The sequence below is a fragment of the Balaenoptera physalus genome (assembly GCF_965194825.1).
Source record: "Balaenoptera physalus genome assembly, chromosome: X".
Classification (NCBI taxonomy): domain Eukaryota; kingdom Metazoa; phylum Chordata; class Mammalia; order Artiodactyla; family Balaenopteridae; genus Balaenoptera; species Balaenoptera physalus.
Window position 1 is genome coordinate 133242059 of NC_138903.1, and position 135034 is coordinate 133377092.

At 56.8% G+C, this 135034-nt stretch overlaps 8 protein-coding genes and 2 long non-coding RNA genes across 56 annotated transcripts in view; 3 read left to right on the forward strand and 7 right to left on the reverse strand.

Moving 5' to 3' along the window:
* The first annotated feature begins 13608 nt into the window (after nucleotides 1-13608).
* On the forward strand, nucleotides 13609-16322 carry AVPR2 (arginine vasopressin receptor 2). 4 transcript variants are annotated; one of them, XM_082446888.1, is made up of 4 exons: nucleotides 13609-13699; nucleotides 14137-14188; nucleotides 14516-15400; nucleotides 15668-16322. In XM_082446888.1, exons 2-4 carry the CDS (start codon nucleotides 14164-14166, stop codon nucleotides 16219-16221), a joined length of 1464 nt encoding a protein of 487 aa, XP_082303014.1. In that variant the 5' UTR covers nucleotides 13609-13699; nucleotides 14137-14163; the 3' UTR covers nucleotides 16222-16322. The 4 variants fall into 4 exon arrangements, with proteins under 4 accessions (XP_082303014.1, XP_082303015.1, XP_082303016.1 ...); XM_082446889.1 differs by having other exon boundaries at nucleotides 14516-15326; nucleotides 15592-16131; XM_082446890.1 differs by having other exon boundaries at nucleotides 15592-15895.
* A 61-nt stretch (nucleotides 16323-16383) lies between these two features.
* On the reverse strand, nucleotides 16384-32176 carry ARHGAP4 (Rho GTPase activating protein 4). 7 transcript variants are annotated; one of them, XM_082446865.1, is made up of 22 exons: nucleotides 32020-32175; nucleotides 27899-28106; nucleotides 27650-27812; nucleotides 27352-27414; nucleotides 26963-27127; nucleotides 26246-26374; nucleotides 25946-26167; nucleotides 22079-22180; nucleotides 21736-21927; nucleotides 21566-21650; nucleotides 21262-21289; nucleotides 20929-21031; nucleotides 20190-20250; nucleotides 20010-20087; nucleotides 19780-19914; nucleotides 19574-19679; nucleotides 19217-19450; nucleotides 19045-19118; nucleotides 18769-18952; nucleotides 18464-18556; nucleotides 18145-18259; nucleotides 16574-16952 (listed from the first exon to the last, which is right to left on the reverse strand). In XM_082446865.1, exons 1-22 carry the CDS (start codon nucleotides 32084-32086, stop codon nucleotides 16719-16721), a joined length of 2841 nt encoding a protein of 946 aa, XP_082302991.1. In that variant the 5' UTR covers nucleotides 32087-32175; the 3' UTR covers nucleotides 16574-16718. The 7 variants fall into 7 exon arrangements, with proteins under 7 accessions (XP_082302995.1, XP_082302991.1, XP_082302992.1 ...); XM_082446866.1 differs by lacking the exon at nucleotides 32020-32175 and adding an exon at nucleotides 30883-32002; XM_082446868.1 differs by lacking the exon at nucleotides 32020-32175 and adding an exon at nucleotides 30883-32002 and having other exon boundaries at nucleotides 27899-30081.
* Nucleotides 32177-36176: 4000 nt separating this feature from the next.
* NAA10 (N-alpha-acetyltransferase 10, NatA catalytic subunit) lies at nucleotides 36177-41442 on the reverse strand. Of its 8 annotated transcripts, none has more exons than XM_082446913.1 (9): nucleotides 41165-41442; nucleotides 40606-40704; nucleotides 40096-40154; nucleotides 39400-39445; nucleotides 39199-39314; nucleotides 39003-39100; nucleotides 38808-38852; nucleotides 37437-37593; nucleotides 36371-36511 (listed from the first exon to the last, which is right to left on the reverse strand). In XM_082446913.1, exons 1-8 carry the CDS (start codon nucleotides 41183-41185, stop codon nucleotides 37466-37468), a joined length of 612 nt encoding a protein of 203 aa, XP_082303039.1. In that variant the 5' UTR covers nucleotides 41186-41442; the 3' UTR covers nucleotides 36371-36511; nucleotides 37437-37465. The 8 variants fall into 8 exon arrangements, with proteins under 8 accessions (XP_082303034.1, XP_082303033.1, XP_082303032.1 ...); XM_082446912.1 differs by having other exon boundaries at nucleotides 39003-39103; XM_082446908.1 differs by lacking the exon at nucleotides 39003-39100 and having other exon boundaries at nucleotides 36177-36511; nucleotides 38808-38855; nucleotides 40114-40154; nucleotides 41165-41429.
* Nucleotides 41443-41666: 224 nt separating this feature from the next.
* RENBP (renin binding protein) lies at nucleotides 41667-49385 on the reverse strand. 5 transcript variants are annotated; one of them, XM_082446894.1, is made up of 11 exons: nucleotides 49296-49385; nucleotides 48646-48755; nucleotides 48445-48520; nucleotides 48277-48352; nucleotides 47914-48089; nucleotides 46622-46846; nucleotides 45977-46058; nucleotides 45520-45695; nucleotides 44709-44840; nucleotides 41922-42009; nucleotides 41667-41833 (listed from the first exon to the last, which is right to left on the reverse strand). In XM_082446894.1, the coding sequence occupies exons 2-11, from the start codon at nucleotides 48750-48752 to the stop codon at nucleotides 41688-41690; spliced, it is 1284 nt and encodes a 427-aa protein (XP_082303020.1). In that variant the 5' UTR covers nucleotides 48753-48755; nucleotides 49296-49385; the 3' UTR covers nucleotides 41667-41687. The 5 variants fall into 5 exon arrangements, with proteins under 5 accessions (XP_082303020.1, XP_082303019.1, XP_082303023.1 ...); XM_082446893.1 differs by lacking the exon at nucleotides 49296-49385 and adding an exon at nucleotides 49030-49159; XM_082446897.1 differs by lacking the exon at nucleotides 49296-49385 and adding an exon at nucleotides 49030-49063 and having other exon boundaries at nucleotides 47914-48086.
* A 2150-nt stretch (nucleotides 49386-51535) lies between these two features.
* On the reverse strand, nucleotides 51536-75453 carry HCFC1 (host cell factor C1). 11 transcript variants are annotated; one of them, XM_082446862.1, is made up of 27 exons: nucleotides 74283-75452; nucleotides 68705-68853; nucleotides 68385-68545; nucleotides 67601-67809; nucleotides 66603-66687; nucleotides 66002-66108; nucleotides 64756-64935; nucleotides 64615-64673; nucleotides 64311-64368; nucleotides 63911-64071; nucleotides 63204-63401; nucleotides 62609-62833; nucleotides 62414-62518; nucleotides 61471-61714; nucleotides 61034-61176; nucleotides 60747-60885; nucleotides 60386-60606; nucleotides 58364-59771; nucleotides 58002-58165; nucleotides 56896-57472; nucleotides 56170-56490; nucleotides 55864-55982; nucleotides 55632-55769; nucleotides 55118-55303; nucleotides 54209-54509; nucleotides 53685-53748; nucleotides 51536-53455 (listed from the first exon to the last, which is right to left on the reverse strand). In XM_082446862.1, the coding sequence occupies exons 1-27, from the start codon at nucleotides 74473-74475 to the stop codon at nucleotides 53416-53418; spliced, it is 5955 nt and encodes a 1984-aa protein (XP_082302988.1). In that variant the 5' UTR covers nucleotides 74476-75452; the 3' UTR covers nucleotides 51536-53415. The 11 variants fall into 11 exon arrangements, with proteins under 11 accessions (XP_082302988.1, XP_082302984.1, XP_082302987.1 ...); XM_082446858.1 differs by having other exon boundaries at nucleotides 56896-57469; nucleotides 64311-64673; XM_082446861.1 differs by having other exon boundaries at nucleotides 56170-56487; nucleotides 56896-57340; nucleotides 64311-64673; nucleotides 74283-75451.
* A 681-nt stretch (nucleotides 75454-76134) lies between these two features.
* Nucleotides 76135-83383, forward strand: TMEM187 (transmembrane protein 187). Of its 5 annotated transcripts, none has more exons than XM_082446902.1 (3): nucleotides 76135-76479; nucleotides 79667-79795; nucleotides 80430-83383. In XM_082446902.1, the coding sequence occupies exon 3, from the start codon at nucleotides 80681-80683 to the stop codon at nucleotides 81479-81481; it is 801 nt and encodes a 266-aa protein (XP_082303028.1). In that variant the 5' UTR covers nucleotides 76135-76479; nucleotides 79667-79795; nucleotides 80430-80680; the 3' UTR covers nucleotides 81482-83383. The 5 variants fall into 5 exon arrangements, with proteins under 5 accessions (XP_082303028.1, XP_082303024.1, XP_082303025.1 ...); XM_082446901.1 differs by lacking the exon at nucleotides 76135-76479 and adding an exon at nucleotides 76525-78413; XM_082446898.1 differs by lacking the exon at nucleotides 79667-79795 and having other exon boundaries at nucleotides 76135-76505.
* Nucleotides 83384-95806: 12423 nt separating this feature from the next.
* Nucleotides 95807-98407, reverse strand: LOC309652853. Its single transcript, XR_014258908.1, has 2 exons — nucleotides 96944-98407; nucleotides 95807-96905 (listed from the first exon to the last, which is right to left on the reverse strand). It is a non-coding gene; the product is annotated as an uncharacterized lncRNA (long non-coding RNA).
* A 7162-nt stretch (nucleotides 98408-105569) lies between these two features.
* On the reverse strand, nucleotides 105570-114326 carry IRAK1 (interleukin 1 receptor associated kinase 1). Of its 5 annotated transcripts, none has more exons than XM_082446875.1 (14): nucleotides 114073-114326; nucleotides 113812-113979; nucleotides 113539-113670; nucleotides 113316-113419; nucleotides 112976-113164; nucleotides 112761-112825; nucleotides 112463-112577; nucleotides 111666-111784; nucleotides 110969-111176; nucleotides 110571-110636; nucleotides 109133-109369; nucleotides 108156-108591; nucleotides 107513-107656; nucleotides 105570-107098 (listed from the first exon to the last, which is right to left on the reverse strand). In XM_082446875.1, exons 1-14 carry the CDS (start codon nucleotides 114206-114208, stop codon nucleotides 107037-107039), a joined length of 2181 nt encoding a protein of 726 aa, XP_082303001.1. In that variant the 5' UTR covers nucleotides 114209-114326; the 3' UTR covers nucleotides 105570-107036. The 5 variants fall into 5 exon arrangements, with proteins under 5 accessions (XP_082303001.1, XP_082303000.1, XP_082303002.1 ...); XM_082446874.1 differs by having other exon boundaries at nucleotides 107513-107677; XM_082446876.1 differs by lacking the exon at nucleotides 112976-113164 and having other exon boundaries at nucleotides 107513-107677.
* A 149-nt stretch (nucleotides 114327-114475) lies between these two features.
* Nucleotides 114476-118306, forward strand: LOC309652854. The gene is made up of 2 exons (XR_014258909.1): nucleotides 114476-116134; nucleotides 116252-118306. It is a non-coding gene; the product is annotated as an uncharacterized lncRNA (long non-coding RNA).
* Nucleotides 116659-135034, reverse strand: part of MECP2 (methyl-CpG binding protein 2) — a 61078-nt gene continuing 42702 nt past the window's right edge. For all 9 annotated transcript variants that reach the window (XM_082446885.1, XM_082446884.1, XM_082446881.1 and 6 more), the window contains 2 exons: nucleotides 127921-128271; nucleotides 116659-126622 (listed from right to left, as the gene is read on the reverse strand). In XM_082446885.1, the coding sequence (XP_082303011.1) occupies nucleotides 125539-126622; nucleotides 127921-128271 (1435 nt within the window). In that variant the 3' untranslated portion in view covers nucleotides 116659-125538. The remainder of the gene's footprint in view (nucleotides 126623-127920; nucleotides 128272-135034) is intronic.

A 135034-nucleotide genomic window follows, 5' to 3' on the forward strand; every position in this document is an offset into this window, starting at 1 on the left:
ACTTCTGCAGTAGCAGAAATTCAAAAGTCAGTAGCTGGCTATTTTGCTTCTGCCTAGGACGCAGAAAGTTGCAAGACAACACCCCTACAAAATCATAGGTCCTTTTTCTTTGAAGCCTATCAGGGAGCTGAAGTTGCAACAACAACAACAAAAGTGGGCCAAAGTCTGAAAAATGGCAAGTCCTTCCCAGGAAAAAGACCCATTGCTGCTTTTATCCTTGGCAGAAGGAGGAACTTTTAATAAAATTTTTACATGTCGAGTATGGGATGATGTGACAGTTTGAATCCCTAGGGGCCTTAGACACACAACACACACACACAAGTAGCCTAACAGAAGAAGAGGCATGTCCTTTGTGGGGTATAAATGTTATTTATTATATTCCCTACTGTTCTATTACAATCAATGTCTGGCATTCAATAAAAAAAAAAAAGATACATGTGGAAAAGCAAGGAAATATGACCCATCATCAAAAGAAAAGTATCAATAAAACCAGACTCATAGATGGCCCAGATGTCAGAATTATCAGAGACTTTAAAATAATAACATATTTATCATAATTCCAGCATCCCCTAGGCACTTCATTGTCAAAATGCTGAAAAACAGTTTTTTTAAAAAAAACCTTGAAAGCAGTCAGAGAAAAAAAGACATGCTACATCCAGGGGAACAATAAGAGTGACAGCAGACTCCCAATCTAAAACCAATAGAGGCCAGAAGATAATGAAACAACACCTTCAAATGCTGAAAGGAAAAAAAAAAATTTCAATCTGGAATTCTATATCCAGTGAAAATATCCAACAAAAATTAAGACAAAATAAAGTTGCATCCCCAGATGAGAATGAATAATTCATCTCCAGCAGACTTGCAATGAGAGAAATGCTAAAATAAATTATTTAGACAGAAGATCAATTATAGCAGACTGAAGAAAGGAATGAAAAACACCAGAAAGAATAAATATATGACTATTTACTCTTTAAAGTAAAAATAATAACAATGGAATGTGGAGTTATCTTTTTGTATATTGTGTGTAAAAATAATTATATGACAACCAGAACACAAAGTTGGAACTGTAGCAATCGGAATACTGTTGTAACATTCTTACATTGTTTATAAAGTAGTGGAATTTTTTTCTGAAGGTAGAATGTGCTAAGCCAAAGAAACAAACGGTAATCTCTAGAGCAACAATTTTTAAAATAACACAAAAAGATTTGTAACCAAAAAGTCAATAAAGAAGATGAAATACTGAAAAGATCCAATTTGTTCCCCCCCAAAAAGGCAGAAAAGGAGAAAAAGAAGGAAAATGGATGGAACAAATAGAAATTAGACATTGAGATGATATATTTAGACCCAAAATTATCAATAATTTTTAAGTATCAATGGACTAAAACTCCATTCCTGTTACTGTTGCTGCATAACAAATTGCTCCAAAATTTAGTGTTTTTAAGTAGTTACAATCATTTTCTTATTGCTCATGGTTTCTGTGAGTCAAGTATATGGGAAAGGCATTCTTCAAAGAGCTAAACATAGAATGACCATATGATCCAGTGATTCCACAGTTTTTATAAAAAAAGGATTTGGGAAGCACTCAACTGGGCAGCTCTGGCTGAAGGGCTTTTATGCGGTTGTCATCAGACAGTGGCTGGAGCTGGAGCAGCTTAGAGCTGGTCGGGCATCTCTCCATCTTCATGTCGTCTCAGAGCCTTTTCATGTGGTCTCTCTGTAAGGGCTAGTTTGGGCCTCTTCATACCATGGCAGCCTCAGGGCAGTTGGACTGGTCAGGTGGTAGCTAAAGGCTGGAAGAGTGAGTATCCTTGCTAACGAGGCAGGAGCTGCATTGCCTTTCCTGATCTAGCCTCAGAAATCAAGTGGCATCACTTTTACCATATCATGTTGATTACAAGCAAGTCACAAGCCTGCACAGATTATAGAGGGAGAGTTAAATCCCACCTCTTGATGGGAAAATGGCAAGGTTCCAGAAGAGCATGTGGGACGGGAGATATTGTTGGGGCTACCTTTGAAAAACACAATCTGCCACACACACCAGTTAAAAGGCAGAGGCAGTCAGGCTAGATAAAATAGCTATATGTTATTTACAAGCATAAAGACACAGAAAAGCTGAAAGTAAAAGGACGGAAAAAGATACGCCATGCCAACACTGAACATAAAAAAGCTGGTATAGCTACATTAATGCTAGATAGAGTAGAATTCAAGACAAAGAATATTACCTGAGGTAAAGAGGAATATTTCATAGTGGAAAAAGGACAAATAATCAAGAAGATATAATCATTTTAAATATGTAAGCACCCAATAACGAAGCTCCCAAATCATGAAAGAAAAATTGACAGTGCCAAAGGGTTGTAGAAATACACAAATCTACAAACATAGTTGGAGACTTTCCCATTCCTTTCTCAGTAACTGACAAAATAAATAGGAAAAAAAATCATTAAGATATGGAAGATTTGAACAACACTATCAACCAAAGTGACCTAATTTATAGACTACTACAACCAACAAGAGAATACACATTCTTCTCAAGTGCAGATGTAACATTCACCAACATAGACAACATGCTGGACAATAGAACAAGCCTCAATAAATTACAAAGGACAGAAATCATACAAAGCAGGATTTCTGATCACAATGTAGTTGAATTAGAAATCAATAACGAAACAACATCTAGGAAATTTGACTACTTGGAAATGAAAAAATATATGCTTCTAAGTAACACATGGATCAAAAGAGAAATCACAAGTTGAATTAGAAAATATTTTTAATTGAATAAAACTAAAGACATAAAATATCATAAATTGGGGATTCAAATAAACAAGTGACTCAAGGAAAATGTATAACATTAACTACTTATATTAGAAAAGGAGAAAGGTCCCAAATCAGTTTTGTTTTGTTTTGCAGTTTGTTATTTGTCTTAGACTTTTTTTTTCTGTACAGGAATTAAAAGAATTTTTTAATAGTTGAATTTAGGGGCTTCCCTGGTGGTGCAGTGGAATCCGCCTGCCAATGCAGGGGACACAGGTTTGAGCCCTGGTCCGGGAAGATCCCACATGCCGCGGAGCAGCTAAGCCCGTGCGCCACAACTACTGAGCCTGCGCTCTAGAGCCAGTGAGCGACAACTACTGAGCCCGCGCACCACAACTACTGAAGCCCACACGCCTAGAGCCCGTGTTCTGCAACAAGAGAATCCACCGCAATGAGAAGCCCGCTCACCGCAACAAAGAGTAGCCCCCGCTCACTGCAACTAGAGAAAGCCCGCACGCAGCAACGAAGACCCAACGCAGCCAAAAATAAATAAATAAAATAAATTTTAACAAATACAACAAAAAATAGTTGAATTTAATGAATTTAAGTGAAATAATACAGACACAGAAAGACAAATACCACATGATCTCACTGATAGGTAGAATCCAAAAAAGTGGAACACGTAGTAACAGAGAATAGAATGGTGATTACTAAAGGCTGCGGGCCAGGGGAAATGGGAAGATGTTGGTCAAAGGGTACAAATTTTCAGTTATAAGATCAATAAGTTCTGGAGACCTAATATATAGCATGATGACTAGAGTTAATAATAATGTATATTTGAACTCAGCTAAGAGAGTAGATCTCAAGGTTCTCACCACCACCACCACCAAAAAAAAAAAAAAAAAGGTAACTAGATGGGGTGATGAATATGTATATCAAAATATCACATCATATATCCTAAATATATACAGTTTCAATTTCTGATCATAGGTCAATAAAGCTGGGGAAGAAACCTGGAATTTATTTGTTTTTTCTTTTATAGTTTCCTGTTTTATCTATCTGCGTGTTTGTTTTACTATACTGAAGATGGCTTGTCACCAGCAAAATAGAGAAATTCTCCTGTGTTTTCTTCTAGCAGCTTTGTTCTTTCACTCCTCACATTCCAACCTTTTCTCCCTCTGGAATTTCTTTTGCTATAAAGTGTGAGGTAGTAGTGATCCAATTTTATTTTTTTTCCAGATGTCTTTCCAGTTTCCCCAATACCTTTTATTGAATAATCCATCTTTTCCCAACTGATTTATAATACCATCTTTATAATAAATTTATATATATAAATCATATATAGGGGCTTCCCTGGTGGCGCAGTGGTTGAGAATCTGCCTGCCAATGCAGGGGGACACGGGTTTGAGCCCTGGTCTGGGAAGATCCCACATGCCGCGGAGCTACAAAGCCCGTGTGCCACAACTACTGAGCCTGTGCGTCTGGAGCCTGTGCTCCGCAACAAGAGAGGCCGCAATAGTGAGAGGCCTGCGCACCGCGATGAAGAGTGGCCCCCGCATGCCACAACTAGAGAAAAAGCCCTCGCACAGAAACGAAGACCCAACACAGCCAAAAATAAATAAATAAATAAATAAAATCATATATAACATTTCACATATATATGTTTCTAGGTTTCTAATTTTGTTTCATTGATCTACCTGTGTACTGTTAAAAAACAAAATTCAAGCAAGTGAATTTGAGGATATAATTGGCTTTATTAGGAGATTCATGAATTGGGCAGCATCCCATCTGGCGACTAGATTAATGAAATTGATAAACCTCTAGCCTGTCTGATCAGAAAAAATGGAGAGAAGATACAAATTACCAATGTCAAAAATGAAAGAGGGGCAACCAATACAGATCTTACAAACATTAAAAGGATATAAGGGGGCTTCCCTGGTGGCGCAGTGGTTAAGAATCCGCCTGCTAATGCAAGGGACACGGGTTCAAGCCCTGGTCTGGGAAGATCCCACATGCCGCGGAGCAACTGGGCCCGTGAGCCACAACTACTGAGCCTGTGCTCTAGAGCCCACAAGCCACAACTACTGAGCCCACATGCCACAACTACTGAAGCCCGCACACCTAGAGCCCATGCTCCACAACAACAGAAGCCACCGCAATGAGAAGCCCAAGCACCGCAACGAAGAGTAGCCCCCGCTCACCGCAACTAGAGAAAGCCCGTGCGCAGCAACAAAGACCCAACGCAGCCAAAAATTAATTAATTAATTAATTAATTTTTAAAAAAAAGGGTATTAAGGGAATATTGTGAAAAACATATGGCAATACAGGTGAAATGGACGAATTCTGTGAAAGATACATACTATCAAAGTTCATTCAGGAAGAAATAAATAACCTGAATAAACCCTATAGTTATAAAAGGAGTTGAGTTTGTAGCTAAAAACATTCTCACAAAGAAAACTCCAGGCTTACATAGCTTCACTTGTGAATTCTACCAAACGTTATGGAAGAAATAACACCAATTCTACACAAACTCTTCCAGAAAATAGAAGAGGAGGGAACACTTCCCAACTCATTTTGTAAGGTAAGAATTATCCCTATACCAAAACCAAAGACATTACATGAAGAGGAAACTACAGACCAGTATCGCTCATGAATACACATGAAGTAAAAGTACTAACCAAAATTTTAGCAAATCAGGGAATTCACTGGTGGTCCAGTGGTTAGGACTCTGTGCTTTTACTGCTGAGGGCTGGGTTCAATCCCTGGTCAGGGAACTAAGATCCCACAAGCTGTGCGGCACGGCCAAATTAAAAAAAAAAATAGCAAATCAAATCTAGCAATATATAAAAAGATAGCACATCATGACCAAATAAGGTTTCAGTTTGATTTGACAGTTGAAAATCAGTGTAATTAACCATATTAACAGAGCAACAACAAAAAAAGAAAATCACGTGATCATCTCCATAGATGCAGAAAAACATTTGATAAAATTGAACACCCACTCGTGATAAAAGCTCTCAGTAGACTGGGAATAGAGGAAAACTGCCTCAGCTTCATAAAGGGCGTCTATGAAAAGCCCACAGTTACTATCATATTTAATGGTGACAGACTGACTGCTTTTCCCTTATGATCAGGAACACGGCAAGGCTGTCTGCTTTCATCACTTTCACTCATCATTGCACTGGAGGTCCTAGCAAGTGCGGTAAGGCAAGAAAAAGGAATAAAAGGCAGATAGATTAGAAAGAAAAAGGTAAATGTCTTGATTCAGAAATGACATGATTGTCTATGTAAGAAAAAATTCTAAGAAATCTGCAAAAACCAGTAGAACTAATAAGTGTTTAGCAAGGTTGCAGGATAAACAGTCAATATGCAAAAATCAATAGTATTTCTAGATACTAGCAACAATCAGAAATTGACATTTAAAAGTACCATTACAGAACTTCCCCGGTGGTCCAGTGGTAAAGAATCCGCCTTCCAATGCAGGGGACGCGGGTTCCATCCCTGGTCGCAGAATTAAGATCCCGCATGCCTCGGGGCAACTAAGCCCGCACACCACAATTACTGAGCCTGCGCGCCTCAACTAGAGAGCCCACATGCCGCAAAGTACAGAGCCCATGCACCCTGGAGCCCGTGCACCACAACTAGAGAAAGAAAACCGGTACACCACAACTAGAGAGAAGCCCGTGCACCACAACGAAAGATCCTGCATGCAACCTGACGCAGCCAAAAATAAAAAAATAAAAACAAACAAATAAATAAATAAATAAAATATTTAAAAAGTACCATTTACAATAGCATCAAAAATATCAATACTTAGGGATAACTTAGTAACATATGTGCAAAACCTGTATACCAAAAACGACAAAATATTGCTGAGAGAAATTAAAGAAACTTAAATAAATGGAAAGAAATACCACAGTCATGTGTTGAAAGACTCATTATTGTTACGATGTCAATTCTCCCCATATTTATCTACAGATTCAATGTAATAGCAATTAAAATCCTGGCAGGCTTTTTTTTTTTTTTGTAGAAACAGACAAGCTGATTTTAAAATTTATGTGGAAATGCAAATTACCTAGACTAGCCAAAATGATTTTGAGAAAGAACAAAGTTGAAGGATTTATGCTATCTGATTTCAAGACTTACTATAGGGAATTTCCTGGCGGTCCAGTGGCTAGGACTCCACGCTTTCACTGCAGGGGGCCTGTGTTTGATCCCTGGTCGGGGAACTAAGATCCCACAAGCCGCGAGGTGCAGCCAAAAACAAAAAAACAAACAAAAAAAACTTACCATAACTCTAGAGTAAGCAAGACAGTGTAGCCTTGGTATCAGGTATAAGGACAGGCATAGAGATCAAAGGAACAAAATTGAGAGTCCAGAAATAGACCCACACACATATGATCAATTTTCAGGAAAGGTGCAAGGTAATTCAAGGTGAAAAGGACAGTCTTCTCAACCAATGGTTCTGGAACAACTGGTATCCACACACAAAAGAAGGAACCCAGACTTTTACCTCATACTATGCACAAGATTTAACTCGAAATGAATCACAGACCTAAATGTAAGAGCTAGAAATATAAACCTTCTAGAAGAAATCATAGGAGAATATCTTTGTGACAGTGCATTAGGCAAAGACTTTTTAGATAGGGCACAAAAAAACACAAACCATGAGAGAAAAAAATGGATAAAATTAGACTTTGTCAAAACTTAAAACATTTGCCACAGGGTGGGAGAAAATATTTGCAAAACCATTCTGTTTGAGGACGTGTATCTAAAATATAATCAAAATGAAAAAAAGAAAAAAACTCTTACAACTCAATAATTGAGAAAACTTTAAAAAATTGCCCAAGATTGGAGTAGATACTTCACCAAAGAATATAGACAACTGGCAAATAAGTATATCATCAGTCAAAAGAAAATGCAAAATAAAACCCAAATAAAATACCACTAAAAAGGTTAAAATGAAAGGGGCTTAAAAAAAAATGACAGATAAGAAAAAAAAAGAAGAGAAAAAATCAAAATTTCAAAAGGTCAAAGTACCATGTACAAATAAATGTCAAATGAGAAACCTAGTTAAATATTTGTAGTTTCAATGATCTGGAAAGAGTAAGTCTTTTTCTTTTGTGACCATTAGTATCTTCTGGGTAAAATGCATTTTTTAATTTTTAAAAATATAAATACTTCTTTACAAATAAGACAATAAGATCTGAGCTGTTTGTCTTTCATTTCTAAGAGTACTTTATAGTTCATTTCCTTAGGAGTTATTTAATCAGAAGCCTGCAATACGGTAAATCTTGTGATACAAGGAAACTGAATGGTATTTTCTGGATTCATTTTAATGTGTTCTTTGTACTTGTACAGAAAGCAAACTATTGATTCTCATATGAGACTGGTTTTATTACTAGCTTGTTTTCTCTCTCTTTTCTATTTTCCTTCCCCCCCTCCATCTCTTTCTTCCTTCTTGTTTCGTTTTAAATTTGTTTAAAAAATAGTAAAATGTATTATAAAAAAAAAAAAAAAAGACAGACTGATCATAGCAAGTGCCGGAGAAGATGCAGAGCAAATGGAACTGTGCTGCTGGGAAGGCAAAGCAATCCGAGGAGTGTGGAAAACAACCTGCCGGTTTCTTATCACCTGAAACATATTTATCATAGGATGCCCACTAGAGAAGTTAAAGCACACAAAAGCTTGCACTCAAGGGTTCGGAGTCGCCTTATTCATGAGAGCCCCAAACTGGAAGCAAACCACGTGTCCATCGGCTGGTAATGGAATAAACTGTCTGTGGGCCATCCAGACGACGGAATGCTGCTTAGCAAGAAAAAGGAACAAAGTCCTGATACAAACAACCAAAGAGATGAACTCAAAGTCATCCTGCTGAGTGAAACAAGCCAGGTACGAAATACTGCACAGTCTACGATGCTATTGATATAAAATTTGAGGGAAGAGAAATCTATAGCGAAAGGAAAATCATGGTTGTCAGGCTCCAGGTGGGGGTAGATTGCAAAGGGCCATGAGGGAACTTTCTGGAGTGATGCAAACGTTCTATATCATGATTATGGTGGTGCTTACACAACTGTGTGTGTCAAATCTCATGAAACAAGTTGTGAATTTTACTGTACGCTAATCATCCCTCAATAAAACACATTTTACAAAGTCATTCCTGGGGAATTCCCTGGTGGTCCAGTGGTTAGAACTCGGCGCTTTTCACTGCCAAGGGCGTGGGTTCGATCACTGGTCGGGGAACTAAGATCCTGCAAACTGAGGCGTGGCCTAAATAAATAAATAAATAAACAAAAACGAAAGTCATTCAGGGGACTTCCCTGGTGCCACAGTGGTTAAGAATCCGCCTGCCAATGCAGGGGACACGGGTTCGAGCCCTGGTCCAGGAAGATCCCACATGCCGCGGAGCAACTAAGCCCGCGAACCACAACTACTGAAGCCCGCATGCCTAGAGCCCGTGCTCCGCAACAAGAAAAGCCACCACGATGAGAAGCCCGCGCACCGCAACGAAGAGTAGCCCCCGCTCGCCGCAACTAGAGAAAGCCTGCGTGCAGCAACAAAGACCCAGTGCAGCCAAAAATTAATTAATTAATTAATTTTTTAAAAAGTCATTCAGGACAAGGAGAGAAGTCACAGCCTGCAGGGCTCCTAATCCATCAAGCACCACTCTCGTGCCTCCCCCAGCATGCAGACAGGCCTTGTCCCATTTTTGAAATTACTGTTCACTTTAATTCAGACCTCAGGTGAGTCGCCATGCTGTCTTTCTGTCGTCTTTGGTCCACTTGACTCCCAGTACACGCTCGCACGAAGGCACACACGCGTGTTTTGATTCAATGCCTCCTTGCCCCCGTGGAGGCATCCTCTACGCCAGTGATCTCTCACCTCCCAGGCCTCGCCTCCTCGCCCTGCCCTTCCCTGCCATTTCATTTCACTCGCTGTGAGCTCACTCAGCCCTCCCTCTGCCACCGTCTGCAAAGCCCACCCCACAGGTGGGATGCCCGGTTAGGGCACGTCTCTCCATCCTTGTGTGCAAGGAAAGTTGCCTGCCACGTCGGTAAGCCCCACGTTGTGCACTCTGAGGGGATTCAGGATGGAGAAAACAGGATGCTGTGGCCCCAGAGAGCTGAGGCCCGGATGGGAGGAATGATCTCGGTGAGCGTCAGACTCTTGCCTCTTCCCACACCTAGAAAAGCACTGGATTCAGTCACTTGAAATGTCTAGTTTTCTTTAACTGACAGTAATCTTCTGATGTTCTCACTGCCCTGGCTCCCCCCTTACCTCTTCGGAGCTGTTCCTCAGAGCTCTCTGAGAGGCTGTCCCCCGGACTGGAATCCTCAGAAAGTCCACCGAATAATACATAATCCTCAACTTTTCGGGAGTGCATTTTTTTTTCTTTTACTTTTTTTATATTTATTTTATTTATTTATTTGGCTGCATTGGGTCTTAGTTGTGGCACGTGGGATCTTTGTTGCGGCACACAGGCTCCAGAGCACAGGCTCAGTAGTTGTGGCGCTCGGGCTTAGTTGCTCCACGGCATGTGGGATCTTCCCGGACCAGGGCTTGAACCCGTGTCCCCTGCATTGGAAGGCGGATTCTTAACCACTGGACCACTGGGGAAGTCCCTCAGGTGTGCATTTTTTTCCAGTTGACACCAGGCATGGCCTTCCAGCGGCTTTGCTCGCGTCCTTCCTTCCTGTAGGGCACCTGTCTCCCCTCCCAACCTTGGGAACCTCTGCTCTCCTGGTTTTCTCCTGGCTTTTTCGTCACTCTTGCTTCGTGTCCCTGGCTGGCTCCTCTTTCTCTTTCATCCCTGAAATAGCCTTCAAGTGTCCCCTCCAAGGCCTGTGCCTTCCCCCTCCACCCCGCAGACACACACCCCTGGGGGGTAGGGCCGCTGCACTTGTTGAGCAAATGGTCCTGGTTCCTGAGAGCCAGTGACAGAGCAAGACAGACCCAGGTCCCACAGTTCTGATCCGCTGCCCTGGCGCCTGGCACCTGGGATGGTCAGTGCCCCCACCCCCTCTGCTCAGACACTGGGCTGGGGGAGCTCGGGGCCCACTCCTCGGCCACCCACAGAACCTTTCTGCAAATGCAGCCCTACAGGGAGATGGTACTGGGCAGGGCAGAGGGGGCTGCGCCGGGGGAGGCGGAGGAGGGTGTCTGTTCAGTTCTGCCCGGGGCCTGAGGCCACCTGAGGCTAACCGGCTGCTCCACGGCCAAGTCCTCCTTGGTGGCTGGGGCTGGGGCGGCCTGGGGTCTCTCCGTCTGATCAGCTCTTTGCCGCAGGCAGCGGGACTCGGCCCAGCCTCTCAGCTGGCACAGCGCAGGCAGGTGCACCAGGGGCTCCTGAGTCGGGCTGTCAGCCAGGTAGCCAGACTCTCTGGGCACGCCGGCTGGCCTCAGGGGCTCTTCGTTCCTCCCAGAGGTCCCAGCACTTGTTTCCCTTTACATCCAGGCCTTGGTGTGGACACAAACCCCTCCCGTTCCTTCTTGGAGCCGAGAGAAAGCCACAGGGAAGGGCCTTCCCCCAGACTTTTCCCTGGACTCGACAGCAGGAAATAAGGCGCACAGGGAGCAGAGATGGCCCCGAGCCCTGCGCCAGCTCTCCGCCAGGATACAGGCCTGCATGACCTCGTTCGGGTCTGGGCAGAGAACCCCATAGGGAGGTGATGGCCCGTTCACCCCAGAAGGCTGGCACTGCTTCCAGAGCTGCCCGAGATGCAGTGAGTGAAAAAAGGTGCTTCCACACCTGCCGGCTTAAGTCTCTGCCCATCCTATCGCCGTGGCTCAACTTTCTTTTTTTTTAAAATAAATTTATTTATTTATTTTAGGCTGTGTTGGGTCTTTGTTGCTGTGCGCGGGCTTACTCTAGCTGTGGCGAGCGGGGGCTACTCTTCGTTGTGGTGTGCGGGCTTCTCATTGCAGTGGCTTCTCTTGTTGCAGAGCACGATCTCTAGGCATGCGGGCTTCAGTAGTTGTGGCTCACGAGCTCTAGAGTGCAGGCTCAGTAGTTGTGACGCACGGGCTTAGTTGCTCCGCGGCATGTGGGATCTTCCCGGACCAGGGCTCGAACCCGTGTCCCCTGCATTGGCAGGCGGATTCTCAACCACTGCGCCACCAGGGAAGCCCGTGTGGCTCAACTTTCAATCGTTGGATTCCCATTTTACAGAGGGGGAAGCTGAGTCACAGAGAGCTGGCCACAGCCTGTCCAAGGTCCCACAGCGGGGGAGTGGCCAAGTGGGGACATGCGCTCCTCTGCAGGCACCTCAGTTCCCCGGGGCAGACGAGGGAGGTGTCATCTCACCGGCAAGGCTTGGAGGGTCTTGGGGACCGGGGCCCCGGGAGGCACACGGGGAGGGGGGCACAAGGAAAGAAGTGCCCGGGAACTCCACTTCCTACCCTTTTCGCTGATCTGGATGGCAGCAGAAAAGCCCTTTCTATGCTCCTGGGTTAGTGAGTTAGTGATGGCCGTGTGGTTACAGGGAGAGAGTGAGGGCGCTCTGGTTCTCAGCAGGTGTGGCTGGCGTGTTCGGATGCAGGGTGTTGGTACTCTACAGCCAACTTCCAAATCGTTCAGCAGAAAGCATTACAAGTACGCATATGTACCGTGGGGGTGTGGTGCGGAGCGTGCTTATGAGCAGTGTGTGTGTGTGTGTGTGTGTGTGTGTACTGCGCGCCGTGTGGGTGCTGGACGTGGGGCGCGTGTGGTGCAGTGTGTGTGCGTGTGCGCTGTGTGGGTGCGGGGTGTAGGGGGGCTGGGTGGACCCCCGCCCTGATGACCCCTACTGGCACCGCCAGACTCTGGCCGCGAAGAGGACGCCTGGCCTGGGCTGTACTTGAGCCCCTGGTCTGTGAGAGGCTGCTTTGGTCCCTAGCCTCACAGGTCAACCGAGAGGACGGACAAACAGGAAGAAAGGGCCAATCTCAGCCTGGAGCCGGGCTCTGGGCCGCATGCAGGCCACTGCCTTGGGCTGGGTTGAGCTGGGCCGGCCTGGGCTGAGGGAGGCCAGGGCCGGTGGCAGGGGCTGGGGTGGGGGTGGGGAGGGCCTGGGATGGGGAAAAGGATGGGCTGGAGGGGAGAGGAGGGAGGGAGGGAGGGCACAGGAGCGCGCGCGGGCGCGTGCGTGCGTTTGCCGGCGCGCGGTGTACGTGAGGGGAGGGGAGAGAGGGAGCTGGAATCTGCGTGAGTGCAGAAGCTCTGAGCCCCCTTCTCCTAGGACAGGTGTGGGAGGAGGAAAAGCGTGGAGGTGTCCCTGGCTCCCACAGAGTCTGGGGAGGAAGCTGGATCTCTCGGGGGCACCTTCAGCCCCAGCTTGACCCCGCCCCCCTTCTTCCTGTCCCTCATCTCCTGCGGCCTAATTGAGGAGCGGGAGGGGCCTTCGCAGGCTGGGGAGAAGCCCTCCTTCTGCCTAGTGGGGACCTCGGGAGAGCCTCGCCCAGGCCCGGAGAGGGGCAGAAGGAGCCTGGCTTGGGAAAGGGGAGTCAAGCTTTGCCACGAGAAAGCTGTGTGATGCTGAGCCAGGCCCACCCATCTCTGGTCGCAGTTTCCCCACTTATAAAATAGACACGCTGAACTAAGTCATCTCCCAGAGCTCCGCAGCCCCACATGTTAATAAAGGGGGCCCTGCGGAGGTGGGGCAGGCGGGGGTGGTAGCGGATAGCCGGCTGCAGCTAGGCCAAGCTCTGGAGGGCTCGGGTCCCTCTCGGCGGGGAGATGGGAGTCCAGGGATGGCTGCGGCCAGGAAGCGAAGCAGAGGAGGCCAGGAGCCTACTTCCCCGTGCCAGAGGCGGGAGGCTCATGGGGGAGGGGGAGGAAGTCCCCTCCTGAGCAGGTCACTCCCAGAGGCCTGGTTGGGGCGGGGCAGGCGATGGAGCGCCGATCTGAGCTCCTGGGCCACCTTTGCGCCCGCTGCCGCCCAGCTGCCCAGGAGCCCGGGAGCCCGGCCAGGTAAGGGGCTACACGGGGGCATACCAGTCCTCCCACCATGTCCCCAGCCCTCCGATGGCCACCTCTCTTGGCCTCTGTCAGGGCAGGGGGGTCTATCTGTCTGCCTCGCTTCTTGTGGGCTGCCTAGGTAGGTCATAGGCTTGGTTCGTCCATCTGTCTGACTGTCCCTCTCTCCAGCTTCCCCCGCCTAGTCCTGGGAGGAGTGTAGCAGGGCTCCAAGGTCGATGTCTGTCTCAGGGGCCAGACCTCACCAACCTTGATTAGGCTAAGAATGTACCCCTAGTGCCTGATCACTGGAACACACACACGCACGCATGCGCTTGCACACACACACCCCCCCACCCCGGCAGCTCTCTAAGGACCCCTATCCAGAGACTCTGGGCAGCCGGGCTGGCCCCTCTGGTGGGAGGCTGAGCTCGCCACCCCATCTCCTCCAGGCGCTCAGGACTCCTGCCCGCCCCACCATGGTCAAGGCGTCCACCACGTCGGGTAAGGCTCCAGCCACTGTCCCTACCCATCCCCCCACCCTTCCCTCCACTGGGATGAGCCAGGTGGGCCTGGGGGGGGGGGTCCCTTTCAGAGACCTCCTTCACCCTCTTCTCCGGGCTGCTAGTGCGGGGAGGGGAGCGCATGGCCCTATGTGTTCACTTGGGCTGGGGCTGCCCTTCCCTCCCCACCACATGCGGTTAGGGGGGGACAACCTGTGTTCTGCTGCCCAGGCCACCGGCTCTGCCTGACCGGCTGGAAGCTCCCTGGGCTCGGTTCCCCCGCAGAGCACGCTCCCTAACTCGGGCCTCTCCCCCCACCCCTGCCCAGCTGTGCCCCGGCCCCTCTCCCAACCTACGCTGCCCGGCAACGGCAGCGAGGAGGAGCCGCTGGACGCCCGGGACCCGCTGCTAGCCCAGGCGGAGCTGGCCCTGCTCTCCACAGTCTTCGTGGCTGTGGCCCTGAGCAACGGCTTGGTGCTGGGTGCCCTAGTGCGGCGGGGCCGGCGGGGCCGCTGGGCGCCCATGCACGTCTTCATTGGCCATTTGTGCCTGGCCGACCTGGCCGTGGCTCTGTTCCAAGTGCTGCCCCAGCTGGCCTGGGACGCCACCGACCGCTTCCGTGGGCCCGATGCCCTGTGCCGGGCTGTCAAGTACCTGCAGATGGTGGGCATGTATGCCTCCTCCTACATGATCCTGGCCATGACGCTGGACCGCCACCGCGCCATCTGCCGCCCCATGCTGGCACACCGCCATGGAGGCGGAGCTCGCTGGAACCGGCCGGTGCTGGTGGCCTGGGCCTTCTCGCTTCTCCTCAGCCTGCCCCAGCTCTTCATCTTCGCCCAGCGTGACGTGGGAGACGGCAGCGGTGTCCTCGACTGCTGGGCCCGCTTTGCCGAGCCCTGGGGCCTCCGCGCCTACGTCACCTGGATCGCCCTGATGGTGTTCGTGGCACCTGCCCTGGGCATTGCCGCCTGCCAGGTGCTCATCTTTCGGGAGATTCACGCCAGCCTGGTGCCGGGGCCGGCAGAGAGGGCCGGGGGGCGCCGCGGAGGGCGCCGGACGGGCAGTCCCAGCGAGGGAGCCCGGGTGTCGGCGGCCATGGCCAAGACCGTGAGGATGACGCTGGTGATCGTGATAGTGTACGTGCTGTGCTGGGCGCCCTTCTTCCTCGTGCAGCTGTGGGCAGCGTGGGACCCGGAGGCGCCTCGGGAAGGTGTGTGGCCGTGGCTCGAGCCGTGGGGGCCGCTCAGGCTTGGCTGCACACACACCTCGGCCCCTCCCCTCCCCAGCCACGGGCTCCCGAGCGGACGCGGGCTGATGCGCACTGCTGGCCGCTGGGTGGCACGTGGGTCGCGGCCTGCCCTGGGCACCCTCACCCCCAGCCCAGACCCCTGCACCTCACAGGGCCCCCCTTCGTGCTGCTCATGTTGCTGGCCAGCCTCAACAGCTGCACCAACCCCTGGATCTACGCTTCCTTCAGCCGCAGCGTCTCCTCCGAGCTGCGAAGCCTGCTCTGCTGCGCCCGGACGCGTGCCCCGCCCGGCCTGGGGCCCCACGAGGAGTCCTGTGCCACGGCCAGCTCCTTCCTGGCCAGGGACACCTCCTCCTGAGAAACGAGGGGCGCCTTCCTTCCAGAGGCTCCACGAAGCTCAGCTGCCTGCCCGGGGACGGGCTCCGCGATTGCGCGGGAGTCCGGCAGTCAGCTCCTTGGCGCCGAGTGTGGGGAGGGGCTGCGGCGGTGGGCTGCAGGGTCCGGGGCTGGCGCATGGCTTCCACCCCAACCAGCGCCTGCCCTGCCGGCTGATGGAGGTCCCGGCGGGGGGAGGGGGGGCCCAGGAGAAAGGAAAGGGGTGGGGCCGGGGGCCTTCCTTTCCCCGCCTCTCTAGTCCCCCTCTGCCCTCCCTTCTGACTCTCCCCGTCATAAAACTTCCAGCTCATTTTCCACCTGGCGAGTCTCCTTGGATCAGGGTAACAGTGGGCGCGGGGGCAGCGCGGAAAGATTCTCAGAGCCCTCCCGCAACCACAGACACGTGAGCGGCTCTGGAACCCGCCACGCAGGCCTTCAAAGGCAGCCCTGTGCCAAGGAACCCCCTGCAGAAGCTGTTCCCAACCTGCCATCTTTGGGGTGCCGGGGGGCTGGCCCTGTACCCACCTGCCCAGCCCCACCGAGACAGAGAACTGGCTCGCGTCGGGGAGTCAATGCCCAGGACTTTATGAATGGCCACCAACACCAGGCTGGCACCCTCGGCTGAGCAAGGGCACCGAGCACCCGACAACCAGCGACAAGCCCTCACGGCCAGCCCAGGAGGGGCCTGCCCCCAGCCTCCCTCCTCGGCTGCCTCCCAGAGGGGCCTGAGCCAGGGCGGGGGAGGCAGGGGTGGGCTGGGGCGGCCTCGTCCTCTTCTCTGCAGACAGTCACGAGCAGGCATGCTGCACAGGACCAGGGAGAAGCAAGGGGCCTGGGGAGCCCGGCCGGTCTCGCCCGTGGCCACCTGGGGCGGGGCGGGGCCTGCAGAGGAACCGGTAGCACCTCAGTGCGGCTTGAGGGGTGAGTCCAGGCCCTGGGGATGGGAGGCCAAGAGTGAGGCTGGGGCCCCAGGGCCACGGGAGAAGCCTTTGTTCTTGCCGAGGCGGCCGCAGGCCACGGGCTTTGGGCTGCGGGGCGCAGGGCCAGGGGAGACGGTGGACGCCGGCCCGAGGCCCTGACGGACGGCGGTCTTCCCCAAGAGCTCCTTAAACACAGAGTCCATGGTCTGCGCCACGGCCTGGCAGAGAGGAGAGAAAGGCAGGGCATCGGTGTGAGCGGCCCCCACCTGGCCAGGCAGTCCCCCGCCCCCAGATCAGTGCTGCCAGCCGACCCAGGAGTGAGGCCCTCCTACCCTCCGCTGCCCAAACTCCTCCACCCCCTGAAACAAAGTCCTCGGCCACCACCTGTCCCCAGGCCCCTCCCCTCCGTGGGCCCCGCAGCTGGTGCCCCTCCCTTGCCCGGTTTCGCTCCTGCCACTTTTGGTGTGGCGGTCACCGTCTCCTCCGGGGACAGCAATCCTCAGCCCAGCCCTGAAATGGGAGCCCCTCTGGCTGGGCCCCGGGTCCCCCTCCTCTTCCCACTCTCTCCCTGGCTGAGATCACAACACCACCCCATGGCTTCGGGGGCCACCAGCGTGCCCGGACCTCCAGGGCCAGTGGTCCCCTGCAGCCCAGGGAGGAGGGGCTGAAATGCCCCTGGAGAGACGTGCACATCCTAACCACCCCCCACCCCCGCACCCTGCACTGGGCTGGGACCGTGTGTGGAAATAGGGCCTTTGCAGATGTAAGTTCAGGATCTTGAGATGGGGAGACGATCCTGGGTTATCTGGGCAGACCCCAGATGTAGTGATAAGTGCTCACACGGTTCCCGGGGCTCAGCCCGGCGGTGCCCACTGGGAGCCCACAGTGCGGTGTGCTGGGCCCAGCGGACACAGCAGGGAGCCGGCTGTCCCCAGGCTGCACCCCTGGCCGGGGCTGCATCCGGCACCCGCTCTCTCCCCCTACAAGAACTACGACCCCGCCTGGCTCCCCAGTCAGCCACCTCCCTCAGTCTCTTTTCCATCTGCCCCTTCCATCCTCCCTGGCTCGCCAAGCGCCTGCCATGTCACCACCTTTCACCTAGCCTGGCTCTAGATGCCAGCCTTGAAGCCTGTCCCACTCACCGCGTCCCACTCAGGAACCGAATATGAAGCCCAAATGTGAGAGCCCCGGGTCCCCTTCCCTTCTACCCTGCCTCCAGGCCCGTCCCTCCCCACTGCACTCACACCCTTGCCGGCCTGCCCCTCCCTAGGCTGGGCTCCACCGGTTTGTCTGAGGTCAGGAAGGTCAGACTTGAACCTTGGGACGGAAGAGTCCGGTTCATAAGGGGAAGCAGAGACCCGCCCCCGAGAGGTGCCCCCCACTTGCCACATGGCCATTCCCAGCTCTCACCTTATCCACCTCCACATGTCGCTCCGGGGATGCTGGGACCAAGCAGCGCCGTCTGTGCCCAGAGGGGCCCCCGGGTGTGCCGAGAGGGGCCTCGGGTTGGGTGCACGGCTCTGGCCTGCAGGGCACAGACAGTGGGCCTGGCGGGGGCCCTGGGGAGCCCCTGCGCTGCCTGGCAGTGGCTTCTCCCAGCCCGGGGCGCGGCCAAGGGAAAGGGAACAGTGAGGTTGGTCCCTCTCCACGCGGCTGAGGTCTGACCCCACCCTCCTCCAGCCTGGGGTGGGCGGGCAGGGCCCCCGGAAGGGGTCTTCCCCTTGCTCACCTCTGGACAAGCTCCATGGCCGGGAGGGCCTCTGGGCTGCTCACCAGCTCCCCGGCGGCCAGCAGCCCCTGGCCCACAGCAAGCTTCTCTGCCCTGGCGCCAGAAAGACAAGACTGCCTGTTAGAACGCTCATTCTGGGCTTGGGGTCTGGGGGCCAGAGGGCTCAGTGCTGGCCAGAAGCAGTCAGAGAGGCACACTCTGGGCCATCCCGGGCCTACGGAAGCTGGGACTCGGGGCGGGGCAAGGGCTAGAAGCCCGGGTGAAAGGAGAGCCTCCCAGGAAGGGCCCCAACTTCACTCACTCACCCCGCCGGCAACGTGATGTACTTATGGGGGATGAGTCCCCGGGCCCCGGCGTGCTCGCCCCGCCACCAGTCGCCTGAGGCCCGCTCGTGCAGCCGCAGCACGTCCCCCCGCTGGAAGGTCAGCTCCTGGGCCGTGCGGCCCGTGTAGGCAAAGCAGGCCACGGCCTCCACAACCCCCTCCGGGTCTAGGGAGAAGAGGGGACCCCAGTGTGGGGGAGGGGTGGAGTGGGCGTCCAGGGCGGGCACAGGGTGGGGCCCTCCTTCCCGCCCCCCTCACCATCCTCCTGGGCCAGGCTCCCAGCCTCCGGCTCCGGCTCGTTCTCCCCCGCCGGGCCCTCCAGCTGGGCGTCCCTGCAGTCCAGAGCAGAGCGAGGTGGATGAGCGGACAAGGCATCTCCCGTCGGCCGGCCCTCCCCCCTCCCTCCCTCCCGGCAGCGCGAAGAGCCTACCCCAGGCAGCTGGCAGAAGGCGGCGCCATGCACTTCTCGTACACAGGGCCGGGCAGCAGGGCCGGGGGCGGGAAGGCCCGCGAGGGCTGCACGATGAGCGTGCGCACCAGCTGGTTCACCCGGCCCTGCAAGGCCACCGGGTCCTGCCCGGCGGGCACGGGCAGCAGCGTCGGCCCGAAGCACACGGCCAGGTTGTAGGCATCCATCATGTTCTCATCGCTGTACTGGGCCAGGCTGGGGGTACGCGGGGGTCACAGGCAGGGGGCTCTCGGCCCGGTGTCCCCTCGCCCCCGCGAGCGGCTGGCTGGGGCCCCCCCGACCGCCCTCGCCCCTGCCCCCGCCCCAAGAGGTACTCACTGGTTGAGGAAGGTGAAGAGGTAGCGCAGGACCACCAGCACCGGTCCGGGCAGCCGGGCCAGGAGGCTGCTCACGCGCTCCACCCGCTCCGCCACGGCCTCCGCTTCTGCGGCCGAGGCCGGCAGCCCAGAGAGAAGCCGTGAGCGCAGCCGTGGAGGCCAGCGGGGAGGGGCCGCCCCAGGGCCCGCCTCGGACCCCCGCCTCACCCGCAGAAGCCAGCAGCTCTCTGAACAGCTCTGGGGGGAATATCGGGGGCTGCAGGCACCGGAAGTAGAGCTTCAGCACGCCTGCCACCGAGTCCAGGTCATGGGCGGTGCAGCCCTCCACCAGGGGGTCCTCTCCTGAGGGCGACACGGTGGCGCAGGGGGCGAGAAGGTGGATTACACCGGCTCTTCCACCCACCCCCACCCTCACCCCCGGCCCCGCCGGTCCCCACCTCTCTCAAAAGCGTCACGGATCTCCGAGACCCGGGGCTGGGCGCCCGACACCCGGAAGATGCCCTCGTGCTGCAGGCCTGCGGGAGGACGGAGAGCCAGTGGGCGCCGAGTCTCCTCCTCACCCCTCCCCGCAGGATCGGGCGCCAGGCCAGCGGCAGGTGGGCCCAGGTCTTACTCACCGTTGAGGTTAATGAAGCGGACGCAGCTCTCCACCACCAGGGGCACAGACTGGCCTGAGCTCTGGGGACAGGGACAGAGAGGGTGTTCCCGCCACTGTGGACACAGCACGTCCTGCCTCGTCACTCACTCGCTTTTATTCTCTCTTAATGCGTTATGCGGTCAGCAATAAGGCCTGCGAGATGCATGCCCAGGTGTCCGACATCCCTGGTGCCGTCTCGGGCCATGCCTTACGTTTTACCTGCTAAATCTTGGGCCATGCCTTACGTTTTACCTGCTAACTGTTTATTGCTGGCATGTGGAAATGCCATCGAACTCCGTATGTCGACCTCGAATCAAGTAACGTCGTGAAACCCAAATTTGTTCACTTAAATAATCTGTTGATTCTTTTGAACCATGACATACAGAATCACATTCTGCAAATAACAGTGTTATTTTTTCTTTTCTGATCTTTCTTGCTTCCCTTACTTCCCTCTCTAGTACCCCCGAAGTGGGGCCCGCGGACACCCTTGCTTCTGTTAACTCAACTCCTCAGCCCTAAAATCGCTACCACCCGAGGCTTTCCGTTACTAGTTAGGGACGGGCCCTTTGATCAGTGCAGGCCCGACAAAGGCCCACCCAGGAGACCAGTGGCCGGGGCGGGCGGAGGATACTGGGCTCACAGGCGGCCCCCGGGGCTGGAGGGAGAGCAGAAGCGGGGAGGGGCCCGTACTCGGTTGGCGGGTGACGCAAAGCAAGTACCTGGATAAACTTCTCCATGTCTCCCCCAAAGAGCTTCTGGTTATACTGGGAGCTGGGGCGGGGAAGGCGGCTCTTCTGGAGTTTTCTCTGTGTGTACTGGGTCCTGTCGTGAACAGGAGCTGGCTCTGAGGGGAGTGGGCGTGGAGACTAGGCTGCCCCGACACCCTGGCCCAGCCAAACAGCATGCTGGAGCTCGCGAGTTATTCCAGAACCCACTGGGCAAAGTGGGAAACAGGCCACCGAAGAACGAGCAACAGAGCCGGCTCCCAAAGAGAGGGGAGATGGGGACCTCACAGCTCCTCGGGACAAGCTGGTCCCTCACGAAGGACTCACCAAGACACCTCCTGCTCCTCCTTGTCACCTGGGGAGGAGAAAACGGTGGTGTGTCTCTCGGGCCGGGAGGGTCCTCAACACACCGCAGAGGGAGAGGGCAGCCTGAAGGCCGAGGGCAGTCACAGGACAAAAGGCGGGATAGGGGCCGGGATCCTCTCTGGCTTATTCCCTGTGTGCCAAGCACCCTCTCTGGGTGGAGAGGACGTGGGCCGGGTCGAGGACCCAGGAGGAGAGCCAAGCTGCGGCCGCTCCCGGCCCTGGGGGTGGCGAGGCAGGGGCTCAGGGGGCCAGGAGCGGGGCCCACCTCGCTGAATGGCCTCCTGCAGCTTCTCATGCTTGGCCTGCAGCTTGGTGAGGACGCTCCGTCCACTCAGGTACTCCTGGAGTTTCTATGAGGCCCCAGGGAGAGTCCAAGGCTTTAGTCCTAGCTCTGGGCCTCCCCGGCCCCCCGCCCTCCTGGCCCCGCCTCCCCACCGTGACGTAGAAGGTCTCGGTCTCCTGCTGCTGCCCCCGCCTCCGGCCAGCCTGCCGAACCCCTGGGTCCAAGCTGGTGGATTTGAGGGACTCGGTGGAGGGGCTGGCCTGGAAGGAGTCGAGCATGTCCCCATCTTCCGACGCCACCACCTCCAGCAGGGCCTGCAGGGTGGCCTTCAGCGTCTTGTTCACCTGGGGGAGGGGACAGCACCAGGACAGGGGGAAGTGGGAGACAGGTGAGGGACAGGGAGTCCAAGTCGGAAGGAAGGGGGAGGGCAGGCCATGGCCACCCGGCTCCATGTCTCCAGGTCCTTGTCCCTACCCAGGGCCAGGTCACCCATACCTCCTCTGTCTCGATGGTTTGTCGGTCCAGGCGGCTCTGGATATTCTGGGCTCTGGGCAGAATCTCGTCCCGCAACTCCATCTCAACCCGGATCTCAGCCACCTGCAGAGGGCAGCATCCAGGGGGCTGAGGGCCACGCCTGAGACGCAGGGTGGGGCTGGGCAGCAGGCACCGAGGTCTCTGGGGCCCATTTTCGCTGCCTTGGTGGCCGATGCACAGGATCACCAGCCTTGACGCTGCGTACAGCCAGATCTGAAGCATGGCAAGGACACCTTCCCAAGGGGAAGGCGCACACCCCCACGCATAGAGACTTGTGCATGGACGTCCCCGGCAGCGCTACTCCTGACAGCCCAAAGGGAGAAGCAACCCAAGTGTCTAGCAGCTGACGAAAGGACCAGCCAAGTGTGGTCTCTCCATACAATGGAATGTTATTCAGCCATAAAAAGGGAGGAAATTCTCATACATGCTTCAACATGGGTGAACCCTGAGGACATTATCCTCAGTGAAATAAGCCTTTTGTCACAAAAGGACCAATAGGATATGATTCTACTTGTATGAGGTGCCTGGAGTAGCCAGATTCCTAGAGACAGAAAGTAGATGCTGGGGGCCATGGGCTGGGGGAGGGTGAGGGTGAGTTAGTGTCTAATGGGGACAGAGTTTCCATTGGGGAAGATGAAAAAGTTCTGGGGAATGGACGGTGGTGATGGTTGCACAACAATGTGAAGGTGTTTCATGCCACTGAACTGTGCACTTAAAACGGACAAAATGGTAAATCTTATGCATATTTTACCACGATTATAAAATTTCTATCCAGGCCCTAGAAAACACTGACATTAGAAGACCCACCCCCTCAAGCCCACATAATGAGCAGAAAACTAGAAATTGACTCTGTGGAAAGGGTAAATCAGAGGGATTCTGGACTCAGGGACACCAGTCACTGCTGAGGAAGGGGACAAAAGTCCCTACTGATGAGCGAGAACACAGCAGCCGCCGCCATCTGGGGCTGGCCAGGAGCTCAGAGCTGCGCCTCAGTGTGGGCCTGCTGGACATAAGGAATGTCACAAAGCGTCAGCATCAGACAAAGCCACTGTGGCCATGACGGCTGAAGATAAAAACGAGATCAAGTCATCAGCGCGTCTGACCACAGACCAAAGCAAGAACTTTGGCCAAGCCACAACAGTGAGCAAACCTCCCTGTGTCCCAGCTAGTGTGAGGGACGGTTCCTTCCTCACTGGTGACGGCTCTAGCCTCCCTTTACCCACCCCTGCCCCGTCTTCTCAATAAGATTTATTAAGACACCCTGTCAGAGTTACCCCTGTTTCCTGACAGCATCCAAGCCAGAGCCAAGCCCCTCCCCCAAGTCCCCTAACCCTTGCCCAAGTCCTCTGAGTCCTTTCTAGCACCCTCTTACCGAGACACCCCCAGTTCCCCGTGATGTGGGGGTCCCTCGCAGCAATGATCTGAGTCCCTGCCCAGCCACCCTGTGGGGAAACCCACTGCTGACAAGCTCTGTTCACACACATCAAATACGTAATGCACCTCTCTTCAGTGCCTCCTCTGAAATATGAATTGACGGCCAAGAACTGGCAGCCATTTGAGGGAGAGCTCTAAAGTGGAAGACATAGATCAAAGCAAGAAAACAGAGAAAATGCAGGGAACCGGGGGAAATGTTGAGAAAAAGAATGAACATTTCAGAAAGATTTGAGAAGATATTGTATCCATGAAACAAGAAGAAAGGGCTATTTTAAATAGGAATTTGGAAAACAAACCAAAACCCTTAAAAACAAAAAAATATGAAAGTAAATTAAAAAAAAAAATTCAACAAGGGGCAGGAAGAAATAGTCGAAAAAATATCTAAGAAAGCAGAATTAAAAGGTATAGTGATGAGAAATAGGAAAGATAAAAGATAAGGAAATTAGGGCTTCCCTGGTGGCGCAGTGGTTGAGAATCTGCCTGCCAATGCAGGGGACACGGGTTCGAGCCCTGGTCCGGGAAGATCCCACATGCCGCGGAGCAACTAAGCCCGTGCACCACAACTACTGAGCCTGCGCTCTAGAACCCGTGAGCCACAACTACTGAGCCCGCGTGCCGCAACTACTGAAGCCTGCACGCCTAGAGCCCGTGCTCCGCGGCAAGAAAAGCCACCGCAATGAGAAGCCCACGCACCGCAACAAAGAGTAGCCCCCGCTCTCCACAACTAGAGAAAGCCCGCATGCAGCAACGAAGACCCAACACAGCCAAAAATAAATAAGTAAATTTATTAAAAAAAAAAAAAAGGATAAGGAACTTAGACCGTCAACCCATGATGTTCAACGTCAAATTACAAGAATTCGTGAAAGCAAGAGAAAAGAAAATTAAGGGAAGGAAATTACCAAAGGAATATATGAGCTCAAAACCTTAAGACACAAGTTTCCATACTGACAAGGCCCACTGGTTGCCCAGCACCATGAAGGAAAAAGGATCCCCAAGGCATATCATCATACAATTTTACACGAGGGAAAAAGACTATACTAAAAGCTCAGGGAGACAAATTACAGGTCACGTGCAACAGTCCAGAAATCAGAATGGCATTGGACTTCTCACCTACGATACTGAAAGCTTGAAGTGATACCTTTAACATTCCAAAAGGAAAATGATTTTCAACCTTGAATTCTATACCCAACTACACTACCAATCAATTTCAAGGATAGAATACAGACATTTTTTCAGACATTCGAAGTCAGGAAAGTATGGGGGAAGATGTCCACACAAACAAGGGTAATAAACCAAGAAAGAGGAAGACACAGGATCTGGGACACAGACGGCCCAACGCAGGAGAGAATGGCAGGAATGCTCAGGACCATGGGGAAGGGAGGTCCTGGACTTCACAGGCCTACAAGCCGGGACTGGACGGCTCCAGGGCAGGGCTCTGAAGAGATGGCCTGGCGTGAGGGAAAAGACGGAGAGGACTAGCGCTGGGAGATGGTGATGTGGGGAGGAGCCCTCATCACCCACGGAAGGAGGTCGTAGGGCCTCCGGAAAGCGGAAAAGCACTGGCAGCACCTGCCGCGTTGCTTGCAGCAGAGGCAGCAGCTAGAAGACTGGGAAGGGGCTGTGTCTGGGGAGTGGGAATCAGGAACAGAACGGGTGAGTCAGAGAAGGGCTGTGTGCCATTGGACGCCTTGAGTAACGTTTCACTTTTTCAGATACAACTTTGGTCAAAATGCAAATTAAATAAGTAAAAGCTCAGTGTAACCCCAGTCCACGCACAACATTCATGAGGATAAACCGGTAAACAAAGAATAGCTCGGAGGTGCATTAAAAAAATGCCTAGTGGGGGCTTCCCTGGCGGTCCAGTGGTTAGGGCGCTGAGCTTCCACTGCAGGGGGCACTGGTTCGATCCCTGGTCAGGGAACTCAGATCCCACAAGCCGTGCCGTGCGGCCCAAAAGAAGAAAAAAAAAAGATGCCTAGTTATATGTTACTGTTTGTATGGTTTCTTTCCCCGCAAGTTTGCATTAGGAAATGTTTAAGGTACACAGAACCTTGGAAAGAAAAGTATACGGACAGCTGTATACCACCCACCAGCTGGCCTCAAAACCAGTGGCATCCTGGCTGTGTTTGCCCTTGCGGGGGGGGGGGGGTGTGCGTTCTTTGGCTGAACCGCAGAAGTGAGCTGCGGAGGTCTGCTGGCTTCAAACGCAAGTCCAGAAACCTTCAGAGCCTCATTTGCCTTGAGGCCACTGAAGGAGGGTCTGAGAAATAAGCTGCATTCAGGAGTTTCGACTCCTTAGCAAATGTAAGGTAATTCATTCCACTTACCTACCATCACAATGAAGACCAGAAAACACAAAGCCGTTTGCCTAAAGGGGCGGGCAGAGACCCTCACCTCATCCCCCTCATGGGGCTGGTAGTCGAAACGCAGCGGGGGACAGAAGGCGGCTGCGTGCACCTCCAGCACCTTGGCCTTGTCCCCTGGAGGGTCTAGGGCTTCCACCACCTCCTCCAGGCTGCCCAGGCCCTGCATCTGGGAGGCTTGGGTGCGGCTCTCGGCGGCCGTGTAGCTCCGGAGCACCTGCCCCAGGGCCAGGTGGAATCCCGTGTCACAGCACTGGGGGACAAGCGAGGACACGGCTCGGGCGGGCTCGGCGCACCGGCGCCCGGCCCTGCCTGCCCCCCCAGCACTCACGTCCATGAGGTCCAGGACGTCACGCAGGTAGTAGTTGTTGACAGCCGCGTTGACGCTGGCCAGGCTGAGCAGGTACTCGTTGCGCGCCTTTGTGCACTTAAGTTTGTGCTCCAAGAACTTGGCGTGACGCTGCTCAGGACCACACAAGCCCCAGGGTCACCCACGCGGCCCCAGCTCCGCCTCCTATGTAACCCTCACCCGCGACACACGCTCTCTCCCCTCCCTTCCCCACGCGGACAGCTACACCCACCGTCCCACCAGGTCCCTCAAACAACTTGGCCCCGAAGTCATGATGTCCTTCCTCCGCGACCCTGCCAGCCTCAGCGTCCCCATCCTTTCTTCAGGGACCGCCTCAAACACTCCTCCTCCCCTCCTGTCACTCAGTCACCCATTCGACGTGTCCGCTCACTTGTCTGCAATCTCACAGCACTGCGTGAGGCAAGGACGGGTGGGTGGAAGGGCTCCCAGGCTTCGGGGCACCAGATCTCTCTTTGCCCAGCGGGGCTTGGTGGGGGAGACCAGCTAGGAGCATGCGGGGTGTCCCGGGCCTAGTGACTCTTCTCCTGCCCCCTCTGTCTACCACCCCAGCTTGGGGAGCCCTCCAGAGCCAGCCCTGCCTTCCTGCTCCACGCCACCTCCCTGCCAGGGCCGGGACTCGGAAGGACAAAGACCAGGAGCCAGAGCCTCTGGACACAGACGGCTGCCCCCCAGGCCCACCTTCTCCACCAGCCGCCCTCCCTTCTTGAGGGAGCCCTTGCGGAGGGGCCCTGCCTCGGTGCCGGCACTTCGGCATGCCCGCTTCTCCTCCTGCCGCTCGGCTTCCCGGAGCTTGGCCTCGGCATTCATGCTCTCCATGTGGTACACCTGGTATGTCTTCTTGGCCTGCAAGGAGGCCCAAGGCCAGGCAGCCCTGCTCAAGGCCACGGCCGCAGCCAGCCCTCCCCCTCCCCCTCCCAGCCCGTCCGGGACTCGGACCCAGCGGCCAGAGCAGGGAGAGAGGGCCGAGCTTGCGGTCCTCGAAACCCAGGCCTCTCCTTGAGCCTGGCTCGGGGAGATGTGAGGTGATGGTCTCCCTCCGATTCGGGCAGGCCCCGCGGCGCTCTCACCGTCTGAAGCTCTGACACCACCTCCAGGAGCTCCTCCTGCAGCCGTTGCTCCAGATCCTTACTCTGGGGAGGAGGGGAGTTGAGCACAGCCCCGCCCCAGTGCACCACCCACCTCCATCCTGCAGCGGCGGCCAGCCCTCAGCTCGGCACTCAAGGTTCCCACCGGCTCCCCTCTGCCCGACGCCCCCCGGCCTCCTGGGCCCTCTCAGCCACGACACCTCTGCATCGGGCACCCACGGGCTGCCCTCGCTAGATCCTGAGGCCATCCAGCGTCCCGTGCCCAGGGCAGGGGCCTTGCCTTCTTGACTATGCGCCCAACATCCTCCGCGATGTGACTCAGGCGCTGGGCCAGGGGCCCACCCAGCACGTCACTGAGGGCCGCGCTCTCGCGGCTCTGCTGCCGCGTCTGCTGCAGCAACACGGCCCAGCAGTGTAAGGGCGACAGGAGGGACGGCTCCTTCCTGGGGGAGACGGGCACTCAGACCGACGGGGAGCGGGGCCTCAGGCCCTGCCGCAGTCGCCCCACCGGCCGGTCCCCAGGACCCACCGGAAGCTCTGGTGCTCCCGGCTGCCGCCCCCTAGGCGGCCTGCGCGGCCGGAGAAGCGCTCGACGAGCTTGTCCAGGCCCCGCGAGTACTCCAGCTCCAGCTCGGCGCGGCGCCGCATGAACTCGGCCAGCTCCTGCAGCAGCTCCCGCCGCAGCTCGCCCTGCAGCTCCAGGCAGCGCAGCTGCTCGCCCAGCTGCCAGCGCATCTCTGTAGGGGCGGGGGGTGGGGTGGGGGACGACGCGGCTCAGGCTGGGGCAGTGGACCCACCGCCGCAGAGTGGAGTGAGCGCCGGGCCCCCTGGGAGGTCTGCCGTCCAGCCGGCTCGGGGCGGGCCTGAGGAAGGGGACCTCTGAGCTGAGGCTGAAGGGAACCAGCCGGGAAGGAAGAACGGAAAGGCCCTTCCAGGGAGAGGGCAGAGCCCTGCAAAGGGCCAGGGGCAAGAGGGAGTGTGGAGGGTCCCGGAGGCTCGGAGCAGGTTGGGATGGTGGGAGCACCCGGCATTTGGGCTTCCCGTGACTCCCCGGTTCCCCTGCCACTTCCTGACCTTTGGGTGCCCAGGACCCCAGACAGGGTGGCCGCCCCCACAAACACAGAGACACACGGGGCTGCGCAGGCACGGGGTGGCCACGGCGCTCTGCCAAACCTGCAGTGAACTTGCGGCCTCGCTGGCTGGAAACGCTGCCCTCAGCCCCAGGGAGAAAGGGCAGCCCCAGCGGGAGGGCCAGACCAGCTGGAGGAGGCTGACCAGTGACGGGACTGAGGCAACTGGTCTGTTCTCTGTTCCCAGTACCGACTCCTAACTACCCACCTCCCGGCAGAGAGAGCCACACCCCGCTCCCCACGATGCTGGCTTCTGACACCTTATCGCTGACTTGATTTGGCAACTTTCCCCACACAGACCTAAAGCAAAGAACCGCCTGAATGAGGAGCTTAAGCAACCCACTGGCGAGCCCTGGGCATCCCGGGGACATAACGCACTGTCTCGGCTTCTGGCAAGCGGGTCACCACTTACTAATCGCTGTCCAAAAAAGGGACGTTAAGTGACTCCTTCATTCAGCATAATGTTGATTATGCACCCAGTCAGTCTAGACATGGGGACACAGTGCCCACCCTCCTGGGGACAGGCATGCGCTAGAACGTGTCGGAACAGGTGGCACTGAGAAGACAGCACAGAGCACGAGGTGGGGACAGGAGGCGCTCTTTGAGAGGAGGGTGGTCAGGAACAAGCGACACTGGAACAGAGAGCCGAAGGAAGCAACAGAGGGGCCGTGGAGCCAGCGTGGCTGGAGAGAGCTGCGCAGGCGAGGGGAGGGGGGGGATGGCCAAGGCCCGTGGTTGGGGAGGACCCCCCGCTGGACGCCGAGGGAGAGGGGAGCCACAGCAGCGGAGCCATGGGGATCCGGCTTCGCACTCAGGGACCCTCGGGCTGCCGTGGGGAGCCAGGGCAGAGGTCAGGTGACGGAGGAAACGTGCCCAGCCCAGGTGGCAGCTACTGCACCAGTCCAGGCAAAAGACAGTCAGGGGCTTGGACCAGGCAGCCAGCCTGGGAGGAGGTGGGAAGTGGCAGGACCCAGGGTGGCTGTCGGAAAGAACTCTGCGGTGAACAGCTCGGTACTGGTACCATGTGGATTTCTGTCCCGCCAGTGACGTCCCACGGGCTGTGGGGCATGTGGCAGCCTCCATGGGTCCTGCCTGTTCAGCATCCCCATCTCCTCCTCTGATTTCCCTTTGGAGAATGTCCCCTTCCTACTCTCAGGCCCTGGGTTCCGCTCCCTGACTCCAGGTGCCCCAGATGTGGCCCTTGCATAACCCATCCCTCGGCCCCTCCACCCTCCTCCACCGCTGGGACTAGCTCAGTGACAGGCCCAGAGGCCACCATCCCCTCCCCGCGCTTGCACCGCAGCGACTGAACGAGAGCGCTCTCTTTCCACCGAGGGGTCAAGCTGGGTAAATGGAAGCCTGGGCGAGGACTGCTTCCTGAAGGTGAAACCAATGCAGAGTCTCCTTACACCGTCCGAGGCCAAGCCACTTGATATCAGGAGAGTCTTCATTAAATCAGGGTAACAGTTTGGGGATAAAAGTAAATTTCATTTCATTCCAAGAAAGATCTGAGATGTCCCGGCTTGCCTCACTGTCCTCTGGCGTCTGCCCCTTCCTCGTGGAGCAACAGTTCCCTGGGGACCTATTACAAGTGAACAGTGCTCAACGGGCCAGCACACCAAACTGTTTCGTTTCTTCTGTTCGGTGCAGCCAAGCCTTGGCTGGGATTCGGACCTGGTGTCAGGCAGACGGTGAGTCGGTGAGTCGGCAGGGTCTGAGCACGGTGAGCCGCTGCCTACCTAGCTCCCCAGGCTTCCCAGGCTCTCAGATCTCAGCTGGGATGCGCTCATCAGGGAACCCTTCCCAACCTCCCCCCAGACCAGGTCTGGCCCTCTTCCTGTCCCCTTTCTTGACATCCGCGCTCTCCCTTTCTAGTGGTTTTCATCATAATTGAAATTAATTGTGTGATAGGTTGTTTACTATATGTCTCCCCCACTAGACCTGTGAGCCATATGACAGCAGAGATTTCTTCTCCTGTGCTCAGCATTGTATGTTCAGGGCCTGGCACAGAACAGATGCATACAAAACATCTATCAAAAGGAAGGATGGAATCCACGTATGCTTGAATTGCAGAGCCAGGACTGGGCCTCAACAACACTTCCTGTGAGCGAGGCATTCGGTCTCACTTCTGCTGACAAGCAAAGCAGAAAAGATGGCCTCCCAAACCACGATTATGCTGACCTTTCAGAATTTCGGGTGTCAAGACTGTGATCCTGTTTTTCTAGCATAGTAGGAAGTTTCTTTGGGCAGGAGGGGTGGGGGCACGGGGCAGGGGGTACGGGGAACAGAAGCTAAAATCATTAGAGACCCAGAGCAGGCAAGGAACATCTTAAAGACAGCCTTGCTCGAAACCCCCATTTTTTTTCAGTGTTAATGAACTGACCCATATTTGCTGACTGAAGAGTTTCCAAAGTCCTTCAGCCTCATGACATTTGGGGGATGCGGCTGCGGGTCATTCTCTCCATCTGAGGAATGTTGCAGGCGAGGCTTGGAGAGCTGGCTGGCCCTGCACAGTCACCTCAAGCTGGCTCTGGGCAGCAGGCCACCCTTCCCAGACGGGGAGGACTCGAGCATACTTTGGTGTAAATTGCTTGTATTGGATAATTACGTTGGAATCTCCATCTCTGGATTGGAAGGACACTCGAGGTTCATTTCATTACACCTCCTAGGACCTATAGGAGTGGCCATGAGCAAGTCACTGCTCCTCTCTGAGTTTCGGTTTCCTTCATCGGTAAAACTGAGCTATTGAGAGCGATATACGGGGTCGCACATCTGAAGACACCAAAAAATTTTACAGCCTCAAACTGCTGGCACTTGGACGCTGCCTTCTTCCCTTTGCAAGAGTTACCACGCCCTGAATAAGACCCACAAAAGCTGTCGACTAAGAGTTTGCAAAGCTGATTTGCATATGATTTGCACAGAGTGTTTATCAGAACCCAAAGAGGTCTACTCTTGCAGAGGGCGCAAGATCCCTCAGGCCAAGATTCACCGTGCCGGTTTGACCCAGAGGCAGTGGCCTTCAACTCTGAGCCACCTCAGTGCCCAAGGGAGGGGACGGGGACTGGGCTGCAGGGACTGGAGTGGTTTTAGGGTAAAGCCATCGCTTGATCCATCCACCGAAGCTCTCGGAGCCCCCTACCCAGGCCCCGTCAGCAAAGTCAAAGTGCTCCATTTCACTGTGGCTAGAATGCCACTTTTTGGGGGGCACTCGGTGCCCCCCTTCCCTCCTCGGAGTCCTTAGGTGAGGTGCAGGGAGAACCCAGGACAGAACTACCAAAGGGAGGGAGGGAGGGAGGGAAGGAGGGAGGGAGAGTGGAAGGAAGGGGGAACAGCGGCGGTTGAGGCCAAAGGGGCGTGGAGAGGCGGGCAGGGGGCGCGGGTTCCCTCCCTCAGCACCCTCCGGAGGTCACTGGGGGAGAAAGGCGGGCCCTGGGCCAGCGGCCAGGACTTTTCGGGCTCCCCCACGACCTTCGGGTGTCTCCGTAGGGAACTGGGCCGGGAGCGCCCAGCGCCCTCTCACCTTTGACTTGCGCCTCATGGTCCGCCTGCGGCCCTCGCTCCCGGCGCAGCTTCCCGTGCGTGGCCATGGCCGCCGGGCGGCCGCGCCGTCGAGCTCCGCTGCTCCCACGCGGCCGCGAGCCGGCCGGGCGCTGGGACCGGGGACCCGCAGCCAGCACCCTGCGCCTGCCCCGCCCCGCCCCGCCCCGCCCCCAGCGCGGCTACCGGGGCGGGGCGGGGGCGGCCCGGCACTGCTCGCGAGGGTCTCGGGTCGGGGGGGGGGGGGGGGTGGGGGATAGGAGGGGAGGGGGTGGGGGTGGGGGATAGGGGGAGGGGTGGGGGAGGGGAGGGCGGGGGAGGGGAGGGGTGGTGATGGGGGGAGGGGTGGGGGGTGGGGGTGCCCCCTGGGGCCGGGCCTTGCCGTCGCCTCACCCCAGGCACTGGGCATGCACCCGGGCAGCCTTGTGCCCAAGGTTCGGCTGCCAGGGCCGGTGTGGGAGCCCCAAGGTGCCCGGCAAGCTGGCATCCTCTGGCTGCCATTCCCCCCCCAGCCTCCAGAAGGCTGCCTGGTCACCACTGCCAGACTGCACAATCTGGCCATTGGCCCTCAATGCCAGTGCGCAGTGACACCATAGCTGCTCCAGACCCTGGGCTCCCTTGGGTCACCTGCCTCCCCCAGATCCCCAGGACATCAGATGGGGCCCACCCTTCCCAAGCACAAGGAGCCTGGAGAGCCAGGTGGCAAGGGAGGTCAGCACCAGAGAACAGAACATGCCTTTGCTCCCTCCAGGCCCCCTCATGGGGAACTGGTGGGGGCGGAGGGCAGAGAGAAGGCTCGGGCTGAGGTTCCCCTTGCTCAGCCCTGCGGGGAGGAACAAGCCTTGTTGCCCCATAGGTGGTTACCACTTCCTGCTGCCGGAAGAGACTCTTCTGCCTCCTTTCCCGGCAGCTTGCACCTGCTGTCCTAGGCCTGGGGGGCTGGGGAGGGGCAGCCCTCTTCCTGCACCCTCAGAGCAAGGCCTTACTGAGCCTGGGGGCGTCTTGGGGCCTCTCTTAGACAGGAGTGCTGGAGTTTCCCTTCACCCCTCTCTACCAACTGGAAGTCACAGGCCAGGCCAACAGGTTTTTCTCCAGTATACTGAGAAGGCAGGATGCAGGTAGCAAGTGACCAGCCAGACTGGACAACTGTCTTCAGTTGGGTGGGAGGGAAATCCCTGGGGTATAGATGGTGGGGACAGGGGCGAAGGCAGTTAGGCTCTGGGCTCGTGCCCAGGGGAGGCGGGCCTGTAGGCGCTAGTGCAAGGGGTCCGGGCATATGTGTGCGTGGATGTCCAAGTCAGGCTCTGTGCAAATGTGGGCACACGTGACCCGGACCTGCAGCTCTGGGAGGGAGGGGAGTCTGCGCAGGTACTCCCTGGCTTTCAACTGTGAGCATCTCGCTCGCCCAGAAGGGGAAAACATACGTCCTCAGCTCCCTGCCCCCCACCCCCAGTACCAAGGCCCTTCTCTCAGGTGCAGTGTGTGCATGGGGCACTGGGGCTTTTCGGACTGGGAGCAGGCCGGACCCCAGCGGTAAGGCATGCCCCTCATCGGCTAAACCCAACACAACACACCTTGCCCCCTACCCTGTATCTGAGCCCTGACTGGTCGCCCAAAGTTCCTCCCCCATTCAACAGAGCCAGGCACAGGGCTCAAGCCCGCAGGAAACTGCGGCTGAACTGGTGTCGGCGCCTACGTTCAAATGCTCTCCTTCGTCCTTTTACTTTAGGACTCCAGAAATACTCACGTGAAGCCCCATTCAGCCACTGGTGTCAAAACTTGGGTAACGGGGCTTCCCTGGTGGCGCAGTGGTTGAGAATCTGCCTGCCAATGCAGGGGACACGGGTTCGAGCCCTGGTCTGGGAGGATCCCACATGCCGCGGAGCAACTAGGCCCGTGAACCACAACTACTGAGCCTGCGCGTCTGGAGCCTGTGCTCCCAACAAGAGAGGCCGCGATAGTGAGAGGCCCGCGCACCGCGATGAAGAGTGGCCCCCGCTCTCCGCAACTGGAGAAAGCCCTCGCACAGAAACGAAGACCCGACACAGCCAAAAATAAGTAAATCAATTAATTAATTTTTAAAAAAACCCAAAAAACTTGAGTAACTAGCCCTGGCTTTTAGGACGCTTTTTTGGCATTTAAGGCCGTACTGCTTGCTCTGTCCTCAGCTCTATTGTTCCCCTTCAAAGAATCTAAATGGTGCAGAAGGGCAGGACCAGATCTGCGGGACCTTGCTAAGCCTGTTGACAAGTGGAGTGAACACTTGGTCCTGAGGGGTGACCGTAGGGCTGACGTGGTCAGGTCTGCTGGGTGAAGGATAGACCAGAGGGAGATGAGATCAACGGGGAGGTTGTTAACAGATGTCCACGTCAGACGAGAGCATGAACTGGACAGTGAGGCCCCTCCCATTTTCCAACAAATGAGCTTTCCAGGAGAAGTTTCACAATGGGGGTCCAGGTTGTGCACCTCTGTGTATAGGTTCATCCCCTGGGGAGACGTCCCCAGAGCCCACCCCCAGTCACACGGCTAGGGAACAGGAGTTCCTGCTTTTCCCACCCTCAGCCTTCCAGCCTCCGTTCGGCACCTAGCTACTGAAGCGGCCCCTCCCACAGGCGGGTCCTGCAGAGAAGGAGGAAGTGCTGGGCCCCAAGGGTCACTCGGGTCTGCGGCTTCCCCTCTCTGCCCTCCGCCCTCGCCTCAGCTCCCGCCTCCGCCCAGGAAACCCAACCGCCTGGGGGCGGCCGAGCGTCAACGGGCCCTCCTGGGACGCTGGACGCAGAGGGCAGAAGGCAGGCCCGACGAGGGAGGAAGGAGTGTGCCACAGAGCACCGTGGGAGCCTCCGCGGGCTCCCTCCCGCCAGCGCTGGGGCGCGGCCGAGGTAGCGCGCATGCTCTCCCCCTCGGCCGCCCCGCCCGCCGCGCGGAGCCCAGCCTCGCCGCCGCCGGACCAATCAGAGCCTGGGAACGAAGCCCGGCGCGGCTTGCAAACCGAAAGGGACTGAAGCCAAGCGCGGAGGGCGGCGCGAGGCTCCGCCTCCGACAGCAAGCCCGCGATTTGAGCCTATCAGAACACAGCCTCCCTCCCCCCGCCAGCCCGCGCGTTAGCGGGCGCGCGCAGGCGCATCTTCCTGTTCCCGGCCCGCTCACGAGCGTACCGGGCTGCCAGTTGGTCACGTGGCAGGCGCCAGCCAGAGAGCGAATCGAGCTCCGTAGCAAATTATTCTGCGTAGCAGAGGAGCAGTGTGCCTTCTGCGGCAGCAGGCGCACAAGGTACAGTGACAGCTAAGGAGTGCTGAGCTCCGCTGGGAGGTGGGCGGCCCAGGCGGCCCGCCCAGGGATGAGGAGCAGCAAACAATGGCGCTGCAGCCAGAGGGAATGGCAGGGATGAAAGGCACAGGAGCCAATTTTAGGGTTAGAGTTGAAGCTATGAAAAACAGAGGGCTTACAGGCTGCATGAAATGACATTACGCATTTGTCAAAACTCACGGAGTGTACAACGCAGAGGGAAATGTAACTGTGGACTGTAGTTAACAATGTATCAATCTTGTCTCAAACAACTGTAACACTTGATACAAAATATTAATAGGGGAAACGGCGGGGGACGGGGGCGGGTCCACGGGAACTCTGTACTATCTGCTCACTTCCGTAAATGTAAAACCATGCTAGAAAGCAAGCCCACTGATTATTTTCAAATGAAGGCTTGGGTTAGGAAGTAGATTCAAGGGGTATCACGGTGATCGAACAGACAGGACTCGCTGACCTTTTGGTTTGCAGGGGAGGGAGGAATCAAGGACAGTTGCCAGGGCTCGAGCAACTGGGTAGCTGCTTGGGCCATTACCGAGATAGGACATTGGTAGAGAAGCTCAGCGGGCAGCTGGACTCAGGCATCCGGAGCCTGGCAAGGCAGCAGCAGAGCAGGGCTCGGAAGGCTCCCAGAACTCCAGGGTTTCCTTCCCCCGGGGACCCAAAGATGGCTCCAAGCTATCAGACATCTCCAAAGCCCTGACAAAGCTCTTCCCTTCTACTTGGGCTTGGCAGGAAGCACTGTGCCAAAAGGATGCGAGGTCCACATCCACAGGGATGCAGAAGAGCCAGAGAGGGGCATACACACACCCCCAAAAATGTGCACGCTCGCACAGGTAAACTCCCCAAGGCCACTGGGTGAAGTTTATTGTGAAACCTCTCGGGGTGAGGATGGGATGGGCAGGCCAGGGCAGGGAGAGGAGCATGTGCAGGCTCTAGGAGGCTGAGTCAGAGGCCTCTGAGCTGTCCTTGACATCGGTGCTCTCTGTGGTCTCGCTGACCTCACTGAGGTCTTTGCTGTCTCCACCGCTATCCTCCGCAGCCAGGCCCTTTTCCTCCCGACAGGCCTCTCCCGAGCTCGGAAGCGAGTTGCCCTTGCCCTCCACCTTGTTCTCGATGGAGCCCAGCACCACGTGCCTGGCCTTCTCCTTCAGCTCCAGGTGCCGCCTCAGCTGCCCCCAGGAGCCCGGGGAGAAACGGGAGTAAGGAGACAGCACCTAAGTCTCTAGACCACGAAGGCCCTCTCCCGCCGCCCGTGCCTTGTCCCTTGCTGGCGGCGGGGAGCAGGATGAGAGGCAGCGGAGCCAGGGCAGGAAACAGGACTGAGCCCGACTCCCGGGGGGGAGCCCTGGCACTGTCCCCTCTGGACCTGTTTCCTCTCCTGTAAAGTGGAGGTGCTGGGGCTTCCCTGGTGGCGCAGTGGTTGAGAATCTGCCTGCCAATGCAGGGGACATGGGCTCAAGCCCTGGTCTGAGAAGATCCCACATGCCGCGGAGCAACTAGGTCCGTGAGCCACAACTACTGAGCCTGCGCGTCTGGAGCCTGTGCTCCGCAACAAGAGAGGCCGCGACAGTGAGAGGCCCGCGCACCGCGATGAAGAGTGGCCCCCCTCGCCACAACTAGAGAAAGCCCTCGCACAGAAACGAAGACCCAACACAGGCAAAAATAAAAAAAATAAAATAAAGTGGAGGTGCTCACGGCTCCCTCGCGAGGCTGCTGTGGAGCCCTCTGAACGGCCCTGGCCGCCGAGGAGCCTTGGGCAGAACCCTGACTTTCTCTTCAGCCCGGTTCTGTCTGGCCCCTGAGCCTTGGAGCCAGCCACAGCCGTCCCCAGGCCCCGCGTCTCAGCATGTCCAGGGGCCTCCTCCCTCTCCTCTCACAGCAGCCTCTGGGCAGGACGGGCTTCTTCCTTGGAGAATGGAATCTTGGGCCGATGGCCTTCGTTAAAGCCCTACCAAGGTCCGGCTCCCCGCCTGCCAGCTACGGAAGCTGAGGTGAAGAGGGCCAGGACTCCCGGCGACGCAGCCTCCAACTGTCCCAGGCCGCCCCTGCTCGCCTTGCCTGGGGACTGCGGCCCTGGCCCCGCGGGACGCTTACCTCGTCGGCCATCTGGGTGAGATCCCGCTTCATCGCATAAGCGTCTTCCCCATCTGCGTAGTATTTGGGCTCCACTTCGCTGATCCTGGGGGCAGCGGGTGGAGAGAAGGATGGCAACCCACATCGGGGGCAACTCTCCTCAGCCTTCTGGCACCATCTGCTAGTGGGGCAGGGTGTCATTGCCCCCCCAAGGACCCTTTGGGAGACATTTCCAACATGGTCTTCCCTCTGCTTTCTCCAACAGTAAGTAGCACCCAGCTCCTTTATTCCCCCCCACCCCTGGCGTCCTGCCACTGCCCCTCATCCCTAACCTGGCCACCAAGGATCTGTGTCCGTGGTTTCCTGTGAACTGAAGCCCTGAATTGGGCAGTCCCCTCCCCTCCCCTCCCCTCCCCGCCCTGCTCCCTGTCACTTCCTGGGCATGCATGGCTGGCTCGTATGCCTAACAGTTGGAACTGGGTAGGGGTGCTGTGGCCCCTGTTCTTGGTGGTCTTTACCAGGCAGCGTGGCCCCTAGCCCGAGCAGCTCAGGGGCCAAGCCTGCACTGGGAGGTGTGTGTGCAGACCTGGGCACCCTGCCACTGAAAAGGGAGCCGGTCTGGATGGCCCAGAAAGGCCCTGCCAGCCTTAAGACCCTAGAACTGTCAACCACCAGAGGCATTTGCATCCAGGCCAAAGATCCTGCCTCAGATGCCCAGCCCGGAGGCCACTTCCCTTCCCAACAGTCCCTCCTCATCCCCCACCAACCTGAAGCTGACGCTGTCTCAGTGGGCCCTCCATGGACAGCCCACCTCAGCCTCGCTTTCCAGCGGCTTTCACCACAACGTACTGGGCAGGGCAGTTCCCTGCTAGGCTCTCTCTGTCCTGTGCTGGGCACACAGAGACTGCCACATCCCTGAGTGGACCCACCCTCATCCGCTAGGACACCCAGGGCTCTAGATCCCTCCGCTGCTCTTGCCACTGGCCCTTCCTGCGTGGACGTGCTCAGGTTTATGCTTTCTTCTGGTCCTGCTTAGATGCTTCTGGGTGCCTGGTCACTCTCAGTTCTGCTCCTCGGCTTCTGTTCCTGTCCTGGGCCCTTGTCTCTGCTTCCCAACATCCTCACCGCGCTGCCCTTCCAGCGTAGCCGCCACCAGCATCAAGCAAGCAACACCGAGCGTCCTCCGGAAGCACGACATGCCTCAAGCAGACTGCGGCAGGCAGGTAGGTGCTCTTGCCCCCAGGAGTGCTGTCCACGGCCCGCTCCCCATCTCAGCTAACCCTAGCCATCCCCACGCCCCTGCCTAGAAGGTAGTTCAGCCCATCTCAGCCACCTGGATAAGCCAGACCTGGGGACCATCCCACTCCATTAGAAAAATCTAGATCTACTTACTGAAAGTTGAGGGTGTTGGAATAGAGGTGCAGGGCGGCCCGGTTACTGCAGGGGAATAAGGCACTGCTGAGCGGTACAGACTAGGCCAGGCAGGGACAGCACGTCCCGTCCAGGTCCTGCCCCTCCTCCCGGTCCCCCTCCCCACTAATCCCACTTCCCGATCTTCTCCAAAAGCCAAGGCAGCCCAGGACCCACATCGAGGCAGTATCCCCGCTGGTGGTGGTGGGATGAATTGGGAGACTGGGATCGACATATATACACGAATATGTATAAAATAGATAACTGATAAGAACCTGCTGTATAAAAATAGATAAAATAAAATTCAAAAAAAAAAACCAGACAGTATCCCCCACCCCACCCCCCCACCCCTTCCCTTGGCCCTGGCTTCCACCTCTTCCTGACATGCAGGGAGACATATTTGGCGTTGAAGTTCTCGATCATGGCTCGGGAGGCCTGGTCCATCAGCTTCTGAGCCAGGCCGAGGCGCCGGTGGGAACGCTTCACAGCCTGGTGGGAGAAAGGTGGGACCTCAGGGTGGCTCCAACTAACTTCCGCCCCCGCCCCCAGCAGAGCCTGGGTGGGCCCTACGCACCAGCGAGGTGATGTGTCCGTGGGGCACGTCGTCCGGGTCCTCTTCCCTAGAGCAAGAAGAGAGGAGAGGGGCTAGGCGTGAACCCCAAAGTGTGTCCAGTCCCGGGACGGGGGAGAGCCAGGACTCTCCAAACCCCAGGCAGCAGCCAAAAGACACTTGCAGTGTCAATGGAAGACTGTTCAGTGCTAAAAGGAAAGGAGCTCTCAAGCCATGAAAAGACAAGGGAGAGACTTCAATGCATATGACTTAAGTGAAAGGTGGTCTGAAATGGCTACACACTGTATGATTCTAATCATACGACCTTCTGGAGAAGGTGAAACTATGGAGACAGTAAAGAGATCAGTGGTTCCCGGGGAGAGGGGAGGGAGGGAGGGCAGTGAAACTACTCTGTTTGATACTATAGTATTGGATACTGTTGCTATACCTTTGTCCGTGGAAGGTAGAACTCAAAGAGTGAAACAATGTAAACTATGGACTTTTGTAATAATGTAGTAATATCGGTTCACCCATTGTAACAGATGTGCCACGACATGTTAATGAGAGGAAACTGAACTAAAGAAATAGTCTATTAACAAGAAACAAAAAAACCCGACCCAGCCCAGGCAGCATGCATCAGAGGCATGCAGTGTCGGTGTCCCTCCTCCCCCCGCCCCCAGGTCAGGCGCCAGGCTTGTCCCTCCGTCCTTGGTGACTCACATTTTGGCCAGGACATACCCCACAATCTTTCCATTCTCATCCTCGGCGATGTAAGAGAGCTGGGTGACAGGGAGGAAAGAGAAGGCGGAAAACAAGTTCCTGTCAGAGCTGGAGGCGCCCTTATCGGACACCTGGCCCCAGCGCCTGCCTGTCGCTGTGTGCGTGAGAGACAGAAGCCGATCCGGCAGCGAGTTCAGTGACAGCTCCTGACCTCCAGGCCAAGTGGCTTGGTTTTCCCACATCACACCGTGCGCCGTCCTTAACCCAGAAGAAGTGGACAGACACAGGTGGGAACACGGCCCCTACCTTGGCCCTGTTCTTCGCCTCTCTTCAAGGCACCTCCTATCCATCTCCCGCCACCCCAGCCGGAAACACTCAGGGCCACATCGACCCATGCGCCCTCCGGACTCTTCACGACCTCGCGCGACCTCGCCGGCTTGTCCCAAGCCGACCCAGGGTGGAATTTCCTTGGCCTGGTTTCCCTCATCCCCAAATTCAACAGCTGCCCACCTGGGGCCAGGAAAGGCCATGGTAGAAATAATATTTCATCTGGTAGTTCTCGGGCAGGCACAGGAGGTTGCAGTGCTGCATGTTCATCAGGTCCTCTGGCTGCAGGGGAGGAGGGCAGTGGAATGCAGTCAGGCAGGGGGCTGCGGTGACTAAGTAGGCCTCGGTCGTGTTAGAACCCTGCTCTGTCTACTCAACGACACCCGCCCCCCCACAGGGCTGGGCGGGCGCTGGGACTATCTGTCTCTGCACAGGCCTGGCCCACAGCCGCTGTGCAGAAACTGACTGTTCCAGGAATGAACGTTGAGCGCCAGGAAGCTCCCCGACACCATCCAACGGAACCCCGACATCCGGAAAGAAGGGGTTCGCATCCCCGGCCCTGCGCCCCTGGCTCCCCCGGCCTCCTCTTCGGGTAGATCCAGCCCCACGGGGACGGTGGCCTTCACTTCTCCGCGCAGGGCGGCTGGCCCGGTGCTCGGCCGGGCCCCTCGGGAGTATGCGCACGCGGCCACCGGGCCCCGCTCCCATGCGGCGCGGACAGCCTCCGGCCCCGGCCCCTCACCCTCGCATTGCGGATGTTCATAACGGCGGCGGGGCTCGCGGCTCCCAGCGGGTCGTGAACGCGCAGTCAGCTGCCGCCGCGCTCCGAAGCGATGCCGGGGCTGCCAGGCCAGGGCTGGGGCTGGGGCTGGGGCTGGGGCTGGGGCTGGGGCTGGGACTGGAGCTAGAGCTAGATCTGGGTCCCAGATCGCGGGGACGGCGGCGGAAGAGGCGGCGCGCGCCGGGCCCGGCCACCGGCCGGAAGTGCGCGCGGCCGAGCCCGCCCGCCGGGCCCGCCCTCCCGGCGGCTGGGCCATGCGCAGGGAGGGCCAAGGGCGGGGTAGGGCCTCTCCGCGGGGTGGGCCGGGCCAATGGCCGGGCGGGCCCCGGCGCGGGGCGGGCCTGTTGGCAGGGTGGGAGGGTCCAGCGCGCGGGGCGGGTCACTGGCTGGGCGAGCAGGTGCCCTCCAGCCAAAGGCGGCGGTCGGTCCCCCACCCGACACCCCACAGACGCTCACACACACGGGCAGTGGAACAGGCTTGGCTTTATTCTGCGCCTCGGCGGGCGGGGTCGGCGGGCGGAGACCGGGCGCTGAGGGCCGCGGCTGGGGCCGAGGCCGGGGCGAGGCGGCTCAGCAGGTCACTCAGCATCTCCTCGCACATGGCGAGGCACCGCGGCACGTGGAAGCAGCCTGCGGGGAGAGGCGGGACGGCGGGTTGGGAGGGCCGTGGGCAGCCGAGTGCCCCGAGCCCCTGGGCCCCGCCCTTTCCCCCACTCACCTTTGAAAGGACCCCCCTTGATGGTGAGGGCGACCTTCCCCTCTCGGTTCAGGTAGCCAAACCATTCCCCGTACTCGGGATCGCGAAACTGCAATAACAATGAGGCAGTGACAGGCAGCGCCTGCAGGAACCGCCCAGATGCCACAGGCCTGGGAAAGGGGTGTTCACCGGTCCCACTAAACCGCTACCTCGGGGTCAGAGCCCGGGCTGACCCCCGGCTCCAGAATCAGTGCTCTTAAATGAGGTCCCGCCTCCTGGACAAATATGAAAGCAAGGGGCTTTTCCTTTTCCTTTTTCTTCAGGGGGGGTGGAGTTGTGAGTCTGCAGCTAGTTACCCCACTTGGGGAAGGGGCCGCAGGCTGTGAGATGAAACCTTGCAAGATGGAATTTAAAAACAAAAACAAAAACAAAAACCCTGCTTGGGACTACTGAGCTTGCGCTCTAGAGCCCGTGCACCACAAATACTGAAGCCCGCGCGCCTAGAGCCCGTGCTCCACAAGAGAAGCCACCGACCGCAGTGAGAAGCCCGCGCGCAGCCACTAAGACCCAGCGCAGCGAAAAGTAAATAAATAACTACGTATAATTTTAAAAAGTAACAATGAAAAAAGAAACAGAATCCTGAGGAAGTGCTGACCTGCCATGTAACTTTGTAACAAGTTATTCCTTTGGAGCTCCTGTTCCCTGCTTCAAAGGACTGTCTTCCAGTGGAGATTGTAGATACCCATTGTAGATATCCCGCACAGAGGTCTGACTTCTGCCTGGCTCACCACAGGTCCCAAACACATCTCCCCCTCCCTCGGAGCCACCTGAAGCCTGCCCCTGCCCAGCAGCTCTGTTGACCCTCTCCAAATTCCTCGCTTCTCTCCTGCCCAGTTCCTTCCAGATGCTCCAGGACAGACCTCAGAGCCCTGGCCTAGGCCCTTCCTCTCCAGATAGAGACCTGAGTGGAGCCCCTTCTCAGAAGGACCATAGAAGAAATCAGTGACATTGAAGTCCACTATCAAAAATGTCTTTTTAAATGGGGACCTATGAGTAGGTGTATTCTTCTTCATAGGGGGTAAAACTAGTTCTTTTTTTTTTTTTTACAGCTATCTTTTTTTTAAAGATGACAGGTTTGTTTGTTTTTTTACCTTTGGGTTTATTTATTTATTTATTTATTTATGGCTGTGTTGGGTCTTTGTTTCTGTGCGAGGGCTTTCTCTAGTTGTGGCAAGTGAGGGCCACTCTTCATTGCGGTGCGCGGGCCTCTCACTATTGCGGCCTCTCTTGTTGCGGAGCACAGGCTCCAGACGCGCAGGCTCAGTAGTTGTGGCTCACGGGCCTAGTTGCTCCGCGGCATGTGGGATCTTCCCAGACCAGGGTTCGAACCCGTGTCCCCTGCATTGGCAGGCAGATTCTCAACCACTGCACCACCAGGGAAGCCCGTAAAACTAGTTCTGTATCTGTTCATTCTATCTTTCCAGTGACGTTACTCATGTCCTTACTTATTATTCGACTACTGGATATGACACGGGAAGATAACAAAGGATTTGACTGTTTTCCTGTCCAGCCTTTCCATGGATGTCTGAATTTTTGCTTTCTGTATTGTTATGACGATTAGTGCATAGTGAATTACCTGTTGTTTATAACTTTTGTGATTGTTCAATGCAATCTCTCTTTCTTGAAAATTTATTCCTTAAATTTCACTTTATGCAGTTAAGACCGATCACCTCGAACACATGTTCTCTATGAATGCATTCAATATTAACATATATCGCCTCTGGTCTTGTGGCTCCCGTGTTTGGAAGCAGTGACGAGTGTGTGCAGTACTTGGAGATGCCTCTCTAACCACAACATAATACGAACACATTTGGAATTTCTACTGGTGACAAAGTCGGACACTGCTAATACTGTGGTTCACTGCTTTCATTCATGATGGACGTGAATGCTGGATTTCAGTTAGAGGTTAGTGCAAATAAAGATGGAATTTTCTCTCAGGTTTCAAAGCCCACAGACCTCAGAATAAGACCCCCCTGGTGTAATCCCTCCCGTACTGGGGTTTACTAATGGAGTGAGTCGTGGCCTTAGAAGCACATCAGGAATCTTCCTTCATTCCCCATCAGGCTCAGCACCCGAGGTGCCCCTGGGCAGCAGCTGGCACAGCGCATTACTCTGCTCACAGCGCTCGGGCCTCTGGGGGGCGGGGGGCCTGGTTTCCTTCCTACCTCACAGCTGATTCTTGTCTCCCTTGCTGGGCCTGCCTATTCCCTCTCTCCTTTCCTTCTGTACTCCAAGCTTACCTTGCCTCACGGCTTCCAGTATCATCTGTATCCTTATGACACCCAAACCCTCGTGGCCAGCCCACACCTCTCCCGCTCGACCACACTCTGACCCCTGAGCCGCTGCAGCTCCCACCCCGGGCCAGGCCCCGACTCACTAGCCAGGATGACAGCCACAGCCCGGTCTCCCTGCCTTTGCCTGGTGCCCTATGGCCTCCCCTCCTGAAGCCCCAGCTTTTCTCCTTCCCACTAGCCCCCCAGTCCCCTGACCTTGCTTTATTTCCCAGAGCTCTCATCACCATCTATGTTTGCTGGTTTACTTGTTTATGGTCAGTCCCACCAGCACCGAAATGTGAGCTCCAGTGGGGCAGGGGCCACTCTCTTGACTGAACAGAGGGCACCAGGGCCGGGACTTCCAGGAACTCTCAGACCTACTGAGGGACCACGTCCGGCGGGGGCGGGAAGGAGGGGGTGTGCCCTGCCTGCGGTCTCCTCCACACCGCCGCTGGGACCAGGAAGCAGCACTTACCCGGCGGAAAGTGTACTCGGCCACCTGGTAGAAGATCTTCAGCAAGGCGGAGTCCCCGCTCTCACTGTAGCCCATGAGGAAGGCGATCATGGCTTCACTGTGCGGCCACCAGAGCTTCATGGCCCACTCCAGCTGAGAGCAGAGCGGAGGCAGGCATCTGAGAGCCCTGGACCCCACTCCACCACCCCTCTCAGCAGGAGAACCACCCCCATCTTTCGGGCCCTGTCTCAGACTCCATCTGGCCCAAGCTCTTGGAGCTCAAACGCGGGACGAATGTCTCTGGGGGTCTTAACCGCCCGTCAGATCACGACTAGCTTCCTGAGCCAGATGCAGCCCAAGTAGCCCCTCCCAAAGGGCAGGGCTGGGGCTGGTGCCCCTTGAGCCCTGGAATCGAAACCCTGGCTGTGTCGTCAGTCTGTCTAAAGCCCCTCGGACACTCAGCTCCTGCTGGTGGCAGACTCAGCCACCCTCTGCAGAGCTCAGCAGGATCAAGGCACAGTCAGACCACAGACGTAAGGGAGCAAATCTGCTCCCACTGCTGATGCCTTAGGGTCACTCAGAGAGCCTTTCCAAGATGAAGGGCCATGTGCCTCCGCGTGGGCATGGTCTGCGCTCCCTCACGGCCTCCCTGTGCATGTGAGGTTGAGGACCACCGGCACGGGAGTCGAGCTTCCCACTGGGGTCACACTGGGCAGGTTCACTCCTCCGAGCCCCGGGTCCCCCTCTCTGTAATGGGTGATGACAGCACGCACCTCCCTGGGCAGAAAGCCTTCAACAGGCTAGTACCATGTAGCCCTGGGTACATTCCCACCTGGGTGGGGCATAGGCCATCAGCATCCTGGAAGTAGAAGAGACCTCCATGGTCAGGATCCCATCCAGAGCGGAAAGGCAACAATAGGAACTTGTCGATAACGTGGGCTCGAAGTTTGGGGTCACCTCTCCGGATGGTGTGACGGAGCAGGAACCAGCCAGCTTCCAGCGCGTGGCCTGGTGAGGGCTCGGGGTAAGGCAGGCAGCGTGTCCTCTCCCAGGCGGGGGGCCCAAGCGCTGTGCCGACCACTGGCTCCCTTCCTCTCTTCCTCACTGTGGGGCCCGCTTTGAGTCCCCTAGCCCTGCCGGTCTGCCCCAGAGTCACTCTCCTGCTGCTGACGCTCCAGCGTGGGAGGCCCGTCCCTCCTCCTCTGCCTGGTCCTGTGTGCGCTGAGGGCGGAGGGAGGAGGGCACTCCCCGCATCTGAAGTCCAGAACCAGGGCTGAGCACCCCCTCACCTGGGTTCTGGTGTCTCCCCAAGCAGCCGGAAAGCTCCTCGCCATCCTCTGACACATTCTCCAGCACAGCCTGCCCACCCCTCTGCCGAGGGAGGAGTAGAAGGTAGCTTGGCCTTCAGCACCCCCTGACCCCCGCCCCATCATCCAACAAGAAAGACGCCCCCTCCCACCCTCCCTCCCTCCCGATCTGCAGGCTTGGGTGGCCTGGCTCAGAGGGGCTTTGGAGGAGGAGCCGATTCACTCCCAAGGGTCTGGGCCTGTCCTAAGCCTTGCTTTGGGCCTGGGCCCCTGATGTGGGGAGGGTAAGACACTGAACGGAGGCTGAGACCGGGAGGACTGGGCTGTCCAGAGGCCTGGGACGAAGTTGCGTCCGGCCAGGCTTCCTGCTGCCTGACGCGCCTGGGGCTCTGGCACCCACCCCGGCTCCCCCGGGGCCCTCCTTCCCTTCCCGAGGGTTCTGGGCCGCACCTCGCCCCATCTCCCCGTCTGTAAAGGGAGCCATCGGGGGGCCCAGCTCCGAGGGGGGCGGGTGCGGGCGGAGGAGGCGCCCCGGGGGCAGGGAGTAGGGCGTCACCCTGCCCCCCAGCCCCCCAGCCCCCCAGGCCCTGTCTGGCAGCCGCCGCCCGCCTCCTGCCCTGCCCCCACCTGGACGTGCCGCAGAATCCTCCCGGCGCACCAGTCCCCCAGCTCCGCGTAGCTGCCCGCCAGCTCCTCGTTGGCCTCCCCGAGCTGCTCCACCAGGCTGAGCAGCACCATGGGCACCGCCATGGACTCCGAGGCCGGGGCCCCAGGCAGCTGGGGCCGGCCCAGCCCAGAGGGGTCCTCCCGCACCCAGTGCACGATCTGATCCATCATCTCCACCGCTTCGCTCTGCGGAGGCGTGAGGGGAGGCCCAGGCTGAGGCTGCATCCCATCCAGTCTGGTCCCCCGGGTCCTGACCTGCTGGGTCCCCAGCCCTGGGGTGGGAGAACCATGTGCCCCCAGCCACTCACAGGACACCTTCACCAAGACCTGCTCTGGGCCTGGCCCCGGGCTGGGGGCGTAGACCATTCCCAGACAGTGAGGTCAGGTTTGAAAGCAAGAGGGGGCCCAGGGAGGAGGGAGCGGCCCTCTCCCGGCCAGGGCAGGGGCACGGATTGATCCCTGTGAAACTGAGCAGGACCCTGCAGAGCCTTCTGGGGGGTAGACCCCCTGTATCCCTTGCCTCTTGTCTGTAGAAAAGCTTTAGCCTCCTAGGCCTTCCCCGAGTTCCAAAGAGCAAATATAATCATAGAAGTGAGAAAATGCAGAAGCAAAGGAAAACAGATAAGCAACACAAAATAATAATAGTTTAGCCGTAAAAGAAAGTCATGGACCTTTAGTTGCTCCTCAAGGGCTATAGATCATATCGTGAGTCATATCCCTGAGTTGTTTTGCAGATACTAAGACCCCCACCAGGTGGAAGAAGGTAAGGGCATGCTGACCACCGGCGTGTAGACCCCAGACCACTGGAACCAGAAGGTTGATGATGTTGACTCCCTCCCGAAATACCACCTGGTTACCTCACCACCAACCAATCAGAAGAACGTCCATGAGCTGATCAGGTATCCCGCCACCCCCTCCCTCACCTTGCCTTTAAAAGCCCTTCCCCAGAAGCCATCGGGCAGTTCGGGTCTTTTGAGCAAGACCTGCCCGTTCTCCTTGCTTGGAGGCTTGCAATAACCCCTGCACTTTCCTTCACCTGTAGACGCACAGTGACAGTACAGCGCAACAAGGGGGGGTGTTACCAGCAGCCCCGGGCTGTGGGGGCCCAGAGGAAGGACTGACGGTGACGACAGACCCAGCCCTGCACACAGGACCCGGGGAGGGGTTCGCACGCTGAATGGGAATGCTCCGGCAGCCATGCCCAGGGCAGGTGGGGGCACGGAGACACGCAGGGCAGCCTTCCTCCCATGCACCTGGTACTGCGCGTCCCCTGTCACCCTCCACAGCTCATTCATGGCCATGGTGTAGAAACACTCGCTGAAGATGGTCCGCTGCACCTTGACCGGGCGGCCGTCCCTCGTCAGCACAAAGGCACACTTCTTTGCAGGAGGTGCCACTCGGGCATAACGCAGCAAAAATTCGCCACCTGCTGGTTGGGAAGGTGGCCTGCTAGAACTTGGGTGAGGATGCCACCGCCTCCCCCTTCCTCCCTACCTGCGAGCATACCGGGCCCTTTGCTGCTTCTAGACCCCTCTAGGAACTAGGCACCTAGGAGCACGTGTGCTACAGAGTGACTTGGAGCGGCCTCTGGGGAGATGGGGACACGGAGGGGGCACCTGCTTTAGCTGCATTCAGAAGCTCAGGGCGGCGGAAGCGCTCAAGCTTGCGGTACAGGCGACAATACATCCACACCTGTGGGGGAGTGGAGGAAACATGGCTTAAGTGGGGAGCGGCCCAGTCCTCAGGGCCGGGATGACAGCGAGTCTCGGGTGCCCCTGTCGTACCTGCCTCCCCTGCAGCCAGACGTACTTGAGGTCGTCATACACCTGCCCGTCACGGCCAAGGCACGTGAAGAAGCCCCTGTGGGACACGCACAGGGTTAGCCGAGCGGGGCGAGGAGCCCAGCAGGCCGGAGTCAGCTGAGTGAGGTGGGGACTCAGGAGGGGCAGGGACCGCGCCCAGGGCCCGAGCAGGGAGAGGCGCACCCGTGCTCCTGGTCGTGGGAGTGCTCCAACCAGAAAGCCACCACGACGTCCAGCTCGTGCCCCACACGCTCCTTCCAGGACTGCAGGGTCTCTCTCTCCTTCTCCATGTCCTGGGGAAACTTGGACTTGGAGGCACAGCTCCCCCTCAGACCTCCCCATCTTTCCGGGTCCCAGCCTCCTCAGTGGGCCCCTTGGTGCCCCAGCTCACCCCAGGCTCGACTGGACCCCAGGGCTGGGTCCCCCAGGCCCCCAGGCCTCGGGACCCACCCCTGTGCCGGTCTGCCCTCCAGACCCAGACCAGCCCCAGGACTGACCCCGCCGCCCTGGGGAGCCTCCAGGACAAACCCTCCTCCCCCACCCCCTCCCGGGCCCCACGCCACTGGCCTGCCACACTCGGAGACTCCGGCTCGTGCCCCCCTCTCCTCCAGGAAGCCGCTCAGAGCCGAGCTGGTCGCAGTCGCGTGACTGTCACTCAGCTGACCCAGCCTAGCCCCACCCACCCCTCCTCCCTGGGGTTCCGCCCGGGCCTGGGGGCAGAGCCCGCAGCGGGGGGGGGGGGGGGGGGGGGGGGAAGGGGGGCGCGGCTTGGCTGGCTTGCAACTCCACCCCGCCCTCCGGCTGCGCCCCGACTCTTGTCCCACCCACCCCACCTTTGGGCGGCAGAGTCCCGCGGAGCCCCTCTGCTGGGCACCCTCCGCTCAAGATCCTCCGGTGGGAAGTGCTGGATGAGCTGGCAGGAGGACGGTCTGGGACGGGGGGTGGGGGGGCCGGCAGGGGGCTGGACAGGGCGGGGCGTGGGCCCGGGTGCAGCTGGAAGTGGCTGAACTCCTGGGCCCCTCTGACCTGGGCCCCCACCGGGTGGGCAAGTCCTCTCTGATGAATCAGCTCCTCAGCACCTGACCCCTTCGCCCCAGTGACGGCAGCTCAAGGCCAGGCAAGAGTGGGCATCCTGGGCCCTCTCCGCCGTCAGACTCCCGAGTTCCCCAGGCATATCTTCCAGCACCCGCATCTGGTTTTCACTTCACGGCTCTGTGACTGTCTGATTAGGTCAGGTGCTCTGAGGAAGGCTGGACGAACTGTCGCCTACTTGCCCAGCCAGCGGAAGAATTATGTGGAGGGGGCATTCCAGGGACCCTGGGCTCCTAGTGGGGCTCAGGGAAGCTTGGCCTTCAGGGCGCGTCGCCCCGTCTTCCGGAAGGAGGGACAGCAGCCCAGGAGTGTCCTACAGCCCTGGGACAGGGGCCTGGCGCCCCTGCGGCTCCCGCAGCTGTGCGCTGGTCCCGACAGCACGGGGGGCCGGCAGCTGCTGTGCCCCTCCACCGTCCGCCTTCCCTTGTGCCTGCGTAGGGGGGTCCCAGCCGTGGGCCCAGTTGGGCTGGTGTCAGCCGCCTGCCTGCGGATCCCCTGCCTTCCAGGCACTCTGTCTCCCTCACGCCTAGGCAAGGAGGAGCCCTGCTATGGGGAGGGTTCTGAGGTTCTTACGGGTGGCCCCCGGCCCTGGGTCCCAATCCCAAGGTGAGAGCCGGCGGCGTTCCCGTCCCTGTGCGGGGCTGCAGCCCGGTATTTTGAGACCGGTGCTGAAGACGCCAGCAGCGTGGCCCTGGCCATCCGGTGAGCCGTGCAAGTGAGCAGAGGGATGGCGGGTGGGCGCCCCTCCCCCCCACGCTGTGAGCATCCACAGAGCCACGTACCACATGTCCAGCAGATCTGCACAGGCCCCTTCTTTCCGGAGTCCTCCAGGTGGACACCCCCCACCCCGGCTTGCCCGCATCCTCCCACCCCTGGATGTTGCTTCTCCTGCTCTAGCCTGAAGGACACATGCCCGCCGTTCTCCCGGGGCCTCTGTCCCCACCTACCCCCATGAGGTGTGAGGCGCCTGGACTCTGAGTCAGGTCAGAGTCGGTGTGGTGGAGGCCCGACGGGACCCCGCCACACTCATGAGACCCCGCGCTTCCAGCGGAGGGAGTACCAGGGGCAGGAGCGCGCCCTGGGAGGCCTCTTGGGTGAGGTGCCCTGGCGCGTCCGCGGGGTAGAGACGGGGGAGGTGGCTTTTGGTACCAGAGCGACTTGCCAAGAGTGGGGAGTGAGGCGGGGCGCCCGATCCCTGTCGGAGTACGGGGCCTGCAGTGAGGGGCCCCCCTCTGCCCCGCGTGGCACTGAGGCCGTGCTGAGCCTCGGCCGCCTCACCCCGCGCTCTGTAGAGCTCCCGTCCAGTCGGCGCTGAGGACGAACTCTGCCCGTCTAGCCCTGGGTGCAGCGCCACCCTAGCGACAGCAGCCCACCCCAACAGTGCAGCCATCACAGTTGGTTCAGCGGAAGCTCTGCTGCTCCCCCTCGGGGGCCCCGGCCCGTGTGCAGGAAGGGCAGACAAGGAGTCACTCGGGCAGTGCCCGCTGAGCACCAGACGGAGGAGCCGCCCCTCGGGTGACGCCGGGCTCTCCTGCGGGGTTGACATCCCGGGGGCTCTCCGGGCTCTGCGAGCGCTCAGGGGTAGGTGCTCAGCCCTGGCCAACCGTCCAAGGAGGGTAGCGGCTGGCGACCTGCCAGGCCTTTGACCCGGTCCCCTGTCCGCTGGTTGGGGAGAAGGAAGGTGACCTGGTCTCCACACAGGGAGTCGGCAACAGGTGCCCAGGAAGCCCCTTGGCCTGTGGCCTGCGCTCTGGCCATCATGGGGTCTTCTGTGGGCAACCTGGCCCTAGTCCAGCTCAGTGCCAAGGCCACAGCCCACGCAACTCTGAGACACGGGAGCCAACGGGGAAGCAGAATCCCGCTCGCGGCAGGCCCTGCGAATAAGAGGCTCCCTGAGGGTTTTGGTGAGCCCTGTGGGGCCCAACTTCCCACCTCAGGCATCCTCCCGCGGGAGCCCCAGACACAGAAAGACGGCAGGTGGTTATTTCAAAAAAGGTCTTTTAATTGTTCAAAATAGCACAAAACGACATCGCACTATGGTAATATTGAGTCACGGGGGTTACTCTACAATAGGTGAACGAGCTTACTGTTTCCAGAAACGAGAGATCAACGGGTGCTCGGGAATAGGGATGGGGCAAACAATGGGACCAGGCGGTGGGCTCCAAGGTGACTAAACATGACGTTTTCCACAGCGAAATATACTATAATACAACAAAAAAATCATAGGCCCCAGAGGGCGTGGGCCAGGGGCCGGGGTTTGCAGAGGCTGGGGTCCCCCCGGCCACAGCTGCGTCTCCAGGGCAAAGGGGTTTTGAAGAGACCAGCTGGTCATTTCAAATCCTTCTGTGCGACCCGCCTGCAAGTCTCACTCGTTGCCTAAAGCTTGGGCATGGGGTAGCAAGCTGTCACTAGCCATTCCAAGCAGAGCCCCAAGCCCACCAAGCCTGGCCCGAGGAGGATGGGCCCAGCTTGGGGACTGCACTGTCCCCAAATTCACAGAATCGGTGGCACCACACAACTTGCCCTCCCAGGCTGCCTCTGAGGCCAAGTTCCCCTCCATCATGCACCAGCTTTGCCGAGAGAGGGCGGCTGCAGGAAACGGCAGTTGTGGGTGTTGGATGCTCTAAGCGGTCATGCCAGGGAGCGAGCCTGGGGGTCGTAGAGAGTGCTGTGAACCCAGGGCTGGGTGTCAGGCCGCGGCCCCCACCCCCACACCATCCTCCTCAGCAACCTGACTGACCTCGGGCTCTAGCGGACTCTCAAGCTCAAGCCTCTAGGTGTGGAGCAACTGCCCGTGGGGAGGGAGGTTTGACAGCTCACCCTCCTTTGTCCCAGAGGCCTGGGGACAGGCAGAGGGGCAGAGGGCAGGGGCCAGAAAGAGGAAACCCGGCTGGGCAGCAAACACCAGGCCCACAGGGGAGATTCCATGCCTCTCCTACCCTGGCTGCCCCAGCTTCTCCTCCAGAAAGATCCCTGCCAAGGCTTAGCCAAGGAGAAAAAGAGTTTAAAAAAAAGGGGGAAAAAAAAAAAGATACACATTCTGTACACATCTAACAACAACAACAAAAAAAAGGGACAAAACCCCACACGCTAAGGCTAAAATTAAAATAAAAATGTTAACTCCGTCAATTTCAACTTAAAAAAAATACAACAAATGCAGCAGTCGGTGATGTGGCCCCTAGCTCCAACCCCAGAGAGGCAGAAGCCAGGTCCGTGGGCGGCTACTCTACGCCCCAATTGGGAGTCGGGAGGTTTTCACAGAGCACTGCTCAGGCCACCACGGGTTCCTTCTCCACCTCTTTCTTTTTCTTTCTTTCTTCTCTGTTTTCAAATGGGAAAGAAAAGGGAAGGGAGAAAGAGGTGGGTGTACGAAGGCCTCTGAGAAAACGTGTCAGCTTCCCACGGGAGTGCCAGGCAGGGCGGGGTGGGGGAAGCGGAGGGGCAGGCGCGCGTTAGGTGGCGGGCAACACTAACGGAAGAAGATGCAAGAGAACCAGACACACACCCAATTCAGGGTGCGGAGGCGGGGGAAGGGGCCCGGGGGGCACCTCTCCTCGGCTTCCACTCCCACCCCCCACTCCTGGGGCCTTGGTCCCCTGGCAGGCGCTGGGCGGGGAGAGGAAGGGGGGCTCTTCCACATCCGCCTTCTGCTTCCTCCCCACAGCAATGGTAAAATGTGCTTTCTCAAGATTATTTTTAAAACAGAGAGAGAGAGAGAGAGAGGGAGAGAGCACGGCAGCCGCTGGCGGCTCGTGAGGGCGAAGTGAGCGCCGGGCGGGTGGGGCGGGCAGGCCCGGGCGGGTGGCGGTCCTGAAGCAGAGGGGGGTCTGGAGAAGCCGCCAGGCGCAGGGCAGCTGCCTCTCACTGACCGTCTGCCTTCGATTTCTTTGGAGCAGATTTCCTTGGGAGACGGGAGGCAAAGGCAAAGCAAAAGCGTCAGCGTGGGTCCCGACGGCGAAGCGAGCGGGACTCATGGGGGCTCCGGCTGGGCCCTAGCGGGGCGTCGTGCCCGGTAAAGCAGCCGCCCTCGCTTAAGGAGAAGCCGGGCCCTACCGTCCCCACCGCTCCTTCCTCCCGGGATCCGCCTACCCCTGGCCTCAGAAGGCTCCTGAAAGGCACTCCCCGCTTACATTTCTGGAGAGGACATGGGCCGCTTGCTGGCCGGCTTGGCGCCAGAGCTGTCTTTACTGGTTTCTTAAAGGAAAGAGGCAACAGTGAGCGAGCAGCTCAGCAAGGGAGGTGAGACGACTCCAGTGGCGAAGCTGAGGGAACGAGAGCGGGGACGACGCCCGTGGCCCCCCCAACCCCGCGCAAACTCTCATGGAGCAGCCCGAGGCCTCGGCTCCCCAGCCCGTGCCTCCTGCTGCAGGCCCCCTCCTGCTGCAGGCCCCCTCCTGCTGCAGGCCCCCTCCTGTTGCAGGCTCCGGCAGCCCTTCCCGCCCCGAGCAGCTTTCTCTGCACCCGCAGAGGAGGCGAGTAGCCCTCCACTCCGAGACACCGCCCCAGGGCCCTAGGCCATCACCCGCCCCAGAACATAAAGCCCCCAAGTCCAGCTTGGAGCCGGGTGGTCCCGGCGACGCTTGTGGGGCTTTCCCCCGCCTCCCCGCAACCTCTCCCTGGAGCTGCCCGAAGGAGTCCAGTGAACAACACCCACCTTGCAACCACCTGACTTGGGTGGCTGGGCCGTAGCCCTTCTCGTTGCGGGCAGCGATGCGGAAGATGATGGCGGGCTTGGTGGTGTAGTCGATGTGGGCGTTGGAAAGGCTGGAGGACTGCACGAGGCAGGAGGGGCTGGGCCCACAGTACACCCGCATGAAGGCCAGCTGCGCCGGAGTGGAGCTCTTGGGCTCGCCCCCAGCCTGCGAGCTCTGGATGGCCAGGTATACCGAGTACTCGATGATCTTGCCGGAGGTCACAGAGGGCGGCTCCCAGGTGAGGTGAGCACCGTCTGGACTCTGGAACCGAGGGGGCAGAGACCAAGCTGGGCCATCTTCAGCCTTCGTGACTTACTCCCACCCCACCCGCCCAGGTACAGAGGGCCTAGAATGCTTCGAAGCCTCGTCCGGAACTGAGCGCTCATACTTCACCCCTCCTCCTAACACAACAAAGCTACTTCAGAGCAGAGTTCGAGGAGCTCCAAAAAGATGGCTTCTTCTGCCCCCACCTGGAAGGCAGCCAGACGCAACGGCACAATAAAACGAACGGGACTCCGAACAGCCGTCCTAGCCCTGCTCTGCCACCTAACGTATGGCTCGTCGTTCAGCATGTTGGTGCCTCAGTCTCCTCACTGGGGGCTTAAGGATTAGATGAAAGAGCACGTGGGGCACGGCACATGGTGTGTCAAAAGGGGGAGGCAGCGGCTGGGGCCCGGGGAGGGACTTGCCCTTGTCTCCCTGGCAGTCGCTGACAGAGCCAGGACCAGAAGCCTCACCCCAGAGCCAGCTGGCTCTGCCCACACCTTGGGGCCCCCTCCCGAGTCACCCCCACCTGGGCCAGCACAGAAGAGGGCGCCGAATGCACGGACTTAGCCGAGGACAGAGGCTGATCCAACGGCGAGACTCACTTTGCTGATTTTAATGGCACAGGGGGCCCCCGGGAAGCCAGGCAGACACGTCTTAAAGGCTGAGATCTCGCTGAAGGGCCCCCGGCCGCAGGCGTTGATCCCGGCAACGCGGAACTTGTAGGCAGTGCCAGGCTGCAGCTCCTGCTTCTTCAGCTGGTTGTAGTCGGGCACCGTGCCCGAGTCATCCTGCGGGAAGAGGCCAGGCGAACGGGAAGGGAGAGACGGTAGTGACGTGAGAGGGCTGCTGGAGCGTGGCTCTGGGGCCAGCAGAGGAGTTTTCTACCCTGGGGACGATGCAGGTCCACACGGTGGGGTGGGTGGGCCGGGGAAAGGGCAGCCACGGCAGCCCCTTCACGACAAGGCGGGGGACAGGGTAAGGTGGGCCGGGGCTGGGCTTCACTGCCGCTTCAAGGGTCGCAGGGAGAGAGAGGGGGCAGCCCTAAGACAGGCATGCCCCCGGGGAGCTTCATAAATCCCTACCCACCCGGGGGTCTCAGCTCGCGGGGACACTTACATCCGACGGGGCAGCATCATCGGGTGGCAGGAAATAGTGTGTTACCATCACGTTGGTGCCTTTAATGACCCCCACATCAAACCACTGGTTCTCTTTCTTCACGGGGGCTTTGCTGGGCGGGGGTGGTAGGTCTGGCTTCTGGAAGTCAGAGAGGGGAGAAGAGATCAGGCCCTCCACCCTCGGGGCCCAGATGCTGCACCCCACCCCCGAGTCCCCGTCACTCCAGACTCACTACGCCCAGGGACTCGATGCCATTGGCCACTTCCGTCAGGGTAGCCGCGGCCTGCAGCTTCGCGGGACTGGCGACCACGACTGGCTGGGGGGCCACAAACGTGTTGGACGGAGCCAAGCCTGGGAGTAAAGACGGCATCAACAGGAAAGGCCCCGGAGACCTGGCTTTTGCGTGGGAGCCCTTCCCTCAGGCTAGAGAACACGCCCACCTCTGCACGGAGGGGCCTGGGACCAGCCCACCCCCCACCGCCCCGAGATTTTCTTCCGCAACCAACCGAGTTCCCCGTGGGAGCAGGGCCGCACTCACTCTCAGTGGCCGTGGAGGGCAGCAGGGCCACGGTGCTGGGCGCAGCCCCAGCCAGCTCGTTGAGGCAGTTGCTCTCGATGGCCGGGTCGTTGAGGCTGTCGGCAGGGGCCAGCGCCTCCGTGGGGAGGTGGTGCTGCTGCTGCTGGGCCTGCGCCTCCTGCAGCTGCTGCTGCTGCACCAGGGCGGCCAGCTCCTGCTGTGTCAGCACGATGGGGATGGTGGTAGCCTGGCCCTCCTGGCCCTCGGCCGACAGGTGGCTCAGCTCCGCCTGCGTCACAGCGGCCGCCGCCTCCGACGTGTCCATGGGCTCCCCGGTGCCTGCTCCAGGTGGAGACAACTTCTACTGAGGAGGAGCGGCAGGCGGGAGAGCCCAGCCCCGGCTGCCCACGGTCACCGCCCTCCCGGAGCTAGGGGCAGCCCCCGGTGGGCGCCGGACCTCAGAGCCTGTCTCTCAGCCCTCGTCTCCCCTGCCCTCCCCCACCCGAGAAGCCCCGCTTCCTTCCTGGGCGCCCAAGTCAGCCTGCCCGCCCCGTTGCCCTGGCGGGAGACAAGCCTCCTCTTCCCAGGCTGCCTGTCACCGGGGCCCGCCAGCCAGGGCTGCCAGCAGGGAGGCTCCAGAACCCCGGTCCTCACTCCTCCCGAGGAGTCCGTCTTCCCCACGGGGCTCCCACCTACACTTAACCAAAGACAGTGGGGTGACCCACCTACCGTGCCCCCAGCACCTACCCATGACGGCCTGCTGCGCGGCCTGGAGCACGGCCTGGATGGCCAGGGCCTGGGCTTCCTCTGTGGCCGCGGCCTGGGCGGCCGCTTCAGCGGCAGCAGTCACCGCCAGCTCCTCGGGTGTGAGCCCCGTTACCATGAGGGTGGTGGTGCCCGCCTGGGCCTCGGCCATCAGCTCTTGGGGAAGTGACAACTGGTCTACTTCGGACTGCGTGGGTGGGGGCGGCTGGACCACCACAGTGGCTACCATGGCTGAGCTGGCAGGCTCCTGGCCTGAAGACGGGTCCCCTGTACTGCTCAGATCCACGGCGGCCTGGAGCTCGGGGGCCTGGGAGGCTGACAGGACCTCGGCGGACTCCCCCATCAGGGGTGCGGAGGCAGGCTGCAGGAGTTGCCGTGGCGGAAGCTGCTGGCGAGGCCCTGGTGAGGCCTGGAGCTCCTCTGGGGGCTGCAGGATGTCAACAGCAGAGAAGGGCATGTCAGAAGTTTCTGTGTTGGCTATGGTCACTGTTATCGTGGCCGGGATGGGGACTTCGGTGGTCAGAGCCCCTGGGGTAGTCTCGGTCACTGATGAGATCTTCTAGAAAGGGAGAGAAGCCCCCTGTCAGAGGGGAGGAGCGGGAGGCCAGAACCAGGCAGACCTTCCTCTTTTCCCTGTGGGCCAGGATCTGCATTCCCCAGGGGCCGCCACGACCCCATCTGATGAGCAGGGGCGGTAGGTCACTGAGCAGCGGGGGGCGTGGCAAGAGGGGTAGAGACCCTCGACCTGCCGGCCAATTTTACCCCGTCCTCACAGAGGCCTCCCGGCCTCGCCAAAGGGGCCCTCAGACTCCCGCTGTGCCACTCTTACAGGCGACAGCCAAGTAACAAGCCATAGGAAACAGCTACAGAAAGAAAAGCGCCCACAAGACACCCACCAAGCCTGGGGGCCTCCTGCGCCCTGCCTTGTCAGGCACGAGGCTGCCCTTCTATGGTCTGGAAAAGGAACCAGGAGTGGCGTGTGCCTGGAGCGAGAGCGACACCTGGTGTCCAATCCTGGAACAGCGCGGGCCCGAAGTGCGGCGGGCGGCAGGGAGGCAGGCAGAGGGGGGCCCTCCAGGGGCTCTTACCGGCACCGAAGGGCCAGGGACCGGTGTGGACTGTGTCACAGTGGTCACGGCCCGTGTCAGCGTGGAGGACACCGTTGTCGTGATGGGACTGGAACTGGGGATGTTCACGCCGTCACCCTGGGTGTTCTCCACCTCTCCCTGGTCGCTGGCAGGCGGCGGGGGGTCTGCGGGGGGCAAGCGGAAAGCGGGGTGACAGGCCCCTCTCCAGCAGGGTTTCCACCCAGCTCTGCCAGCAGGGGACACCATCGCCCAGAGGACCCGCCCAGGCTAGTAAACCGAGCTCCGTGGAATCAAACCGAGGGCCTCTCGCTGGGGCCTGGGCCCCGGGGGGCACGGGTGCCAGGCTGGCTGCGTCCACCTACCTTGGTTGGAACTCATGTTGGAGGTGACAGTGGTGGCCGTGTGCGTGGTGCCTGTCTCGTGGGTCTCACAGGGGGGGTTGGAGCACACCCTCTGCGTCGGGAAAGGAGCCAGCAACGAAGCTCCAGCCTGGGGGGTAACTGTGGGCGGTGCCGCCCCCTCCAAGGCGGACTCCAGGGTTCTGTGGGAGGGCGCGGCGTCGGGGAGCAGGGCGCCCATGCTGACTGACATGGTGGTACCGGTGGAAGCCGTCTGGTGCGTTTCACAGGGGCGGCCGGCGGGGGGCTGCTGCCCACCCTCTGGCTGGCCCGCACCCCCGGTGGACGTGGCGGTGGTGGGCGTAGGGGTGGTGCCCGTCTCGTGGGTCTCGCACGGGGGGTTGGAGCAGACCTGCGTCACGGTGGCCGAGGAGCACAGCAGCGCCTCCAGGGCCTTCGCAGTCACAGCGGCGCCAGGCGAGCTCTCGTACCCAAGCGTGGGCATCCCCTGCACCTCACTGGGTTCCCCGGCACCCACGGTAGAGCGGGCTGTGGTGGCGGTGTACGTCGTGTGGGCGTGATGCACCTCCGGCTGGCGCCCCACGGACACCAGCGGGCCCTGGCCAGCTAGAGGGCCACCCTCACCGCCAGGCCTGACCTGGGTGCTCACAGGGCCCAACTGCACGAGCGTGGCGCCACGGCCGCCAGCCTCCAGGGCCAGGCTTGGTCTGAAGAGCGGGCCAGCTGAGCCCGGGGCCCCGGTGGCCATCACAGTCATGGTCGTGCTGGTCGCGCTGGTCTGGCGGGTTTGGCACGAGGGCTTGACAGAGCCCTGGGCTCCCTCTGACGCCCCGGCAGCCATGCTGACCCGGACCACGGCGGGCACGGTGCTTGCCACACAGGTGTACCGGACGTCTCGCCGCTGCCCGGCTCCGATGCCCGACATGGCAGTGGTGGCTGTGCTGGTGGTGCCCGTCTCGTGGGTCTCGCACGGCGGGTTGGAGGTGGCGGTGGTGGCCGTGTTGGTGGTGCCCGTGTCGTGGGTCTCGCACGGTGGGTTGGAACAGACGCGAACCACGCTGCCGTTCTGCTGGCCCACTGTGGAGCTCACGAGAGAAGCAGCTGCCTCTTGTCTGTCGCAGACAAACTGCACTTGGGTGGGCTGTGGGTGCCCCCCGAGATTAGCCACGACGGTGGTGGTGGCCGTGTTGGTGGTGCCCGTCTCGTGGGTCTCGCAGGGCGGGTTGGAGCACACCAGTGTCACAGTGCCGGGCTGCACGTCACCCTGGCCTGAGTCAGCAATGGTGACCGTGGCCGTGGGCTGTTCTGTAGTAGGCGAGGCCAGAATGGACACGGGGAGGTCGTGCACAGGCTGGGCCTCGACCCCGCTGGGCGCTGTGATCAGAGTCACCTGGGTAGGCTGGGAGACAGGCTGGGCGACAGGCCAGATGGGGAATTAGTGCAGCATCCCCTATGCTGGCCGGGACCACGAACTTGGCTCCTGAAGCAACAAAGCTGGCAAATCCGGGACCTGCTCACCCTCTGACCCCAAGACACTGACTCTCTCAGGGACCAAGGAGGAGGTACTGCGTCACCTCAAGGGCCACAGGGACTGGGAAGGGGCTGGGCGGGGGCAAGGCCCGGGCTGGGAACCCTGCTGACCCCAGGCTGTACCAAGGCCAACCACAGACGCTTCACCACTTCACCAGGAATTCAGCTTACAACGTACGAAGAGAAAGATGCTATATGCACCCCAAAATGAATTGTCATACCCTCTACAGTATCACGAAAGAAAAAGCCTAGCGTTCAAAAACTAAAAATGGCTGAAATATATTTTCTCAGCACAACACGCTATCAGACGGTGACTGAAGAATCACGATTACGTGGCTACAGGGAAACCGTCCTACGGGTGCCACACACGGGAGGGAAAAAAAGGACCCAGCTGCACATGGCAGCAGAAGGAAGCCTGGAGAGGATGGCCCCAACGTGGAGACCGGAACCCTCAGGCTGGGCCCGCGCTTTCACGTGCTCTCACGGCCACTCTACCTGCATGGTGATGGTGGGGGTGGTGAGCCCGCCGGCCGCCGTCAGCGTGGTCTGCGCCGCCGACACGGTGATGGCAGTGGGGTTGATCACCTGGCTCGAGAGGGTGGCGATGGTGCCCAAGGTGGTGATGGGTGTGGCCAGGGAGGCGCTGGTGCTGTGGCCCCCGGCCCCGGCGAGGCTGGTGGACACGGTGCCTGTCACGGTGCCTAGGGTCGTGACGCCTGAAGGCAGGGAGGGAGGCGGGGGTGGGATGTGGGAGGAAGCCTGCTGTTGGTGTCGCCTTCCCGGCAGCTTTTCTCCCTGGGCACGCGGGGCCGGGGCGCAGCCCGACTCTGCCCCACTCCCCCGGTGGCCTACACACCTGTTGTGCCCTTCACGACCAACGTGGTGACAGCCGGCTTGACAGCGGAGACGGTAACGGGGGTGACCAGGCGGACGCCGCCCATGGGCACGGTGCGGAGGATGGTGCCTGGCTGGCCGGGGGCGCCCTTCAGCACCACCTGGGATGCCAGAGGAAAGCAGCCCCACGTCACGTGCGGGCTGGCCAGACCCTGCGCTGGCCCTCCCAGGCCCCACGGGAAGACCCACGTGGCCTGCTGGGCTCCCGGACTGGACCCTGGGGTGAGGAGACGGCCAGGCACACCATACCTGGGTCACTCCTTGCTGTCCGTGGCCAGTGGCGATTTTGGGAACAGCAGTGATGATTTTGGCGGGGGCTCCAGTTCCGGAAGTCATAACCTTGGTGGTGATAATGGTGATGGGGGACTTGATGCCGGGACTGCTGGTCACACCTGGAGGAGAGGGAGGCAGCCTACCTTCAGGCCGGGCCACGAGGGACAGCGCCGGCCTCCCACCCGGGCCTGCTGCCGGGTCCCGTTTCTCTTGGGCCCCCTTTCAAGCAGTTACTCCTGCTGCCCCTTGATTAAAACAAAGAAGTACCAACTGTAGCCGTACCCCTGCTACCTCCCGACATATCTTAAGGAAAAGGCAGGGAGCGGGTGAAAAAGAGGGGAAAACCAGAATGGAAACACGTCGCAGCCCGCCCTCCATCTGCCTGCCTTTTCCCTCCTGACATGGTCCCTCACCAGCACGCTGGAGGAGGCCCCTACCCGTGGCGCCCGCCTGCGTGATGATGGCCGACATGGGGATGGTCTTGATGATAGTGGTCGTGCCGGGCTTGGTGGTGCTGGGGGACACGCTGCTGATGCCCAGGATGGTGGGCTTAGTCCCTGCCCCGCTGGCCTGCGTGGTAGTGATGATGGTGGTGGGCTTCCCATCTGCTGATGTCACCAGCTTCAGGATAGTCCCGGCTGGCAGGGGCCCTTTGGTCTGTAAGGGGAAAACACGCAAAGGGGGGGTGTGAGGTGAACCGGCATCATTGTCAAGATGGGAAATGTTTTTTTTTTAAAATTTTAATTGAGGGCTTCCCTGGTGGCGCAGTGGTTGAGAATCTGCCTGCCAATGCAGGGGGCACGGGTTCGAGCCCTTGTCTGGGAAGATCCCACATGCAACAGCTGGGCCCGTGAGCCACAATTACTGAGCCTGCGCGTCTGGAGCCTGTGCTCCGCAACAAGAGAGGCCGCGATAGTGAGAGGCCTGCGCACCGCGGTGAAGAGTGGCCCCCGCTTGCCACAACTAGAGAAAGCCCTTGCAAAGAAACGAAGACCCAACACAGCCGTAAATAAATAAATAAATTAATTTAATAAAAAAAATTTTAATTGAAACACAGCTGATCTACAATGTTGTGTTAGTTTCAGGTGTACAGCTAAGTGATTCAGTTATACCCTTTTTATCTATCCATCCTTTTTTAGAAAAATGGCAAGTTTAACGGTGACTCTGGTCTGGCTAGTCTCCCCTGGCAGCCCAAGCAGCTCAGAACATTCTGAAGACCGAGGGTGACAGGACCAAGCAGCAGGACCTTCTGTGCCATCTGTGCTCATGGGATCATGTCTAAGCAGGGACGCAAGTTCTAACCCTAGGCCAGCACCCACTCTTGCTTGTGTCACAGTCTGGGGCCCACGAGCTCACCTGGATGATCTGAGTCACCGGGCCTGTAGACGCCTGGCCTGTGACTGCAGAAGTCTGAACTGGTTTGGTCTGGACCACTGACATCACTTTGCCTAAATTGGAAATCTGAAAAGGAAGAGAGAGAGCATAAAGAGTGATCCAGAGACCAGTCAAGGGCACGGCCTGGGCTGGGCTCTCCTGGCACCCATCACTCACCAGAGCACTGCCTCCTGGGACAGAGATGGGGCTCTTCACAAGGGTGATGGTCTTGGTGACCCCACCCACCACTGTGGTCACCACCTGTGCTTGCTGGGCCACTGTCACAGTCCCCGACTTGTGTACTGTGATGATGGGGCGGGTGGACGTGTTGGCGGCAGAGGAGACAGACGTCCCCACCTGGGCGGCTGCAGTCTTCAGCATTCGAGTGGCTGGGTTGCTCACCTGGTGGGAGCAGAGAAGAGTGGTGGGTGGGGCAGAGAGTGCACCAGCCTCTGCCTGGAATGGCGGGGCGGAGGTGCACAGCAAAACTCTAGCCTGCCCTGCCCCATGCGTGCGTGCGTGAGTGCGTCCCCAGCTCAGTTTGGTTTACCTTTCTTCTAGCAAAGCAAGGGACGCTGGGCCGGCAAGTCTAGCCTAAGGCTGCCACACCCCTATGGCTGCCAGCTTATTCCACAGCCCACAGCAAACACCAGTTACGGACCTACAGCCTCTGTGGGTTGGTCCAAAGCCCGGAAGGAGTGACCGCTGTCTGATCACCGTGCCCAGAAGCCCCCGGCCCCAAGGCTGAGAACCAGGCCCAAGGGGTGCTCACCATGACTGGCGAGGAGGCCACCTTCACAGTAGCTGGGAGGGTGGTGGTGCCAGGCGTCACGGCCACAGTTTTGACGATAGTGGTGCCGGCCGGGACGCTCAGCACCGTGGGTGCCGAGGAAGGAGGGATCTTCTGGGTGGCGGCAGCCGCGGCTGCCAACGCCGCCATGCCACTCATCTGCGGGCTACTGCCGATGACCTGCAGCGGGCGCAGGGAGCGTGAGCCCGCAGGGGGTGCCAGGCCCGAGGCCACCGCACTCCATGCTCCACGGCCTTCAGCAGCACCCGGCCGGCTCGCCCTGAAGCGGCACCTCTCAGCGTCAGGACTGCCGGGCCCTGCTCTACTGACCCCAGACGTGGACGCCTACCACCGACGAGGCACAGCAACCCGCCGGCAAGAGCTGCCAGTAGTTCTGGATCTTTCCTAAAGACCTCGGAGACAAATACAGCTCTCTCCTCGTGGGGCTGAGTCAAGCCCCAGCTGGCTAGATTCTCCCCTCAGGCTCCAGGACAAGAAAACACACATTTAAAAGGCCCTTGAGATCAGATGGCAGGGAGGCTGTCGTGAGGCGTGAACTTATTAATCCTTAAGTTAGTGACGAGCGGTCGCCCCATCAGCGCTTTACGGGTCCAGGATGAACGGGGCTCGAACCCCGTCAGCGCGCCACCGACCACCAGGAAAAGTCCCACCCCGCCCCAGCTCCTCACCGTCCCCTGGGCGCTCTGCGTAGGCACGACCATTCGCACGCCTGCGGGAAGAGAGGTCACGGTGACGGGGGCTTTCCCAGCCTGGCTGGCAGGTCGCATGGTGACTAACGGGGTTCCTGTTGTAGCCTGAGGACCGGTCACTTTGAGAACAGCGGGGACACCTGGCAAGAGAAGGCGCAGAGGTGAACAGCTTCCGTGACCTGCTTGTACTTCACATCTGGCCCTTCCACACACCCTCAGGGACAGCCTCCAAGGTCGGGACCGGGGTCCCCCGCCACCACTTGGCCACAAGCCTGCACTAATGGCCACCAGGTGTGCCGTCTGTCTAGCGGTCCTCACTCAGGCACGTGACCCCCTGGTGGGCTGGATCCTGCCCTTGAGAGCCCGGCCCCTGGCTCACCTGGAGTCCTGGTTGCGGCAGGCACGGAGATCGAGCTACCAGGCACCGTCGGCAAAACCTGGATGGTGGTGGTGGTGGTCGGGGGTGCGGCGGCGGCTTGGGGCAGGAGTGTGATGCCTACTTGGGTCAGTGGCTGCACAGCAGGCGCGGCTGCTGCCGGGGCAGGGCTCTTGGGAGGGTTGGCAGGTACAGATGGGACTGGATTGGGTGTAGGGGAGGTGGCAGTAGCAGCCGTGGCAGGAATGTCATATTTCTGGAGCTGCAGAAGATAACTGTCGGCTGTTGCCACAGCCCCCCAGCTCACCTCCAGGGAGTTGGTGTTGGCTCGTACCAGCTGTACCCGGGCCGGGGGCGGTGGCTTTTCTGTAAGAGAGCACCGCTGGTGAGAAGGCGGCGGCAGAGACTTCAAGGGCGGGCATGGCAGCTCTCCTCCAGTTGGCCTTACCCGTTTCCAGGTACCAGAGGTCCTTGCAGCAGACCTGGTTGTTCCAGGCCTTTCGGTAGCCGTCACGCCCACTCCAAATGTACAGGCGGGTGTTGATGGCTACAGCACAGTGGCCGGCGCGGGCCCGGGGAATATTGTCCTCCAGCGTATCCATCAGGATCGTCTCCCAGGCCATGGTATCTGGGGAGGGCAGGACGTGGAGGTCAGCAAGGGGCAGAGGAACAGACAACCCCCAAGGGCTCTTTGGCCTTTTGCTGTCAGGGATGGGGAATTAAAACCAGGAAGTCATCAAAGATTACTGGATTAAGACAAAAACAAAAACAAAAACCACAACTCCATATAGCAAAAAGACCGTAAAAAATGATAAACCACGAACTACAAACTGGGAAAACTATGTGAAACACACAGCCAAAGGTCTCCCTTCTCACACATCAAGCAACACAAGAGCCTCTAGAAAGAGATGGGCGAAGAGGAACGCAAGTTACAGAAAAGGTGACAAGAGGATCCGAGGAAAAATACATACCCTCACTCCCGATTAAGGCAAACTTAACCCAGAAGGTGCCTGGCAGTTTGATGTTCGTGCTGGTGCAGCCAGGGCTCAGGGTGAGCCAGGGGAGGGAATGGGGGCTGGCCCACGGGGAGAGTCAAGTGCCTACTGGGCTCTGCGAAGAGCGAACTGTTTGCCGGCATGGCGAACACTGCCAGGGGCATCTGTGTGTACGGCTACATCCCTCTGAAAGCAAGTCTACCTCTAGGTCTTCCTCTTTGAATACAATTGCACTTTGCGAGAATGGTGCAAGGATACTCACGGAGCAGCGTCGGTGCAAGTTTTGACACCACGAGAGCAATTCAAAAGAATGAGGCCACTCGCCCTGCAGGGATGGGATGGTCTCCAGGACAGAGTAAACGCAAGGGTCAGGCACTGCGCTGCGTAGAGCAGGCCGCTGTCCTGTTTCCTCGGTTTTAAAGAAACCTATAGGCAACGCTCGTGTATATAGCAAAGTCCCTGCAGGGTGGGTGAGAAACCACCAACAGGAGACAGGAGGGGTGCTCTGCGTGGTTACGCCGGGTAGGAAGAGCCTATTCAAAAGACGCAAAGGAGGAGCGTCCCTCAGAGCGCTTGGACCAGTGGCTACTCCTTGCGGATTCTAGAGGCATGGCCTAGAAGCAGCTCGGCTCCCTGTGCTCCCCACACAGCTTTCAGGCCGAGGAGGCCGCTCTGAGCCCAAGCCCAAGGAGGCCATACCCAGGTTGAGACAAGCCAGTGTGTTGGTACACTTCCACTCCTTCTCGTGTGTGGCCACTTTGACGTCATCCATGACGAGAGGCACCCAGCCACCAAACACGTACATTCTGGGACGAGGGAGGGAAGAGTAGGAGAGGATTGTAGAGGAGGTGTCAAGCTAGAGGCCACCTCTTCCATCCAGAAAGTTCTGAACACGCTTGGTCCTCTAGCTCTCCCCAAGACGCACGCAGCTCTGGACGTGGCCCTCTCCTACTTGGTGGCTCAGCCCTCACAAGAACCGTGTCACCTTCAGTATGCGGAGCCTCGGTTTAGCTCACCAAAAGCTCACCTCAGTCCCCATCGTTCTTATATTCACTTTGGGACCTTGGCATTGACAAAAACACTCAGCTGCTGGCGGAGAGGACGGTCTGTGCCCCTCTACCCTCTGTCTTTTCTCAGTCCCCCAGGGTCATAATGGAAAGACGGGGCTGCCAAACGCCAGCCCAGCCAGAAAGAGGTCTCCTCAGGCCTTAAGGGTTGCTGGAAGGAAACTGCGAGCCCACGGGGGTGGGGGTAGGGGTGGGGCGGGCGAGGAAGGGAAAAGCCGTGGCTGGCTGCTCACTTGTTTCCTATGGTCGTAGCCGAGTGGAGACTTCGAGGAAGAGGTGCCACCCCGCTGAGGCTGGGCTTATTCCACGTCAGCGTCTCTGTGCAGAGCAATGGGAAGGGAAGGTTACCCACACCGGGTCGGACACGGGCCCTCTGACCCACAGGATGTGCCCCGGACACAGGGAAGGCGCAGGGAGGCAGGTGCTGACCCAGCGCAAGAATTCCACACCTGGCCTCCCCACAGCCCATGGGAGGCCCTCCGATCACCAGGCTCCGGCATTTCCCAAGCTGTGTCTACCGTCCTCGGAGCGTTCACTGAGCACCCTCTACGAGCCAGCACCGCGCCTGGGGCTGGGGTAGGAGCGGGGGGCGCACCTTCCGACTTCCCGTGAGACGCTCTCTCCCCCACGCCACCTCCGCCACCTCCAGAGCCGCTGCTGCTGGGGGTGCTGCTCCCGAGACACTGTTTCTTTCGAGCGCCGATGCCGCCCCACAGGACCACCCAACCCTCCAGAGATGTGTGGTCAGCCACCTTCTCCCCTCAGCCTTCTTCAGGTCGAAAGCCTGAACTCCTTTCAACCGCTCCCGCTTCCCCACCTGCCGACCAGCCCGAGGAGTCCCCACGGCTCTAAGGGCATCTGCACATCCCCTCTGACTGTGACAGACCAGGGGGCTCCGCTCCTGGCACAGCCTGACCACTGACAAGTCGACAGGGACGGGGGCTACCTCATCTACACAGTTCCATTCTAGAAAGGCCTTTCCCTCTCCCCTCACTCTCCTGGAAGACAGCAGACCAACTCAGCCAACCGAGCCTTGCTCTTTCTTCAAGCAACGCCACAAGCTCGGGGCAAAGATGACAGCCCCAAATGGGTCCTATCCTGACCCTGCAGCAAGTATGGGGCTAGGCGGGACACTCCCCTCCCCGTGAGCCCCAACTCAACACCCCACGCCAGCCGCCCAGCAGACCAGCTTCGCTCCGACACTACCGGAGCCGCCGCACCCACATCTTACCAATATCCAGGGTCCAGAGGTCCCCCAGCCTGCAGCCACTCATCCCTCCATAGATCACCAGCTTGGACTTCTTGTTGTCTTTCTCGGTGTAGACCACTGCAGTGTGAGACTCCCGGGGTGGGGGAAGGACGCCGTAAGTGATGGGAATGTCCCAGGCTACCACTCCGGAGCCTGGCCGCAGTTCCAGGATGTATAAGTCATTCAGGTACCTGGAGAAGTACAGTCAGTTACGGCAGGCCACCGGCTTCGGTGGGTGAACAGTGGACTCCTGGGGAGACAAAGGGGGCTGAGGCTGCACGAACGCCAAGATCTTCTACCTTCGCCCCGAAGGAGGGGCTACCAGAAGCTCCAGAGGAGGAGAGCGAGAAGAGGAAGAGCCGGATGGGGTGTGCCAGTCTGCCCTGCACACGAAGCTGGGCGTGATATGAGGGCCTCCCGGGTGAAAAGGGGGCACCATCTCAGGACTATCTCCAAACTTTAGAAAGGACAACACCCATCACGAAGGCTGCAGGCAGCAGATGCTGAGAAGCAAAGCGCCAGCTCTAAACTGGGTCTGAGGAGCAGGAACCAGCCCAAGGCAAGGTGGGTTTCTACCTCCTGGCCTAGCCCTCCTCCACGAGGCCTCCTCGGGGTTAGAAACCTCAGTGCTGGAAAGCTCCTTACAGGGCATCCGGTGCCACCCTCTTGTTTCACAAAGGAAAGGGACTTGGTACGGCAGGCTTGGCTGGTGTGTGGGCGAGCACCCGCCTTCATGGGATTCCACGTGAACAGGACAAAGCCTCACCTCGGAATGTTGTTCTTGGGGTCCTCGCTATCATTGGCCAGACCCCCAAACAGGTAACATTTGTTGCCCACAAGGGAGAAGCTGTGCCCGAGCCGAGGACACGGAGGGGGCCCGTTTTTGGGCGTCTTTGCTTTGAGTCTCTTCCACTCCCACCGGCTTGCCTGCAAAATCAAGACTCGGTGATTAAATCGGGGATGAGCCGGGCCATTGGCCGCACAGGGAAGGGCCGGTGGTGATGAGGGAGGGACCTGAAGGGAGTGAGAAGGTCCTGGGTGGCATGGGGCCTGCCCCCGCCTCCGCCCCAACAACCAGGGCCTTACCTGGAGCTCGTAGAGGTCGTTGCTATATTTGCCGTACTCCACCATCCCGCCAAATACCAGCAGGCGAGTCCCATCGCACACGAAGCCATAGGCTGCACATCCAGGAGGGATGTCCCCTCTCACGGCCGGGATGAACCACTGGTTGGTCGCTGGAGAACGAAAGTTAGCAGAAGTCAGAACGCCTCGGGAGCCCCTAAAACCAGGACCTCCACCCCTCTTCCTCCCCATGTCCACCAGCCGTCAAAATACGGTCCAAGAAAGGAGGAGCTGAGGCAGTGCCTCTCTTCCCAAGGATGGGGGACTTTCTCCTTTTACCATCCAAGGGCTAGCCCTCTATCCAAGCCATCTTCCAAACCCCCTGGCCTCAGAGGCTACCTCAAAACAGCCTGTGGTCACCCTGCTTCTCGTCACAGTCGTCTTAATAAGCAGGAAGTCACTGACCGAGAAAATTCATCAGCTTCTGGCAGTGTGGCCACCTCCCGCCACTCTACAGGTCAGCGGAAAAAACGTCTAACACCCAAAATACCGTCCAGGGGCCCATGGCTGCACCTCTAAGTGGCCAAAAGAGCTAGCGGTGCAGGCCGGGAGGAGCAGCCCGCGGTACAGGCTGGGGAGAGCCATGGGGGTACGAATCAATCTCTACTGCTGTTTCCCGGGTGACGGTCCGGAGCAGCCCTCTCCCGGGCCCACCCCGCTCCCCGCTCCCCGCTCCAGAACACGGGCAGAGGTGGCAGCAGTCAGTGCAAGCTAAGCTGCCCAAAGCCCATCGCCTCTAGCCGGGCTGGGGCTCCCAACCTGCCCCCTGCTCTGCCTGGCATCCTTGCCCCTCCTGGGCCACCGCCCCCACGCCTGCCATGCCAGGTCTTCCCGGAAAAGTCCGGGGGCAAACGCTGCCCTCTTGTGAGGGATGCTTTCTGTCCTATGTTATTTGAAGGGCCATCCCCTAAAACATACACCACACTCTCTCCGAAAACCCCAAACCGGCAGCCGACTGCAAATCTGATTCCACGCCCCTCGATCACTTTTGGTCAAACGTAGGCAAGCGAATTGGGACTGAGGGGCCGGTGGGCAGGGCAAGGATCTGGGAGCGAACAGAGCCCCTGCCGGGGCGTGACAGCACTGCACACCCGGTCCCTGACCCTGACCCGGTCCGGGCTGGGTAACCCGACTCCACCTGCAGCTGGGCAGAGAGGCCTGCCCCCCCCCCCCCCGCCCAAAGCACACCACACCTCCCGAGGTAAAGGTGCCCGGCTCGCGCTTCCCAAGTGTACACGTCAGTTTGCGGTGGGCTGTGGGTCCTGTCCTCAGTTCAGCAGTCAGCGGGCCTCCGGGACGCCCAGCGCCCCGCTCCAGGTCCCCTGCCTGCTCCGCACGCCCAGGACCCAGACCCCTGCGCTCCGCCTCGTCCTCCCACGCAGTGCAAAGACAAACCGAGAAGAGCAGCAGCTTTCCAGGCTGGAGCCATCAGCCCTGCCCGAACTGTGGGAGATGGCCTCCCGCGGTGCCCAGGAGGAGCTTCATCCAAGTTCCCCGGATAGAAGCCGACACAGACCTCTGAGCCTCCCTCCGTGGACAAAGGAACAGAGACCAGGAGGGGAAGTAACTTACCCGAGGTCACAGAGCCAAGCACACACACAGAGATGAGAACCTTGTCACCAACTTAAAGTGACTGCTAGGTGCCCACCTGAGGGCCGGGAGGAGGCTACACGGGAAACGGCAGCTCTCTCGTCACTTGCCACCACTGACTCAGCGGGCCGGGCTAGAGGGACCTGTGACGTCCTGACAGCTCACTCTACAGCACCCAAGAGGGGCTGATCTCATTCTAGAACACTCCAGGCTGGGCAGGGGCCCTCTGCACCGCCATCAGGAGCAGTCTGTCAGGCGGCGCAGTTTCTGGTCTGAAGCCAGAACCTGCCGCTCTTCATGTCACCTACAGTCCCAGTTCTACCCTGAGATGGCAGCTGCCCCCAATCATATCATCTCTCGCTCATCTAGCGGGGCGGGCGGCGCATGACCCGACCTCCGGGTCCCTCCTTCTCCCTAGGCTTGGGCTTGTCGCCACTCTCGGCTGGGAGGGGGGCCGAGGAAGGGAGGCCTGTACCCAGGAGGCGGGAGGTGGCCGAGCCCCCCCCCCCCCGCAGCTGCCTTCCTGCTTGGCTGAGGCTCGAAGCGGGGGGGTGGGGTGGGGCTTCTCAGAAGAGGTGACATGGGAGTGGGGCCTTGAAGGTTGAACAGGACTTCCCGACAAGTGAAACCAGCCGGGCCGAGCAGGAAGTGACTGTGAGAGCAAGAAGGACCCAGAACGGAGGGGAAACGGGTTTGAGATAAGCTCAATTTAGCGACCAATTAGCTCCAGGGACAGAGAAACAGGGAGGTGTCTCCAAGGTGGTGGCCCGCACCCCTTAATTGAAGGGCGAGACAGCCCGACAGTCTCGGTGACGGCCTGTACTCTGCCTGACTCCACTGCCAGCCGGCAGGGTGACCCTGGACCTGTCACTTCCCCTCTCAGACCCCAATTTCCTCATGTGCAAAAACAAGGAAGTTCCACTAGATGTTTTCCAAGGCTCCTTCCGGCGGTATCAGTTGCAGACATTCGAGAACCACTGAGGCAGACAAGCCTTGGGCCACTGGTTTGGCAACCAGTCACACCCTCCCCTCACCAGGGCGCACCCCACTGTGTCAGGGCCGGGTCCTCTGGGTAATCCGCTTTGCTGTTGAAATAAAATTCCCCGAGGTCAAGGACAGTTGTTACCCTAAGATCTCCCAAAGGCCTGTGAAGTGTTCCACAGCCACCAAAGAGGAAAGACACACACTTTCTCACACACACCCTTCAAGTGCACACCTGCCACCCCCAGCCCCGTCACCCCCCCCACCCCGATCTCTGAGCTGACCAAGACAGCGTGGCAAGCACATGCCCCCTGGAGCCCTTTGTCTTAGCAACGGGGAACTCTCTCCGAAGGGCGAGTCACTCTGAGCACTCATCTTGCAAAAGGAAAAGCACTAGAGAGTATGCTCTGACCTCATTTAAAACAAAACCAAGGGACTTGCCTGGTGGCGCAGTGGTTAAGAATCCGCCTACCAATGCAGGGGACACGGGTTCGAGACCTGGTCCGGGAAGATCCCACATGCCGCGGAGCAACTAAGCCCGTGCGCCACAACTACTGAGCCTGCGCTCTAGAGCCCGTGAGCCACAACTACTGAGCCCACGTGCCACAACTACTGAAGTCCGCGTGCCTAGAGCCCGTGCTCCACAACGAGAAGCCACCGCAATGAGAAGCCCACGCACCACAACGAAGGGTAGCCCCCGCTCACCGCAACTAGAGAAAGCCCGCGCGCAACAACGAAGACCCAACGCAGCCAAAAATAAAATAAATAAATAAATTTATAAACAAACCAAAACCAAGGTAAGCGGGAGGCTGGCTGTCAAGACAGCAGCTAAGGATGCTGCGCAACTGCGCCACCGCTGGTGGGAGAGAGGCAACACCAAGCCTGTCTCTCTGAGAACAGCAGGAGCTCGAGGCTCTGTCAAATAGCAAACACTCGGTGAGGACCAGGGAGCTGGGTCAGCTAGCGGCTCTCCTGACAAGTCACCGAGGGAGTTCATCGGGCACTTTCCAAACTGCTACCCTGGAGGAATCCAGGGCTGCAGCCCTTCGGTAGGCTGGCTATCCTCTACTATACAACACGCCCTTGCAGACGGGGAATGAATTAACGCCAAACGGCTCAATTCATTTTAATAAACTAATGAATACGCAGAGGCCCCAGGAAGCAGTGGACTTTGGAGCTGATGGTAATTAGGCCCCTGCCCTACTTTCTAAAATTGTCTTTCCTTGCCAAGGAGCCTGCTCCAGGCCTTACGAGAATGAAGTTGGTCCAAGGAGTTTAGGAGGTTCTGCTCAGGCCAACGGCCTCTCTAAAAACAGCCCTGCCCCTCAACCTTACCTTACTGGGCTAATCGCTGCCGCTGCAGCTGTCTGATCTGGCACAGAGCACCACCAGCCAGCCCAGCCTCACTGGAGGCAACAGGTGCTCAGACCCAGAATGTGAAGGGTCACCGGCAACCCACCAGCCTCTGAGAGTCAACTTTGTAGCGTCAACAACCTACAAGATGCAGAGAAAACTAAACTCTGTGCCTCGGGGGAGGCGGGGGTGGGGAGCACCCAACAGAGAGCCCAGCTCCAACCCTCGGTACTCCAACCAACACCTTATCCCAGAGCAACCTTAAAGCTGGAAGGAGGTGCCCAGACCCGAGGACACCGTACCGCCAGAACCCTGGGGCAGGATGGCTCTGGGGCCAAAGGAGCTCGCCAGATGAGATGGCGAGGGGGAGAGAGCTGGAAGGCGGCCCCCGGCCGCGGCTGGCCCGAACGCGAGCCCGAGCCGCGGAGGGCAGCTTCCTGACAGCACGCCGTCTGAGCCGGGAGGGGGTTTTCCGCAGGCCCGCCTCATCTCTCAGGCTGTGGACCGGACCGGAAGGCACGCAGGCCCACCGCTCCCGGCGAGAACGCCCGCCGAGCCCCTCCCTACGGGCCAGGCAGGCCTGCGGGCCAGCGTCCATTCAACAGGCAGCTCGGGCCCAAGGAGGCGCCAGGTGTGCCAAGCGGGCCAAGTGGCCACCACGGGGGAGGGGGCCGCAGGAGGATGCGGCTAAGCCCTAGAGACCTAGCGGGGACACCAGGCAACAGGCCGAAGGCGAGCCGGCACGGAGACAGAGGCGTACGGCAGTCTTCAGCTATGACCAAACCTTGCTCCTCCCAACCACCCAGGCCCGGGGTCTGGCGGAGGCGTGAGAATGGGCAGGGGCACCTCCTCAGCCTGCTGCAGGGCCACTGGAATTAATTCACCTCTTACATCAAAGGATCCCAGATCGAGACAACAGGAAATCTGTAGAGAAACACTGGAGAAGTCAACGCTGCAAGAGGGAAGCAGCAATGTCGTCTGACCTGTGGGTCCCCAGGAGACGGTTACTCAGCGCAGCACACAACCCGCCCCCCTCCCCCAGGCCGGGATTAGGCTGCTCAACTCGGCCCCTTTTCCGGAGACGGCGACCTAATCTGTAATCTACAAGTTGTCATTTCTCCCGAAAGAGCACCCGAGATGAGGAAGAGCGGACCAGGCGCAGGAGGAGGGAGGGAGGGGGTGGGACTGCGCCAAAGGGACGCATCCGCCCGCCTGGCGGGGGTAACGGTGTCTGTCTGAAGTCACCACCGCGGGCGCCGCCCCCGCTCCCTCACCAGCCGGGGTACAGGGTTCCTCTCCAATAATGAAAAGCGCCTCTCAAACACATGGGAATCAGGGGTGTAAGAACGGGAAAAGGAGCAGGGGAAAGCAGAGATGCCGGGCAGAGCAAACGCTCTCGGAGGGGAGAAGTAGCAGACCGGTGCGGACGGAGAGAGGGAATAGGAGGCGGGGGAGAGGGCTGCAGGCGAGGAGAGAAGAAGGCGGGAGAGGGAGGAAGGAGAGAGAGGGAGGAGGGAACGAGTGAAGGAAGAGGACAGAGAGGGAGGGAAAAGGAGGGAGAGGGAGGAGATGGAGGGAGGAGGGAAAGATCCGAGAACCCAGCGGGCTTTGCACTCACCCGTGTTGTACACGTGCAGTTCGTCCACTATCCCCTCGTTGCCGCCGCCAAACACCACGATGAGCTCCTTGATGGCCACGGCGCGGTGGCCGTGGCGGGGCCGGGGCACTGGACCCGACCAGCCCACCACTCGCTTCCAGCGGGGCTGCAGGAGCACTGCTGGCGAGTTGGCGGGTGACACGGCCGAAGCCATAGTTCCGGGAAAGGGCGCGGTGGAAAAAAGTCACCAAGCGAGAAGGGAGGCCCCCAATTCCACTCACACACACCCCCCTTTCGTCTAAGGCGTCTCTCACAGAGAAGCGGTTCCTCACACAGCGGTGAACGGCTCCATGGAGGCCGCCATCTTAACTATTCTCCTTCTCTTCTACTCTTCCCCTTCTTCTCGCTCACCACGTCTCCTTAAGAGCCTCCTGAAGCTGTCGAGCGCCTAGACCCGAGAAGCTGGAGGCCGCCGAGTCCCGCCGCCCTGACTACTTGCCTGGGAGCTCCCACTTACAAGCTCGAGCGGGAGGCCGTGGGAGCCGCCATCTTGAGCCGCCTCTCTCTCCTCCCTTCCTCAATCGTAGCCCTCCCCCGCCGGAAATGGCGGAGCCCCGGCCCGGTTCCCACACCCCCCAAGTCTCCTGCACTGGCCGGCTTCCGGGGCGGGTGGAAATGAGCCACAAGCGCCGCGGTTGTCCCAGCCCCGCCGGAGCTCAGACCACAATTGTGGGAGCCGCCATCTTGAGACCGTCCCGCTTCCCCGCCCAGCGCTTAGTGCAGAGGCCGCTCCCTAAACAGCCTCGACACTTGTGAAGAATAGAGGCGCGCCGGAGGCCAGTGAAACGAGCTTGAGTTCTCGAGGGCTGCTCGGAGGCTCGCGCCGTACGGCTCGTGAGGTCTCGAGCGTCTCCCCTTAGTCCGCCTCTGCTGCTCAGGCTGCGCCTGCCGCCCTGGGAGCCGCCATCTTGAGACTAGCTCCCCCTTCCCCCCTATTCTCTTCCTCTTGGGTCAGTTCTTCCACTGCAAACCAAACGCAAGGCAGCGTCCGATCCTCGCTTCCCTCCTTATGACTCCTTCCCACAGGAGCCGCTTCAAAGAGGCAGAGTTAGGCCCCGAAGTGGCAACTGTACGGCAGGAGGAGCGGTAACGGCAGGGCGCTCATGCCTCCTCCCTGGGAGCCGCCATCTTGTGTGAAGAAGTAACAACTAAACATGGCGGCGGCGGCGGTCGGGCGAGGGGGCGGAGTTGGGCGACGTCACTGTTTCCCCCCATACCCCGCCCTCGCAGGCTTCTCCTCCTGGCCGAGGCCTCTTAAAAGAACCTCGCGCTGCCTCGCGGCGAGGGACTGGTGCCGCTGCGCGCTTGGCTTGGGGTCAGGCCGCGCTCGGGTCAGGCACAGGCGTCCCCAGCCCTGTGGCCGCCGAAGCGCGCCTCCACGCCTCCGCCCTGGGAGCCGCCATCTTGCCACTTCCCCTCGCCCGGCCGTCCGCGGGCGTCACTAGCGACTTTCAGCACAAAACAAAGATGGCGGCTGCGGCATCTGGGGAATGCCCGGATGAGAATGCCTCAGAAGCCGTTGGCCCCGCCCCCTTGGGAACTGCCCCCCGGGTCGCTGAAGGGACACACGCCAGAGGAATCGCTTTAACTAGCAGTGGGGACAGGGCACACAGGTTGCTGAGGGTGGCTGACGGAGACATTAGAGTCAGGCCTCGGACCGGGGAGCGGACGTTTTCCTGCTCCGCACGCCCAGCTGCCTCCGGAAAGGTGGCCCGAAGCCCGCCTCCAGGGGAGCCGGAGGCGGGGTGAGAGTGGGCGGTAACGCGGCCTGGCGCGCCACGCCGGGGGCGGAGCCCTCCCAGGCTCCCAGGCCTGCTGTCCCGCCCCCACGCGGGGGCGCCGCCGCGACCGCCGGCGCCCCAAGAAAAAGAGCGGGGCTGCCGCGCGCCGAGCCGCCCGCCGCCCCTCCGGCTGTCGGGCGGGCAGCCAGGCTGGCGGCGCCTGAGGCGAGCGGGCGGGCGCGGGAGCGGTCCGCATCGCCCCGCGTCACCTCGCGTCACCCCGCCCCGCCTGCTTCCCAGGGCCCCGCGTCCCGCCCCGCGCGCAGGCGCACGGTCGCCTTTCGGGTCCGCCCTTTTTCGAGATTTGAATTTCCCCCAGCAAAGCGAGAGAGGCAAAATACCCGGATGGTGATCGCTGGCCTTTTCGCGCCAATCCTGTAAGTTCTCACAACAACCTTGAGAGGTGGGTACTGTCATCACCCCGATGTTCCAAATCTTGCAGGAGACCGTCTGGTCGCTGCACTGTCATGCTCACTGCCAGACGCAGGGTGTAATGCGCTGCTGTCCGGGCTCTTGGAATGACAACAGATGATTTTTCCTGTTTCTCTCATCTTTATTTGATCTTCACATTCACCAACCTCCAGCCGAAATTTGGCCTTTCCCGCAGTTACAAGTGTAGGCAGCAAAGCACAGAGCGTTAAGCCTGGTGACTGTGTCACCAAAGGAAATGACAGATCATTTGAGATCATATAACTTTTCTTGTAGATATCCTGAAATTAACTAAATTACAAGTTATTACAGAATAACTGCTTTGAAATTACTGTAGTTGGGCTTCCCTGGTGATGCAGTGGTTGGGAATCCGCCTGCCAGTGTAGGGGACACGGGTTCGAGCCCTGGTCCAGGAAGATCCCACATGCCGCGGAGCAGCTAAGCCCATGCACCACAGCTACTGAGCCTGTGCTCTAGAGCCCGTGAGCCACAACTACTGAGCCCGCGTGCCACAACTACTGAAGCCCGTGCGCCTGGAGCCCGTGCTCCGTGGCGGGAGGGGCCACTGCGGTGGGAGGCCCGCGCACCGCAGCTGGAGAGAGCCCGCTCGCAGCAATAGGACCCAACGCAGCCAAAAATAAATAACTAAAATAAATAAATTTATTTTAAAAAAAGAAATTACTGTAGTTATTCAACATGCCCATAGATCCTGTACTTTAACCTATTAGTTAAGAAGCACGTATATTACTATATCATACATTTTCTTTTTTTTTCTTTATAAATAGAAATCCATTTTAAATTTATTTATTTTAGTTATTTATTTTTGTCTGCATTGGGTCTTCGTTGCTGCGCATGGGCTTTCTCTAGTTGTGGCGAGCGGGGGCTACTCTTCGTTGCAGTGCGTGGGCCTCTCATTGCAGTGGCTTCTCCTGTTGTGGAGCACGGGCTCTAGGCACGTGGGCTCAGTAGTTGTGGCATGCGGGCTTTAGAGTGCAGGCTCAGTAGTTGTCGCACACGGGCTTAATTGCTCCGCGGCATGTGGGATCTTCCTGGATCAGGGCTCGAACCCGTGTCCCCTGCATTGGCGGGTGGATTGTTAACCACTGCGCCACCAGGGAAGCCCATATATCATGCATTTTCAAAAATACTTTAATAACTGTCTTTCGACATATTAAGTTTCTGTTGTAATTCTCTGTTTTAGTTTATGCATTTGGAAGCATTTGTTTGAGAAAAGGCCAAAGAGTCCTGTGACACAGCCAAAGGACAAGAGCCCTCACCTGTGTTTCTGTGCCACCAACTGCCCTAAGTGACCTTGTCCGTTCACGTCACCTCTCTGGCCCCAACTCCTTCCCCTGTAAAATAAGGAAGCCAAGCTGCTGGTTCCCAGGCGCCTTAGCCACATTCAGTGATTCTGTCCTCAGAGTTCAAGAATCACTACGGTAGTTCCAGGCTCCTTGGGCATCCAAGTGGCCCAGATTGAGCTCTCCTGCTGCTGGTGGCCCATGGTACAGCCCTCAGACTGGCGTCCCCTTACCTGCAGAAAGGGAACAAAGGTGGTCAGGGTAGTCACGGGCACAATAAACAGTTGTCATAAACGATACAGGCCAAAGAAACCGCCACTGTGACACGTGACAGTGGCTCCTGCTTCAATGCATCCAGACTGAGGAAGCAGGAGAGTTTAAGGAACACGTCTTAACCCCTTAGCCAGGAGATTGTCACGTTTTGCAGGACTTCCCGCAAAGAGCCCAGCACCAGACCAGGGGAGAGGGTGTTGCTGGGGAGCCCTCGGCCCTTCATGTGCCGGGGGAAGCTGGGAAGAACTTTGAGAGTCACGTAACAAGTGTCACAGCACCTCAGGGGTGCGGAGGAGCTAGGCCGTAAGGTACCCAGCCTGGTCTTCCTGGTGGACTTGGGAAGTTCATCTGATTACACGTCGCTTTCAGCTTGCGCAAGGGCTCGGTAGCCTCTGGCCAGCAGCTGGAGAGGAGTCACTTTCCACGCCCTTCCTGGGCCTCCTTGTCTATCAAGCTGACAGTGTTGGGCTCCGGTCCCCAGCTCTCCTCCATGCTGGCTGGCAGACAAGAGGGTCAGGCTAGCACTGGCCGCGTGGGGCCCGGGAGGCCTGGCTCTTCACACCAGGGAGTCGGGCCCCAGGTGGCGTCGGGGAAGGACCTGGAGATACGAGGCCGGGCCTCAGCTGGTGCCCCAGCCAGACTCAGGAGCGGAATGGGGAAGTGCCGGTGCCAGAGCGGAAGCCACAGCCGAGCTGAGGGTGTCAGCAGGCCAGGCCAGGGGGCACCCGCGGGGCTACATGAGCATGGCACTTTGGTGCCTGGCCAAGAGGTCGGGGCGTGATCGTGTGCGAGTGGAGAGCCGGCCACTGAAGGGTGCTAAGCAGGGGCGGTCCTTGAGGGAGACGCTGGGGGCTGCTGTGTGCCAGCCTGGAAGTGGGGACCCCGGGGCAGGGGCAGCCCCCCAGCCCCCCAGCCTAGAGGCTCCTTAACCGGAAGCTGCAGCGAGGAGGTGCGAGACAGTGCTGCATGCTGAGATGAGGGTCGGGACAAGGCCTTCAGTTCCTTCGTGGAAATGCTGGTCCCCTTAACAACAGGCCCCCAAGGCAGGATGGGAGCGAGAAGGCTCACTAAGAGACCCAGCGGGCCCCTTCCCGGATCTTACAGGTGGGCCCCAGGGCCAGTCTGAGAAGTGAAATGGCAAACAGGACGAGGAAAAAGAGCAGGGGTGCTGGTTTTGTGCTTGAACAGAAACTGAGCAGCGGAGGGAGAGCACAGAATCAGACCCTGCCCCGCCCTTTCAGGGCCTGAACTGCAGGAGGGCAGGTGGACACTGGGCCTCAGAAATGAACTGTGGTCTACATCTCTAAGAACTCATTTAATTCACACCACGACTCTGCAGGGAGGTACTGGTAGCATCCCCATTCTGCAGGTATGCAAACTGAGGCCCGGAAGGGTTAAGGCCCAAGATCACACGGTTAGTAGGTGGGGGAGCTGGGGTTTGAACAGGGACAGTCCCTCTCGTCCCCATGCTTGCCTGCCTGATTGCTGTCTTTGCTTTGAGTCACTTTCAGGGCATTGAACCTCTTCTCTTGTTGATATTAATACATCTCTTGGCTACCAGGCCAACTCACACCGCAGCAGGCCCCAGAGCAGTTGATGGTCCATGAAAAGTCCACATTGTTTTTAAATTATCGGACTGCCTCTGTGACTGCAGGAAGTGGAAGGTTTTCTTGTGAGCCAAGGACAGAAGGTGATTTTGAAAGGCGCGGCACTTCAGGGGCAGGCAGGAGGGTGAACCAGGGTGGCAGGCCTGGGGGACGGCTCCCTGTGCCACCTGGCCTCACACCTAAGAAGCAGAAGGGAGTCCTCCACCCGCCCCTACCCGCCCCCACCATCCTTGCCTTAGATTCCAGAACTCGGACCACAGCTAATGGTTTCTCATTTAACTGGGTATTTGGTTCAAAGGGCTTTGGGACTGGCTTGGAAACTTCCACATTTGTAATGCCACTGAGGTGGAAAAGCCCATTCTGAGTTTTAACAGCAGACCTAGGAAAGATTTAAGTCTCTAAATGCAGTGGCTCGAAGGGAACTAGGGCAAGGAGCAGGATTTTTATAGTACACAGATGAAAGAACAACAGCATAGGTATCAGGAGAGAGGGGCACAAAACCTCTAGGTGAAAGAGGGTTCTAGAGGCTTCTAGAGGCCACATATAAGAAGGTGAATGGACTGTGGGTATTCCTGCACTTTTATTTCTGTGTGTTTTTTTTTTCTGATGAAAACTGTTGGCGGATCCTGAGGCTGAGAATCGGGAAGATGGAGGCTCTGTTTTGGATGGTTTTCTTTCTACCCACACTCTTTAACTACACTCTTTTTGTAACCACAGAGGAAAAAGGCAGAACGATCCTCCACTGGTGCCAACCAATCAGCGGAACCCTTGCCTTCCTCTGGGCCACCGCCTCCACTCGGGGCAAGGTCGCAGCATCTGCGTCGGGAATCACGGGGACTTCTTCCTGCTGGCTCAGCTGGGAGGCCGAGGAGTGTTTTGCAAAAAAACTGTTTATCTGAATTCTGAAATAACACTGGAGACGGCTGCTCTCTTAAGCTCTCCGACCCGGGTCACACATAGGGCTCCAGATGAAGCCCGAGTCGGGGCAGGCCCTCTTCCACGTGGCCCTGGTCAGCTGCCTCTGCGCGGCCACCGTCCACACCGGTGTTTTCGCAGGTGTCTCTGTCCAAGTGGGCTATGAGCACTACGCCGAAGCGCCGGTCGCCAGCCTCCCTGCCCTCCTGGCCATGCCCTTCAACTCGCTCGTTAACGTGGCCTACGTGCTCCTGGGGATGTACTGGCTGCAGAGCAAGGCCAGCGCCCCGGGGGGCCCCACAGAGGCACGGAAGGCTTGCTACCTGAAGGACGTCTTTGCGGGCATGGCCCTGGTCTACGGCCCGGTTCAGTGGCTGCGCATCGCGATGCAGACGCGCCCCACCGCCGTGCTGGACCAGTGGCTCACCTTGCCCATCTTTGCGTGGCCGGTGGCCTGGTGCCTCTGCCTGGACGGGGGCTGGAAGCCCCGGCTGCTCCTGGCCGTCGAGGGCCTCTCCCTGTGCAGTTACAGCCTGGCCCTGCTGCACCCCCGTGGGTTTGAGGTGGCGCTGGGCGTACACATCGCAGCAGCTGTGGGGCAGGCCCTGCGCACTCAGGGGCGCCACGGCAGCGCTTCTTCGGGAACGTACTTGGCTCTGGGCGTGCTCTCCTGCCTGGGTTTTGTGGTCCTCAAGCTGTGTGACCACGAGCTCTCGCAGTGGCACCTCTTCCAGCGGCTCACGGGCCACTTCTGGTCCAAAGTCTGCGATGTGCTCCAGTTCCACTTTGCCTTCTTGTTCCTGACCAACTTAAACACCTGCCGAAGACGCCCTCCTGTGGAGAAGGTGCGTTGAAGTGTGGAAGGAAGGTGCTTCCGGCCGCTGACCCACCCTAACATCAAAATGTGCTCTCCGCTGGCATCCTGTCGTCAGTGTTCAGTGTCCTGGGTGCAACAAGATAGGATGATGACAGAAGACTGCCCCTTCCTTCAAACTTATGGGCTTCAATACTCTGAGTATGAATATTCAACATTATGAAATGTTATGCTCTCTGCAACTTACTTTCAAAGAGTTAAAGCAAATATCTAAGGGCCGGGATGTGGGGTTCCATTTTAGTATTCTTGTAATTTTTCTGTAGTTTGAAATTTTTCAAAATAAAATGCTGGGGGGAAATGACCCCAAGAAATCCATCAGACTCATGGTTGAACAAAGAATGGTTGTCTGCTTCAGGATGTGGGCTACAAGCATGGGCTGGCGACAGTGGGGCAGGGTAACTTCTGGCTGGCGTGCCAGGCCAGGCGCTGGGGTTACCAGTGAGCGTCCCCAGAGGTATCTGGCTTCAGGGAGACTGAGTCATAGTAAACACATGTGCCTAGCAGACTGGTGGGGAAATCCGAAGTCCAGAGCACTAACTCACTGTGACATCTGCGACTGCCAAGCTGACAGCAGGTCACATGGAAGTCACGTCACCTCAGATCCTTTGTGGAACAAGGCAGGGTGCGTCTAGATGAAGAAACACCCACAAATGTCAAAAGTTGAATCCTCACCAGAATGTTGCTTGCTGGCTCTTCCCTCAGAGCCAGGGTATAGCTTAGATGTCCTCAGCAGCTAGGGTTACTGAAGTGTCAGGTGTCTGTCACCCATGGAGAAGCCCAGGTCCTTAGGAACCGTGATCCCCTGATGGCGTCTCAGCGTAGGGCCATGGACTTGGCATCTTTCAACCCCAAAGCGTGCTTCTCATGCAGATGCTAATGCTTGAACCAGAGGGCCCCCCTCGGGGGGGGACACTGAGGCCCAAGAGATGCTGAGGGGTCTGCCTTTGGGTTGCCCTTTAGAGACCATCTCCCTATGCATTCTTTCTCCCACTTGGTAACGTGTTCTTTAGACACCTGTTTCATTCCCCGTCACCTGAAAGGCATCTGGTCTTTAAAGACAGAGGTGAGGGCAGAAGGGAGAGGATGTCCTGTCCCCTGCCGAATGGCATCTCGGGATGGGCAGCCCACATGCGTCTGTTCAGTGTCCCCTGAGGCCCCTCTCCCTGGAGCCTCGAGGGTTGGCCTGTGGACCGTTGCCATGACTACCAAGGTGATTTTGAAACCGGGTACCTGGGCAGGATGTTCTGTTCTGGGCACATCTCCAGTGGGTGGCGGGTCTCAACCAAGTTGTTACCTGAAGAATCCTGTCGGTGAACATTGCCTCTGCCCCTCCCCTGAGGACTGGGGCCCGAGGCGGGGCCTGCCGGCTTTGAAGAGCAGGGCCAGCATTTGCTTCGGGAAGCAGCTGTGTTCCACTACAGTTATCTCGAAGGCTTTGTATGTCCTAGAAGAGGAAAAAGGCTATGGGCATCTCCTCGAGGAGGCCAGAGGGAGGGAGGGGAAAGACGTGATTTCTCGGGTGTCTCAGTTAGAGACGGAGGTGGCAGTGTGGAGGAATGGGGGAGGACCAGCGTCTGATGTGGGGTGGGCTCTGATTCCCCCCTGCTTGGCTACCTCTCTCTTAGTCGCTGTTTCCTTCCTTGACAGAGTGGATCCCCTGAGAACTGGGGCTTTGCATAGCCTCGTTCATTCCATACCTTTGAGCCGCAAGCACCCATAACTTATTTTGTTGTTTTTATTTTATTTTATTTTTACCAATACCTATTTAATAAATAACCCTGGGAACCTTCTGGGTTTCATTCCACTCCTGTGTCAGGCTGGGTCCCCACAGGAAACAGGTGTCATGCTGAGATCAGGGTGATTCAGGACTGTTTCATGAAGAACTACGAACACCACTGTGCCACGGCGGGGGGGGAGGGAAGGGGGGGAACCGCAGGGGGTCTTTTCCACTCTGGGGCCTGGGGAGACCCTGGGCGGGGTGGACTCCACCCAAAGGAGAGACTCGTGTGGAAGGGACACCTCGGATGGGGCAGAAACCTCCAGAAGCCCAAGGTGGTCAGATGAAATGCAGGACATCAAATAATGTTTTAGTACCAGTGTGTCCCCAATGTCTCATGAGATGTGCTTATACTAAAAAAATGTTCATTGTTTATCTGAAATTCAGGTTTCACTGCGTGTTCTGTCTTTATTTGCTAAATCAGACGGCCCTATATTGAACCCATCCAACCAAAGCCAGAGGCCTGGAACCTTCTCTCTCTGCCCCGTTTTTGATCAGTGTTTCTCAAAGTGTGGCCAGCCTCAGCCACGCAGCTTCCTGCGTCCCCTCCAGCCCTGGTGAGTCCTGGCTTCCGGGGCCGGGGCCTCAACCAGCCTCAGCCCTGCCCCAGGCTGCGAGGGCGCCCGCGGTGTCAGGCGCCAGAGGACGGAGGCTGGCGGCCGGGCCCCCTCTGGGCTCTGCTCTTTCCTCTGCAACCTGCCCCCGGAAAGCAGCGAAGCCGATGGTGACCAGATGGGCCCTGCCCCCGCGTCTGGCCTAACGGTTTCGAGGCTCCGAAGCTGGGAGGGATCTCAGAAACCGTCTGCGCAGCCCCCTCGTTCCGCAGAAACTGAAACTATAGATGTGCGACTTTGCTGAAGGTTTCAACGCTGAGCATCCGAAAGGCAGGCGGCCGGCCTCCAGGCCCTTCTGCCGTGATGCCCCACCTCCCCCGGGAAGCAGTGACAGTGGCGGCACCACCTGGCCTCTTCTCACTTCCCCACACGTGGCCTGGGGATCTGCTCCCCCTGAAAGCAGTGGTATTGGTTTTGCTCTGATTGTGCAGCCGAGAGCGCCATCGGGGTTGCGGTGGCCCCAGTGTGGGACACACCCCCCTGCACCTGTCTTTCCCGCTCACGGTGCTGGGCCCCGATGCCGCCCCTGGCCCCGCGCCGCTGCAGTGGCATCTATACCGGCCGCCCTCACCCCAACCTCCTGTGCCTGCCCCTTCGCCCTGGAGCTTGCCTTCCTCTGGGTCAGGGTCAGGAGGCGACTCAAGGGCACCCGGGTTGCCTTTCCCACTGACATTATGGTTTAGTTTCTAACGGCGGTGAGAGAGGCCGGGCAAGGCGTCAGGGGGCTTTTCCATTTTGTGCCAATCTGATGGGGGCAAAGCAAGACCTCGTTGTGACTTTAACTCGTGCCCCTCCACACACACGCATGCACACTTGTGCACAACTGGTGCTTGTGCACTTGTCTGTTGGAAGTTAGGATTTATTCTTCTGTAGGTTGTTGGTTTATATCCTTTCCTCATTATTGGACTTTTTCTTCCGAAAGTTTGCAGGAGCTTGTTTTACATTATCAACATTAACCATTCATCTGTCATACAGATGATACACACGTCTTCTTAACCTCATTCGTCTTGTGGGCGTCTTAAGGGAACGTGGTGAAGGTTTCCCCGGTCATGGATGTCTAAATGTCTGTCTTTTTCTTTGTAGCTTTTGGGTTTCTTGTCTATACATCAGGTAGCTTTGTCAAATCTTAACATCTCCTATAGCTGCTTCAGGTAGTTTTCATTATAAAAAGTTAATTATAAAATTATTAAGACTAATACTCATAAAATAGTTGAAAGTTACATTCAGAAACAAAACAGTGCAGCTGTCGTCACTGTTAACAGGACAGTTCACCGAACTGTTCTTGACCGGAGCCCTTCACAATCATGTTCCATGGAAATGCCCAAACCCCGTGGAGCACGTCTCATCGCAGCCTGGGGGACGAAGGAGATTTTGTTTCTCGGCACTTAAAGTTGGGCACGTCCCACAGGTAAACATTTCCCTCTCACCTCCGAAAGCCTCCATGAGTAGAAATCTTTGGGTAAATATAAACTAGGCAATTTCTGTTCCCGAGCGAGCCCCCAAATAGCCATGAAATTGGAGAGCGCCTCTTCCCCTCCTAAGTGGGTCTTGGGTTCCCGGTGTTTTCAGCTGCCAGGTGCCCCTCGAGCCCTGGCTGCCTCACTGCTAAGTGCTGAATTCCGGGGCCGGAAAAGCTCCCCAAGCCTGCTTGCCCAGCAGGTCCTTCTAACCATTTTCATGTGTTTCTAGTCTTTTCTTCCGTTTCCTGCCTTTCACTTGGATCTTCAGAACCGCTGACTTCTGCTTTTACTTCTGCCTCTTCTTTCTCATGCAGCCTAACAGATCACACCGGGGCCTGACCCTACTCTCCCGCCCCAGAGGCAACCACCGTCCGGAGTTGGGTGTAGCCCACTCCCCAACACGTTCTGAGACCTTTCCTACAGGGGAGCGGGGGGAGATGACCAGCAATGTGCACTGCCATCTCGCACGTGCTGTAACCTTCCCTAGATGCACCACGTGGCCCTGATCCATCTCCCACCAGCTTCAGGACTGGATCTGTGGGTGTTTTCCCCCAGGTCTCCTGGCTTCCCATCAGGGTAGTTCCTCCTTTGGTGCTGCTGTCTGGGCCTCTCTGCCTACGTGTGAGCACGTCGCTAGGGGATCTGCCTGTGCACAGCACATCTGCACTTCAGCTGAACTAGAAGTTGCCAAATCCCTCGCCACGGTGGTTGCTGAAATGACTGCCCAGCAGAGTTCCCATTGCTCCATGGCCTCACCAGCACGTAGTACTGGGAGAGGAGTTACTGTCTGCTGCTCTGATGGCAGTGAACTAGAATTTCATTTCCTTATGGTTTGCCTTTCCCAGCTTAAAACTGAGGTTGCCTGGAAAAATCAAACATAGGATCCAGCAATTCCACTTCTGGGTATCTCCCCAACAGAAGGGAGAGCAGAAAAACAGAAATATGGATCAATGGAACAGGATAGAAACCCCAGAGATAAACCCATGCACCTATGGTCAACTAACCTATGACAAAGGAGGCAAGGATATACAGTGGAGAAAAGACAGTCTCTTCAATAACTGGTGCTGGGAAAACTGGACAGCTACATGTAAAAGAATGAAAGTAGAACACTCCCTAACAGCATACACAAAAATAAACTCAAAATGGATTAAAGACCTAAATGTAAGACCGGACACGATAAAACTCTTAGAGGAAAACATAGGCAGAACACTCTATGACATAAATCACAGCAAGATCCTTTTTGACCCACCTCCTAGAGTAATGGAAATAAAAACAAAAATAAACAAATGGGACCTAATGAAATTTAAAAGCTTTTGCAAAGCAAAGGAAACTACAAACAAGACGAAAAGACAACCCTCAGAATGGGAGAAAATATTTGCAAACGAATCAACAGACAAAGGATTAATCTCCCAAATATATAAACAGCTCATGCAGCTCAATATTAAAAAAACAAACAACCCAACCCAAAAGTGGGCAGAAGACCTAAATAGACATTTCACCAAAGAAGACATACAGACGGCCACGAAGCACATGAAAAGATGCTCAACATCACTAATTGTTAGAGAAATGCAAATCAAAACTACAATGAGGTATCACCTCACACCAGTTAGAATGGGCATCATCAGAAAATCTACAAACAACAAATGCTGGAGAGGGTGTGGAGAAAAGGGAACCCTCTTGCACTGTTGGTGGGAGTGTAAATTGATACAGCCACTATGGAGAACAGTATGGAAGGTCCTTAAAAAACTAAAAATAGAACAACCATATGACCCAGCAATCCCACTACTGGGCATATGCCCTGAGAAAACCATAATTCAAAAAGAGTCACATACCACAATGTTCAATGCAGCACTATTTACAAAAGCCAGGTCATGGAAGCAACCTAAATGCCCGTCGACAGACGAATGGATAAAGAAGATGTGAGAAAAGGAAAAAAAAGATGTGCTACATATACACAATGGAATATTACTCAGCCATAAAAAGGAACGAAATTGGGTCATGTGTAGAGACGTGGATGAATCTAGAGACTGTCATACGGAGTGAAGTAAGTCACAAAGAGGAGAACAAATATCGTTTATTAACGCATATGTGTGGAACCTAGAAAAATGGTACAGATGAACCGGTTTGCAGGGCAGAAATAGAGACACAGACGTAGAGAACAAATGTATGGACACCAAGGGGGGAAAGCGGCGGGGGCGGGGGGTGGTGGTGCTGTGATGAATTGGGAGATTGGGATTGACATATGTACACTAATATGTATAAAATGGATAACTAATAAGAACTTGCTGTATAAAAAAGATAAAATAAAACTCAAAAATTCAAAAAAAAAAGGAAGGGAAAGCAGGGTCTTGAGGAGATACTTGTACACCTGTGTTCACAGCAGCGTTATTCACAATAACTAAAACATGAAAGCAACCCAAGTGTCCATCAATGGATGAATGGACGAACAAGATGTGGTCCATCCAATCAGTGGAATGTTATTCAGCCTTAAAAAGGAAGGTCGTTCTCACACCTGCTACAACATGGCTGGACCTACAAGGCATCACGGTCAGGGAAATCAGCCAGGCACAAAGGACGGATACTGTGTGACTCCACTTGTATGAGCCGCTTAGAGTCGTCAGATTCCTAGAGACAGAACGTAGGATGGGGGGGGCACGGGTTGGGGGAGGGGGAGGGGGGCACGGGCTGGGGGAGGGGGAGGGAGGGCACGGGCTGGGGGAGGGGGAGGGGGGCTAGTGTCTAACGGGGACAGAGTTTCCCTTGGGGAAGATGGACAGTTCTAGAGATGGATGGTGGGGATGGCTGCACAGCAACCTGAGTGTACTTAATGCCGCCCAACTGGGTGCTGAAAAATGGTTAACGTGGTAAACTTGATGTTATCTGTATTTAACTATACTTTAAAAATCGACATTGATCTCTGCAGTTCACTAGCTGAGACACCTTGAATACGTTTTGTCAGCCCTCTGTGCCTCAGTTTCCCCTCTCATACGGCATGGCTGGTTGTGAGCACTGGTCGAGGTGACCCATAAAAGCAGTTCAGGAAAGTGTCTGCACAGAACCAGCTGTGGGTCCTGGCCGCTCTTCCCAGCCCGGAGCTGCATCTCTCGGGCTGCACCGTAGATGAGGAAACACGAATCATACTGGGAGTAGCTAATGGTTACTGAGGGCTTACTGTCGAGGAAAGTAAGTTTAGAGAAGTTGAATAACCTTCAAGTTTGTGGAGGTAGGAAGTGGCCAAGGTGGGGTTGGCCCTGGGGCTTCAGAATTCCCTCCCTGCTCTCGGCTGCTACGTTGTGATTTGTAATTAGAGCCCTTGCCACCGTGGCTTGGGAGCCAAATTTCATTTTGAAAATATGTTTAAAAATTGAGGGACTTCCCTGGTGGTCCAGTGAGTAAGACTCTGCGCTCCCAATGCAGGGGGCCTTGGTTCGATCCCTGGTCAGGGAACTAGATCCCACATGCAAGCTGCAACTAAACGATCCCGCATGCCGCAGCTAAGACTTGGTGCAGGCTAAATAAATAAATAAATAAATAAATAATTGCGATAGGAATCACATACCATACAATTCACGCTTCTAAAGTGTACATTCCAGTGTTTTTCAGTATATTCTGTGCAACCGTCACCATGAATTCCAGGACATTGTTATCACCCCAGAAGAAACCCCAGGCCTGTTAGCAGCCGCTTCCCATACTGCCACCCAGTCCTGGCACCCACTCATCTGCTTTCTGCCGCTCTGGATTTGCCTCTTCTGAGCCTTTCGTATAAATGGACTGATACACCATGTGGCCTTTTGTGTCTGGCTGCTTTCACCCAGCATCGTGTTTCCGAGGCTCATCCATGTCGTAGCATCTATCAGTACTGCATTCCCTTTGACGGCCGTATAGTTCTCCACGGTGTGGTTAGACCCAGTCATCAGATGGACATTTGGGTTGTTTGTACCTTTGGCTCTTATGAGTAATGCTGCTCTGCACATTTGTGCCTAAGATTCTGTGCGGACAGGGTGTCTTCCTTTCTCTTGGGTCGGTAGCTGGGAGTGGCCATGCTGGGACGGGGGCTGATTCCATGCGGAATTGTTCAAGGAGCGGCCGCACCGTTCCCACCGCAGCACACAAAGCTTTTGATTTCTTGACATCCTCACCAGCCCTTGTTACTGAGTTTTGATTATAAGCATCCTAGTGGGCGTGACGTGGGATCTCATTACGCTTTGAAAATACATTCTTAATTTTCAAAACCCTCTCATAGGCACTGCACTGGCACACGCACCTGGCTGTGTCACGGGGCATCTCAGCTTCCCCAGAGAGCGCCCTGCCCTTGCCGGGCAGCCATTCGGGAATGTTTTCCATTTGAAGCTATTTGTCCTTGCCATTCAGATGGGCTTTATAGTGTACAACACAAACAGGTGGTGGAGCTGAGCCTGTGACACCCACAACGAGCTGAGCCAGCCCCACTGGTGGGGCTTCTGGGGTGGCCGACACAACAAACAACAGATGTCACCTCTGAGAGGACTTCAGATCGGGGAACTGTCAGAGATTACAGAGATTGTCACGCTGCATCAAAACCACAACCTCCAGGCATATGCTGTTTACTAGACACTCACCTAAAACATATGTCTGCCGAAAGATCACATGTGAAAGAGGGAGAAAAAAAGATATACTCGGCACCTACTAACCAAGAGGGAGCTGGCGTGGCTATATTAATATCAGACAAAACAAGAACATTTTAGGAATAATGTTAAAATAGGTTCAAAATATATAAAGCAAAAATTGACAGAACTCCAGGGAGAAATAGACAAATCTAGCACCGTAGAGGGAGGTTTCCACGGGCCTTCCTCGAAGGTATTTAGGTCAAGCAGACAACAGTTCTGTGAAGATTCAGAAAACGTGAAGGAGCCAGTGACTAAGGGCACCGTGACTGAGGCTTCCTCGGTCAGAGCACCTTCCCTCTGCCCCCATGGCCGCAATCGGTGTCTGAAGACGATGGCAAGTTGGAAGCTTGGTGTCAGACCACTGTATTTGAAGACAGTGTGATTAGGTTAGAAGTCGGTGCACGCATGTGCACACACACGGACGCACAATTGCCACACATTGCAAAGTTTAAAAAAAATCGTAACGAGAATTTAAAAATACTTAGAACTACAGTAATAAAAAGAACGAAATGATAAAAGTGGTGGGTGATACTGAAAATGTTATTTAAAGTAAAATTTACAGCTTTAGGGGCTCACGTATCCGCATTATTTTTATTGACCCAAAACATATTAAGTGTAATCACTTGGACTTTCCATACACACAGCGGAGGCGCCTTCAAACCAAGCCCCAAACTAAACGTTACTGTGACCTCTATCACTCCCAATTGGTTTTGCACATTCTAGAACTTCATACAAATGGAAGCTTACAGCGTGTGACATTCATACACGTATCAGCACATTGATTCCTTTTTATTACTGAGTAGTAGTGTGCGATATGGATATCCGACAGCTCTATTGATCTGTTAGTCTGTTGATGGGCATTTAGTTGGGGGCTCATATAAAGAAAGCTGCTGTGGACACGCAGGTACAAGCCTTTGTATGGACGTGCTCATTCACTTCTTTTTGGTACACACCTAGAGCGGAATGGCTTCCTGGGGGTAGGTGAAGTTCAAGTTCATAAGAAACCGGCTAGTGGTCATCGGAAGTGGCTGGCCCACTTCGCACCGCGGCTCCACTCCCTTGACGACACTTGCGTTTCCCCGCGACTGACGAGGCTGAGCAGGAGGCGGGGCGGGGCTGTTGGAGGAGGGGGGAGGGCGGGGGAGGGGCAGGGCCCCGCAGGGAGGAGCTCGGGGCCCCGCAGGGCCAGCTCCTCATTCCTGAACCGCTAGACCCCGAGGCCAGCTGCGGCCTCGCCCAGCTTCTCTCTGCGGCTTGGCAGCTGGGAGGCGGGGAAACCGACGTCGCCGACCTTGACCCCAGAAAGTAAAGACAAGCTTCCAAGTGTGTTTAATGAAACCGAAGGGACCTTCTCCCAGAAGAACGAGAGGAGCACACAGGCAGACTCCCTGTGGCTGTCTGTCCGGGCTCCATTCCGCAAGTCCAGGCCGGTGTCTGGTGCTCCGTGGGCACTTCTGGCCTGAGTAACTGTATGATCTGGTTTCCAGACTTGACAAAGATAACACACACACACAGCACACACAGCACAAAGAAAACTGCAGATCCTTTTCACTGAAATGTTGATGCACATTTCAAAAATTAAAAATTAACTCAGACAATCCAAAAGCAGATTAAGAAATGAATATACCATACCCAAGTGGAGTTCATTCCAAGAGCGCAGAGATGATTCAATTGGGAATGATGTTACTATAATTAGTAATATTAATACGTCCAAGGAGGAAAGCATGACATCAGTAGTTGTCAAAAGGTATTTGAAGCAATCCCACTTGTGGGTATCCACCCAAAAGAATTGAAAGCAGGCATTGGGACAAATATTTGTACACCATTGTTCACAGCAGCATTACAATAGCCAAAAGGTGGAAGCAACCCAACTGTCCATCAACTGGTGAATGGACAAAGCGTGGTAGAGACACACAGTGGAATGCCATTCAGCCTTAAAAAGGAAGGAAATTCCGATACACGTTTCAACATGGACAAACCTTGAAAACATTGTGCTGAGTGAAATAAACCGAGACACAATTGCACAGAGTGTATGATTCCATTCTATCAGGTGCCTAGAGTAGCCCAGCTCATAGAGACAGAAAGTAGGATGGTGGGTGCCAGGGCCTGAGGGATGGGAGGGGGAATTATTGTTTAACGGGGACAGAGTTTCAGTTGGGAAGATGAAAAGAGTTCTGCGGATGGATGGTGGTGACGGCTGCACACCAGTGTGAATCACCTGAACTTAAATGCCACTGAACTCACAGTTAAAAGTGGTCAAAAGGGTAAATTTGATACATATTTTTACCACAATAAAAAAATGAAGGGAAAAAGGTATTTGGTAAAATTCAATTCGCTTAATAAGAGAGGAATTGGAATAGATGACATTCCAGTTCACTACGGCTGCACAACAAACTACCCCAAAATGGTGGCTTAAGGGACTTCCCTGGTGGTCCAGTGGTTAGGACACCGTGCTTCCAGTGCAGGGGGCGCGGGTTAGATCCCTGGTCGGGGAACTAGGATCCCACATGCCGCGCGGTGAGGCCCAAAAATAAAAAAGCAGAACAAAACAAAAAACCGGTGGCTTGAAACAATGCCAAGTGTCCGTTTTGCTGGTGGGTCTGCAGCGTGGGCAGGGCTCATCTCTGCTCTATGTGGTGTCAGCCGGGGCCAGCCCACCAAGGGCAAGTGGGTGCTGGATGGTAGCTGGGCGCTCAGCTGGGGTGACAGAGGGCACTGATTCCTTTGCACACGTGACCTCCGGGTCACCTTCCTCACCGCTCGACGCCTGGTTCCAAGGGTGGTGAGCCTCTCAAGAGACAGACCTAGCCTTGGATGTCCCTAGTCCCTTCTGCCAGACTCCATGGTCAAGGGGACTCTACTTCTTGATGGGGGAGTGGAAACGTTCTGGAAGAACAAGTGGGATGGGAAATATTACTCCACCCATTTTTGGACAGTGAAATGTGTAAACAGATGCTAGTAGCTTCAGAGCTGATATATCTATCTCTCAAGCCAAAAGGCCCTGCTGTGCTTCATGGTGAAAGACAACATCCCACGATCGATCACCATTATTATTTCACATTGGAAAAGATACAAGGAATATGTGTTGGCAACGACAAAGCAAAGTTCTCATTATTTGTAAATAAGATGATTGTACAACTGAAAGGTCCAAGATAATCAACTGAAAAAAGAATTCTAAAACATAAGCAAATGCAGTCAGTTGGCTGGTTACAAAATTAACACCACACCAAAAAAGGGGCAGGTTTCTATGAAAAAACAAGTTAGGAAACGTTGCGGGGTATCCCGTTCCATCCCCATTTCCTGAAGCCACACCAAGAACGAGAAAACTTGACAGTCTCGAGTCTCCTTTGCTGGGGGTCACTGCTCCTCTCGGCAACTGGGCCCCACATCCGTCAGGGAGGTGTGTTTCTGGTCCGGGCTGCTGAGATGGCACGTGAGGCAGGCCTCGCCAGCCCGGATTCTGGCATTCTGTGCTGGGTCTGATCTGAGATCGGGCATGGTTTTCTCTTTGGGCTTGTCTGGTTTTAGGATCGGGCTTCATGCCTTTAACCAGCCTTCGCAGGTAGTCTCAACTCCTTGGAAGCATATGCATGAAAATGGTTTTATTTTTACCAGCAATTGCCCCCACCATTGGGTTATAGTAAGTCCCCCTTAAGAAATGGGAGGCCAAGTCCGTCACTTTTCACTGTAGTCAGTCTCATTCTGGGTCTTAAATCCAATGGTGTTCATTTGCAAACATCCCCCTTGTACCCGATTCAAGTCTCTCCCCTGCCCAGGAGCCCATCTGCCTCGGGCTCGCCTTCTCCCTCGCCTCTCAACCCTGCCCACCCCACGGCTCTTGCTGCTGGGGGGGTCCCTCAGTAGGACATCCTTGTGGGTAGAAGTCAGCGAGACAGCCCACTTCAAACGCACCATCTCCTCGCTATGCCAGACGGTGGCGGGGCAGGCCGCCCGCGGCCGGGCCGCCCTGGCTCACTCGGGTCCCCCAGCACCAGGAGCTCCGCCACTTCCAGATGAGACGGGGATGACTCCAGCGCCTCTGGTCTCCTGGGTTGGTTCTCTGGGGGCACCCCTCCCTGGGCTTTGCAGAGGGCAAGCTGCCCACGCGTTCCCCTCCAATGTTACAGCGCCGCCACCACTGCCCCTCGTTGCCTGGTCGTGGGAGGGCCGGTTGTGCTGGAAGGTGCCTCTCAGCCAGCCCCAGGGAGAGGTGGCTTCCCCCACCACCAGGGCAGCTCCTGACCTGCTCAGGTGAGAACTGAAACCACGATCGCTCAGCCCATAGCTCCCGGTGCCTGTACTATGCCAGGAAATTCTTGTCTAGGACGTGGAAGTTGCAAATAACTCTATTGTTGATTTCAGAAGCTTCCTCCAAATCCATTTATCCAAACATTAGATTATTCAACCAGCCCTCATCAGGGTAACAGCCTCCAGCCTAGAACCACAGCAGGCTCAGGGGGCTTTTCAGAGGGCCCTTTATTCTTCCAGTTACCTTCAAAGCCTCCGCTTGGCAGGATCCGCCAATCCTGAGCTGGGTTTGCTCCATCCCAATCAGACCCCCTGGTTGAAAGACCTGCCTTACACCAGACTGGAAAAACCTAATTAAAAACACCTCACCCTTGACCTCGCCCCTCCAAGAAGCCTCTAAGGCTCTGTCAAGGTCGTGGTCTCTCTTACTGCAGGCTGCAATGATCTTGGCCTTTTTTGACCAAGTCATCTTGGTGGCCTCACAGGGGAATGAGTGGGAGCCAACAGTGGCCGAGGGGGTGTTACTTCTGAAATGTGACACCAGTACCCTTTCCTGGTCCTGTGTGAAGCTGCGCTGGGAACAAACAGGCCACCCTATCCCCACGACGAACAATTGTGGGACTGGGCATCCTCTCCCATTGCGTTGTCAAACTGGGAACGGAGCAGAGCACACTAGCGTTTGGCTTCAGGACAGACTTGCCCTAGGAAGGTAAGACTGTAACCCAACCCTGGGTGGAGCCCCGCCCCTAGGCTGTGTCCACCAATCCCAAGTCCTGTCCCCAGGTTCCCACCTGGAAATCACTGCATGGCTCTAAGCCTCTGAGCCTTTCTTCTCGGTTCCTCTGTCGAGGCGGGTGTTCTTCCTCATTGCCTTGGCAGTGAGTCCAGTAAACTCAGCTTTGCCTGATCAACAGGTTTTTCTGGTGGTCATTTTGGGGAGTCTGCCCCCTTGGTCACCTCCAGTGGCTCTGGTGGCCATACACACATCCTCAGCGTAGGCGGTGTTAGGCTCCCGGGTTAAGTAGCCGAAGATGCAGAATGGTCCGAAGCCAGATGGCCACATGGGGTGTGGGGAGGGGGTGCAGATGCGGCCTCAGCCCCCAACAGGCCTCAGCTGGGGAGGGTCCCTGAGTCCCATTTCTGCTTACACTCGGGGGTCCCTGGGCTTGTCCCACTGCGGGAATGCCTCTGTGAAAGGTGAGAACAACTTGCTGAACACGGGCCCTTTGCGTATGATTCCATATCATATGTGATTTTTGCTGTATTCAGTTTTTCTACTTTCTGAGACAATTTTGGAGATTTTTATTTTTCAAAGAAAATCATTCATTTAATCTAGAATTTCAAACGTACCGCCGGCATAGGGACTTCCCTGGAGGTCCAGTAGGTAAGACTCCGTGCTCCCAATGCAGTGGGCCCAGGTTTGATCCCTACTTGGGGAACTGGATCCCACAAGCCGCAACTAAGAGTTTGCATGCTGCAGCTAAAGATCCCATACGCTGCAACGAAGAGCCGTGTGCCGCAACTAAGACCCAGCGCAGCCAAAATAAATAAATAAATAAATGTTAAAAAAATAAGCTATTATTCAAATGTACTGGCATAAGGTTACATTTGGTATTTAGTATTTTAAAAGATTTAAATTTCCTCCTTAGTCCATGAGTAGTATTCCACTGTATACATGCACCGCATCTTTTTTTATCCATTCACCTGGTGGACACTTAGGTAGCTTCCTTATCTTGGCTATTGCAAATGATGCTGCTATATGAACATTGGGCTGTATGAATCCTTTCGAGTTAGTGTTTTCGTTTTCTTTGGATATAAACCCAGGAGTGGGATTGCTGGATCACATGGCAGTTCTATTTTTAGTTTTTTGAGAAACCTCCATACTGTTTCCCGTAGTGGCTGCACGAATTTACATTCCCACCAACAGTGTACGAGGGTTCCCTTTTCTCCACATCCTCGCCAACATTTGTTATTTGCGGTCTTTTTCATAATAGCCATTCTGGCAGGTGAACATTAGTACATTTTTGAATGGAAAGTACCAGGAACAAAGTTAAAGACACATCACAAATGAGGATAGAATACTTGTAACACATATGATCCCGATTACGGAAAGAACTCTCCGTACCAATAAAAGACCCATAGCCCAGTGGAATTTAACCATGAGTATGACGAGATAGCTCACGTGAAAAGAAATTCAAAAGGCCAATGCAGGCAAACCAGTGAAGAACGTCCAACCTCACTCATACTGAAATGAAAATAAAAAGCAAGATATGCCTTCTTACCGGTTAGATTTGCAAAGGTGGGGAGTTCCCTGGTGGTCCAGTGGGTAAGACTCCCCACTCCCAATGCAGGGGGCCCGGGTTCGATCCCTGGTCGGGGAACTAGATCCCACACGCATGCCACAAGTAAGAAGCCCACATGCCGCAACTAAGAGTCCGCTTACAGCAACGAAGATCCTGTACGCGGCAGGGAAGATCCCGCGTGCCACAACTAAGACCCGGCACAGGCTAAATAAATAAATAAATATTAAAAAACCCAAAAAGATTGCAAAGGTGAAACTTTTGCCAATACCCGGCGCTTTGGAGGCCACGTGGGCTACATGTACCAAAATGACCTAGTGATCCAGCTCCCAAGGGTCTCACCTAAAAAATACCCTTGCCTAAAAAAAATACCCTTGCCTAAAAAAAATACCCTTGCCTAAAAAACATACCCTTGCCTAAAAAAATACCCTTGCCTAAGTGTGTAAAAATACACATGCGAGGATGCAAGATTGTTTATGGTGGCAAAAGCACAAACAGAAGAAAGAACTGGAAACAACCTGACTCTCCGCAGAGGACCACTTACGTCACTTGATAGTATATTCAGACAGTGTGCGCACCGGGGCACAGCCTTTGGGGGCCCAGCTGGGTGCAGGGGGGCGAGCATGGTCTGGGTCTCAGGAGGTGGACCACTGAGGCTTGCGCGGCTGCCCTCTGCTCTCGGGGAGGAGACGCAGGCGGGGAAAGTGAGAAGGGGTTTGTCTTCCTTTGTAACTACACTCATGTACTGTTTGGGATTCTTCACAAAGAGCAGGTATTTTTAAAAGGCAGTGTTTGTTTTTTTAAAAAATGGACTCTAAAAATGTTCTGGCTAGGAAAAAATGACCACATGGCGGCCGGGAATGGGGCTCCTGACCCCAGGTTGGCTTTGCTCCCAGCCTGCTCACTGGTTGCCTTAGAAACAGGCTAAGAGAGGGGGAGCCAGTTATCTTGGGGAGCCATTAAGGCAGTGACTCAGCAGAAAACCCAACCCAGGAGGGAGGTCTCCATTCACTGTTTGTGCCTGCTGACTTTCATTCTCTTCTAGAAAAACAACAGCGAGGGAGTATTTCTGATGTCACATTTGCAACCTGGTGAGGTGATAAAAAATGAAGGTGATAGGACAAGTCGACCGTCTCTTCTAATTTGTCACTAGCTGAGCGGTGTCTCTCTGCTCTCCTGTCCCTAGGAGACCACGGGTCCTCTGCCCTCTGCCAGCCTGGACCCTCCTGCTGACGGTGCAAAGAAAGCTTCCTTTCCCAAGTGCTTACTCCAGGTTGCCACAGCAACTGATGGCCCGCAGAGCACAAGCAAACCAAAAAAACCACCCAGCATTAGCATTAGTGGTGGAACTTAGTACGGTTCGTACCTTCAACGGAGAGAAAAGTGAAGGGACATAGGTTTGCTTGGACTTCGCTCTGGCTTGCCTGGGCACAGATCTGTCTTGACTGACAGCACAGTTTAACCTCTGAGTTTTGTGAAGAGACCCGACTGGTAGGAGAGAAGGCTGGAGGGCCAGGCAGGGGCAGGGTCCCCACAGCACGATGCAGGCAGCTGCAGCCAGCAGTGACAGAGCTGACGACGGTTTGGCCAAGGCAGGGCCATGGAGATGGAACGAGGCAGAGGGGAGAAATCTACAATGTGGAAGAAGATAAGATGTGTTGGTTAGCTGGTGTGAGCGAAGGAATGGGAGGCGTCAAGAAAAACTTCTGGCGACTTCTTCTGATTCTGGCCACGACTGATAGAGTATATCAGACTAACTCTCACTGAAAACTGCTAGAGAAGCTGGACACAATGTATATTTTTAAAGAACCATTTGAAGGCACCAGAGAACAAGCAAGCAGCAAAGGCCTGACTTGAGGGGCTACAAGAGTCACCCTGGCTGGTTCTCAAGCAGCAGAGGAAAGAGGACAGAAGCAATATTTGAAGAGATAGTGGCCGGGAATTTTCCACAAGTGACAGAAAGACATCAAACCCCAGGTTCAAGGAGGTTACAAACATTAAGCAACACAGACACCAAGAAAATCACAGCTAGGCACGAAGTGCGTCACACAGTCAGACCGTTGAAAATCCAAGACAGAGAAGAACCACTGAAAGCACCTAGAGGGAAACAAAACATTGACTGCAGAAGCAATGTAATAAGACTGATGATGGCTTTTCAACAGAAGTAATGAAAGGTGATGGGATAATATATTTAAAAGTGCTGAAAGAGAAAAACTGCCAACCTGGAGTTCTATACCGAGCAAAATAGCCTTTAAAGATGAAGGCAAAATAAATACATTTCAGGCAAACGTTGGGGCAACTCAACGCCAGCCTACTTGTCCTGTAAGAAATATTGCAGGTAGTTCTTCAGGCTGAAGGAAAATGACCCTGCACGTGCAAGGATGTTCAACGTCATTAGTCACTAAGGAAGTAGAAACCCAAACTTCAATTAGCTAGTCCTTCACACCTACTAGAATGGCTATCATCGAAAGGACAGACAGTAACGTGGGGTTGGTGAGGACATGGACAGATTAGAGCCCTCACAGGTTGCTGGTGTGGCTGTAAAATGCCGCAGCCCTTGTGGAAACAGACAGGTCCTCAAAATGTTACACATACGTTACCATATCACCTAGCAACTCCACTCCCAGAGGAATGAAACACAGCCACAGGAAAACTTATACACAAATGTTCATAGCGGCACTATTCATAGCAGCCCCAAAGTGGAAACAACCCACATTTCCATCTATGGAAGAATGGATAAACAAAATGTGGTCTCGGGACTTCGCTGGTGGTGCAGTGGTTAAGAATCTGCCTGCCAGCGCAGGGGACACGGGTTCGAGTCCTGGTCTGGGAAGATCCCACAGGCCACAGAGCCACTAAGCCCATGCGCCACAACTACTGAGCCTGCGCTCTAGAGCCCGCGAGCCACAACTACTGAAGCCTGCATACCACAACTACTGAAGTCCGTGCGCCTACAGCCCGTGCTCCGCAACAAGAGAAGCCACCGTAACGAGAAGCTCGCGCACTGCAACGAAGAGTAGCCCCGGCTCGCCGCAACTAGAGAAAGCCCACGCACAGCAACAAAGACCCAATGCAGCCAAAAATAAATAAATTTATAAAAAATTAAAAAATGAAGCGTTATTCCAAAAGTACTGACATCTAGGCCATGGGCCCCATAGAGAGGTTTTGGTGGTTTGCAGTAGTCAAGGTCAGAAAACATCTGAGGATGGGTCATGCTCGTTAATGGCCCCTATGGTGATGTTATCCTCTGATTATTTTCTTGACCTTATTTTCGGTCAAGAAATGAAATCATCTGAGAAAGAGAGCAAGGGAGGGAAGGAGGGATCCAGGGTGGAAGACCAGAGCTGCGGGAAGGCATGCAGAGCGTTAGAAGGGGACTCTATGAGGTAAACACAGCAGAAGTCAAACCACGCCAACGAGAAGACAGCAACACCAGGGCAAGGGGGAGGGGTAAATGCAGGGCTGCACACCCGATCCGCAGGGTAACCCAAGAAGGATGACACCAGTGACATTGAAAGAAGGTGAGAAAGGAAAAAGGAAGGAACAAAGAGCAGATGGGACAACACGGCCATCTCAGGAGGGAGAATGGGCCATCACTGGTTAGTGGGCACAGGGTTTATGTTGGAGATGATGAAAAAGTTTGGGGGTTTCGCTAGTGGTGATGGTTACGCAACGCTGTGAATGTATCCAGTGCTACTGAATCGGATCCAAATGGTTCACATGATAAATACTATGTCATGTGTATTTTACCACAACAAACACACACACAACCGTATGGGCAATTACATTAAAATGCCAATGAAGGCATTGTCAGGCTGCATTAAATGGAAAAAAAAACCCGACAATATGTTGCTTAAAAGAGTCACGTTGTATTTTGAAAAAACAGCTATATTGAGGGAAAATTGACATAAAATCAACTGCACGTAGTTTAAAGCCTAGTCTTTGAAAGTTCTATCTGTGAAACCGTCACCACAATTGAGAGAATGGCCATATCCATGACCTCCAAAAGTTTCCTCTCGCCCCTGGTGACCCTTCCCTCCTGCCCCTCCCTCCCCGCCCCCCCAGGCAGCCACCTATCCGCCTCTGACGTTCATCATTAGTCATCGGGGAAATGCAAACTCAAACCACAACGAGTCTAAACCCTGTTAGAATGATTACAGTGAAAACGTGCTGAGAACACCAAGTGCTGGCGAGGATGTGGAGCAACTGGAACTCTCACAAACTGCTGGGGAAGGGGGGTAAACTGGTACAGCCACGCGGGAAAACGTCTGTCAGGAATCTGCTAAAACTGACCGCACGCATCCCGCGTGACCCAGCCGTCCTGCTCCCAGTACGTATGCTTGGGCTACTCTGGTACTGCGTCACTCTAGCTAAACTGAAATGATGTTTCCCAGAGTCCCACTCCCTGTGTGGTCCCAGGTCAGGGTTGGCCACAGGAGAAATCTGCTTGGGATCTGGCAGGTGGGGGGCAGCAACCCCCAGCAGCACTTCCCACGGGTCCAAATTCCAGGCCAGCTGCGCGCCTGACTTTGTGCCGTGGGGTGCCCGCTTGTCTGTAGGTCACCTGCATCGCCAGCATTTGGATACAGCGAGAAAGATGCAGGCTCCATTCGGGTTTGCTCTCCCACGAACGGCTGTTTCTCCCTTCCAGAGGCCAGGGCTGCTGACCTGAGGCCCAACACCAGAGGCAGAAGCCACAGCCTCATGTAGATTTGCAGGTCTAACCGTATCTGTAACGATTATTCTCTTACCAATAGTCGCTCTGCCTCTCGGCCTAAACCCTAACGGATGTAACATCCAAGAGGAAGGGGGGCATCCATAACCAAGACATGCATGAAAATGTCCAGGGAACCTTTACTTATACCAGCACCAAACTGAAAACCCAGATGTCCGTGAAGGGGAGAAGGGACGAAATCGGTCTGTTTCTACAACAGAACACCCCTCGGGCATGAAAGCCCATCAGCTACGGCTGCTCGCAGTAGCACGGCTGCATCTCAAAACTATGTGCTGAGCGAAAGCAGCTGGGCACGACAGGGCCCGCGCTACACGGTTCCATTTATGGGAAGTTCAAGAACACAGCGGACTCATCTATGTGTTTGCAGCCAGCCTAGTGCCCCTCTCGCATGAGGGACCTTTGCAGGGGGACGGAAATGCCCTTGGGCTGGTTTTCAACCCGTCCATGAATCTTGACACTCCTCCCATCAAAAGCTGGACTGTAATTCCTTTCCCCTCGAGGGTGCAGCAGAAAGCAGACCATGAAAGGTGACACAGCCTCCAGCAGGCTGTCTCAAGAGGTTCAGTCTTAGAAGCCAGCCCCATGCTGGGAAGAAGCCACACGGCCACAAGGAAGAGGTATGCGTAGGTGTCCTAGTCCCAGCAGGGTCCCTGCCTAACCACCAGCATCAACCACCAGACACGTGTGGGAGCCTCCGGATGGTGCCAGCAACCAGCCTTCTGGTCACTGCAGCTGACACTGAGTTGTCCCATCGGAGCCCTGCCCAGGTTGCAAGTTCACAGGCAAAGTTAATGTCATCGTTTCAGCCCCTCAACTTTGAGGTGGTTTGGAACAACAGATAACTGGTACCGACTTAGATCTCAGCAGTGGCTGTCACCTGGCTGTTTAGAGCTATACAAAGTCAGTGAGCTGATGAAAGTAGATCCAGGAGGGAGGAAGAAATGAATCCTGCAGGAGAAAGATGGGGTGATCTTAGGACTGAAGAATTCCTCAGAAAAGAGGGGAAAGTTCCGATTCTGGCCAGAATAGCCCTGTCGTTGTGAACAACTAGGAAACCAGTCAAAATATTTGAAACAACTATTTTCAGATATCGGCCAACAGGCAGCGCAAGACTGTGATCAGAAGGCAAACACGTGTGGCGACCGCTACGCGCAGCCTGCACTTCCGCCTGGAGGTACTTTCCAGAATACGGTGCAGGAGGAGGGGGCTCCTGAGCAGAACCAATGGTCTCAGTTATTAGAGCTCACAAGCCAACAGCAGAGAAAAAACAGAATACCAGAAATATTTGATTAATCAAAAGAAATCAGGAATAGAGGAGAAAAGGAACAAAGAACAGATGGGACAAATAGAAAATAAATAGCAAGATGATAGACTTAAACCTAACCATCACATGTAAATGGATTAAACAGACCAATTAAAAGGCAGAGATTATGAGAGTGGTTAAAAAAGTAAGACTGAGGGACTTCCCTGGTGGCGCAGTGGTTAAGAATCCGCTTGCCTATGCAGGGGACACCGGTTCGAGCCCTGGTCCGGGAAGATCCCACATGCTGCGGAGCAACTAAGCCTGTTGGCCACAACTACTGAGCCTGTGCTCTAGAGCCCGCGAGCCACAACTACTGAGCCCGCATGCCACAACTACTGAAGCCCGCACGCCTAGAGTCGGTGCTCTGCAACAAGAGAAGCCACCTCAATGAGAAGCCCACGCACCGCAAAGAAGAGTAGCCCCTGCTCGCCGCAACTAGAGAAAGCCTGCATGCAGCAACGAAGACCCAACACAACCAAAAACAAATAAATAAATAAAATTGATTCTAAAAAAAAAAAAAAAAAGTAAGACTGAAAAAGAAACAGACAAAAAACAAAACAAAACAAAAAGTAACACCAAACCATATGCATCTATAACTGCACTTTAAATACAAAGACACAGATAGGTTAAAAGAACAGAACCGAAAAAGTTATACCACGGAACAAATCAGGCATAAGGAAGTTGGGAGTAGCCACTCATATTCATACCAGATAAAGCAGGCGTCAAAAGAAAGCACATTACCAGAGATAAAGAGGGGCATTAAATGATAATAAAAGGGCCAATTTATCAAGAACACAACAATCCTAAATGTGTATGCACCCAATGATAGCTTCAAAATACATGCAGCAAAATCTGACAGAACTGAAAGGAGAAAGACAAATTCACAATTACAGTTGGAGGCTGCGATCCTTTTCTCTCAGTCTGCCAGAGACTCGAACACTATCAACCACCTTGACCTAACTGACATTTACAGAACACTCCACCCGACTGCTGAACATATACTCTTTTCAAATACACATGGAACATTCACCAAGCTAAACCATACATTAAGCCATAAAACAAGTCTCAATAATCGTAAAAGAAATGCAACTATACGGAGTAAATTCTCTGACCACAACAGAATTAAAAACACATAAGAAAAAGATATCTGCAAAATTCTCAAATATTTGGAAACTAAATACACTTCTAAGTAAGATATTGGTTAAAGAAATAATCACAAGGAAAATTAGAAAACATTATGAACTGAATGATAATGAAAACAGAACTTATCCAAATGAGTAGAATGCAGCTAAAGGTGTTCTCAAAGGGAATTTATAGCTTTAAATGCTTATGTTAGAAAAAGAAAGGTTTAAAATCAGTGATTCAAGGTTATGCTTTAAGAAGCTGAAAAAAGATGAGCAAAATAAGATTTATTACTCCAAAACAAGTAAAAGAAAGGAAATGATAAAGAGTGGAACATCAATAAAACAGAAAATGGGCAAACAATGGAGAAAAATCAGTGAAGCCAATCTTGCTTCTTTGAAATGATCAATAAAATTGATAAGCCTCTATTTAGGCTGATCAAAAAAAAGGAAAGACAAAAATTACCAATATTGGGGATGAAAGAGGGCTATTGCTATAGATCCTACAGACATAAAAGGGTAAGGGGGGATTATTAAGTTTATACCAACTTAGATGAAATGGTCAAATTCCTTGAAACACACAAGTTACAAAAACTGACCCATGAAGAAACAAAATCTGAAGGGCCTCATATCTAATTAAAGAAATTGAACTTATAATGAAAAACCTTCCCACAAAGAAAACTCCAGGTGCAGATGACTTCACTGGTGAATCCATCAAACATTTAAAGAAGTAACACTGGGGACTTCCCTGGTGGCGCAGTGGCTAAGACTCTGAACTCCCAATGCAGGGGGCCCAGATTCGATCTCTGGTCAGGGAACTAGATCCCACCTGCATGCCGCAACTAAGGAGCCTGCCTGCTGCAACTGAGACTTGGTGCAACCAAATAAATAAATATTGAAAAAAAAAAAAAGTAACACGAAGGATACACAAGCCCTTTAAGAACACAGGAGGAGGGCTTCCCTGGTGGCGCAGTGGTTGAGAGTCTGCCTGCCAGTGCAGGGGACACGGGTTCGAGCCCTGGTCCGGGAAGATCCCACATGCCGTGGAGCAACTGGGCCCGTGAGCCACAGCTACTGAGCCTGCGCGTCTGGAGCCTGCGCGTCTGGAGCCTGTGCTCCGCAACAAGAGAGGCCGCGATAGTGAGAGGCCCGCGCACCGCGATGAAGAGTGGCCCCCACTTGCCGCAACTAGAGAAAGCCCTTGCACAGAAACGAAGACCCAACACAGCCAAAAATAAATAAATAAATAAATAAATCATCACGTTTAAAAAAAAAGAACACAGGAGAAGGAGACACCTTCCAACTTATTTTATGAGGCCCTGACACCAAAACCGATAAAGATATTACCAGACAACTACAGATCAATACCCCTCATGAACACAGATGCAAAAATTCTCAAGAGATATTAGCAAATGGAATTCAGCAATATATAAAAGGATAACACATCATGACCAAGTGCTGTTTTTATCTAAGGAATACAAAGTTGGTTTAATATTGGAAAGTCAATTTATGGGGTTTTTACCACGTTGACAAAGTACATCTATGACAATCCCATAGGTAGCATCATACTTAATGGTGAAAGCCAACACTGCACCCTAACGTTGAGAACAAGGCAAGGATGTCCACTTTCACCGCTTCTATTCAACATTTGACCAGAGGCCCTAGCAAGTGTAACAAGGCAAGAAAAAGAAATGAGGGAATTCCCTGGCAGTCCAGTGGTTAGGACTCCGCGCTTTCACTGCCATGGGCCTGGGTTCAATCCCTGGTCAGGGAACCATGGTCCCGCAAGCTGCGCGGTGCAGCCAAATTAATTAATTAATTAATTAGAAAAGAAAAAGAACTGAAAGGCATACAGAACGGAAAGGAAGAGGTGAAACTGTCTTTATTTGCAGATGAGATGACTGTACGCATAAACTATCCCAAGGTATTCACCAAAAAACTACTAGAGCTAAGGTGTGAATTGAAGCCAAGGCCACAGAATGCAAAGCCAATATACAAAACTCAGTTGTGTTTCTATACACTGTTAATGATCAACTAGGAAACGAAATTAAAATACCATTTACAATAGCGTCAAAATCCATAAAATAGGGAAAATTTAACAACCTGTGAAAGTACTGCTGGGTAGTAGTGTTGTGGATCTGCCACCAGCATGGTGGCTTAATGGGAGTGGAAACAAGAACCTCCAGAGGGTGTGCGGGTGGGAGGCTGGGCTCTGGGTTTGGACAGTCAAGAACACTGAGATGAAAAGCTCTGGAAAAGCTCAAGGCTTTCAGTGCCACACAGCCTACAAGTACAGCCAGAGATGAAAGTGTAAGTTTTTATTACTCCAGGACAACTTGGACTTCACCAATGCCTAGCTTCGTGGGGCATGTAGTGTGACTCATGATTGCAGACACAAAATCATTCGAAGCCTGTGCTACAGCCCTGGGCTACTTTCAAAGACATTCAGTTACATGAACGCTGACTTGCTTCTAAAAATATGAGTCCCATTTTCATTTTCCTTCCTCTCTGTCTTGCTCCCAACTTCCTGCTGTCTTGGGGCTTCTCACTGTCCGGGTAACACAAGGCTTGGGCCTAGCCAAACCTGGGGTAGTGGCCCCTCTGTCACAAGCAGTGCCCGGGCCTGAGGCTGAGCCTGTGGCCTCTGGAGCCCGACCTGGCGTGGTGGCCCGTTAGGCTGGCTCCCGGCTCCCTGGGGAAGCCTGCGGACGCCGGCCTGCTGGGAGGCGCTGCTGCACTCGCTGGGGCCTCCCAGGACGCCCGCTTCTAGTTAGTGGACTGAACCACGGGACAGCCGCACCTCACTTTCCCCTTCCCAATTACAAGCAGCTGGGAGGGCCCCTGGCCTCATCGGCCCCTGTCATCAGAGTGGCTGCTTTTCCCCAGGGCTTCAGCAGGGTCTGAAAAGAAGGGCTAAGGGCTGCTGCTGTAGGCCTGGGCTGCAGAAGCTCCGCCCAACTCTCAGGGGAGCTGGCGCCCCGCTAGTCCCACTGGACCACTCACCTCTCCTCCTTGGCCTGTGTAGCCAGCAGCCTTCAGACCTGCCCTCCTCCCCGCCACCGGCCCCTCCAACGACATCGGCCTTCCTCTCCCGCGAATGCTGGCCTGAAGGCAGGCTGTTGAGATGTCCCGCCCTACTGACAGCCAGCAGCAGCCGGCCCGGGGGGGCCCTGAGCCCTGCCTGTGCCCACGCCCCAAGAGCAGCAGGGCCACCACCTGCCCTCCTCTGCGAGGATGGAGCCCCCAAGGCTGCCGAGGGTTCGCGAGCTGTGAGAACTTCCAAGCATGAGAACTTTGACTTCCGGGTTTAGGGATCTGACAGGCGGACAGTTCAGCTCTGAAACTCATCACTCTCTTCGGGCCCCTGCCTGTTCTGGTGCCCCAGGCCCAAGTCTGCAGAGGGGGGGGGGAAGAAACGCCAGTCGGTTAGCAAACAGGAGGAGGCGCTCGAGGGCTGGGCTGCGCTTCCCCCTTGTCCCGGGGCGCTCTCTGGAATTAGCGATTTCTGTTCCTAAGCAGCACTTCTTCGAACAGCACCTGGAATGGACCGTGGCTGCGGGGGCTGCTGGCACCCCCAGGCTAAGGGAAGATGCGTGTTGTCAGGAGGAGGAGAGGGAGCTGGGACAGGGCTGTACCCAGGATACACGACTTCCCAAAGGAGGCGTGGGGGCCGGCCGGGCTCCCGGCTGCCGTTCGAGGGGGTGACGGGCTCGGGGAGCGGGGGCCCCACCTGGGCCCCATCAGAACGAAGGCTCCGAGTGGCCCAGAGGCCAGCTGCCCGGCCGCAGAGCACGGTCCTTGGGGTACCTGGGAGGGAGCTAGACGATAGCAGCTGCAGGCTGTCTAGGACCCCATCCTCGTACAAGGCCAGCTTCTGCACCATCTTCTGTCGCGCCGGGTTGATGACAATCTGGGGGGGCGGTGACGACGAGGAGCTGCCCAAGAGCGGTCCTGGGGTGGAGAGAGGGCCCCCTGAGCCACAGGGGCCGATGGCCCTGGAATTCCCTGCCGACACTTCCGGCCCCATGAGCCTTCCCGGTCCCCAGCCCAGCTCCCGGCCCTTCGGAAGGACAGAGGTCCTCAGCGCTCTCTCTGAGAGTGGGGCCTGGAAGGGGCCGTGCCAGGGCCCTGGCTAGCTGCTGGGCCTGGAGCCTGGTCCTGGACTCGGCCTTCCTTGCCCCCGGCTTCCGGGGAGCAAGTTCCTGGCCTCTCCTCAGCCAGCTGGGGCCGCGGTCCAGGGAGATGAGACGGCACGGGACCGTCCTCGGTGGGCCTTTCCAAGGCCGGGTGGGGGGCCTCCCCAAGACAGTGGCCTGGAACTTGCTAAGGACACAGGGAGCTTAACGGTAGGCCCCAGTTCTCTCCTCCCAGAAGGCCGGGGGTGGGGAAGATGGGGACTGCTACCAAAGGAGGCCGCTGGTCCCTCTTCTGGGCACGTGTCCCCAGGTACCTTCCATAGCTGTGGGCTGGAGCCCCGGGCCGCTCCCCCAGCTCGACTCTCGGGTGGCATCCCCTAGAGTACAGCCAGGCTGCCCGAGGGGTGCTGGCGCCCACACGGCGGCCCCTGGGCCAGGGCTGCCTGGCTGGGTCGGGCCCGGGGGGCAGCTCGGGGTCAGGTGCCAGGAATGCAGGGCAGCAGATAGGCCGGACATGCTCTCGTCACTCTCCACGGGCTGGTTGGCGCCTTTCTGCAGCCGCTCCGTAGCCTGGGCCAGGGCTCCCGAGGGCGCTGCCAGGGGCTGCCATGGGCTGGCACCGCTCAGGACACTGCCAGTGGTGGACACGTAGGAGTTCTCCTGAGGGGAAGGGGGGCTGCGGCTGGCGGCCTCTGGCTCCAGAGACGGCCCTGCCACTGCCGCCTGCAGCTTCTCCAGCCTCTGGTACACCTGCGAGGAGGGAGAGGGGCTCTCAGGGCAAGCGGCCCAGGCTTGGCCGCGGAGACCAGTCACGGTCCTCACAGAAGGTAGTCAAACCGCACAGCGGCTCCGGGTCGTGGACGAAGAGAGCTGTAGCCACCAAAGCTAAGGACTTAGAATGCCTTCTCTCTGTCTTCTAGGAAGCGAACCTCGCTGCCCTGATGCCCTCAAATGGGGCTTCTTCCTCTTCTCAGAGAGAAAGAGGTGGGTGATGGAGAGGGGACTCAAAAAAGGTAGATGCAGTGGCACAGCACACCCAGAAGGGGGCGCAGTAAAGCCTCTCGCCTCCCTCTGTGTACCAGGCGGGGTTCAGTGGAGCTCCGGCCACTCCTAGCAGAAGCACAGGCAGGCAAGGAACATTTGGAGACTTCCTCAAGAAAGAGGTCTGCGAGGTGCTGTGTTTGGCTCCCTACACGGCAGTGCCAGGAATGTGGCATTTCCAGCAGGCCACGGTCCCCCACGGGTGGCTGGCATCTCAGCTGCTTCCCTTCCCCCTGCCTCACAGGACTACCTGGGTCATGGGGGGTCTCCTCTTGGCCCGGCGGTGCAGGCAGCAGCAAGCCAGCTGGCCCAGGGCCAGGCCCAGCTCTGGTGGGCACGGCCCAGGCCTGGGGTCCAGGTGCTTCTTGTAGATCTGGGTGGCGATCGGGGCAGCCCAGGCATCTGCAGCCAGACCTGCTTGGAGTGTGGTCTGGGTGCTTTTCAGGGCCAGCCCAGCCTCCTCGGCTTCCTCTTCAACCAGGTCTTTCTGCGGGACACGTAACGTGAGTGTGGTCACCGGGGGCCATGCCTTCTGCTGCGGCCCCCAGACCCTCGTCGCTGGTGCCCAGTGGTGCCCCGGGCCCCAGGGATCCAGCCACACACACGGCACCCGGGCCCGCTTTCACAGAGCTGACTTCCTGGGAGGGGAGAGGCGCCGACATGCCTCTTAACCAATGGAAACTGCGGCACGGAGGCCCACGGGGGTTTCAACTGGGGCCCAAGCAAGAGACACTTCAGCGGGGATCTAAAGGGATGAACTAGCCGGAGAGGGCGGAGCTGAGAGGGGTGGGAACAGGACCAGAGGCCACCTTGAGTTCTGACAGGGGAAGGACTGGGAGGAAAGACTGGGGTTGGGGGTGGGGGTGGCCTTTCAGGCAGAGGGAAAGGCTCTTACAAAGGCCCTGGGGCAGGCATCGGGGAGCCGGCCCGAGTCTGGAGGACAGAGAGGGGGCTGGTGGCGGGCAGGTAAAGGGGCTTCCACAGTCTCCTCACGGTTACGAAAGATCACTCTGGCTGTGGCACAGAGAACCAGCGGTCAGGCCCGAGGAGTGTGGTGCGCTGCTCGAGGCGGTGCTGACACCGGGCGGAGCGGCCCACGTGGAGGACGTCTCCTGTTTGGCTGCCCGGCTCTGGCACAGACCCACCAAGACCCGGCAACGGACAGAAATAGCCCCAAGCTCAGAGCAGAAGGCCAGGAAACACACCAGCTTGTAAAGCGTGAAGCACACGCGCCAACTGAGCGGAGAGCGAGCGGAGACGGGCCTGGCGAGGAGCTGGTCAGGCCCCGGGCAGCTTGGACCTGCTCCACAGCACCCGGGAGGGCTTCTCAGAGGCGGCCCCATTCTCTGCCACAGCTTCCCCCGTCCCCACGCGCCCGCCCTGTTCTATTTTCCACTGTGGCTGGGGCCCTCCTTGCCCACCCCCAGCCCAGGCGGGGTCTGGAAAGGCCCACTGCATCCAAGAGGACAGACAGGTTTCTCCTCGGCAAGGTAAATGAAGCCGTCTGGGGTCCTGCCTATTTTCAAGGATGAGTCAGCAGCGGCAGAGGCTGGCTCCCGTGGGGCACTGCGTTCCAGATCATTCCGCCCTCCGGCTCTACACCTGTCTGTCGCCAGGAGCAGCACCTCCCGGCCTCCCTCTCTCCCTCCCCGCCTGCCTTTCTCCCTGCCCTGCCTCGGGAGGCTCACCAGGTACTTGGTCTGGGCACCGTGCATCCTCACAGCCCTCTGGCCAGCCAGGGTCTCCAGCACCACCTGGAGAGAGGACAGGCTGGAGGGCGGGGCAGGCAGGGCCACTGGGTGGGGAGGGGTGCACAGTGGACGGGGGTGCCCAGCCCAAAGAGGCTGCTGGGCGCGGACCGGGGCTGACAGGGGCACATCCCTCAGACAGGCACACGACGACCGACTCCCAGCAGGGACAGAGCCGCAGCCGTGGGACTAAAGCTCTGGCGGTTTGGAGGGCCCACTTGAAACAAAAGGATTCAAAACTACAAACGTGAAACGAGGTGCGGGACCGAGGAAGTGGCCCGCACCGGGGAGGGCGGGGCCCTGGAGCTGAAGCTCCATCAGAGGGCCCAGTGGCTCACCACGCCGAAACTGAAGGTGTCGGTCTCCACGGCCAGCCTCCCCGTCTTGACGTACTCCTGGGGCAGGTACGCCAGGGTGCCGCGCACAGTCCGCGTCTGGGCCACAGCGCTGCTCCGGCTGGGGTTGGCGCCTGCAAACCGGCTGAGACGGGCCAGGCCAAAGTCTCCCAGCTTGGGCATCAGTCTCTCATCCAGAAGGACGTTGGAACTTGGGGAGGGAAGGGAGTGGTGTCGGCCCGGCCTTGGCCCTGGCCCACTCCGTGACCCCCCCCACCTGCCTGGTCGTGACAAAATCAGACTGCCGACTTGCACCTCGCCCACAGACAGTGGCTGGTGCGCCTGCGCGTCCCAGCCACCTGGGGCTCCGAGCACGTGGCCCCCAGAGCACGCTCACACAGCTCAGCCCCTGTTCATCAGTGGGGCCCGTCCTTGGCCTCTGCTTCCACACCTGTCCCACGCCGGGTACTCAGAGCCCCCAGCCCTGACGTCCCCCACCTGAGTCTCGAGCGGGAGAGGGTAGGCCTACTCTCATGGGGGGGCGCTCAGGGCAAGCCTTCTTGGGCCCAGACAGCGGGCCGTGGAGAGCAGGCACCACGGCTCCCTGCCGGCGGAAGGTTTGGGAGCAACACCCCTTGCCGTAGACTATGTTCCTGCCACTCTGAGAGGCCCTGGGGGCCTGGCTGTGTCCCCTCCTCACCTCTTGACATCTCCGTGGATGAGGCTGGGGCTGTCTTGATGTAAAAACTGAATTGCCCGGGCCGTGCCCAGAAGGATGTCCAGTCGCTGAGGCCAGGAGAGAGGGGACCAGGCCTGGGTCTGGAAGTGCAGAAGGAGCAAAGGGGCAGAGGGGAGGCTGCGGGCCACTGTTCTTTGACCCCCATCCTTCCCTCCACCTGTCACCAAGGGGTCTGGACGAGCAGTTGACTCTCTGGGCCTCAGTTTCCCCTTCTGGAAAATGAGGAGCAAAGTCTCCAGGAGCTACTTCAGAAGAGAGTGGAGACTAAGCTCCTGCGGTGCTCTCTCTGCACAGCGCACGGGGCCGGGATCATGCCCTGGGGACCCCTCACAGACTCTGGCAGTCCTGGCTCTGGGGTGATCAGGATGTCGTCGGAGGCTCTCTCCCCGCCTCCCCACACACAGCACGCTTATCCTGAGCCCTTCAGCGTGAGGTTAGAGATGCTCCTGCCCTGTGTTCGGTTAGCCCTTGCGTCTTGCGGGTGCCTCCCTAGATGGGGCCCCGGTGCTGTCCATCGCCTCCTTCCCTCAGGGCAATGCTGACGCGACCCTTCCGCTACCCTGCTTGCAAAGGGGAGAAGCCCGAGTCAAGCTACTCCGAGTCCAGAACCCCCTTTCAGAGGCACCACGAGCCAGGCCTCTGGGCATGCGGGAGCAGCAGGGAGGGGCCCCGGTCGCAGAGGCCGAGAGCCCAGGCCCCGTGTCCCGCTCTGCCCGGGTGCCAAGTGTGATGCAACGTGCCAGGCCAGGTAAGGCTACCTGGACGTGGAGGCGGTCTTCCAGGGAGCCGTTGGGCAGGAAGCCATAGACAAGGCAGTAGAAGCCACTCTGAGCACAGTAGCCAGCAAAGTCCACGATGTTTGGGTGACGAAACCTGCTTGAAAAAGTGGGGTCTGAGCACTTTGGCCCCCAGCATCTACCACGCCTTCCATCTGGCCATCGTGGGGACAGTCCCTGCCGGTTCCTCAGCTAGCCTGAGCCTGGCAGCCTTTGGGAGACACACGGTCCCGGTGGGCCTCTCCCGCTGCCCGCACCACGAGGGATGCCACAGGCTCACCGCGACAGCTGCTCCACTTCGGTCCGAAAGCTCTGCTTCACCGTGGTCCACTCCAGGTCTGCCTCCTGTTTTGGGCCCAGAACAAGCAAGGGGCGGGGGCCTTGGACTGGGAAATCAGAGGGCTGAAGGAGCCGTGTGGGGTAGTGGGGGGAGGGCCAGAAAAGTGAGGGTCGGCTAACAGCCTTCCAGAGCCTTTGCCTGGACGCTACACACACCTCCTTCAGCCTCTTCACAGCATATACCGTGTTCCTCATCACGGCCCGGTACACACACCCAAAGCCGCCCTCCCCGATCTTCAGCTCCTCTGAGAAGTCATGGGTGCCCTGGCAAATCTCATGGAGGGGCCAGCAGAACGAAGAGGAGTGGGCCCCCTGCAGGAGGGACACTGGGCTCTCCGGGCTCCGCTGTGGGAAGAGACCCCAGATCAGGTGAGGTCCCGCCTCCTCCCCTCTGCCTAGCCCACCCCTGCTGGGCTGGCTGGGGCTCCCCAGTGTACCAAAGGCTGCCTTCTCACTGCTTGTCTCAAACCTCTGGGTGGGGGCAGGACCCACCTACCTTGATACAGGAAGGGGCTGGCGACGGCAGTGGTGGCTGGAGGGCAGCAGGGCTTGGGACAGGGCCGAGCTCGGGGTCAGAATGAGCCTGGGAGCCTGGAAAAGCTTCATAAAGACACCAGTGAGAGGCAGGCAGAGACCAGTGGCCGGATCTACAGCTGTGGCCAGTGTCAAGGGGCTCCTTTCCTCAGGTTCATCAGGCCAACCCCCGGGAGCCGCCTTACCTGGTGAGAGGAGGGTGGAGGCCGACGAGTGCAACTTCTGGGGGCTGGGGGCCGCGGCCTCAGAAGGCGCAGAGATGCTGGTAGGCCTCGGGGCGGTGGCGCTGGGGGGCAGAAGGGGGGCGGGAGGGTGCCCTGGGAAGCAGAGGAAGGAAAGGGCTGTTAGGCCCAGGCGGGGGGGGGGGGGGAGGAGCTCCAGGGGAGGCCCTGGGCGGCCCCCCTCCCGAGGTCCTGGGGGTTCTGGGAGTCCCGGGGGCTCCGGGGCCGCGCGCTCACATGCCGTGATGATGTCCCGCGCGCGGAGCAGCTGCAGGTGCGTGAGGATGCGCACGAGGTCGGCCACGCGGGCGTTGCGGTTGATCCAGGGCCACAGGACGCTGGCCGTGCGCTGCCCGGAGCGCTCGCACAGCCGCAGCTCGGTCTGGTCGCGTACGATCAGGGCGGCTGCGGGGCGGGGGTGCGTCAGGCCGGGGCGCCCGGGCCCCGCGCGCCCCCCGTCCCGCCCCGCCCCGACCCCGCCAGCCCGCCACCACCCACCGAACTGGCACCAGTCGGCGGGCTCCAGGGCGTCCATCACTTTGTAGAAGCGGCACATGACCCAGGGCGGCACCTCGTACAGGAAGTGCTGCGCGCCGGGGACCGCGGGGTCTCCCGGGTCCGGCCCCCCGGCCATGGCCGCCGCCGCCGCCGCCGCCGCCGCCGCCGCCGCCGCCGCCGCCGCCGCGCCGGGGCCTCTCGGGGCCGCGGCGGGCGCGAGCCTCGGCCGGCCGAGTCCGCGGACACTGACTCACTTCCCCTTTAAGCCGGCCTCGTGCGTCGCCCGGCGGGGCGGAAGGGGCGGTGCCCGGGCCCTCCGCCAGGTCCCCCGCCGCCGCCGCCGCCGTCACGAGCCCCGGCCACACGGGGGCGCCGCGCGCGGTCACTCCCGGCGGAGGCAGCGCCCCCGAGCCCGGCGAGGAGGGCGGGGCGGGCTGCCGGGAGGAGGAGCCGTCTGAGCAGGGCCCCAAGGGCTGGAGGAGAGCGGTTCTCGGCCCGGGGGACGACGGGCAGGGCGAAGGCGTTCCAGAAAGGCTAGAAGCGGGCCTTGTGAGAGACGCTGGGAGGTCCTCTTCAGAAGTTTCGGTTTCATGCGGGAGGCTGTGGAGAGTGGTCAAGAGATCCAGGTGGGACAGGGTCAGATGGTGTCACACAAAGGCTCCCGGCTGACTCCACTCAGCTGGCCGCGAGGCTGGGTGCAGGAAGAACGGTCTGGAAGCTCAGAGCATCTCCACCCACCTCCTGGGCCCTGGATCCCATCTTTTCCGCTCCTTCAGGAACCTGCTCCAGCGATTGTTAGGTCTTTGCAGTATCTGCCATCTTTCCTTCTTCGCTGGCTCCTTCCCACTAGCACATAAAACGTGTTTACATGTCTTAGAAACAGGCCTTCAGCTCTGGCTGTCCCTCCTCTCTCTTGTCACACGTGAGGATGGCAGGCTCCGGCTGCTCCCACTCTCTTTTCTGAAGCAGTCACCAGGCACCAAGCTCCGTTCCCAGCCTGATGTCTCCCCACCTTCATCCCACCAGGCTCTGCAGCCGCTGACTTCTCTGGACTCTCTGTTCCCTACCCTGCTGCAGCAGCCACCATTTTCCTGTCACCCCCCTGAACTTCTCTGGAGTCCGTCTCTTCCCCACAGGCCCACTGCCCTCTACTACCTCCTACCTAGATGAACCTAGATCAGCTGGCTTCCCAGAGGCTTCCCTGCCTCATCTCTGCCTGAGGGGTCTTCCTTAGGGACAGATCACTCCACACCGACTTCCTGCTGAAGACCTTCCCTCGGTTCCCGAGGCCCTCCGATGGGATCCCGGCTTTTCCGCACGGGCTCCACCGTTGTCACGATGTGGCCCCTTCCTGCCCACCTCTGTCTGGCTCTTTGCACACATCAGCAGCCTTAAGCCATCCAGAACTCCTCGGGGTTCCAAGAGTGCACCAGGGCTCCCGCACCCACGAGTTTGCACCTGTAGCTCCGGGGCCCTCACGCGAAGGTGGAGCTCAAGCAGCCCCTCAGGCGGAGCTGCCCGCAGCCCCTGCTGTGCCTGGCATCCCTGGTGTGTCCTTCTTCAGCCTCGGCACTCATCTGCCTCCCCCACCAGAGGGGGGAAGACCCCCCCCACCCCAAAGCAGTAAGGGTGCCTTCCTCTTTTGTTTCTCCAGCTGGATGCACGCTTGAAAGGCAGCAGGTCTTCCCTGGCCACCCCCTTGCCCTCTGGATCCTGACCCCAGAGGGCTACTACCCCCCCTCCCCGCCCCCAGGCTGTCCATCCAGACTTATTTAGGGCTCTTTCCAGAAAACAGGTCCGCCCAAGATGGGCCTCCGTTGCAGCCTCTTCCTAGAAGCTGCAGCCAACGCCGGCCACTCCCAAAGAGGAGGCCAGCCACACCCTGAGCCCCAGTGGCTTCCCACGGGGACAGCCCTTACCGAGACTACCGAGCCGAGGATGGGAAATTACTGGGCATGCACACACTGAGGGAACAGGGACTTACTTGGTCCTACTTGCTCACTGCTGGACTGCAGCTCCTGGGACAGCCCTGGCACCCGAGGGAAGCTCAGTACGCACACAGGTGAATTTCAACCCTTTGTTTGAATGTTCCAGGCCAGGACTGTCTCGTGCTCCTCCCAGTAGGTGTGTCCACATGTGCTTGTGATTCTGGACTCGGAGCACTTGTCGTCCGCTCCAGGCCATCGACAGCCTGATGGAGGACGGCTGTGGGGATGCTGCCAGCTCCTGAGCGCCCACAGCCTCACGGGAAGCCAGGGAACACGGGCAGCCGGAGCCAGGTCAGCAGAGGCCATGGGAGGGTCTCGGGCGGGAGGCACCAGAGGAGTCAGAGCTGGGGGTGAGGGGCTGGGGGGTTTCCAAAAGCACCTCGGCACATCCGGCACATCCAGGACGACGGGACAGCCCTGCCCTGGCCCTCGGGGAGCCCCGAGAGGGGCCGGTGCGGGGCGCAGGCTGCCCTTTCCTCCCGTGGCCGCCCCCAAAAGCGGCTGGCTGCTGCGTGTTCGGGGACAGCCAGAGTGGATCAGGAAATGCACCACCGTGCTGTCCTAGGAGCTGTCTGATAATGAAAGCCCAGACCTGGAGTCACTTTCACAGAGAGATTTATCGAGAATGCTAACAGCACAGGATACAGTACTTCCCAACAAAAGGTGCGAACGCGTCACTTAGAAAGGCATGCTGAGTATTCTTGGCTTTCACACGTATTAAAAAACTTACAAAAATAAAATAAAACTGCGTGCTGCCCATCTTTTCAAATAGTAAAAGAACCTTATGAAAAAATCACTTGATTTTACAACAAAAGACACAAACGGACATTTTTATGTAAATTTATAAGGCAAACTCTTTATATAATAAATAGGTTACAGGGATTCAGTGGGGGGGTGTTTTTGAAACGTATACAGGTACATTCAGACAGGTTTACTGAAATGGTACAAATTTCCTTAATAAATTGCCTTTTGTTTTTAAATATATCAGTGCTTTCAGTCATTTGGCTATACACAAAGAACCTTTTTTTGAACACTACAAAAAAGCAATCAATATTTTTTGTTTTTAAAACGACCTACTTATTTTTCTAAAGTAATTGTCCCAAAACACAAAAACTGAAGGTGAATGCGATAGAGGGCTTCTGGAGACATCTCCAGCCAAGTCTGTCCTGGGCGGCTCCCCACGCCCCACGCACACCTCTCCCGCCCTTGCTCGGGCTCCTGGGCTTCGGGGCTGGAGCCAGCTCCCTCTGCACAGGGCGACCTGTGTCCCTGTGACTCGGGAGGGGGCCGCAGCCCTGCCTGGTTCTTCCCACTCCTAAGCCCCATGCACAAATGGCCACTAGGGTCAGCACTGTTCTTGCCTTTCAGAGGAGGGGCCCCCCCCCGGGCGCTAAGGGAGCACACGTCCGTCCCTGTTCCGTCAGCCCTAAACAATGGGAGGTAAACGGCTTCTTTGAGGATCGGGTTTTGCCATGAAACAAGAAGGGGGTTTCTCATGTCCAAATTTTGCTGGGGATCGGATGACAGCAAAGGGAGTGTGCCCCCCTCCACCATCATCTTCTCGTCCGGGAAAGCAGGGGAATCGAGAGGTCACGTTAGTGTCGTGCACTGCGGGATGGGGTGGGATGTGATGATGGTGCCCTGAACAGTAATGCCCACCCTGAACAGTAATGCCCTGTCAACATACACCTGACCTGTGGCCTCGGTGGAGGTCTCCAGGGAGATGGCCATCCTCTGGCTGAGCCCCGCCCCTCAGGCCCACCCCAGCCTTCTCCCCCCCGAGGCGAGGTTGGCTGTGCTCACACCCCTCCTGGCTCCCCTTGCAGGAACATCAACCTTGTCTGTCCTTAAAAAATAATAATGATGCTAATAATCTGGCGGGGGGGGGGGCACAAAAGAATTCACTGAGTGGAACAAAACCTGGCTTTGCTCTGACTTCGCAAATGGCAGCACATCAGCTATTCGGTCCGTTGGCTTTAGGCTTAACTTCTTTGGGTGGCTTCTGGCTGATCTGGGCAGGGGTTCTGTCTTTGGATCTCCCCTCCTGGGGAAAAAGGACAGACCCTCTCGTCTCGGTTACCATCCCCTCCCTCCGAATTCTTTTGTTTGTAAAGAAAAGGTGTCTAGAAGCATTTGTCTCTGGAACAATTACTTTAAACATGGTTACAATACAGACTTCAGTTCAAACACAGAAGAGATTTACTTCGCGAAGTTCCTTTCACCCACCAAAAATTACACAAATATAAGCCTCAACACCACAGTTAAGAGGACCAGTAGAGAGAACCTCATGTTTGGAACACAAAAGGAGAAATAAAAACCAAACCAAACCCAAACAGAAAAACCCCAGAGAGACGAGGGGAGAGTGGAGGAGGAGGGGGAGGAGCGCAAACACAGCACACGTTACAGTGTCCGGGTACACGGAGCCCAGTGCGAGGAGAGGGCTCGGCACACATTGAGTAACAGTCCTGGTGATATTTGGTCATATATTCATCAACTACTGACTCTGGAGCGGCTGTTATTGATTGAAGCAGTGACAACTCAAACGGAAAAGGAGGCCTTGGTAGCAAGGGAAGGAGCAGGCTTCGAGTTCTGCAAGCCTTTTGCACTCCACCGTCCAGCTCCCCAGAAACACTGAACTGGGTGGGCCCTGCTGCGTCGGGCGGGCAGGGCGAGAGGTCACCGCGTGAGGCTAGCTCGGCGCTGATTTCAGATCTCGGGCAGAAAGCACGCACGCAGGTAACGCGGACACCCACCTGCGAGGCCGGACAGCAGCGGCGGCGGCCCCCTCTGCCCCCGGCCCCGGGCTGGGTGGGAGAGCAGGCAGGGACCCACCGCTAATACTGAACGAAGGCGGGGGCGAGCCCCCAGGCCGGGCCCGGAAGCTGCCCCCGCCCAGGTCCTCCGAGGGGCCCGAGGGGAGCCTGGCCACCCAAAGGGCCTACGAGTGTTTCTCTTTTGGATTCAGGCCTCAGAAGTAAGTAATGATGCGGGGAGGGAAGCTTTTGGCCCTGGTGATTATAATGCTCTCTGCTTTGGAAGAACAAGTTTCTGGATTTTTTTTTTTTGGTGTTTTTAATTACTTAAAAAAATGATCAAAAAGAACTGTTACGGCTGAACTCTCTAGCAGATATTGCTCATTAAGAATTACAAAAGCAAATGCAATTACTCATAGGTTGGGGGAGAAGAGGAAGGGACATTTCTGGAGTCTTCGCTACCTCCTGGAGGGGACCCACCGAACCTCACGTGTGGTTCTGGGGTCCCTGGTGTTCTACCTGGTACGGCTCACACTTTCAGAGACAAGACACGGCCTTCTGCCTCCCCTCCAGCCCCCAGACTCGGCAGAGCGGGGGCCCTGCCGGTGTGGAGGCCCGCTGAGCCGGCTCTCCACATACCATCACTCGGACCGGGTCGCTGGAAGGCGTGGGGGGACCAGGCCACCCCCATGGACTCCAGCTGGCCCACCCAGAGATCGAAGAGGACCAGGCAGTGCCGTTCCGGGCTTTGCCAGAGCCAGGGAGCACTCTTGCACCCACCCACTGAAATGAGCCGTTCCGCAGTGGCACCCTGGAGCCTCTCTCACAAGCTCGGGAGAAACAGTGCAAAACCCGGTGCTGCCCGGAGCCTCCTTCGCTCGGCACTGGGAAGCCCTTGAAAGAAGCGAGGAAAGACCACGGATCTGCTTGGACCGAAGTGACCAGCAGACGGATTTGTCGGTTTTTTTTTGTTTTTTGTTTTTGGTTTTTTTTGTTTGTTTTTGTTTTTGTTTTTTTTGTGTTTTTTTTTGTTTGTTTTTGTTTTTTAAATTTTCCCTTGTCCTATGCTATGGTTATCAGAAATATTGTAATTAAGCAACAGGTATAATTTTAACAGGTCTTTTTTTGTGTGGAGCCACAAGCAAAATGAGTTTATAACTGTGCAATATACAGATATATATATATAAAAATTCAACTGCTTTGTGTGTCTAGTCGGTGCATTAAATAAAAGGGACAGAAGAACTTAAAGCAAAACTAAAAAGCAAAACAAAAGCCCAGGATAGAAGAGACCAAGCAGGTCTATGCATATAGTCTATAAGATACTGGATATAATCAGGGTCACCAGGAAGAACAGCTTTGTCACTTGACACACAAACACCGTGGGGAGAGGGACTACCAGTGGGCAGGAGCCAAACCTTGTGGCCTTTTGATTTCATTTTCTCTCACTGCTGAGCAGGACCTGAGGAGAGGGAAGACAGAGGGGGGAGCTAGCACAGCAAAGGTAACCTGCAAGTTTCCCAAACGTTCTGAAACGCAAAGCTGGACTTCCCTCCGTGAGGGTCCTCGCCCCCGCCCTCCCTCTGCCCCGGGGGCTCTTGCGGGTGAGGGGCGAGGGGGCACACCCCTTCACCCAGGCCCCAAGAAGAGCAGAGCCGGGGGCTGTCCTTGGGGGCAGGCCGCACCGCAGGCAGAGGCTGGGGAGGAGACATCACCCTAGTTAGAACTCATTTTGCCTGACAAATCAGCACTAGGGGTAGGCTCTGCGGAAATCAGAAAGGAGCAAGGAACAGGTGGTGCCGGGTAGAGAGAAGGTCACGGGCCTTCGGATTCACTGGTGAGTGCTCTCCTTCCTTCCCACACCCAGAGCTGGGCTCCTGCGGCTTTGTGACAGGCAGGCCTTCTCCCAGGACCGGGTGGCCGCTGAGCCCTCAGGGACTGCTACCCACGGAGAGATGGGCTCTCCAGTGACACGAGGGCCCTAAGGCTCAGATCCAGCAGTTTCAGGCCGGATTCCCCTTCACCCGCAGCACTTGCCACACAATGGGCCAGGCTCCAAGGACTGTTAGATCAGCGTTTTTGCAAAAGCTTGCTCTTACTCATTCAGAAACAACGAAATGTAGTTTCCTGCTAAATGTTTTTTAGGTCTTCCTTCTGAATTGCCGACAAGGGGTTTCAGTGTTCACTTTTCTCCCCTTTAACGTGGAACTTTAGACCCTGGGGGAGGCAGTATCCTAGAGGATTGTTAACAATTACACTATGTTTTCTGAAGATTGGTAAGAGTTTCTAAAAGAGAAAGAAGCAAAAACCGAGACTCAACAAACCCCTCGAGTGGACGGGTTCACGGATGAAGAGAAGTGAGATGGGGCCCTTGCAGAGAGCAGCTAAGAGCCAGAACACGACGTGGCGGGGCCGTCGGGCAAGAGAGCAGGGGTTCTACTACAGGCCTGGTAACGTGGCTGTGCTCCCCCCTCCCCCCCCGGGGCCACTGGCCGGGACTCAGGGGACCGGCTAGGCCAACGCACACAGGGCTCTAGAGAGAGCTTACTTCCCGAGGTCTGGATGGCCTGGGCCACCCGTGTGGGAAACTCGCATCAGGAAACAATTTGGGGCCACGACCCTGCTAGGGATGGCTGGACAAAGCTAGAGCTGGTATCTGTGACCTCCCCTGGCCCCGTCACCCCAGAGAGCCTGGCAGGAACGCTCCGGAAAGGGGGCACAGAGCTCAGCTGCCAGGCTCCACTTGGGTTCCAGGAGATCCAGGCGGCCACACCTGGTGGATTCACTTCACACCCTCTGTTCCCTCCTGGGCTTGAGCTGCTTATTAAAAGTTACTTAAGATCCAGAGGTCCCGTCAGCTAAGGAAACTCCTTTCCCACTAAACGTGGCGGTTTGTTTCTGGCTAGTACTCTCCTTCACGATGGCCATCACAACAATGACAAGCTAGGCAGAGGGGCAAGCGACCATTTGGGGCTGTTCCAGGTCCCACCGCCACCGTTTGTGGCCTCTAGCCTGGAATGCCACTGCTAAACAAGACTGGTGCCGGCACCGGCATGGGGTCTCAGGAGTAGAAGTCAGGTGCTGGCTGTGGCCGTTCCGGCGTCCCCGGGCCACCACCACGGCTTCCACTTTCCGGGGAGCTGAGGGGGTGGGGTCCTTGGCTAGTTTGGCACTGACGGACTGGGGGCCGTGGCATTTCTGGGTGTCTCCTGTGCCTTTTGATACGGGAGTACAGCAGCAGCGGAAGGGAGCTGTACTGGAGCCTGGCTGTGGCCCAGTGTCCCCAGCTCACTGCAGTGTCAAGGCCAGCAATTACACTGGTTAGGACAAGCCCACCAACGGGCAGGGCTGGGCTGGGCCGGGCACGGTGGGAGGAGCTTGAGGACACACAGAATTCCGTCAGGAGAGGAGGTAGTCACTAATAACCAGAATGAGGGCCGGGGAGACCAAACGTGACTCTGACCTAGCCCACGGGTATCTGAAAGCTGTCGGTCAATTCCTGCCTTCTTTACACAGTCCCTAAGAGATGGCCCCCGATCTTCATGGTGTTCAAGTACACACAAAACCGAGGTCACACCCCCAAGTCGGGCCAGACACAGCTGGGGAGAATTCCGTGGCTTAGGCCTTCCCTCCAACCTCCTGTCAACCTGACTCCAGGACAGAGGTGGTATGGGAGCTTCGGGGCCCCTGCCCAAAGGTGACTCACTAGTAATGCCTTTATTTGGGGAACAGGGAATGTGGAAGAAAGGGGGGCGGGGAGAGAAAACCCTAAGGTGCCTCAGGCGCCACCTGCAGCCTTGAAACTCTAGGGGAAGAAGCTGGGGAGTGAGGGAGGCTGCAGGTCGGGCCAGGCCCAAAGAAAATGACACTTGAAACTTCGTGTTCTCGACCACCAATGCCAGTCAGCCCCAGAATGAACTGTTATGGGTGAAAGGGGGGCATGGCAGGTCCAGCTCTCTTTTGCCCAGGACCAGATGGTACCAAGCCGATGGGGAGGCCAGCTCTTGATGCTGGTCCCAGGAGCCACATTCTACTGGACGAAAAGTGTAATTAATGCCTAAAAACCTGACCGAGCAAAAGAGATGGCGCCCCCACGACAAACGGGCTGGACACCGTGCTCACGTGAATAGGAGTCCTCTGGGGGTACCAGGAGTGCGAGGCCACTGCAGGGTCAGGAGCCTTTTGTCCTTGGAGGAAGAGGGACCCCGAAGGACTCTCCCCCTACTCCGACCCCCAGCCCTTCCTGGGGAGGAGTCATAAGTGAAGCCCGGAGGGTCGACAGCAGAGCAGGTTTGGTTGTGGGACTTGCTTCTGCAGCATCAAGAAATGGATACAAAAATGCTAGAAAGGCCAGCTACGACTCCACAAACAGAACGGGGCAAACTCCCTTGCTTCTAACCATTCTGGGAGAGACAGACATGTTTTTTTCTTAAGCTACTGGTTGGAACTGTCAACTATGGGTCCTGGTCACTAAGGACTGGCAAGGAAGTGCTAGACGGTTTCTAAGACGTTTCACTCCTTCATGGTTACACCGCAGTGAGGAAGCCAGGGCACAGTAACCGAAATACACGAGACAACACGCACTTGACAGTTCATGGCAGCAGCTCACATGGGACGTGCTTGTGGGTGTTTCTGGAAGCAAAAGACTGCTGTCTCGTTTGCTACTTTGATAAGGTACTTCTCAGTTGGACAGATTTAGATAAGAGACATCTCTGTAAACACAGAAAAGGATATACCAATATGATGAAGATATGCAGTTAGATAAGGACTTCCTGAACAGAGGGTGAAAGCACGGGATCCTGAACTGAAACTGGTCAATGAACACCCCAAAACAAGCCCAAGCCTCTACGCGCCCACACCACAGCCCTGGTGCACATGTGGAGATGCGTGAGGTACCAGCCTGCCCCGTCTCCCGCAAGCAGAGGCCACACGGGGCCCAGCAGAAAAGAACTTGCGCTCTGAGCAGCAGCGGCGGGGGCGTCTGCACTTGTTCCGCCTGCCGCCCCGCCCCTAGCCGGTCCGGCAGAGGCCAAGGTCAGGGCTGGGCCACTCAATGACACTGGCAGGCCACAGTGGGTCTCTGTGCTGCCCTTGGCTTCGAAATCCATATCAGGCCCAACTTCTCCCTCCCCCACTTCTGCTGAGTGGGAAGGTTGAGAAGGCCTGGGATCCGGGGTCTGACCAGGGAAGGGGACTCCTAGAAGAGCAAGACCTTGCCACTCCCTTGCCCCTCGGAGAGGCCGAGGCACTAGGGCCAGGTGGATTTAGCAGAGCCTGGGGCTTCCTCAGGGCTCAGAATGGGTGGGAGGGGGGCTGGGGCTGACGGCAGGAAGGCCAAGGGTGGGGTGAGCTCTGGGGCCCTGAGCTGACAGCGTCGGCTCAGGGTACAGTTGGGCACTGAGGCTGCCTGGAACAGAAGGGATAAATGAGGAGGAGGGGGGAGGGGAAGAAATGAAAGGATGAAATGAAAGAAGGCAGAAATTGAAGAAGAGAAGAGAAACCAATCAGGAAGTCCTTATAAATTGCAGCAAACACTTAGAGTTTCGGAGCTTCGTGGGAACCCTATGTGCTGAGCCCACTTTAAAACAAGCGCAGGTATATACAGATCCAGGTAGTTGTCAACACCGTCACGTCTGGTGGCTTGAGGGACAAAGTGTCACCAATTCAAGCCAGTTTGCTCTCAGAGCGTGTTTGTTTTGAAGTGGGAACATGAAGACTCAATAGTGCAAATAGTTCTAAGCTGTCCCTAGAGGAGTTAGAATTGGAAAGTTTTGGAAGAACATTTCCCCCTCCTTCCCCCTGGCCCCCTGCCCCATCTACTAAGGCTCTACCTACCAGTCACAACTGCTCTGAGCGACTAGGAATCCCTTCCGCCTGGCCCGCTGCGCTCGGCGGTCTGGAGCCTGGGCCTGCCTGCCTGGGCCTTGTCCTGCGGCCTTGGCGGCCTCTCTCTAGCGCCACCCGCGGGAGGCCGGCCCTGGGCCATCGTCTCCTCTGGCTAAGGCCAGTCTACACCCAGCGGCTCAAAGGATGACTCCTTCCTAGCCAGGCCAGAACTGGGGCGAACAGGTGCTACTTCCCCGTCCTGTGAAATGTCCTTGTCGATTTTGGATTGGGGCTGGCGTGGGGCCAGGTTTGTGCCACCACAGGTGGGATCACACGGGCTATAGCCACTGGCCATCCGCATCTTCTCTAAAGGATCCACCTGTCTCTCTTGCCTCACACCTCCTTGTCCCGACGTGGGTGGGAGTGGGCGAGGCGGGGGGAGCTGGAGGCCGGCAGGGTGGGGGGAGGAGAGCTGAGACTGGGGCGCCAACGGCACCAAAACCAGGAGTGTCCTCTCAAGTGCTCTCTGTCCCTAACGACCACGTTGGGGGGCTTGGTGGGAGGGAGGTGCAGGCGCACCCTAAGAAGCCTGGGCAACAGCTTGTCTGGTCAGTAGTATCTGCAGCAAGCCTTGTTGAAGGAGCCTAGTTTAGAAAAGTGCAAAGCTACTTCTGGCCCTGGTTAGGTCTTCAACCTGACTGTGCTTGTCGGTAAGAAAAACATCCCCAATGCTCCAACTACTCCCACCCTGAAGCCACGAAACTCTAAGTTTACTGAAAGAAAAAAAAATATTTTTTATTTCAGTTAATCGGGAAGCTTTGTCAGAGCCCTACCCATAAGGAGAAGAGACAACAGCTGCCTTTATTCTTGTTGGTTTGCTTTGCAATCCGCTCTGTGTAAAGTCAGCTCACTCTCTCGGTCACGGGCGTCCGGCTGTCCACAGGCTCCTCTCTGTTTGGCCTTGGCATGGAGGATGAGACAATGTCTTTGCGCTCTCCCTCCCCTCGGTGTTTGTACTTTTCTGTGGCCGCGGCGGCGGTCGTGAGCGCAGGCTGAGTCTTAGCTGGCTCCTTGGGGCAGCCGTCGCTCTCCAGCGAGCCTGCTCTCGGCATCTTCTCCTCTTTGCAGACGCTGCTGCTCAAGTCCTGGGGCTCGGGGGGGCTGGCGGGGTCCTCGGAGCTCTGGGGCTCCGGTGGGGGCGGGGGCGGGGGCGGGAGCAGTGGCGCGGGTGCCTTCGGGGGCTCCGCATGGTGGTGGTGGTGGTGGTGCTCCTTCTTGGGGGGCGAGGAGGCGCTGCCGCTGCGCCCCTTGGGGCTGCTCTCCTTGCTTTTCCGCCCGGGGCTCTTGCAGGTCTTCAGTCCCTTCCCGCTCTTCTCGCCAAGGGTGGACACCAGCAGGGGCTTCACCACCTCCTTCACCTCGATGCTCACCGTCTCCCGGGTCTTACGCTTCTTGATGGGCAGCACGGTCTCCTGCACAGACCGGATGGAAGACTCCTTCACGGCTTTCTTCTTGGCCTCGGCGGCGGCAGCCGCTACCACACTGCCCGGCTTTCGGCCCCGTTTCTTGGGAATGGCCTGGGGGTCGGCCTCAGCTTTTCGCTTCCGGCCGGGGCGTTTGATAACCATGACCTGGGCCGACGTGGTGGCCCCACCCCCTTCGGCCTTGCTGCCCGGCGAAGCTTGGAAAGGCATCTTGACGAGCAGCTTCCCGGGGCTTTTCTCCAGGACCCTTTTCACCTGCACGCCCTCTGATGTTGCTGCCTTGGGTCTCGTGGTGCCGCTCCCTTTGGGGCGTCCCCGACCTCTGCCAGTTCCTGGAGCTTTGGGAGATTTGGGCTTCTTAGGTGGTTTCTGCTCTCGCCGGGAGGGGCTCCCTCTCCCAGTTACCGTGAAGTCAAAATCATTAGGGTCCAGGGAGGTGTCGCCTACCTTTTCGAAGTACGCAATCAGCTCCACTTTAGAGCGAAAGGCTTTTCCCTGGGGACTGTGGGAACAAACGGAGAGACACAAAGAATAATCAGAAGCTTCCACAGCCATGTCAGAGATGGGGCAGAGGAGAAGGTGGTGGCGAACCCTCTGACAGGAGGCATTCTGCAACTGGCATGCCCGACGACACAGCTGAGCAAGAGTCACATTTAAGAAAAGCTGAGATGAGCTAAAACTAGGGAGCTGCGGCCTCGGTTATACAGGAAGCAATCGGGTTGCCCAACGGCCGTGGGCGCCCGCGAGGCCTGCTCTGATGCCAGAATGGCTTGGTGCTGACTGCTCCACAGCTATTGCCTGGATGCCCCCGAGCAGCTGCCGGCCACCGAGCTCCTCTGGCCCCCAAAGGGGTCTGGCCTGGGGACCCTGTCTAGCTGTCAGGCTGAACTCGGGTACGCTGCTTAGCCTCTCTTGGAATCAGTTTCCTCATCCGTCAGTAGGATAACGCTTTGCTCACCCTTTTCTGAGTTGTTGGAATTAAATGAGGCTGTCTGAAAGCAGCCTTTGAAAACTGCTAACCTTTCTGGAACCATCTAAGGGGAAGAACTGAAATGCACGCATTCACACTCGTCCTCTGAAGCTCTGGCTTCGAAGTTACTCTGTTTCAACAGGTAACACCCGATGACCAGCCCACAGCTGGACAAAGGCCCAAGGGACAGTGGGAAAGGCACACGGAGCCCATCTGAGTCTCTCCCCAGAGGCCCTATCAGAGAGCCCATCTGTCCCAACATGATTCACAGAGCAGACTGAGCCTTATGAACTCCTATTCCTTTGGGTTCATGACGCAGTGTCAGAGGAGGACTGTTCCAGAAAGAAGATGCTAACAGGTTCTGAGGAGGGCCCCTCAGCTGGGAGATGGCAGCAAGCCCAGGGAGCTCCCTCGCATCCCCAGCCCAGGCCAGTGTGCACAGCAGGACCTTGCGTCCTCACTGCTTCCCAGGCGGCCTCTCCTGGTGCCCTCACTGAGGCCCTGGGTAGGCCCTACTGCTATTCCAGCTCCAGATGAGGCCTTGACGGCGGGCGCAGGAAAGCCACACTCTGCTTCCCCGGGCACATCTCACTCAGGGCATTGACCTACGTACGCGGTCATTCCAAGCATACCTCGTCGTGCCCGCAAGCGGTGGTCACTACTGAAGCCCCCGACCCGAGGTGGGGTTACGCACACACATTTTCCTGATCAATGAGCAGCAAAGAGCTACCACTCCAAGGGGTCCCCATCAGTTTTTTTAGCACCGGTCCCTGACACCCTGCCCACACGGCCCTCCCCCCTCTGTAGAAACAGGAGTCACCCTTACTTACTTGATCAAATACACATCATACTTCCCAGCGGAGCGGCCAGATTTCCTTTGCTTAAGCTTTCGGGTCCAACCTTCAGGCAGAGTGGGGTCGTCGTACATGGGTCCCCGGTCGCGAATGATGGAGCGCCGCTGTTTGGGGGAGGCCGAAGCTTCTGGCACGGCTGGGGCCGAGCCCGACCCTTCCGAGGTCTCTGCTTTACCTGCCTCTGCTGGCTCAGCAGAGTGGTGGGCCGCTGGCTGCAGGGGCTCATGCTTGCCCTCTTTGTCTTCTTTCTTATCCTTCTTCACCTTTTTAAACTTCAAAGGTTTATCCTTCAGGCCCTGGAGATCCTGTTCTTCTGCCTTTTCTTCCCTGAAGTGTTAAACAAGTACGTAAGTATCACGGAGAACACACTGGTTTGCAGAAAAAGTGAGCCACAGCAGGCCCCGGGCGCCCCAGCGTGGGCAGGGCACTGGGAGAGGGGCTGCCCTGCCAGTGCTCGCCCAGATCCAGATGCCCTTCCCCTTCACAGATCATTTGAGAGCCCTTGGGCTGCTGACGGCGATGGCCCACCGCACCCTACCTGCGCCGTGGTCGCCCTGAGTCCCGCTCCTAGCATGCCTGCACTGAGAAGGTGGCTTCTCAGTGTTACGAGCTGTGCCCGAGGGCCTCCGTGTCTGACAGATGACAAGAGGCCCTCCTCGACTGCCGGAGAGGGACCTACCCACCAAAATGGAGGGGGGCTCCTCGTCACGAAGGCCTGGCTTGGCTGTTACTACAGCTTCTGTGTTTTGGGTTTTCTCAAACGTGTGCTCAATAAAAATAGCACAGTACAACTTGCTGACGGGAAGAGTCCAACAGTGCCCCTTGGGCGGTGGCGCAGAGCACAGCGCTGCGGAAAAACAGGCAGATTTGGAGCCAGCCAACCTGAGCTCAAATGCTGACTTTGCCATTTCCAAACACGACCTGAGCAAGTGAGCACAACATCCTGTGCCTCGGTTTCCTCATCTCAACAACGGGTCAACAGCCCAGAGGGAGAAGAGTCACAAAGGACACTGGCGGATGTGGGTAACCAGACACTGCTGCCCAGGGTTGTGGCGTGAGAAGAGGAGCAATCCCAGGTTGGGGCGCCTTTATCACCAGACGCTCTTGACGACACAGGGCCTTGGCCTTGGCCAATGCGATGGAAGAGCAGGAGAACGGAAAGGCGCAGAAGAAGACGCTCCTCATTCCAGGGCGGGCACACCTCCCCATTCCTTCGTGCCGACAGAACAGTTCCTTCCCTGTGCTGCTGTCCCGCCCGGTAGGTCCCCTCCTTGTGTACTTCGGCAATGGTCACTGTGAGGCCCCGGGATCAGGGTCTGGCCATGCTGCTCTCACGGCCGGGCCAGGGAGGCTCAGAATCAGCCACCCGAGAAGCCCGCAGCTAGCAGCTCAGCTCATCCGGGAAAAGATCTCAGTCCCAGAGCCACCTGGGCCCGCGCGGCGCACGTCGACACCAGCCGCCACCTCACGTCGGCCCACCCCAAGTGCCTTCCCTTCTTGGCCAAACCGTGGAGACCGCAACAAAGGCACCACGGCGTGCCCTGACAACCAGACTCCAATGACGTGGCTAAGTCACCGATGGCGAGTTCGCACCAGGAACACTCAGGTCAGGCGTGGGGAGACAGGGTGTAGGGAGGGCGCGCCCCGACCTCCTCCCTATCCTGGCTCCGCCTCCAGAAGTTTAGAGCCCCGAGTGTGAGCTCTAGCACACAGCTGACTTTCTAATTCTCCAGGCTTAGCTCCTTGATGGGAGACGAGAAAGAGCCCTGGGCAGCTTCATGCAGCCCGCAGCCCACTGTCACCACGGGAACCTGGGCAGTCCCGAGCCGGAGAAAAACACTGCACTGATGGCAAAGGCTGGCTTCTTCAGAGCCCTCCTCTGCACTCCCCTGATAATTTAACTATGGTGAAGTCAAGCACAAACCACACGCCCCAGGAATGCGTCTTAGGTACAAGCAAGGGTGCCGATGCCATCTAGGGCCAGCCCTTCTAGAAATCTACCCTGAAGAGACACCCGCAGAAATGCAAAACAACAGATGCACGATGTTACTGGCGACAGCATTCTTTTCACCGGCTCAAGACTGTGGCCAAGCCAGACAGCCGCCGCCAGAGACCTGCTGGGCAGACGCCGACGCGTGCACCATGGAGAGCCGGGCGGCCCGAACCGTGGGTGAGGGACCCCCAGGACCTCCTGTGAGGGGAACACCGTACACTGTAGGCAGCCCTCTGGGGGAGAAAAGAAGGGGACTTTAGGAAGCAGATGGCAAAAACGAAGGGAACCAGTCCTGGCACGGGGTAGGCAGGACCAAGGTGAGGACAGGAGCGAGGCGAGACCTCGCCGGGTGTGCCAAACCAGAATTTCAATTTCTGAATCATGTAAAAGTTTACATAACCAAAACCAAAATGAAAACAAAAGGGAACAGAAGGGAACATGCCTAGCATCCTGGGGAAAAGTGGGGGGCTCCAGTTCTGGGGTGGCCTGTGGGGTGGAAAGGCAGGGCAGTGCACAGGGGTGACAGAAGGGTCAAAAGGACGTGGGCTGAAAGGGCTCCTCTGTTGGGCTACGCAGTGACCAGGTGACTGTCCAAAAGAATGAACTGATTAGAATATAGTTAAGAAAAAACCCACTTGGTGATGTTGGGGGAAGGAGAGAAAGACATAAAGAAAGTGAGGGTCCAATGGGCTTATGGGGGAAGAAGGTTCTGGGCAGCAGAGAGGCCTCGAGGGGGCACGTGGGGCTGTGTCAGGTTTTATTCTGAGCGTGATGGGCTACCATGTGGAGAATGGCCTGTGGGGGACCTAAGCGGGCAGCAGGGAGCCTGTGGGACGCCTCTCGGGGCGCTCTGGGCATGTGGTCCAGGGCGAGGAGGGCGAGGAGGGCAAGGAGGGCGAGGACTGGGGACGTGACCAGGAGGCGGAGCAACAGAGCTGGCCGGTGTGGGGACGAGGGCCGGGGATGAGCTGAGGACCATGGCCAAAGCCTGCGAGGACAGTGATGCCACTAGCTGAGGACGAGGAGGCCTGGGCCAGCAGCAGGGGGGAGCCACAGCCACGCCCGCGTCGAGAAGCTGAAGGAGCAGCTAACACAGCACTGTAACCAGCTACACTTCAACGTAAACAAAGCAAAAGAGGCTCAAGGAGGGGAGACCCCTGTGCCCGGACTCTGACTTGGCCTTAGTGAACTGTTTGGATTTTTAGAATTTTTTATTGTGATAAAACAGACATAACATAAAATTTACCTTTTCAACTGTTCCTAAGTATACAGTAAATGAAGTTTCAATAGCACCAAACATGGGAATAAAAAGGTCTTTAACTCTATCTGTGATTATTCTAGCTCTTTTAAATTGAAATTACTTGGGACTTCCCTGGTGGCGCAGTGGTTAAGAATCCGCCTGCCAATGCAGGGGACACGGGTTCGAGCCCTGGTCCAGGAAGATCCCACATGCCGCAGAGCTACTGAGCCCGTGCGCCACAACTACTGAGCCTGCGCTCTAGAGCCCATGAGCCACAACTACTGAGCCTGCGCGCCACAGCTACTGAGCCCACGTGCCTAGAGCCCGTGCTCCACAATAAGAGAAGCCCCCACTTGCCGCAACTAGAGAAAGCCTGCGCCCAGCAACGAAGACCCAATGCAGACAAAAAAAAAAAAATTGAAATTACTTGAAGCAACTGTGAGTATATGGTGATTTTCAATTCTGTGCATTGAGGAGCACAGACGTGTTTGGTACTTTATTTTCTGACTGCTACTTCTCTGCTTAAAAACAAATGAAAGCCCACGAAGAAGTCTGGAAGACATTCTGCTGGGTGTGGAGTGGAGGCAAAAATGATGGAAAACAGGTAATCCAAATGAGTTTACCCTCGGCCCAGCCACCTGCTCAGTGCCAGGGTGACCTGAGGGAGGGGGCCAGGCTGGGGTACTAGGCGAGTACTCAAGGCCCCCCACCAGGAGGGTTATAGGGTTTGTTGAAACACACTTTTTCAAAGAAACCAAACAGGGACTTCCCTGGTGGTCCAGTGGCCAAGACTCTGCGCTCCCAATGCATGGGACCAGGGTTCGATCCCTGGTCAGGGAACGAATATCCCACATGCAAGCCACAACTAAAAGATCCTGCATGCCACAACTAAGGATCCCGCATGCTGCAACTAAAAAGAACCCACACACTGCAACTAAAAAGCCCGCATGACGCAACGAAGATCCCACGTGCTGCAACTAAGACCCGGCTCAGCCAAATAAATAAAGAAATATTAAAAAAAAAAAAAGGAAGAAACCAAACAGCCCTCCAGACCGTGTATCTCTGCATGCATGTGCGCACACACACACACCTGCTGAGAGGACCGTGAGAACTGAGCACCTAGTTCTTAAGTTCGCACATTTTAGAGTTGGGGGTATTCACCTGTTCAACTCTTCAGTGTTATAGCTGAAAAGAAAAGCAAGTACAACCAGACAAGGGAAACTGCCTGAGGTCATGCCTGAGTTGACGTGTGTTCATCGACTGCCCTTGCCCTGAGCCAGCCTCTGCTAGGGGCTGGGAGGCCAGGGTAGAACCAGCATCATTCTCTGGTCTTCTAGAGCTCCCAGTTTCGGGGGGTGGGGGTGAGGGGAGGCAACAAAGAAAGAGCGATCCTCTCCTCTGTTCCAGGCACAGAGGAAGCCCAGACACAGCTGGGTGTTTAGGGCTGAGGAGGAGTACTTACCCCAGGCCAACAAGGAGTGCTCCAGGCAGGCCAGACCAGGTGGGCCCGGGCGGCACTATCAACAGCCCTATCCTGTCACCACTGTGACACCCCTCCCTGGAGGGACAGGCATTCTGTGTAACAGTGGCTCTGGGCCAGCCCTCGCTCTTGTCTTCCGAGAGGCCTTCCCTGCTCCCCGCACAGTGTATTTTGAATATGCCACCCCGCCGCTCAACCCCCCAGACAGCGTGCATCTTCCTTCCTGTCGTCTCCCTGCTCGGTGCACATGTTATGCTACCTCCGCTTCCTCTGATGGCCCCATTCCCCTGCCCATCAGCTTCAAGTAGCAGGGGCTAGTTCAGCACGCAAAGCAATAGGCTTGAGTCAGTGCGTACACGATGGCTTTGGACGCCTGGGCCCTGGTGGGTCGGGGTTGGCAGGAGATGACGCTGGAGTGGTCACTGAGGGCCCAGAAAGGCAGATGGTGACGTCTACACTGATGGAGAGGGAGGGGACACGGAGGACAGTCATGCTGGGACGACAGGTCCCAGGCTTCCACAGATCAGCTCCCAGCAACGAGGCAGACAGGTCTGCAGAGACTCGTCTTGCTGAAACTACTAAAAATGCCGGACCGAACATCTTCTAGAAGATATTATAGAGGACAGTGTTTAAAAAGTCTTACCTGTACTCACAAGCTGGCCAGAAAGTAAGGAATACGCAGGCTAAAGAGGCAGGGAAGGAGGGAGGGGTCCTGTTCGGCGGCGGAGGCCGGGGAAGAGCCAGGGAGGAGCAGCCTGGGAGAGTCCAAGGACAGGGCCAGCCTACACGCTGGCGGGCCTGGACTCTTCAAAATGGGCTGCGGTGTGAGGAGAAAAGGAGACTGAAGAGACAGGACAACAGGAGCGACGCGCCGTCCTGGACTGGCTCCCTGGTCTGAAGGCGCTAAAAGGCAGCAGTGGGGGGTCTGGGGGACGTGACTATGGCTGCATGTGAACTTGATGCTGAAGTCCCCGAGTGCCCGAACTGCCCCGGATGAATGCTCTGAGGAGGGCCATCCTTCAGGGCTCAGGAGCGCGACGGAGTGACTGCCAGCGGCGCGGGGGCAACGGGCAGCGTGTCCACAAAGGGGGAGATGACAGCAACATAACCAGAAACTGTGCTGCTGGAGAGGAATACTTTAGAGCCGTTTCGGTCAAGCTTCCTAACAATTAAAGAGAACGCCTTCACGTTACATGAATACATTAAGAGAAAAGGCTGAAAACCTCGCAGAAGTGCCTTCTTGTAGTGGCTCAAAGAACTGCAATGTTTTCAACAGCGTTATGCTCTGTATGGTGAAGCCGCTGAGTGTGAATGAAGGTGTCGAGGTACTTACTCGTGTTAAAAAAAAAAAAAATCACTGCCAAAGGCAGCCTTGCCTAGGACCTGACTTCTAATATTGATGGAACAACTAATCTGTGCACTATGTGGGGAAAATGCAGGTATCACATTGAAGCAGAAGGCCTTCACAGATCTTAAATATCTACGAAGACTGAGAGAAGGCTCTTGTGTGAAAAAAACATCATTTGGTAATTTTGCTGCTAAAACGAAAACATTAGATCAAATCCTTCCTTTGATCTAGCAAAGGAAAATGAGAGTTGCAGGAATCTTGATTTCAGGCCAAATCATTGTATCCCGAGGGGTTTGATGGCACTCTTTTGACCCGAGGCTCCTGTGCATTCCAGGGGTGCAATCAGCCGACAGCTGACATGTGCAGCTGACCAGACACCTGCAGCTGAGGTGTGACTACTCAATCTCCAAGGCTTCCAGAATAAAAAACAAAAGAAAGGCCACAAAGCCAGGTGAAAGCCACAGCTAAAAGGTGTTCTTCACTTGAATCCGAATCCTGCCCCCTCCAGAGTGAGCTCTAGGAAACCTCCAGAGCCCCAGCAATATCCTGACCTTTCCCAATTTCAGTCATGTTTGCATCAGGCCAATCTCAGAGATGGAGTGTCTCAGCACCTTTCATTCCCAGTCATCCACCCCATGGAGCTACGTAAGGAGCCCAAGTACCACAACAAAGCCACGAACCAGAAGGACAGGGTGGCGGCCACCTCCCCAGGTCAATGGTCAGGGACCAGAGGAGAGAAGTGGCCTCCTGGCAGTGGCTGCTTCCATCCTCCAGTATGAGCTGCAGAATCTCAGAATCAAGGGGGCTTCTCTGCACGAATCAATAAACGTAGCAGCGCTTTGAGACGCCAGCTTTGGCCCCTTTAAAGATCTGACAGAAATCAAACTGGCACTGGAAGAGGGTCTCAGTGGTCTCTGGGGAGCAAAAGAGGGGATGGGGTTCAGCTCGAAGGCTTCAATGGTGGAACCTGAAGTTTAGTGGACCAGCTCTGAATTCAGTGTATTTTTTAACACCCCAGTTTTTAGAAGA

Coding starts and splice junctions, on each gene's coding strand:
- NAA10 (XM_082446906.1), bottom strand. CDS start 41,185: ATGAACATCCGCAATGCGAGG. Junction 39,315..39,399: donor ACGGACACATCACCTCGCTG/GTGCGTAGGGCC, acceptor TTCTCCCACCAG/GCTGTGAAGCGTTCCCACCG. Junction 38,856..39,198: donor TCCCTGCATGTCAGGAAGAG/GTGGAAGCCAGG, acceptor CTTATTCCCCTG/CAGTAACCGGGCCGCCCTGC.
- AVPR2 (XM_082446888.1), top strand. CDS start 14,164: ATGGTCAAGGCGTCCACCACGTCGG. Junction 14,189..14,515: donor CAAGGCGTCCACCACGTCGG/GTAAGGCTCCAG, acceptor ACCCCTGCCCAG/CTGTGCCCCGGCCCCTCTCC. Junction 15,401..15,667: donor CCCGGAGGCGCCTCGGGAAG/GTGTGTGGCCGT, acceptor CGCTTCCTTCAG/CCGCAGCGTCTCCTCCGAGC.
- ARHGAP4 (XM_082446865.1), bottom strand. CDS start 32,086: ATGGCCACGCACGGGAAGCTGCGCCGGGAGCGAGGGCCGCAGGCGGAC. Junction 19,680..19,779: donor AGAGCTGCTGGCTTCTGCGG/GTGAGGCGGGGG, acceptor CCTCGGCCGCAG/AAGCGGAGGCCGTGGCGGAG. Junction 18,557..18,768: donor TACATCACGTTGCCGGCGGG/GTGAGTGAGTGA, acceptor TTCTGGCGCCAG/GGCAGAGAAGCTTGCTGTGG.
- TMEM187 (XM_082446898.1), top strand. CDS start 80,681: ATGAAGCCCGAGTCGGGGCAGGCCCTCTTCCACGTGGCCCTGGTCAGC.
- IRAK1 (XM_082446872.1), bottom strand. CDS start 114,208: ATGGCCGGGGGGCCGGACCCGGGAGACCCCGCGGTCCCCGGCGCGCAG. Junction 111,177..111,665: donor ATCCACGGAGATGTCAAGAG/GTGAGGAGGGGA, acceptor TCCCTCCCCAAG/TTCCAACGTCCTTCTGGATG. Junction 108,592..109,132: donor GGAGACCCCCCATGACCCAG/GTAGTCCTGTGA, acceptor CCCTCCTCGCAG/GTGTACCAGAGGCTGGAGAA.
- HCFC1 (XM_082446854.1), bottom strand. CDS start 74,475: ATGGCTTCGGCCGTGTCACCCGCCAACTCGCCAGCAGTGCTCCTGCAG. Junction 55,770..55,863: donor GCATCGAGTCCCTGGGCGTA/GTGAGTCTGGAG, acceptor TCTGACTTCCAG/AAGCCAGACCTACCACCCCC. Junction 54,510..55,117: donor GTGCCATTAAAATCAGCAAA/GTGAGTCTCGCC, acceptor CCTCGGTTCCAG/AGTCCAGACGGTGCTCACCT.
- RENBP (XM_082446894.1), bottom strand. CDS start 48,752: ATGGAGAAGGAGAGAGAGACCCTGCAGTCCTGGAAGGAGCGTGTGGGG. Junction 48,090..48,276: donor TCTGAATGCAGCTAAAGCAG/GTGCCCCCTCCG, acceptor CTTCCCAACCAG/CAGGTGGCGAATTTTTGCTG. Junction 44,841..45,519: donor ATGGCCTATGCCCCACCCAG/GTGGGAATGTAC, acceptor CTCTGCTCTCAG/CTGGAGTGGGCCATGAAGCT.